A 141,354-nucleotide genomic window follows, 5' to 3' on the forward strand; every position below is an offset into this window, starting at 1 on the left:
CATTACATTCCCATGACTTATTTATTTTATACTTGGAAATATGGACCATTTATTACCTTTCACCTTTCCTTCTGTCTTTTTAATTTTTCAATTACAGTTGATGTTCAATATTGTTTTATAACAAATTTAGGTGTACAGTATAGTGGTTAGACATTTATATAATTTAAGTAAGAAGTGTCCTCTTGACTAGTCTAGTACCCACCTGGCATTATACATAGTTATTACCATATTATTGACTATATTCCCTATGCTTTACTTTACATCCCCATGACTATTTTGTAACTACCAATTTGTACTTCTTAATCCCTTCATCTTTGCTTCACCCACAACCCCAATCTCCCTCCCATCTGGCAACCATCAAAATGTTCTCTGTATCTATGAGTTTGTTTATGATTCGTTTGTTTGTTAATTTTGTTCACATCTGTCTTTCTCTGTCTGACACTCCACTCAGCATAATGCCCTCCAGGTCCATCCATGCCGCTGCTGATGGCAAGACCCATTCCCTTCCCTGGCCGAGCAATATTCCACTGTATCTATGTACCACCTCCTCTTTATCCATTCTTCCATTGATGGACACCCAGGCTGCCTCCACATCTTGGTCATTGTAAACAATGCTGCAATGAACATATAGATGGACATATGAAGCAGTGTTTTGGGTTTCTTTGGATAAACACCCAGAAGTGGGATTACTGGGTGCTTCTTAGCCTTTGTTTTAAAGTCCATTTTTCTGGTATAAGTACAGATACTCTAGCTTTTTTGTTTTTTGTTTTTTCGTTTCCATTATCATGCAGTATCTTTTTCCATCTCTTTCTGTTTGTTTCTATGTATTTGGTAGACCTGCTATGTCTCCCAGTCTTGGCCAGGTGGCCTTATGTAGTAGGCCTGTGGGGCCTTGGCACAGTCTCCTTGGTCACATGCTCCAGGTGATCCAGGACTGTCCCTTGTGTGGGTTGTATGTGCCATCTTGTTATAGTTGAGGCTTGGTTGCTATTGGCATGTTGGTGGGTGAAATTGACCCTCAGGCTGATTGGCCATGAAGTTTGGCCACATCCACAGCTTACAAGCTGCTGTGCAGGGGCTTACACCAGTGTGAGATTTGTGCCAGCAAGCTCTGGTGCCTGTTGAGACTGCCCTTTGAGTGTGCCGCTTGTGGGGCTAATTTGGTGGTGTTGTACTGTGGTCTGAAACCAACTTCCAGGTATGTTGGTTCTGGGGCCTCTTGGGAGGCGTTCTGGTGCAGACCTAGGTCACTCGCTGCCTTTGACCAGCCAGGGAGTCTGGTAGGAACTACAAAGTGATCTGCAGTTTGTCACTGCCTGTGCTAAACCTGGAGGCATGTCGGAGAGGCCATGCTGCAAACTGAGGCCTGGGGTAGCTCCATAAAAAGCCAGGACACTCCAGCTCTCTTAAAGTTCAGCACTGATAAAGCCTCATGTGGTATGCAAGTTGCGTGAAGCAAGGTGTCAGGGAGTCACCAGAGTGGGAAGAGTTGTGTTCACCAAGTTAATGTAGATTCTGGTTTGGTGCTAGTGCTGAGCCTGGAGCTACTCAGGAAAAGTCTCAGAGCACATGGAGGTCAGTCGTTGCCCGCCTGGGGCCCGTGGACTCCAATAGTTTTCCAAGAAAGAGTGCAATGCAGGCAGGATTGGCTGCTCCCCAAGAAAGTTCCTGCAGCCTTGGGGGAGTTGGGTGGGGCTGGGTCCCAGTGAGTCAGCAGAGAGGAGCTCCGGTGTTTACCAGACCAATCAGATTTGGCCGGAAGTGTAGGGGGTGGGCTCAACATTAAAGATGGCGGCTGCCTGCTCAGCTGCATGGGAGAAGGACCACAAGCAGGGAAAATGCCAACTGTCCTCCAGCCCTGGCCTCGAAGCCACACTCGAAGTCTGCTCCCTGTATGTCTCTGACACCTCCGGAGTCACCGCCCTTTGCTGGAGCCTAAGGTGAGTGCCTGCGAGCGAGTGAGTCTGTGCGCCAGCCATTTAAGAGGATGCCTGGGTTTCCGGCAGCCTTCAGTCCCACCTGGATAGTTGGAATCCCCACTGTTTTTCACAGCCAGATGTTGTGTGGCTTCCTCTTTCTGACACCAGTACTCCAGACTGGGGAGCTTGGAGTGGGGCTAGGGTCCTTTACTTCTCTGGGGGGAACCTCAGAGGCCGAGGTATCCCTCCCTATTTTCAAGTGCCATACGGAGATTTGGGATCAGCCCGGTTTGCGTCTCCGTCCCTCCTACCAGTTTTGACGTGGCTTTCTTTATATCCTTAGTTATGAAACTTCTGTTTAGTCAGACTTCAGATGGTTCTCCAGGTGGATTTTTCTATAATTTATTTGTAATTGTAATGTGTTACGGAAGGAAGCAGGCACAGTGTTTATCTACTTAGCCTTCCTGGATCTGTATTATTTTTATTTTTAAATTAGTACTTTGTTGGAGACACAAAGAGGATTTAGGTAATACCTAGCCTCCAGTTGGTCATGGTCTAGTTGAAGAAATAGACAGCACGTTAACACACAATATAAGTATAATAGCAATGAACATCCAGAAGGGCACCCAGTCCAGCACATATGGTGGGTTTTGGGGGTGATAAGGAGAAAGGCTTCCAGAAAGGTGATTTCTGATCTGAGAATCACCTGGAAGGGGAAGGGGAATAGTGGACATTCTAGGGAGAAGGTGCAGAAGAAAGAAACAGCATGGGGGTGGCAAATCTACACGAATTCTCTGTTGCTGAGGTTTAGTTAGAAGTGCAGGATAATTCGGTCAAGTATGCATGCACCCAATTAGGAAGAGTCCTTAGTATATCAGGCTGAAAACGAGTCTTATTCTGCAGTTGATTGGGCACTATCATGGGTGTTTATGCAAGGGAGAGGGTGAGACACATATTAGGGAGATGATCCCAGCCAGGAATGGAGTTTGAAAACCATGGCACTTGATGGGTTAAGGAATAGGCAGGGCTCAGCTGAGTAGTTCTCTACACACCTTCGCCTGAGGTCAATTACTTGGCTACATTTAGGCATTGGCTGTGCTGAAAGATCTCGTTTCTCTCAAATGTTTGGCACCTTTGCTCCTCTACATGGCCTCTCTCTCTCCCGGTGGCTAGCTTGGGCTTTCTCACGGCATGGTGGTCTTAGGATAGCTGGACTTTTTCATGGTGGCTGACTTCCAAAAGAGTGTATTATTCTAAGAGTCAAAGGCAGATGCTATATATCTTCCAAGTCTCAGCCTCCAAAACAGCACAATGTCATTTCTGCCACATTCTACTGGCTAAAAGAAGTCATTGAGCCATCTCCTATTTGAGGAAGGAGAAACACATTACACCTCTCAATGGAAGGAGTAGCAAAAACAAATTACAGCCATCTTTAATCCACCACAGCAGGAATAGCGAATGCTATGGTGTGTCACTGCATTAGTCTGGGTTCTCCAGAGAAACAGAACCAATAGGAAATTAGATGTAGACATAGACATAGACGTCCATCTCTCTTATATTTACTATCAGGAATTGGCTCACACAATCACGGAGGCCGAGAAGTCCAAGGTCTTCAGTAAGCAAGTATGAGACCCAGGAGAGCCAATGGTATAAGTTCCCATCCTAGTCTAAGTCCAAAGGCAGGAAAAGACCCATGTCCCTGCTCAAAGACAGGCAGAGAGAAAGAGTTCTTTATTACTCAGCCTTTTATTCCATTCATGCTTTCAACAGATTGGATGAGGCCCACCCACATTGGGAAGGGCAATCTGCTTTATTCAGCCTACAGATTCAAATGTTAATCTCATCCCAAAACACCCTCACAAACACACACAGAAATAATGTTTAACCAAATATCTGGGCACCCCAGGGCTGAATCAAGTTGACACATAAAGTGAAGCATCACAGCCACCAAGCTCCCCCTTTCAGACAGAGGTATTTGTTTCCCTGCTGAGAGTCTTGGCTGCTCACCACTGGAGCTCTCCAATTTTCATTGTGATAAATGAAAAATATTGCAGTACATATCTTGATACCTAACTTCTCTTGTCCACAGTTCCGATCATTTTTTTAGGACAGATTTTGACTTATAAAACTATGAATTAAAGAACATAAGCATTTTTGAGGCTACCAGAACTTTCCAAGGCCCCTAGTCACACTGCATTTCAACAGCATTCTCCTTCAGCCAAACTCCTAAATTTATAAGAGACATGATTTAGGGAAGGTCATTGATTCAGCTGGAGAGTTAATTATTCATTTGAATTGGTTTGTGCAGAAAGCTCCAGAGAGCCTGCAAGAATAAATTGAAAAGCTATTAGAACTAACAGGTGGATTTAATAAAGTGGCTATATGCAAAATTCAATAGCTTCCTCATTAACTAGCAATAACTAATTAGGAAATATAATGAGGGTGGGCCGGATGAGGGAGCAGAGATCATAGTCACAATAGCAACAATAGTAACAAAAATACCTAGAATTGCCTTTACCAACAACAGCAGGAAATGGGAAAATTATATCTTAAAAATTTGTAAACTTCTCTAAAACACATGAAATAATTAATTACATGGAAAGGCATGCCATGTTCCTAAATGGGAAGATTGAATATGCTGTAAAGCTAGCTTGTAGATTTAACACAGTCCAATTAAAAGTCCAAGGAGAATAGTTGCTTTGTTGTTGTTGTTAAACATGCCAGTTATTCTGACGTTTACTCAGAAGAAATACAAAGACAAGAATAGCTAAGAAAAAAAAAGTGAAGATGAATAAGGAGGAATTTTATGCTGCCAGATATTATATATACAATGAAACTAAAACAATGGAAATAGTTTGGCCCTGAGGTAAGAATTGGCAGACAGATCAGTGAGTCTTTTCTTATAAGCAAGAATTAGTGTGCAAGAATCTAGTGTCCAGAGAAGGACACAATCCTGTCAGAAGGGGCCGCACTATTTGATAAATGATGTAGAGACAAGTGGTTACCTATTCCAGAAAAAAAAAAAAAAATTATGCCTTCTTTCACATCACACATCCAAATAAGTAAATTCCAGGTGATGAAAGAGTTAAATGTTGTTTGGGGTTGAATTGTATCCTTTGAGGAAAAAGAAAGGTTGACCCTCCTTCCCTCACCCCCACCTCCACCCCTGCACCTCAGAATGTGACCTTATTTGGAAATAGGATTGCTACAGATATAATTAATTAAGGTAAGTTCATACTAGACTAGGGTAGGCCCCTAAACCAATATGACTGGTGTCCTTATAAGAAGACAGCACGTGAAGACAGAGGCAGAGGCTACACAAGCCAAGGATCATCTCAGGCTATCAAAAGCTGGACTGAGGCAAGGAAGGATTCTCCCCTGGAGATTTCGGAGGGAGCATGGGCCAGCTATCACCAGACTTCTGGCTTGCAGAACTGTAAGGCCGTAAATTTCTGTTGTTTGAAACCACCCAGTTTGTGGTATTTTGTTACAGCAGCCCAAGGAAATGAATACAGATGTATAAATTAGAACCATTTAAAACATTCAAAGAAAATATGGGTGGAAAATGAATGTGCTTTCAAAAACAGCAAGGACTTTATAAGCATAAAAGCAATGGAAAAAAACCCAAAGAGAAAATCAATACTTTTATTTTAAAAAAAACAACTTATGTTTACACAAAAAATAGCTTTACCAAAACTAAAAGGTAAACAGCACACTGGGATTTAAATTGCTACGAAATGACAAGGGGCCATTATTCTTAATATATAAGAACTCTAAAACCCCAGTAGAAAATTGGGAGAATATCAGGAACAGACAAATAACAGAATGCTCGTGACTGTGAAGATAAAAATGTTTAGCCTCATTGGTAATCAAATCCACGTAGTGAAAAGATAATTTTCACCTTTCAAATTAAATTATTTTATATGATAGTGCTTAATATCGATAAGGATGTAATAAAAATTGTATCCCCTCCATAATACCATTAAAAGTATAAATGTCTACATTTTTCAGAATGCAATCTGGACTTTCAATGCCAAGGACTTTAAAAAAAAACATATCCTTTGAACCCTCGTGCATTGTTGGTGGGATTGCAAATTGGTGCAACCACTATGGAAAACAGTGTGGAATTTCCTCCAAAAAATTAAAAATAGAACTACCATATGGTCCAGTAATCCCACTTCTGGGTATTTATTCGAAGAAATCCAAACACTAATTTGAAAAGTTATATGCATTCTCATGTTCATTGCAGCGTTATTTACAATAGCCAAGAAATGGAAGCAACCTAAGTGTCCTTCAATAAACAATTGGATAAAGAAGAAGTGGTACATATATACAATGGAATATTACTTGGCCTTAGAAAGGAATGAAATCTTACCCGTTGTGACAACATGGATGGACCCAGAGGGTATTATGCTAAGTGAAATAAGTCAAACAGAGAAAGACAAATACCATATGATTTCGCTTATGTGTGGGAATCTAAAGAACAAAATAAATGAACAAACAAAACAAACAGACTCATAGATACAGAGAACAAACTGATGGTTGCCAGATGAAAGGAGGTTGGGGAGCTGGTTGAAAAAGATGAAGAGATTAAGAAGCACAAATTGGCAGTTACAAAATAGCCACGGGGATGTAAAGTACAGCATAGGGAAATCAGTCAATAATATGGTAATAACTATGTATGGAGTCAGGTGTGTACTAGTCTTATTGGGGGGGTCGCTTCATAAGTTATTATAAATGTCTAACCACTGTGCTGTACACCTAAAACATATAATATTGAATGTCAACTGTAACTGAAAATTTTTAAACAATTTTTTAAATTAAAAACCCATACCCTTTGACAGAGTAATTCTCTTCCTAAAAATCTATTTTAAGGAAACAATGAAAACATAGACAAATATTTATCTACAAAAGTGTTCATCATTGCATTATTTATAATAATGACAAATTAGAAACAGCCTTAATGTCCAATAATAGGGGAATCATTGCACAACCACGTAATGTGAAATTATGCAACCACTAAAGGTGTTGATTTCAGTCTGTTTAAAGACATGGAAAATATTCACAATAAAAATGTAAAACTAAAAAGCTCACTGTTATATGTGTACTATAAACCAAGTTATTTAAAACACATGCCTGCAGGGAAAGAAAGGGGTTAAAAACAGTTAAAATATTTATCTTTTCTTCTGGACAGTGTAATTTATGGATGGTTTTAAAGTTTTTGTATTGTGGTGAAATGTATGTAACATAAATTTTCACCATTTTTAAGTGTATAATTCAGTGGCAAGGAGTACATTTGCAATGTTGTGTAACCATCACCATTATCTATTTCCAGGACTTTTTCATCATCCTGTACTGAAACCCTATACCCATTAACCAGTAAGTCCCCATTCCCCCTCCCTCCAACCCCTGGTCACCTCAATTGTGCTTTCTGTCTCTATGGATTTGCCTATTCTAGGTACCTTATATCAGTGGAATCATACATCTTCCTTTTGTGGCTTATTTCACTTAGTACAACGGACTAAATGTTCATATCCCCCCAAAAGTTGTATGTTGAAATCCTGCCTCCCATGGGGATGGTATTTGGAGGTGGAGCCTTTGGGAGGTGATTAGCTTCTGAGGATGGAGCCCTGGTGAATGGGATCAGTGCCCTTATAAAAGGGACCCCAGAGGATCCCTTGCCCCTTCAGTGATGTGAGGTTACAGTGAAATGCTGGCCAGCAATGAGGAAGTGGGTCCTCACCAGACCCAGAATCTGCCAGGGACGTGATCTTGGCCTTCCAGCCTGCAGAACTGTGAGAAATAAATTTCTAGTGTTTATAAGCCCCAGTCGATGCTATTCTGTTACAGCAGCTTGAACGGACTAAGACATTTAGCACAATGTTTTCAAGATCCATCCATGTCATAGCATGTGTCCTGGTGCTTCTTACCCTCTGGAACTTGGACTCTTGGGAGAAGCCGTGGCCTTTCTCTCACTTTTCCCCTTTGTCCCCCACCCACCTGGAGCAGTTCAGATGGCTCACTGCCTCCTTGGTACAGGACACCAGTCTCTTGTTAAGACCCTAAATTGCCTAACTTATCAATGGGCCCCACACCCAATGGCCCTGGGTAGGTCCCTGGTAGCCACATGGGCCCTGCCCTGGCCTAGGCACGTCGCCCTCCACCTCTGGGAACGTTTATACTTTCTGGAAAGCCTGGGCAGTACCCACCCCTCCCCACCCCACTCTCTGGGTGGGGGGGATAAGAGGGGTTGCCTGGAGATCACTCTTACTACATTCACGTAAGTGGCTGCTTTCTACCACATATGCCCTGGAGCCTGAACAGACAGAAAGAAAGATCACCCTCTGTCCCCCCCACCCTCCTGCAGCTTGAACCCCGGCAGGGAGGACAAAACCAAAAGTAGGGACTTTCAGTGGCCCCACGGAGGGTTCCATGGGCACTCTGGGTGCACAGAGGGGAGTCGCTCTGTTAATTACCCCAGTCCCTGATGGCTGTGTTCTGAGCTTCATGGAAACGCGTGGGGGGCTTGGGCAGAGGGTGACTTTCCTGTCCCAGGTCTGCCAGCAAAGGAAAAGGACGTCCTGCCTTCCTACACAGAGCCCCCTCTTCTGTCGCTCCATCTGGGCCTCTGGGAGTGGGGAGAGGGATAGCACAGCATTTTCCTTACCGAGGTCATCCTAGCACACACTCAATCCGTCAAGTGCTCAGCAGTCATGAGTGCCTTTAGGAACTAGTGTTTGAGTCCAGAGAGCCCATCCTCTTATGGAGGGTAAGAGTGGAGGCAAAGCGTTCTCAGCCTTGGCCCGCTCAGCCACACACAGCTGGCTGTGAGGCAGGAGCTCCCGGCTGGCAGCTGTCCCTGCGGGCAGGGGAGCAAGGGTACATGATTTCATGAGCAACCACTTCCATCTTAATGTCCCTTTAATAGCCCTCGTCACATTGCCATGGCTCTCCCCAGGGGCTCTCATGGCTACGGAAAAGAAACAGCCATTATCTGACCTCCAGGGACATGAGGGTGTCTGCAGAATTCCAGGAAAGGCAGTTATAAAACCCAGTAGAGCCAGGGCACCCTGGCGGTATTGGCAACCCCAACGCAAATACAAGGTAGGAGCCCTGGCTACTGCCAAGGAAATCATAAAACAAACGTATTCACAGCTGAAACTCTCTTTTCACCTATTGTTATGTATGTAGATACAACTGGCTTCTGGTAGCTCAGGAGAGAGAGAGAGAGAGAGAGAGAGAGAGAGAGAGAGAGAGAGAACACTACAAAAATATGTGATGACTGGTTTCTTTTGCTCTGGAAGTAGTGTGAAAGTTGCTGGTCAAGCAAAGTACTTAGTTTTTAAGTTAACAATTTGTCATAAAACCCTGGAATTATTGATAACATAAAGGCAGTTTTAAAAGGTTTCACTGCCAGCTCAGAGCCCTGCTCTGGTCCTAGCTCAGGTGGCAAGGGATCCTGGGAGGGTGTCATCCTGTTTCCATCCCCTGTGAGACAGCCCCTCTACAACCTAAGCCAGGACTATTGCAAAAATCAGCTGAGATAAGAGATAGGAAAGGGCTTTCCCAAAGCCCTGCTCTGTCAGTCTTTGCTTGAAATGAGCAAGCAGTGCTCACACCCAGCCCCCATCAAGGGGGCAGGGTGATCACAGCTCCACAAAAGTGCATTGGGGCCCTGTACTGCCAGACCACCTTTCCCTAGGTAAGCTGGGTACACTTTTCAGTCAGGCTGCCCCCAGTGTTATTTACAATAGCCAGGAAATGGAAGCAACCTACAGGTCCATCGATAAACAGGAAGGGTCAGGAAGGGAACGAGAAGGAAGGACAGGGTTTTCTTTGTGCTTCTCTCTCATCTGGAGAAAAGCTTAAGCCAGGACAGGGGTGGGGGGAGTGGAAGGGACCACCATCCCTCCCCTACGCACCCTCTGGGTCCCTCCCACAGGGCGGACCTCTTCAGGAAGGCGGGGGTCTCAAGCTGAAGTTGACTGGCAGCCCCCCAGCCCTGCCTTGCGCACACTCGGCTATTGATCTAGGTCAGGGGTGTCCAAACTTTTTTCAACGTTTTTCACCAAGGGCCACATGCGGTAAAATACACAAACAGCCGGGCCACTCACTCGAGGTGAAGTACGTATTGCCTCACCTGGTTTATTTAAGTAAACAAAATATATTTTTGGAATTTGCTGCGGGCCAATTAACGATGGATCACGGGCCGCAGTTGGCCCGCGGGCCGCAGTTTGGACACCCCTGCTCTAGAGCCTGTGGCTGTGGCCCTGCCCCCTCTCAAGAGGCATGGGCTCTTCTGGGCTAGTCATCCAGGAGCTGGTGACAGGAAGTGCAAGGGAAGCCCATGCTCCTTCAGGAAGCACTCTTTTGTGCAAATGGGGAAAATGAGGTCCCTGGGGGGAAATGCCAAAGGACACCAAAGATCAGATGAGGACAGACCATTTGGCCTGGGAGTTAGAAGACCTGGGCCCATCCAGTGCTGCCCTCCTGCCTGGGCCCCAATTTTCCTGTCTCTGAAATGGAGAGCATACTCCCCCATCTGCCTTACAGGAAGGTCTGGCATCTGATTTGAAGACGAGGCTGCTTTCGGACTTCAAGTCCACTGGCTTGGAAGGGGCAAAGCACTCTGCCTCTACGTTCTTCATTTTATGGTGCTGTTACCCACCTCTGAAGCAATACCACCCTGCTTTGCTCCCCAGAACGCTGTGGCAGAGCTGGTGGTGTTGAGGGCTGACCAACTTCTTGTGCTCTGATGGCCACTGTGCTACCGGATGGGGGATGTGAGTTGGGGGCTTTTAAAAGTATATTACCTATAATTCTGACACCAAGTACGGTTCTGTACCCAATTCCGATGTGTGGGTTTTCCCCACACTGAGCAATTCTCCCACACATTTGGGCATCCTACAGTTCAACTCAATTCTGACAATTTCCACCTGAAGATGGGATCAGCTCCCACAGGTCACAGGCTCAGTCCTACAAAACCCCTCTCCCACCTCAGATGCCCATCACAAAGTCAGGTTGTCAGTTGTGCTTCTGACCAATGGGCTATAGATTGGAGGTTCCAAAGACCCCATCCTTGGGTTTGTTAGAGTTCACAGAACTCAGAGAAAGATTTTACTTATTAGGTTACTTATTTATTACAAAAGGCTATAACTCAGGAACAGCAAGATGGAAGCAATGCAAAGGGCAAGGTATGGGGAAGGGCTTGGAGCTGGCATGCTCTCTCCAGTGCACCATTCTTCCCCAGCCTGCATGTGTGCACCAACCCAGAAGCTCTCTGAACCCTGTCCTTTGGGGTTTTATGGAGATTTCATTACATAGACCTGATTGGTTAACTCATTGGCCACAGGTGATTGGTTCAGCCTCCAGCCCTTCTCTTCTCCCCTGTGGTCAGAGGGTGGGACTGAAATTTCCAATCCTCTAATCACATGGTTAGCTCTCCTGGCAAAGACTAAATATGTATTTATTATTATAAATCGTAATACATTATCTTACTAGAAGGGTGCACCTGAATCCCATCCTCTCGTTGCAAATAGTATAGGAAAAATGTTGTGGACCCTGCCCTCCATCTGAGGTGCAGCCTTCCCCAACGTGGGCTAGAATACAGTAGCATCCAAAGGGAAAACTCACACATCATCAATAGCACGATGTTTGCGTATCTTTTGGTTGAAAAGTGCGAGCAGGCAGTGGAGTGTCAGGCCCAGGAGAGAGGAAAGGGAGGGGAAATGGAGAGGTTGGGAGTGAGAAGGGGACACTTGAGACTCAGTTTTCACAACTAGGTGTTTCTGCATGCAGCCTTTAACGCCCAGCCCTGTGCATAAGGCCTGAGAACCTCTCCCAGAATCCCTCAGGCAGCAGGGGGACAGGAACGGGATGGGCTCTGGCCACAAGGCAGATTAAACAACATCTGAGGGGAGTTGCTGGTGGAAGGAGGCCCAGACCGTGCAAGGAGGAAGATGAAGAGAAAAGGAGAATGTGAGGAACTGACATTTATTGAGCACCTACTCTGAGGAATGAGGCTGAGCAAGAAAAAGTGAAAACACATAAAGTGACAAGTTGGGGAGAGACCCCTACCTCAGACGACTATCTAGCGTCTCCCTCATCTTCATCATCCTCAGTAACCAATCACTAGGGACAGTCACCGGCCAAGCCTGGGGATAGGAGTACAGAAAGCGAGTCCTTGCCATCAGGGGCTCCCAGTCTACGTGGGGAGATGAGAAATCACAAGTTAGCCGCCGTCATCTGCTCTGTTGAGTGAGTGGATGTCAACCACTGTGGCAGGGACTGAGGGGGGAATCTCATGCGCTGGGATGGTTGAGGTCACTAAGGAGAAATCCGGCCTTGAGCCTGACCTTGAATGCTAGATGGCACTTGGGTAGACAGGAGGTACAAATTGGAATGGACAAGGCGTTGCAGAAAGAACACAGGTGGTGTGTTCAAGGGACCGCGACCAGCAGTTTATTCTCTTTGTATCACCTTCTATTGTGGGGCCCTTTCACATATATCACCTCCGGAAATGACTCTGTTGTCCTTGAGAAGCCCAGCAGAGCCCTGGGACAGATGGCCTTCTGTGAGTTCAACGGCATTGAATGAACTACTATGTGTAAATCATTATTAAGTGTTTCAGGGTATGTGGAAAAGTATAAAATATCATTCCTGCCCTCAAGGACACAGAGGATTTTCCTTCTGTCAAATGACCAGGGGAGGAGACTCTGCAGCCGGAAAGTCCTATGTCCAAGACAAGGCTCTGAGCAGTGTGGCCAAGTCCGAGGAAAACGGGATCTGCCATCCATCAGGATGCCCTTTCGGGGGAGGTCCAAAGGTGTGGGCCTTGGCGACTCTGCCGTTTTCTTCTCAGAATTTGGTTCCAAGCTCAGTCAGTCTCGTGTCCTTCAGAGGCTGGTGGGCCGCCAAACACCAGTTCAGAATAAGAAGCCAAAGTAATTGCAGATGTACCTATAACTCATCCATGGCTGCCACTGAATAACACTCTGTACTTAATTCTGGAAAAGAAGAGGCGCCAGGACAGGAGCGAGCGAAACAAGATAAGGCAGCACATGTGGGTAACTTCTCAACTGGTCGTCCTTGGGCCAAGGGAGGGCTGGAAATCTTTCCTTGGCCTGAGAGAACTAAAGCCACCTCATCCTGGCCCTTAAAGCTCCAGCGGCAGCTGAGTGGGAGAAAGCAGGAGCTGAGTATCCCCTGAGACAAACTGAAGGAATGAACTTATCCTGCGCATCCTCACCATCCGATGTGTCCACGGCCACAACGAAGCCATCTGTGGAGAAGTTCAGGAACTTTCCATGCTGCATGGGCAGAGTTGCTACTTACGTGAGAGAATAGCAGGTGTGTGTCAGTCACTTCACAAAAAGTGAGGTGCGGGGACCCTAAGCAGAGAACTGGCTATTTGGGTCAGCACGAGGGCCTGAGATTCTGGCTGGTCAGCACGTAGTGTGGCTTATTTGACCTCCTGCTTCCTCGGATGACCGAAGGCCGAATACATAGTAAGCAGGGGATCTCTGGAGCCTTGAGGTTCTGGGATCTGAATGCTTAGTTGGAAAACCTCTTTTCAGGGCAAAACGTACAGAAGGCCATTTGGACGTATTTCAAAGAATGAATTCACGTGCCCTCACTTTGTATCAGAGGAAGCTGCAGATCACATTTCGAGGCAGTTGAAGCATAATCCTTGCCACAGGCTGACTCTAGAGGAAGGGGCTGTACCTCCAGATCAGAGAGCACTTCTTCAAACCTACCAAGTAGCCAAAACAACAACCAAACCAACAAAAAAGCAAAGGAACAGCCAGCACACAGCCTTAAGATTTCTTTATTTAAAGGAAATATCTCTGAGCCAGGCTACCACGTAACTAAACAGGAAAATACCACTGAAACTGAATAGTTCTGACTGATGGCTGTCAGTCTTGGATGTTAATACAATTGTTTGTTATTGTCTTTTAACCAAGCAGTCTGTGCCTCCACCTTCATGTAATTCAGAAAACCCCATTTCTTGAAACATCGGGCTCTAAAATGAAGTGAGCACGACTCACATTACATAATCATTTGCAAGGCCAGGGGCCATGGAGCTGCCGGGTAAGCCAAGGTAAGTTGTGCCAAAGGAGTCCACCATACAAGGAATCCGCTTGTTGAGAAAGTGGATGATTTATTCGATCACTTTTTCAAAAGAACTGTGCAATAACTTTCCAAGCAGCTGAAGGATGTTTAAAGCATACCAGATTGCAAAAGCTGACAGAAGAAATACCTGGATCTAAGAACATCTGGCAAAGCTATCTAAAACTAAATGAATACCAGTTTTCATCTATGTTGATATATATATAAATGTTGATATATTTTTGAATGTTAATTTATAGGTTATTTGTATACTCGGGGGGAAAAAGTGGCTAGTGAGCAGAGTTGGCCAAGGGAAAACAGATCAACTGAGGGGTAGGTTGTGGGTACCCCATGTATACCCTCAATAAAGTATCTTACTCCCCCCACAGTGTACAGACCCTGCTGGGAAAGACGGATTGCCAAGCTATTGCAAAGACATTTCAAACACCCCAAGACACGCTGTCTCAAAGTAACTCGGGAGATAAAGCCCCTGTCCTTTAGTTCTCTTCAAAAGTTTTAAATATTTTCATGGCCTCTGCTTTATCCATCTTTAAACCAATTAAGGGCATTTTTTTTTTTTTGAGCATTCATTCGTTTCCCAAGACACTGCAATGAAATAGCTATATCCTTATTCAGCAGTACCTCGGAAGAAAGCGTCATTTATTATAGCACCAGACTGGACTAAGGAAATCGAGAACTTTGGGCTAAATTTAACTCTTTCTCTAGCTTACTGAGTACTTTCCTCTTTATTTTTTTTTCATTCACAAACTATTTACTTGATGCCTACTGTGTGCCAGGCTCAATTCTAGGTGCTGTGTCTCTAGGAATGAAAGAGAGAAGGTTCTTACATTCATTCAATACATTCTTACAATACATTCAAGGGAAACAATTCCAGACAGAGACGAGTGCTAGAAAAAAAATAAACAGGGTAATAGAATTCAGTGATTGGGAGCAGGATAGAAGGGAGCGGAGGGAAAGACCTATTTTAGTGAGGGAAGAGCTCCAGGAGGTGGTGACAGCTCAGTGGAGATCTGAGTGTTAAGCAAAAATCTGAGGGAAAAGCTGCCCAGGCCTAGGAAACAAATACAAAGGCTGTGAGTGGTAAAAACTCACAGCTAAAGGAAGGCCCGTGCGGCCAGAGGTGAATGAAAGGGAGAAAGTGGGTAAAGACGAGGTAGGAGAGGTGACAGGGGCTAGAGAACCTAGGGCTTTGCATGCTTTGGGAAGGAATGGAAATTTCAATTACAGTAAGATGAGATGAATGCATTAAAAAATGTGATATGTACCAGGGGTGCCAAAAAAATGTGTACAAGCGGACACTGGTCAGCGTGCTCAGGCAGTAGTTCTCCGGAATCAGAAGTGTCTGGACGCTGATGGGAACCACTCTGAGCACCTCTTGTGATGGCAGAAGTCAAATGTGACTTGTATTCATCTTTTGTTATCGGTATGTATTGAGTACTACAATTTTAATAGTTTGCGTTTCTTAAACTGTGAATACATTTTTTGGCACCCTCTGTATATAATGGATTAATATTCATATTCATCCGTAAAAAAGAATGAAATCTTGCTATTTGCAACAACATGGGTGGACCTTGAAGGCATGCTAAGTCAAACAAGTCAGAGCAAGACAAGTATAATATGACGTCACTTGTATGTGGAATCGAAGAAAACAAGCTCATAGATACAGAACACAGATTGGTGGTTGGGGTGGAGGTGGGGGACAAATGGGTACAGGAAGTCAAAAGGAGAACTTCCACTTATAGAAGAAAGGACATACAGCATGGTAACTATAGTTGGTACCGTATTGCAAGTCTGAAAGTTAATAATAGATCTTAAAAGTTCTCATCACAAGGAAAGAAAATCTGTTAACTATATATGGTAAGGGATGTTAGCTAGACTTATTGTGATCATTTTGTGATACAAATACTGAATCATGTTATACACGTGAAAACTGAAATGTTGTATATCAATTATACCTCAATCTTAAAAATGTGAGATGAGAGACCACTGGGGGGGGTTTTAAGCAGGAACTAAGCCAGCTTAACCATGGCACAGACTTACTGAGGACTAAGAATATGAAGGATGTTACACCGAGAATGATCAGATTTTCTCTCGAAAGGGGCTTCAAGGACTAGGGTCACCTTGGGGCCAAACAGTAATGAACTGGCTGATCCTTAGCACCTCCCCTGGCCCAATCCCCTGGTACTGGAATCCCCTGGACAGTGCCATGAACTTACTACACCTACAAATTGACTGTTCCAGACAGAGGTGGATATTCAAGTCTTCCTTATACTCAGCCAAGATAAGAGTCCTTGGGACATTTCCTCACTGCCTCCATATACCCTTCTGTGCTCTACCAAAAGCTGTTATACTCCAAGAATTCTCTTCTCAGGCAGGTCAGGACCAGTTTTCTTCAGTTACTCATCTGACTTTAAACTTTTTATTACGGAAAATCTCAAATGTCCATGAAAGTGGAGAACAGTGTTAACAAATCTGTATACTCATGCCCAGCTTCAATAACAACCAACTCATGATCCATTTTGTTTCCATCTGACATTTGGATTTCCTTGACCAACTGGTCATTACATTCGTCTTACGGGTGTGGGCTGGCCAGCTCAGAACACCCGCAGCTCACTCGAGACTGCCCATTTCTCATACAGCCTAATGGTCCTACTACATTTGTGGTAGCCATATTGTCTCCTCATAATGTGAATTCAATTGCCTCTAACTCTCCCATCAGAACTTGTGCAATGGAGTTTTTGAACCCAAGTGAGGGAATTTATGTTTGATCCCTGTGGCTTTCATCTTATCGGATTCAGGCTATCATGATCTTTTTGGATCTCAACTCTAATATTCACTATCCTTCCCAGCTTTTGAGACACCTGTAAATTTTGAAAAGAAATGAAAGCCATGTCTACCCTCTCTGAGGTTAAAAAGAATATGAACATAGATACGAATAAATTAGAAAAAGAGTTTAGAGCCAGGAAGGATCACACAAAACCTTTAAACAGGGTAACAGAATTCAGTGATAGGAGCAGGACAGAAGGGAAGGAAAGACCTATTTTAGTCACTCCAGGAGGTGGTGACAGCTCAGTGGAGAGCTAAGTGATAAGCAAAAGATCTGAAGGGAAAACTCTCCAGGCTTTATCCTACATATGAGGAACCTGAGGTCCAGGGAGTCTGTGTCTGGTTCAAGGCCATAGTTAGGTAAAGGCAGGTCAGGCTAGAGCCTAGGCCTCGTGCTCACTGCCTCCCCGCCACCCCGCCTCTCTGTCCTCAGGGGGAGGTGCTCGGTGAGAGAAATGCTGCTTCTCACCAGCCATGCTGGTGTCTGTGGGTCACTGCAAATTGATTTCTTGTCAACTACCAACAATAACCCACTCGCTTGGCAAATAATTATCAGATGTTGCTCTCTGCCAACCCCCACTAACCTCAATTACTTTCCAAGTTTCTCCCACATTCAGAGATTAGGTTGGAAATCATTTTTCTCCGCTCTGTTTTAATCAATTCCTGCAGTATATAGGGCTGTGACTGAATTAGAGTTCGTGATGTCAAAAATGTTCATGAACAATAAAGGATTCACAGATATTAGAAAGTTTTTTATTCAAAAAGTCACAAAATATCATACTTAGACAAGACACAACAAAACATACATCTTAAAAACTCAATACTCAAGAATGCATTTTATAATTGTTTCCATTTGAGAAACAAAGAATTAAAATGGGTAAAAATTAGACACATCTCCACACGATAATCTGGACAAAGTATAAGAAGCATCGCGATGTTTTTCTGATGTTTCTCGCTGTGGTGAACACACCGGGGAGGGATCAAAGCTCAGATGTGCACAGCCCAGGGATCAACAAAGTGGCCGTGCCCTCAGCGGCTTTCTTTCCCTCAGTAAATGACACTGGGGGTAGGAGTGCGGAAGAACCTGGGTGCTTTACCAAGAAGCGCACAATCCACCTTCCAATCCAGTCTGCGGGCATCATCAACTGTCAAACCACTTGCTCCTCTTTGCAAGAGGCACTCCTTTTGAAGGTCCCAATAATTTCTGCTTATATTGTTCGACTAGCTGGTTGAAGCGAATTTCTGTCCTATTTCCCTTAGTTTTTTTCTTAGGTACCTACAAATGAAAGGTAACGAAACATAAGATAATTTCAAGCATTCAGTACCACCTTACCTTACCGCCACCCAAGAGAGAAGATAAGTAGGTACAGAGAGCTTGTCCACCGTGAGAGGGGGACTTCCAGAGAGTGAGCTTTAGAGATAAAACCCCAAAAAGAATCATCCACTGGTAAGAAATCAGACTAGGAATGCATACGAGAAGGGCCCCCTAAAACACTGTTCATGTGTTTCCGAGGCCTCTCCCAAGTGCTCCCTTGAATCACCTCACAGATGAGTTAGCCAGAGTCTGGAGGTTCTCACATAACCTTTCCCTCACCAAGAGCACTGCCGATGGGATCTCGGAGACAGAGCTCTGTAGGACAGTGTGATATAGGTCGGACGCTTTCCAGACACACAGATTTCTTGAGTATGACACGAAACTAACACTTCTGATACCCTTAAAAGAAAGGGACTCGGGAAGGGGAAAAGAAAACTTGAGCTCAAATGTTCAAGACCTTGGGACTACCATTTTTTCCTAACACGAACTAGGGCTCCTTAGAAAAATGGCTAATGCCAGGACCAGGGGAGAGATATACAAACTAAGCTGGGACATCTGGTTGTACTAGAAAGCAAAGACACTAATAAAGACAGGGTCATGTCAGAAGGACTCGGGAGTCAGCCTGAAGGGGCTGCTGCTGACCTAAAATGGGACACAAATAATGACTGCATTTGATGGAAATACATCAAGTATATAAAAACTCAAAAATTCATGATACTAAAACTATCTCATTGTCACCACAGTAGGTTGATAGGGCACCCACTCACTATTCTGGAAATTGATAAAGAGAAAAAAAGTCAAGCATTAATTCTGCCTTTCCTATATAAATGGTATTCATAGTAACCAAACAGTTGAAAAGGGAAGATTCTTTTTTCTAGAATTCTATTAAAAATGCAAAAAAATTGATAAAATTAGGAAGTCACCGTTCTGCAACCCATATTGAAAAAATGGATCCAGATAACAATCATCAGTGGGTGCTAAAACCATTAGGTGAGAGGGTGATGGGGGACTTCACAAATAGTAGGATAAGGGCAGACAATCCCTCAACCTACTGATGAATCAGAACATCACCAAAACTGGAACCACCAGGCATTTCGTGCCTTATGATGCGATGCAACAGAAAGCACACGGCCTCACCTATGAAACACATCTGCCAAGCGAGCTGAACTTGAACCTCACCAAGTCTGTAAATCTGACCACCCAGATACAGGAACACGGGGTGGTACAGGAGCCAAGTAAAATGACACCACAGGGAAGCGAGCAGCTAAACTCGAAATGTAATACTTCCTAAAAAACGAATGACCTGGTTTCTCCAACAAATTAACAACATGGAAAAAAGGGGCTGGTGAGGAAGCCTGGATGCTGTAGGGAAAAAGGTTTAAGAGATAAAAACCAAATGTAACTCGTGGACTTGGTTTGCACCCTGATTCACGCTAACCACCTATAAAAAATATACATTTTTGAGGCAGTTTGGTACATTTTAATATGGGCTGTGTATTAAATGATACTAAGGGCTTCTTATTCATTGCATTAGATGTGACGATGGCAGAGTGTGTGTGTGTGTGTGTGTGTGTGTGTGTGTGTGTGTGTAAGGCCCGATCAGCTGAAGATGCATTCTGGGGTATTTTTCTGAGCAATCTACCAAATTTCCACATGAGGTATGTTTACATGTGAAGCCGAGTTTGCTTTCATATCCTGTATAGGGGATAGGTAAAACAAGATAATTATCGAAGCACGTAACCAGTATGGGAGGGTGTATTTTCCTATTCGCCCCACTTTGAGGACTGTGTACCTCAACATCCTCGGAAAAGCTGCAGTCCTGCTTGTAACTGCAATCTTGAAGCTCTCTCTCTCTGTCAACTCATCCAGGCACAAAAGGCACTGCCGGCCCCAGCGGAGCCTGACACACCAAAGCTCCCTGCCCCACAGACTCACCTGCTTGGAAGACAATTTCTGCTTCTCTTGCTTCCGCTGGTTTATCTGGGGCTTTGGTTTTTTGGGAGGGAGAGATTTCACTTTGCCTTTGTCCCGCAACCTGAAACAATATGGTCAAGTGTGACCGTGAGTTCTTCCTCTAATTGGCACCCCTGAGGTTCTCTCAGCTGGGAAGATAAAACGCCTTTTGTTACACTGGCTTTTTCTAAGCCCGTAATAAGTCATTCTAAAAAGGAATACTGCAACAGAATGTCCTAAGGCTCAACATTTGTGTATTTGTTTTTCATTTGGGCTGAAAACCTCAAGAGAATCCCAAAAACCTTCATTTATTTAACAATTTTTTTTAAGATCGACTTTTGTTTATAGCACTAATCGACGGCCCAAAACAGAAACTACAGGGGAACGTCAAGTAGCTGGGCCTCTGCTGCCAGAACGTCTCAGAAGAGAAGAACGGCATGAGCCAGCCAGGGAAGGCTCCTCCAGGCCCCTGCCAGTCCTGTCCCGGCCTCCTCGTAGTTCAGCAGTGACATCTCTGCTTGTGCTTTCACCCTTAAAATGTGGGACCGGCACAGCACTAAGCATCCCTTTTATCCAAACAAAAGGCACAAAGAGGAAAAGAGCTACACAGAATGCAACCCTCGAGAAGCTACCCACTGCTCTGTGCTGCCAGCCCATATCTCACCTAATTTTGGGGCCTCGGTGTGAGGGGAGAGCCAGAATCTTTCTTCTCTTCTTCCCATCAGGCAGCTCCACCTGCTCCACTTCAGCCTTGGTCTGGAATCCTGTCCATGTGATAGAGCCCGCCTTCCCTTTCTGCTCTAGGGGAGCCTTGTTTCTCTCCTGCGTGTGGGTTTGAGCTGCTTTCCGTTGCTGGTCTTTTCCAAGCTCTGGCTGCTCCTGCTGGGGCTCACCAGTTGCAGACTTGGATTTCATTTTTTGCTGCATAAAACAAGAGAGTACCATCTGGTTTCTGGATGAGGTTTCTGTGCTGGAAACACTCAGCAAAAGAGAAGCATTATGTAAGCTTGGTGAAGAAAAGGGGAATTCTTTCCCCAAAACGATAGTGACCACAGGAAAGTCAATACAAGTAGTGCACAGGCCCTGATGTAGTAACAGATACTTACGAAGTAGGCGGCACAGAATACCCAGTTCCCTTCCTACATGCAGAAACGGGGAACACACGCACGCCCAACATTTGAAAGCCAGTAGGGAAGAAAACAGGCGAGTAGCGTGGGACAATCAAAGGCCTAACAAACGTGTAATGGAAATACCAGAAAGAGAAGAAAGAAAGAAACAAGAAATATTTGAAGTGGGCCAACCGGCCTGGTGGCTCAGGTATCTGGAGCTCCGTGCTCCTAACTCCAAAGGCTGCCGGTTTGATTCCCACATGGGCCAGTGGGCTCTCAACCAGAAGGCTGCCGGTTCAACTCTTCAAGTCCCGCAAGGGATGGTGGGCAGCGCCCCCGCAACTAAGATTGAACACGGCACCTTGAGCTGAGCTCCGGGATGGCTCAGTTGGTTGGAGCGCATCCTCTCAACCACAAGGTTGCCGGTTTGACTCCCGCAAGGGAGGGTGGGCTGCACCCCCTGCAACTAGCAACGGCAACTGGACCTGAGTTGCACCCTCCACAACTAAGACTGAAAGGACAACAACTTGAAGCTGAACAGCACCCTCTACAACTAAGATTGAAGGGACAACAACTTGACTTGGAAGAAAGTCCTGGAAGTACACACTGTTCCCCAATAAAGTCCTGTTCCCCATCCCCAATAAAATCTTTGAGAAAAAAAAAAAAGAAGTATTTGAAGTAATAAAGGCTGAGAAATTTCCAAACTGAATGACAGGCAGTAAACCCCAGACCCAGGGAGCTCAACAAATAACAAACAAGATAAATACCTAAAAATCTATACCTAGGCATATATCAAACTGCAGAAATCAAAGAGAAAGAAAAATTCTTGAAAGAAGCCAGAGGGGAGGGGAATCCCTTACCTACAGAGGAACAAAGATGATTATATTGGATTCTCTACAGAGTGAAATATTTAAAGTTTTTTTGAGGGGTAAATCACCAACCTAGGATTCTGTATGCAGTGCAATTATCCTTCAAAAGTGAAGGAGAAATAAAGATTTTCTCAAACAAAAAATTTAAAGAAATCTGTCATCAGTAGACATGCCTTGCACAAAATACTAAATGTATTTTTTCAGAGAAGGAAATGACCTAGGTCAGAAATTCGAATCTACATAAAGAAAGGAAGAGCATTACAATAGGAATAAATGAAGTGAAGGCAAGATGCTGTGAGAAAGAAGGCATAAAGGATGGTACATATTTATGTTGAACTGAAGAGGAAAAAGAAAAAGAAGATACACGCAAAATTAATGTAGTAAGTGTTATTTTGTCCTTTTCATCTTAAAAATCTAGATAGGCACATTGATCTATCTATTACACGCCTGTTACGTGTCAGTCTCTGCTTCTAAGTGGTACGGGTACAGCTGGGAAGAACAGTGTCTGCCTTTCAGGATTCATAGCCCAGTGGAAATAAGAATCACATACAAGAATAAAAAACTAAAGAAGAGTTTAAGTAAGTTCATGAAAGTACAAGTAATGAGGTCTTATCTCTTTTAAGAGACAGGGGAAAATGCTACTTGAGGAAACACATTTGATCTGAATATGGAAACTGAGTCAGGTGAAAGGAGCACTTTGACAGAGAAAGCAGTGTGTACGTAAGTGCAGACAACACATAAAGCCATCTGACTTTCTCTGTAGCTTCAGAATCAACTCCCGAAGCAATAAATGGCTCGTGGCAGTAAATAATTCTACACCCAGAATAACAAAGTTGCCTTGAACAATCACCAGATCCCAGGTTTTCCAACCCAGGTCCACTGTATTAACCACTGAACTTGCTCTATTGGTCATGCTCGTGGTATCCACCACAGAGATTGCAAATGTGTGGTATACATGTACCAGCGAAAAGAGCTGTAAGAGTTACGGTTTCAAGAATAACCTGGTCCTGTATGCCCCGGGGGAAGATGACAAGAGAATGAATACTGACTGTGTGCTGATGTTTATGCGGAAAACTGACGTGTATTACCTCATTTAACCCTCATCAACCATGTGAGGCAGATGCTGTTAATCCCATTTTACCAACTCGAAACTGAAGCTGAGAGGTAGTAACTTGCCAAGAGACTCAGAAAGCGGCAGAGGCTCAGTTTGGACACCAGTATTCCTACCCCCAAAGTCCCCCTTCTTTCCTCTACACCACACTAGACAAACCAGTACTAAAAAGCATCGGGCATCACACTTCTGGAGCCATCAAAGAAGAAAAAAGGATGACGGAAGAGACAGCGCGAGTCTCCAGGGAGGGCAGAACTTGAATCCTGGCCGTTCCCCGCGATCCTGTGCCATCCGCAAGCCGTGTTCAGACGGTAACATCAGTCTGCTTCTCCTCTCTCCTTCCCTTCCCTTCTGAGGAGCTACAGCCAGACACGCAAGCAGAGAAGGAGGCCTGGACAGTTCTAGGGGACTAAGAGGAAAGGGTAACAAAGAACCTGCTGAGGGAGCAGAGCCGCAGACTGAACCACACAGAAGCTTAAACATGGCCTTTAAAACGTGTTTTAACTGAACTGTACACTTAAACATCGTAAGTGTATGTTATGTGTTATGCACCACAATTAAAAGAAAACAACAAAAACAAAAAACACTTCAGTTTTGTACCTGGCTGCGCTGGATCCTCAGTTCCTTTATCTTAAGTTTCCTTCGATCTTCCAAGGAGAACTCCACTATTGGTCTCTGTGTCAGAAGGAGGGAGAATGTAATTCATTAGATTTCTTAACCTGAGTGCAACGAGCTGAGCTGCCCCGCAGCCTCCAATGCCCTTGTTTTGCAATTCAGAGGTGGAAGCTCACTTGCTCTACTTAAAGGGAGGGGGCAGTTCTGCAAGCGGTCTATCCAGTTTAGAGTTCCTTCCATCTTATCACCTGAATCACCGCTCTCTGCCTCCACCGACTTGCTACTCTTTCCCATTGCTCAAATGTCGGAGGGCACTGGACATGAAGGAGAGGGAGGAACAGTTTCTGCAAACAGCCCTCAGGGGAGCAGCTCTCCCCACAGGATGAGGCTCACCTTCTGAGGCCCAAAGATTTCCGGATTGTTGTTGATGTGGCGTAGGGCAGCCAGGGCATGCTCGTGCTCCTGGAACTCGGCAAAGGCGTAGCCCAGGGACTGCCCCTTCATTTTCCCGTGAACGCCTCTCAGGTCTCGCATCACCCTACACTATGAGAGCAAGACTAAGAATCAGGAATTACAGGATGAGGAGGCTTCAAAGATTCAGTAAGAAATCATGGTATGGGGACAGACTCTTCATCTATAGCACGACCATCACAAATAACACTTATGAACGTCGCTCTTCGCGGAGTACAATTATTGAGAGCACAAAACAAATTAAATAGATATTTTCTTGCTTTCTAAGAGTTTATAGACATCAACACAGATCTACGAATAAGCATGTTATCAACTTAAGGAAAAATTATAATAGCGAACTGCTGACAATACGCACAAGTTGAGAGGTCGGTAGGACTTGAAGGTGGATACTAAGTTATCACTGAGGATGAAGTGCTGTCCATGGACCTCTCACTGAAGAAACCACTCAGAAAGGAAATTACTGACGAAGGCAGGAAGGCCTGATGGCTTTAGATGAGAAAAACACCGCAGGCATGGGGAAGAGCCCGCCCAACATTTCAGAAACACAGGAAGAAGCTTCAGCTGCCTTTGCTTGGAGCTCAGGTCCTCTCTGATGTGATTTTTCCCTAATTCCTTAAGGTGGATATAAGAGCATCCGGGGGCACCGAGGTACAGTAGGGAATTTGGGGATAACTAATCACTCACATGCTATTACTTTTAGATGCTGCACTTCTCATTTAATGGAGAGGTCTAGGTATTCAGGATCCTGGGATGCTGAATTTGGTATATGTCCACTATCTACTCTCTGCCTACAACTGCGCTGTGTACTGTAGGGATATCAAGAAAAGCATAAAATGAGGACTCAAGAAACTTACTATCTTGCTGAGACACTATACTTACACATGAAAGAATTAAGGAGGAAATTAAATATAATGCAATTATTGTAAAACCCATAAATTCCTCTAAATGGTGACAAGCTTTAAATGTGCAGACATTCATTAAGTATTGTGGACGCTGATGAGAAATTACAGAACTGACCCCTATGCTAGTAACACTGAACAGTTTTACCAAGAGCGGTGTCAGACATGTGCTGATCTGCTCACGTTCTCTCGTGTAATTCCCCCAATACCAATACCACACATTTGGGTGAGGCTCTCGGGGATGAGGAGATGTGTGGGGTGATGAAACAGAACAAAGCAGATTCTCAATAACAGTTATGTTCCTTTCTACTAAACACTGATCAAGAGAGTGCTCCATGCCAGGTACAATGCCAGGACTGGGAACAGACAACGCCTGCCCTCAAAGAGCTCAGTCTGCTCAGAGAAACGACAGACAGACAATCCCAGGACAGTGTACCAGTAAGTGCCATGATGGCGCAAAGGCGCCATGGGGACACAGGAGAGGCTTCTGTTCTCACACCGTCTGACCAAGTCTTGGTGTGACTCTAGTGTTTACCTACCTAAGTTGCTGCAGGCCCATGGGGCCCCCTGTACTCCCTGCAGGGCACTGAGGACTCTTCCCATAGGCGAAGAGCCCAAAGGGTAGTAAAATGCTCTTTGAAAGAGCAAAGTACACAGATTACTTCTCTGCAAGAAAATGAGCATTACAGCACCTGCTCTAATGCTGAGCACACAGCAGGCACCCAACAAATGCTCGCTGAAGTCATTCACGAGGGCACTGACTTCCTCACATTCTGCTGCAATTTGGTCAGATGTGAAAGGCAGTTCTTAGAAGAGGAAAAAACCATGAAAACTGCCAAATGCAGCCTTGTCTGTAGACCACGTGTCTGAAAGAAAATGTGTCAGTCTGCTGGGACCACAGCCTGAAAACGCATGCTCGGTCTGACCAGGACGAACAGCAGCGCTCTGAGCGGGCAGGGCTGACTCTCACCTCCTTGATGTGCACCCTCTGCTCCCCTCTTGTGGCATTCAGCAGCAGCTTTCGGAGCTGTTTGTCATCCACGGCCTTGGGGAGATTGTGCAGGCACAGCCGGGTCCGGGAGACAAAGATATTCTGGTCCTTCAGTTTCTGATGCTTCAGTAACTCAAACTGAAAAAAACAAATTATTAACAATACCATCCACCCTTTAAAAAGAGTTTTCCAAAAGGAGCAAACCATGACCCGATCCAATCACCACACATACAGAAAGTAGGGAAATCACCCAGCCTGCAGCCTTAGGATGCCCAGCACAGGGAAAAGGTGCAAGGATGCTAAGTGGTGGGTAGGTGCTATGGTCATGGGTGGAGTGAGACTGAATTAGAAATCCATCCCTAATTGCAGAAGTTACATGAAGCTTTTTAAGCCTCGTTTTCCACCTACAAATTGGAAATGTAGATCAGAATAGAATACCAATCTCTCAGCAGTACACAAGGCTGAAAGGAGGACACAGATGAAATCTTGAGCTCAAAACTCGACGCGGAGCAAATAGTAAAACTGTAGTCAACATCTATGCCCAGCCTTGATCTACCCACCCACCCAAACTAACTGTCCTTCCAAAAGAAAATGGAATTTCTTTAAAGACTACTTGAGAGAACGTCTCTACTCTGCCACCTTGAGGCAAAGGAATGCTATGAACACAGAAACGAGTGGTTTCTAGAGCATCGGCCTCTGCTATGCTGCACAAAACGCTGGTCCAGGGACAGCCTGTCTCTAAAGTGAAAAGATGATCTTCTTCTCCTGACTTGTTTTTATAATTAGGTTAGTAAAAAAGGTTTTCAATTAAAATTTGTCTTTCATCAAGTCTTCTCATTCCTGCTGCTCCTTGTTTGGCAAAGGCACAAAAAAAAAAAAAAATCACAAAACAAACAGATACTCTGGAAATGAATAGTAAAGGGATATTTGAAGAGGCTATTGTGCCGAAGTTCAACAGTCTGATTTTTCTCCCAGGAAAAGCTGTACTTGCTATGAATTATAATGCACATAATCTAGTAAGCTTTTTGCTAGAAAAATTCATTCAAACTGAAAAATTAAATATGTCACTACTGCACTGTGACCAGAAAAAGGCACACGGTGCCGCCCAAATACCAGGTGCTCACTACCAAAAAAAAGGGCTGGGGATGCTAGTGTAGACAGAAACCACACCGAGGAAAGGCACACGGCCTCTCGCTGTTGTTACATTCTCCTCTGCATCCATCATCTTCTGCGTTCAGCTTCCATAGCTAATTCTTTAATGGTTATGTATCTTTACCATCCTAGGCTGGCTTAGCTTTTTGAAAGTAAGCTATTTGGGCAAAAGTAAAAATTACTGGGAACTAACATTACCGAGCAGCAAAGGAATTTAATGGCGTCAGTTAGCAGTGGAAATTCCCACAATACCGAGTTTTCCTAAAATAATTTCACCATCTGGAGATATTACCCTCCTCCCCAAAATGGACATCTTAACTATTCGGTCCAAGACCCACACTTACCGTCTTCCCTACGAACTGCAGCCCACGTTGAACTTTCTTATGTTATTCTGCATTTATATGGACAGATAATTAACATAGTGCCCGCGTCCCAGTGTCTCTGCATGAACCCCAAGCATACTATCAGCAAACATTTACTGCTGAGCATTAGGAAAATAAATCAGATCCAGTTCTTATAACGGCATACATGCTGACACATTATGGATAATGTTGGGTTATTTGCTATTTCACTTGTGTGCTTCTTTTCTCTCTAATAATGGTGTAAATAGGGCCTGTCACCGATACTTGGGTCTTTGATGAGGACCTCTGGCCTTCACTAACTATAATTTATTGATTTATAATAAGTCGTGCAGGACCCAAAGGCTGGAGCCTAACCTCCTTACCCGTTCTCGTTTGGTCATGTCAGCAGCGCTCACACCCTCTGCTGCCTTCGTCCCAGCACGAATCACTGCAGAAAGAGGGAAAAAGGCCAAGACATCAGCAAGGGAATTTTCACTGAGCAACAAGAGGAATGTGATTTGAATGATGCAAGTTTTTGTACAGGGCCCAGAGGACTACGCTGGCCAGGACACAGAGGCTTTTGGGCAGGTCCAGAAATGGGCTACAGGGCTAAGTTGTCGGCTCAGAACCGCTCTCAAGGACTAACACGCTGAACATTTTGTTATTTTGTTCTTCTCCTTCCCGCCCCTCAAAGAAGCTTAATGCACATGTCCAAAGTCAGATGGACAGGCCTAGAGGAAGTTCTGAAAAGAAGGACATTTTAGGCATTCAGACTGCAAAATTGCTCCCCCTGTAACCTGCCCTTGGAATTTCGCTGCTCCGCACGTACTTGGGGGCCCTTACTAAGTGGTGAAAAGAGCCAGCCCAGAAAAGAGCCACATGGCCATGTAGACACCTAGTGGGCTAATGGCCCACGTGACTAGTCCAGGCTGTGCAGCCATCCAGCAGGTGGCCTGACAAATACTGTATGACCCAGAGAAAGGGATTCTTTTTTTTTTTTAATTAGAGCTAATTTCTGATGATCTTTCTGGCATTAAGGGAAAGGTACTCTGTGCACATTTGAAATCCATGAACGATCCAAGAGAGTAGTTTTAGTCATAATTTTCACTCCTTCAGAAAAACCCTTATTAGAAATGATTACAAGAAACAAAGGTAATTTGAGTTTCCCCTCTTTGCCCTGGCAATCCTCTGAAGACAAGGTCTAAAGGCAAGCAGGCAGAAAAGAGAACGGGGCTGGTTCATCTACAAACCGGGTGAAGGTTTCCTAATAGAATGCCACATCTGCTAAAATGGAATAATAATATAACATTGCTAAAGAAGACATTTGGGTTCTTAATGTGAAAGATGCCCCCAAACATAGCATTGCTGGGTCACGGTCACAGCCCAGGGCCAGCTACTCAGAGGCCTGGTTCACGTCTCCCGTCCACAACTCACAGCCTTCTCGGGCCAGATAGAGGTTCCGGGTCCCGGTTGGCTTCTTCACCGTCTTTGTCCGGAGCTTTGCAGCCTCATCACGGGTCACGGCCAAGTCAACCTTGAGCTGCCGGCCATCCAGTTTAAGCCCACCACCCTGCAACAGATTGCAACCTTCTCTTAAAATGCATAACAAGGAACAACTAAGTACCTGACACGGACACCAAGTAAAGGGAAACCGCGGACCCTGATTAAGCAATGGAACCAACCCCAAGATGTTTTAGCCCAGCGAACAGTATTTAACATAGCCGTGCAAAAGGCCGTGTGTGTACTTAGGGCAGTCGGCAAGAAGTCATCTATTTTATGGCAGTTGATTAGGCCCAAATTGAAGAAAATGATCTGTTAACAGGCAATTTTTTAATATTCTAAAGAAAGCTAATGAAATGGCAGTGTTAACGCTACTCAAGAAAATTTAACAGACAATGGTAATACAAGATAACTATCTCAAAACAATTTATACTATAGAATACACAGAAAAATTCTCCATCACCACACCCTTTCTCTCTCAAACATTTGCCCACCTCACAGCTGGCCTTCGTCCCTTCCTGTCCCAGTCTTTCATGCCATCAGCCTAGGATAGAGGCTGACACTCAGACAGCGATCAATAAATATTAGATGCATTATTACAGCTATTTTCTCATCTATAAAATAGGGAAAATGATTGTACGTACCTTACATACCCCTGTAGAACTATTGTAAAGACTAAATAAGGTAATGCATGTCAAGCTTACTGCCTATCACATACTAAGTGCTCAATAAATGTTAGCTTTATTATTCCATTATTGACAATAATAACAATAATAACGAACCTTTGCATAAACACCAGATGTTGCCCCTAAGGGCCACTATTGTCTTAAGTTACAGGGAAAAGGAAATGTCTTCCTTACCTCGGTTTCTGGGGAAGCAGCTTCAAGGCATTTCTGAGCTGCTTCTTGAGTCATGAACTGAGCAAATGCACAACCTGCATGAAGAGACAAAATTAAGTGAGATCCCAAACTCTCCTGGCCACCAGGAAGCCAAAAACAACACTGCACGTGGTGGCAGGCTGGCACAAAGTGGAAGGGGAAGCAGCATCCTTTGCTGAGGGCTCTGAGACAGGCACTATGCCAGCTACTGAAGGTTCAAAGACAGAGAAGATGGCACAGCTGCTCACACAATGACATTTTATTACTTCCTTCATCTTCTCCAATGTGTCTTAGAATTTCAGTCTTACAATCTCGCTCCTTAACAAGAAATACCCACAAGAAATGTTAGAGAAATTCCAGTCTCATATTTAATTCAGCATCTCTTACTGCATAGCCATTAAAGGATTTTTAAAAATGAGGCAGTAACCACTTAACCCTGAAATTAATTATAGATCTCACTGTCATCGCTGTTACTTGGGAGGCATTTGATAAGAACAGATGTGCCTCTTAGAGGAAAAAGCCCAGGCCTCGCTCCCGTGAATATAGTAGTAAACCGGAAAGCCACAGCTCAATTCGTAACTCATGCTCCAGAATTTCCACAGGCACATCTTTCACGGGTTAGATGCAGGGTCCATCAACCCACCCTAACTTCTGTTATTGATAAAAAGCAGGTTTTATAAGCAAAGGAAAAAGTTCACCTTATAGTAAAGCCCCAAAAAAGATGTTTCAGATTTTGTTAGTATTCCATTAAACTTTAAATATTCCCTCATATACAAAAACAATGCTATATTCCCTAGAGCTAGTGTGGCCCTGATCTTTTGTCCCCTCCAAGAATGAATGGCAGCAGAGTAACTGAAAGGACACACGGGGCAGGCCAACCCGAGGGTCACCATCTAGTGAGGTCTTTCCTGCCTCTTCCAGGCAGCACGGAGCGCCCCACCCTGCTGGTCCTCCACTCACGTCTCTATGATAGCACTGACCAGGTGGCATCGCCCCCAAAAGACTGAATGACTGAATGCCGCAGGAACAAGGGCCATATTTCTTGGCTGTTTCTATAGCCCTAGCACCTACCAGTGTTCTGCATTAATGGACACTCAATATGAGGAAACAAACAAGAAGAAACAAATAATATGTAGAATGTTTCTTATAGGCAGATTAGCCTATTTGTCCAATATGAAGAAAATGGGTACTGCTCTCTGAATGAGTAAGAAATTTACCATTGTAATTTCCAGGGTCAGTACTAGGTTCAGTCTTAACGCTTCCCTAAAAGTCTGCAGATAATATTTAGCTCTTCCAGGCAGTGAAATGGCATGTGACAGGGATAAACTGGAAGAGAAGATCATAGTTGTGTGATTGAATAGTCAGAAAAAGTGCCAGGAAAATTTACTATGAGCTAGGGAAAGACATGCATTAAGAAAAACTAATGGTCCTCGCTTCAACAGCACATATACTAAAATTGGAATGATGTAGAAAAGATCAGCACGACCCCCTGTGCAAGGATGATATGCAAATTCATGAAGCAGTCCACATTTTGGGCTCTGGCCTCCTCACCCCCTTTGCTGATTAGCTCAGAAGAAACAATGAGTCAAAGCATAATGTGTGGCACTCAATAGAAAAATTGTGACTTTTCACTATAAAAATATTTTTTTAAAAAAGAAAAAGTGATGAAACCTATGCTTATCAAGCTCATTATCTCTCAACTAACATTAACAGACCAAGAAAGAGACTGAAGCAAGTCAACTGCAGACTACGTTCTGAAAATATCAACCCAATACACCACGCACTCAAAAAGGGGCAAAAGATCTCATCAAAGTAAAGCAATATCCTACTGTACTTGGAATATTCTATGCAATTCTAGTTGCCTACTTTTAGAAAAACATACTGGAAATGGAGAAGGTCCAAGAAGTATAATTGAATATCAGAGCTTAAGGCACCTTAAGTGATTACTCTAGTTGAACTCACTCATTTTACAGATAAGAAACTGAAGCTCACAGTGGTTAAATGATTTGCGAAAAATCACCCAGCTGGTCTATGGCTTAGCTGGGATTAGATCCCTAATCTCCAGGAAACAGTTCAGTTTTCTTTCCATCATACTGCCTTATGTACATCTTTTTTAGCTGAGTAAAACCCAAAAATGATCAGGTCTCATCGGTTTGGAAAATAAGGAGGTTTAGAATGGAGGCTGTTAATCCATGGATAGGCTCCTGGGAGTCCACAAACCCTCAGAAGTGGCATTTTTCTGAGGATAGAGTTCATAACTTTTGGTAGATCTCAAAGGAATCGAGAATAAGACTGAATTAAGAATTCACTGCTTTCGGAGAACAACTGCAGTTGATGAAATCAGCAGACTATGAACAGGCTGAAAAGATGCTTCTCTAATAGCAGTACACTAGGAGGAGGAGGAGTCAACCCTTGAAACTCAAAAAAATAGCTTTAGGGGAAAAAAAATCTAAGGCAGCACTGCTGTTACATAGTTTTCTTTCTGATTGTTGCCACTGCAACAAAGTTTCTATCAGCTTTCCGTCTCTAACAACGTAACTGAAAAAGGTTTCAGTAATTTCAAGCAAGGTGTAATGATTAATCCCCAGGAGATGCTATCACATTTGAAATTCAGAGAACAAGTGGAATTCATTACCCTAAACTAAATAAGCAAGGGCTTAAAAGCTTAGACAAAATTATGGCTGGCAGCACCATGAAAGATGCTGAGTTTGACATCATAGAAGATAACCTCAGAACGCTTTTGGCACTTCTGTGGACCACAGAAACCTCAGCTGGATGGACTGTGGACCCCTCAGAATGGCACACGTTATGTTCTCACGTAACCTAGTCAGTGCCCATGGCACTGGACCCAATTCTTTCAGGGCCTGACCAGCTGACAGCAAATACCTTTAGAATGTTCTGTGTCTGGATGCAAGACAACGCGGACATATTTAAGATCTCCAAATTGCTGAAGGAGCTCCCCAAGGTCTTCTTCCTCTGAGTCAAAGGACAGGTTTCTGTGGAAGACAATCAGGTTACACGAAAGGTCAATGACAAAAGTGAGACCCTGTGTTCCGGTAGAAGGGGAGTGAGTCGGACACCAATGGGAGTGGTTCCCTTGCTCACGACCACTCTCGATGGGATTAAAAATGTCGGAAAGAGGTTTTGTTCTACTGAATTTCAACATGGTGTAAAGATTCCTTACATCCCCAGCTATGCACAGCCTTCCAGGTGTAAGAAAAATAGTCCCAAATAAATATCTACAGTTTTACTTCTCTTATACTCAGTTAACTTCCATGAATGATTCTATCTCATGGAGTAACTGAAATCAAAAAAAAAAAAAAAAAAAAAAGAAGTTCTGCAATAAGATACATCCTAGATACATTATTTCTGCTAATTTGCCTCATCATGTACATAGTTTTCTTTCTCCCATGCCTTTACCTTCCTAAGTTTTTTATTAATTAATTGAAAAGATGTATAAGAAATGGTACCCTTGGTACTGAGGTCACAGGCTTCTTCCCTCCTGTTAGAATCCTCTATGAATACAAAATTATTTATACAGCACTTCCATATAACACACAAAAAAAATTATGGAGACCCATGAGGTAAAGGAAGAAAATGGGTTACAGCACAGCATGTATAGGCTAAATTCATCTTGGTAAATATTTATGATGATGTGGGCACATGTATGGGGGTTCTCTGAGTAGCGATTAAGGATAATTTTTTGTGTGTCTTTTTGCACATTTATTTCCTAAATTTCCTACAGTAAACATAAATTACTTATGTAACAAAAACAATCTTAAAAGATTGTACAAGAGGATAAAATACACATCTCCAAAATAAGACTCAAATGGCCCTGCAAATTGGTACTTCAGAAAGGACGAGAAGGCATGTTTGAGGCGTGCTGATGATATCCCGACCTTCTGAAAATGTCAATCTATTGCAGTCAGTAGGACGAAAACAGCAATGGCAGCATAAAGGAAAACCTCTCTCTACCCGACTCCCTCTCTCTGTTTTCCTAGAAACAGATGGGGATGCCTTACTTTATTCTGGACACTACTTCAGCAAATAAGTTGGGCAAGAAGAGAGAAATTGTTGGGGACAAGTGGGGTCACTTGTCCCCAGCACTCCCATTAAAACAAATGCCAGAAAGCAACATGTTTCTAATAGTTGAAGAACTGATTCGTTCCAAACAACGCCACCCCAATTACAAAGAATGAAACCCAAATGACGGCAAGATATGAAGAACCGTGTTATTTATCTTTGTGGAGAGTTCTGATTCTCCTACATTTTTCACTGTTTGGTATGTTCCTAGGGCCAGATGTGCTAATGGTCTTAGAAGCATCTAACTTTCTGGCTTAGCTAACAGAATTAGTGTGAAAAAGAAGAAAGAGGAAGGGAGGAAGGAAAGAAGGGAGGGAAGGAAGAGAAAGCTATGAAGGCAACAGAAATAGAGTAGTCCTCGAGATAAAAAGGCATACCTAATAAAAACAGTTTTCCCTTCATTCACATCTGAGGGTAATTTCCTCTTCTTTTTCTTTGAGACTTGTACATCTAAAGTAAAAAGAAAAACAACTGAAACAAACTGAAAAATACTAGTGCAAGGTATGTAACATAGGGCTAACTTCTTAAATACCATACGAGCATAAAGATCTTGCATAAACCCATAACGAAAATCCAATTAAAAATGAACAAAGGATGTGGAAATAAATATATAAAAAGATGCTCAAACTCACTCATAATTAAAGAAAAACAGCATAAGAAATGAGATACTATTTTTCACCAACAGATTGGCAAAAAACAACAAAGACAGACAGATGAAATCCAACATAGTCATGGTGTAGGGAAAAAAAGATTTCCATGTACCGTTGACAGTGTAAACTTTTTGGAAACATAAAACATGTAGAATATTTGAGAAGAAAAAAAACCACATATATTTACACACAAATATACACTATATTATACATGTGTATTTTTACTTATAAAGGTATTAATTATCTTAGCTACACCAGAAACATATAACACTTGTCTCTGGGGAAGGGCCCTAAGTGGCTGAGGATCTAGATATAAGGAAGACTCACTATTTGCTTTTAAGACTAGACATATCTATTTATACACAGGAGCCTTCTGGAAGCATACAAAAGAAACAACAGTGGTTACTTTGAGGGAATGCTGGGGGATTGGTGAAAAACTTCTATTTTCTATATTATACTCTCCTGCACAGTATTTTACATTAATGTTCTCTTATTAACATGTATTAGTCCTGTAATTTTTTCAGGTGAAAGAAAGGTAAGAGACCGCTGAATCTGGCTGTAGAATGTAAGATTTTATAGTCCCTTCAGTATAAACGTTTCTTTGATTCTAAGGTGCCTATCATTCTCTTCTCAAGGAAGACGCTTATTTCCTCAGATTTCTTGTATGGTCAAACCAACATGCCAGACTAACAGAAAAGGAAGCAGAAGGGAAGGATTTGATGAGTAAATAGAAACTTCCATCTAGACAAACTAAAGGCTCAGGTACTGACCATTCCCCATTCTGTAATGACCTGCTCCCCTCAATAAAAGCACTGAGTTTGCCCCCAACATTCTTGATAAAGGGAGCAACAGGGTTTGGCTACCGTTTTACAATATCCCCCTAGAGGTCCTTTATCCCCACCTCAAAAGAGCTGTTTAAAATCCACCACGGTGTTAGATGTAATATCCTGTTTATCCAGTAATTCATTCAACGTGGATAATCAAGAGGCAGAGCCTGAGAATTAAGCTAGGTCTTAAGTCCCCGATGAATCTTAACCCTCAAACACACTCCAAAGTCTTTTTAAAAACAAAAGCAAAAAACCCTTAGAGGGAACATGAAGTTTTCATTTTCAGCATTTAAACATAAATGGGACAGGACACCTTAGGGTCCTGCGCTTAGGGTCGTTAAAGGGGCCTGCGCTGCACTGACGGCAGCTCTCGGTAACTAATCTAATGTGAAGGTCCCAGGCAAACCTTCCTCCTCGTGCTCGTCGGGGTCGCTGTCGCTTAGAGCCGGTTCCTCTCCAACACTCTCTCTTTCCTCCAGGTCGCTGTCCTCATCGGAACGATCCTCGTCACTGTCACTGCTTTCGGCGGATGCGGCCCTGACTGCGCTGCAATGGTAAGTTCAGAACTAAGGGCCTGGGCTGACAGAGGGGCCGCTCCAATTTCATGCCCCGTGTCAGCTCTACAGTGATGAGGGCAGGGAGTGATTCTCCCCCAGAGACAATCCTGAACCTTCCTCTGATGTCTCAGAACAAGCTGAACTGCTTACCTCTTCTGAATTTGCACAGGCTTGGTCCCCTTTGCTTCTTTCTTCTCATCCTCCTCTTCATCATCACCATCATCACCCTCCTCCTCCTCGTCCTCCTCCTCCTCATCCTCCTCTCCCACATCCTCTTCTTTCCTGACATTCTCTTTACCTAATTTCTGACGTTTAGGTTCAGGTTTCTTCTCCTCACCTACACAGGAAGGTAAAGAAAGTTAGGAATTAATTCAGTATCTAAAACAAGGTTACTTTAACAAGACTAACCACTACCCTCAAGTTCCTAGTTCATTTGTTTCCACAGAATCTCATATATTTTTCTTACTGTATATAAATAGGAAAAAGTATAAGGGGGAAAAACAAAACACAAACAATAACAAAAGCCCCTCATCACTGAGATCCCCTTGGAGTCCGCCCCATTCGTCAGAGGCCTGCAGGTTAATCTGGCTCAGAATGAGGAAGGAGCCACCGAGCCTCCACAAATTGCCTACCATCCGGTGAGCACAACGCTCACTCAGAAGCTTGGCCATGAACTTGAATGTCAGTGAGTTTTGTTCTCTGAGCATCTAGTAGCTTAAAAGCCAATGGTTTTCTAAATCAAACTCAAGTTTTAAGTTTCCCCATTCTTAATGTTCCATCACTTCTTACTATGAAAAGCTGGGAAAGGACAGCAGGTAGAGGGGACAGTGAACGCAGGCCCACTCCTCATGCACCTCCACACCCAGGAGTGGGCTGAGTCTCAGGAGATCCTATGTTTTGGGACCAGATCACCACATGGTACAATATGAATTGACAAGCAGCTCTGGGTTTCTGAGCCAGCAGGAATTCAGCGTTTTAGGTAATCTGACATTTTTGGTCCCTCCAGTCCGGTATCTCACTGACAAGCAGGTAGGTTCCCTTTATCACAGAGTTGTTTCCACACTCACCCCAGGACATACAACCCCTCCTACCCAACACCACCACGTCTTACCTGGGGCAGAGGCAGACTGTGTATTTTTATATTTATCCTTTGCCACAGCCCAATCCACAGCCACTGTCCGCCCTGTCAGACAGAAAAGTAACGTCAGAAAGGCCTTCCTCTTTTTAACATTCCTAGCTCTCGTAAATGACTTATTCACCAAACACAGCAAGCAACCAAAGGAGACAAAGAAACTGCCAATTCAGAGATGTTGGCCCTAAAATAAAATTCCTGGTAGCTGCCTATTCTTTTTAATCCTTACCCCTTTTTTTTTAATCAATGAACAGAAATTTTGCCTTTCTATACAGCCAACACACCTGGGATAAGACAGAGTTTAAAAAAATAGTACAGTGCTTCCCGTTAGACCAACAAGTTTCCAGTTAGACTAGGAGGAGGCAAAACAGGCATTCCGGGATAATTGGCAACGTACCCAGAAGTCAGGAAGTCTCTGAGCCAATCCCTCCTTTAGCACCTGGTGAATCAATACCCAGAGTAGTCTCGCGATCAGTTTACTAGCTCACGGATGCTGACTAATGTGCACAACCAAAAGGAAAACCCGCAAATCCCACATCCCCTAGACAGCAACCTGCTTCTATCTGTGATTATTTTAGGGACATTTTTTTCATTAGGGATTTAAAAGGACAATCATCACCAAAGAAAGAAAAGAGAATAATGACTTGGGTTCTTTCAAATTTAACCCTAAGATCAAGTATTAGGAATAGTTCACCAAACAGCTTCTGTTTAACAGTGAGTCTCTCAACAATTCCAACACCTTTTGAAAATGTAGCAAGTGGGTTACTGTGCCAATTCACCCAAACACCAGAAATATCTGGGTCACTGGTATGCGTAGAGAACACTTACCCTTTATTTCTTTCATGTTCATGCTTTTGAGGGCTTTTCCGGCTTCTAGGAGGTTTTTGAACTGAACAAAAGCAAAACCACGCATCTTTCCATCTGTGTGCAAATGTACAAAGACATTAGAAGCAGCAGGTGGGGAGCCAACAGACACTAGAAGGAAATTATAGCAACCCCGGGCTGTCAAGATGGCCAGATCCTGCCAAACAGCCAGCCCCCTGCCCAAAGCTTATGTCCTACTGCTGAATATACCAGACTTGGGCATGGGGAGAGCAGTGCATTTTCTCAAACCATAACTTATCTTCTAAAACGAGTTTTGATCTAACTAAAAATACCATCAGGGGAATAAACACGATTGCATGAGTTTGATCAAGCCCTGTGCCTGATACTTTACATGTATCACATCATCCGGGACTAACAAAGACTACGACATGAACCTTGCTTTCTAATAGTGCTCAGTGCGAGGGTGACACGTCAAAAGACCGTTACGTTAAATACTGTTAATCTGATCCACACCAAATGAAGGTTTGCTAGTACCTGGCTTCCTGGGGATGTTTACTTCCAGGACAGCCCCATATTGAGCAAATACTGTCTGCAAGTCATCTTCTGAACACTGAAGGCAAAAGTAAAGAAAGAAAAAGAGGTATTAATGTTATCACAGCAAATAAACATGAAATATCAATTGTTAAAGTAGTTCACTAGGAAAAGCTTGAATATTTTTACTACTTTTTTACTTTTGAGACTAGGACATCAAACATTTCTGAAAAGGAGACCTCTTGCTTTGTATCTAAGAAGTAAAAAGGACAGATATTATAGAGCTTTTCCTTCCCTCCCTTTCTCGGGAAGGCATCTTCCCTTATTCTCTTACTAAGTTCTTGCACACAAACCCATTTTCTGAATTCAGCAAGGCCAAGGTTCGTTCCCAGAGGCATTACGTCCAAGTTACCTTCCCGGTGAAGAGACCCACCCCTGCGCACCAACAGCCTTCAGAACAGGCAGTTAGTTTGCTCTGTCACGTACCTTAAAGCTCAGATTCCGAATAATTAATCTGGCTTTCTTATCTGCCACTTTGGTTTTTGGAGGCCTCTGCTCCTTCTTTGGGGACTCTGAATTTTCTAAAAAGTAAGAGGCAATGGAATAAATCTGTGCTCCCAAACCACGCAGCATATCACAGGGAAAAAGCTACTCGCAACAGATGGCATTTACCACAGGGTTCGGTATGACAACACCCAGGAGCATCAGATTTCCCGGACTTAAAAGTAAACAAAAGACTGACATGAATAAGAAAATACACTGGATGATTTGGGATGTTGAAAGGAAACCTAGGAAGCTTTCAGTTTAGAAGCCCCTCCATCCCCACCCCACCACTCCGCCTCCTCTTCATCCTGGGAGAAAATTCTCTTCGGTTCCTAGAAACTCACCACTTCCCCCCTTTTCCTTGGACTTGTTCCTCAGTTTTCTCTTGGCAACAGTCACGTTGATCTTGCAGCCTTCGAAGGTGGTAATCTCCTTGAGGGCCCGCTGAACATCTTGCAGCATAGAAAAAGTGACATAGCCAAAGCCTCGACAAGCCTTACTCCCTGCACAGTAAGGGGGCAGAGAGAGAACCGTGAGCCAAGAGCCCTAACCCAGTACATTCTCAAAGCCCTAAGCCAGCAGATGTACTGTCAGGCCGTCTATCATCAGCTTTCCAGAGTCCTCAGGAGGGATAGAAACAAGGTTAGCATTAGTGACCCTTCCACACTTTGCTCAGAAATTGTTAGAAGCTGATTTGGTGTCCTCACTGTTGATAACTTCAAGATTATGGAAAATCCATGGTATCCATTACGCCCTCTCAAATCAAAGAGAAGGAATCACCAGAGATGGTAGGAAAGAAAGTATGGTAGCTTCGAAAATTACATGTAATAATGCAGCTCCTCACAGCAGATCAGTAATGATGCCTGAGGCCCTGACCAAAGAACATCAAACAATATATAACGCTTCGGGAGCCTCTAGATACTATTACCATTATTTTTCTCCACCAATATAAAGGGCGCAGAGAATATTAGGACCAACCAGATGAAGAGTTGCAAAATAAAAACTAACCTGCCTTTGCCCTTTTTGGTATGCTTTTTTGATTTAACATTTTTGTTTAGTAAAATTTCAAGTAATTTACTGCATCAAAGAGGAAAAAGACCAGTGCTACCCAAAGGAGAAACACAGCTCACATGTTTTGCTTCTTTTTCAACTACACTTGAACCTGCGTCAGGGCACAAGCCCTCAAACACAGGACACTGATCCACCGAAACTGGTTAAAGCTGACACTTGGCACTAGGAGAGCATACTGTGATCTGGAGATCAGTTTTTTTTCTCATGGTGCTTTCTCACAAAGGCCTGCCCGCTCACCTTTCAGAAAATAAGACAAAGAAAAATCAGATCTTTTCTGATCAATACGACCAAAAACAAAGCAGCTGAAACATGAAGGAATTCTGCACTGAAAGAAAAGCATGTCCTCACAATAAATGCCGTGAACTGTTTAATGTCTGCACAAAGTACTCGCATATTTATTTGAATCCTCACGACAATCCTGTGAAATTATTCCCATCTTACAGAGTTAACCTCCAGTGGCATTCCCAAGTCACCAATACTGAATAAGACTTCATCCCTCACCCCCTCCCTCTCATCTCACCAGATGCAGCACTCTGCAGTACATCTAGGCTGTCTGCACAGAGAAGTATACGGTTTCTTAATAAGGGAATAAAAGCTTTCTTTAAAGCTTTAGACCACATACACCAGGTAGATGGTAAGGGTACATGCAGCCTATATTCTGAGGACTCAAAGAAGAATTCCTGTTCAGCGGTCTGTTCTTCCCTGAAACCCAACCATCTGGCACTGCAGCGTTTCTCAAATTGCTTTGACAACCCACAATAATGAACCTAACTCATTGTGGAACCCAGTCCATATACATATTCTTAATACAAAACCAAAAAGAAAAGTTTTATGAATACTTATGCTTTACCACATATCGATATACTCTTTCTAGTTCATTTAAAAATTCTAGTCGAGACCCACTGATGGATAATGATCTGCACTTTAAGAAACACTGCTCTATAGCCCTCTCATTCGCTCATTCAGCGATACCTCTACTTAAAATGACAAAGAACTAGGCAGGCACTGTGGCACATACAGCAGTCAAAGCCATGTCAACAATGTGTTACTAACAAAATAGAAGCTACGGATGGAGTGACTGCCAGCACACTGCTAGCCGGCCTACTCACGTACTAGGATACCATGGAGGGCTCAGGGCGGGGGCACAAGATGCCGGTTCCCACCAACTGTTCTGCTGACCGGCAAGCCGGCAGCCAGCCACCTAGAGAGACAGCCTGACGACTTAGGAGGGAACTAAACGTATGTGCTGGGTAACATCGGGTGCCTATCTCAAGTGTCCCTTGAAGTCCAGGTAAGAGGAAGGAATGCTTCTAAAACGAAAACCCTTACAATTCATCCTCGTTCTGATACAGGCCAACCCTCCCACAGTGAAGTGATGAGCAGCAAACAGCACGTGAAGCACACAGCCGTATTCTGCAAGCAGTAAACACCTCCCGGGGCTCACGCCAGACACCTTGGACTCAGCCTTGACTCCTCTTTTTCTCATATTCCTACATCTGATTCATCAGCAAGTCCTCTCAGCTTGGCTTCAACAATAATACCCATATTCCAATCACTTTTTACCGACTCCACGCCTCCCCTCCTGGTCTCACAGCTGGATTATTGCAAGAGCCCACTAACTGGTCTCCCTGCTTTGGTCCTATTCTCCAACAGCCTATTCTCAACACAGCAGCCCGAGGGAACGTGGCCAGCTCAGCCAGCTCAGCCTGACGGCCCCCTGCGCAAAACCAGCAATGTCCCACTGCAGAGTCAAAGCCCGGGTCCCTGCAGGGGCCTACAAGGGCCGACACCACCCGGCACCCTACGCGTCAGCTCCTACTTCTCTTCCCTTCACGCACTTCACTCACCTCCCCCGGGGCTCCCTGCCATCCCTCCAACACGCGGGGCACCGTCCTCTTGGGTGTCCTCGAGCTTTCCCCGAGAAACACGTGCACTCTCCGCCCACCAGGCCCTCCCGGCTCCTCTACCTGCGAGGACCCTGCTCTGCACCCCTCCCCCACACACAGACCCCTCCCCCCCCCCGTCCTCCCCGACCGGTCTCCTTGCCACGTACCACCGTGATCACCACACAGTTTGCTTATTTGTCTATCAGCTGTCTTCCTCAGCTTGAACACATACACCAGGGCAAGGCCTTGGGTTGCTTCTGAGGACACTGCTGGAGCCTCGGGACCTACAGGGACACAGCAGTGCCCGGCACACGGGGGGCATTCCATAAATACGCACGGAATAACTAACTGAGCGCGGCTGCCACTTCCTGGCTGCACAAACTTAAGCGGAAGGGACCGAATTCTCCGCAGCCCCCGATTCCTCGTCTGGAGAATGGCTGGCGCTGGCTCCTCACCCAACAAGACTGCGGAGACAATCACACGGGAGGACGCGTGTGGAGCTCGGCCCTGTACCCCGGCCCTGGCTCCCCCACCCCGCCCCCTACCTTTCTCAGTCACCACGAAGCACTGCTTCACCGGCCCCACCTGACTGAACAGCTCCTCGAGCTGCTCACCGCGGGCCGAGGGAGGAAGGCGGCTCACAAACACGGTCAGCCCCGCCATGAGGCCGGGAACCACCGGCGCGCCGGCGCGAGGGAACCAGGCCGGAGCACGAGAGCCCAGGAGCGGGCTTCAGGCGTCGGAGCACGCCAGGTTGCCGGGAGACTCCGGAAGTGCTTGTTACTCAAAAGAGTCCGAAGGGAAACGTGGTGGAACCGGCTAAAAACGTTCCGGAGTGAAACACGGTGACTCCCGGGGGCGGAGCTTCTTGAATGGAGCTCCACCCCCCGTCCAAGTACCGCCCCGCCCACTCACCCCCTTCCAGCCACTGGAGGAAACAGCTTTGCTGTTCCTACTCTCCTTAAAATCTCACCTCCAAATTTACCAGGGAACTAGGCAAAAGTCATTTTTTGCTCGTGCCCTAATTCAGGATCTGACGTATAATGGATGTTTAATAAATAGTTTCTGAAGTGCCACCGCGGACTCCCAGATTATGTGTATGAAACGCAGCCAGAATGCATATAGACACAAGTACATCACACATGTCATTCAAACAATTCTCATGTCTCAAAGAATATGAGACATCTGTCACACTGTAACAGATAACTATAACTGTACCTATAATGTTTTGGAGACAAATTATAGCTACTTAAGTACACAAAGAAACAGTTTGCACACACTCTTTCAATAAACATTTGCTGAGCTGCCTATTACTTGTATGTACCAGGCACTAGGGATACAATTGGCGAGCTAAACAGAGACGGGGGTCCCTGCCCTTGTGGAGAATACAATTAGTGGGGGGTAGACAGACATTAATCAAAAATTTTTTTACAAATGAAGCACAGCAGGCATATTGCAAGATCCCATGAGAACACACCCACAGCAAACATAACATCTAGTTTATACACACAAACTGAGAACCCAGGTACGCCCAGAAATAGGAGATCTTTCTTCAGGTCAGCTTACCACACAGACCCACCGCTGAGGGAGCTCACCGGTCAGGAGGAGACCTGGGTGCTCCTGGATTCCGAAACGCAGTCTTGCCACCACACTGGGTTCAGGAACTGACCCGTGTGCAAGATTGGAGCTCCCTGCAGACCATCCAGCTGAAAAAGTACTTTTGCAGCTCCCTGAAGACCATCCCCCTGAAAAAGTATCCAACGTACTTTTTAATAATTACTTTTAAGTAATATAACCTGAACACATGGTAGGTAAAAATTCAAAAAATACCAACAATGCAGTGAAAAGTAGGTTTCCCTTTCTCCTCAAACCCCATTTACTTTCAATACATTCTGTCTGGATGAATGGATGGATGGATGAATGACTGGTTGATAGTAATAGGGGAAAAGGGAGAACACTTAACATCAGATTTATGAAGCCCAAGTTCCAGATAAGTAATGTACATTTAAAAGAAAATGCCACAGTGATTTTGAAACACATAACTCAGGAGAGGAAGATTACAATGCAGAACAAATTTTCAAGTCTCCAGGGTTAATCCTATCCAGGATAAAGAGAGACAAATAGAAGGAAATATGATGGGTCATTTGAATAAAGTTGCCTTAAGATTTCACATTTCTTCCTTTTTTTCCCGTCCTCTCCTGCTCCCTCACCACTTTAGCCATCAAAATTCCATCCCCAAAGCCTAAATTGCAAGCTTGAGGGCCCCAGCTACGGGGAGGCCTCCCCAGGCCTGGCTGCAGTGTGCACAGGGAAAATAACTCTTAGAAAGTTGGATGTTCCAACTTTCCTTTGGGACGACCCCTGCAATGCTGTTTTAAATACTTAGGACCCAAACCTCCCTTAAAAGGCAAAATGAAACTGTGTCCTTGTGCCCACCAGGGGGCAGCAGCCACTCACAGTGTGGAAGAGTTCTGTGCCGTTGGGGAAAATGCAGCTGACCCTTTCTACTCTTTCCAAGTTTCAGATCTGCTTCCCCATCTCAATCCTCCAGCCTCAGCCTTAACCCCCACCCCCACCCCTCCTATCCATTCATATCATGGAGGCCACGTGATCAGGAATATTTATTTGCTCATCCATCTCTATCCAGGACATATGCAGGGTTCTTTATTAAACAGCAGGAATCGTGGTACCCTGCACCACACCAGCAATGGGGCTTCCAGGGGAAATAAACTACTGGCCTCTCTCTCATCCATCACTGTGCAGCAGCCAGGAAAAGAAGTAAGAGATGGCTGGGCTGTGCTCAGCCAGCTTCTCCTGTGCCCCATCCCTTTGGCTCCACTTCCCCTTTCAACCAAACCTTTTTAAAACACTGCACACTTCTTGTTCTTAGCACTTCTCACAACTGTTATTAGTTACTTGTTCTATTGTAATTATTTACATGATTAACTCTTTAATGTCTGCCTTCCCTCACAGACCTTCAACTTTATAAGTTCAGGGCTAGGGCCCACTTTGTTCACCTCTATCCCCAGCACCAAGCACATTGTAAGTATTCAACAAAATGTTTTAAAGAGATTGAATGAATGAGGGTGAGTTTGTCTCTCTGTCCCCTACTGTACTAAGAATTGGAACTGAAAGTTATGTGCATTAGGATTACCTCTGGAAAATCTGTTTTGGGTAAGGGCTGAGGCATGAGACAAAAAGGGAGGGTTGTTTAACCAAAGTCTCAGCCTCTTTATAGAGTCAAAGGTAATTCTTCCTGAGGAAAATCAAAGAAGTGTTGGAGCTGATGAACAAACAGCTGTATTCCCCTGCCCCTGCCCCCTTCCTACTAGCCCCATTCAGAGCTTCCAAATAGAAAAGCAGAGTGTGTGTGTGTGTGTGTGTGTGTGTGAGAGAGAGAGAGAGAGAGTGAGAGAGAGAGAGAGAGAGAGAGAGAGAGACTAACTGGGGTACGTGGGGCTTGGAGTGCTTTGTTGGGAGATGTGTGCATGATCCCAAGGGCCCTTGATGGAGCGAGTGAATGGAGCGAAAGCAGCTGGCAAGTATTAGGGTGAGGAAAAGATGGCAGAAAGGAGTTGAGTGTGAGCAGATGCAGATGGAAGGGTGCGTGGGGAAGAAAGAGAGTGATTTCTCCGAACAGCAAGCACTTCTTCCATGACACAAAGCAGCTTCGGTACTGGGCTGCTGCAGCCGCTACACCAGTGAGAAATGCCTGTAATTAGGAGGCTGGCAGTTCTCTGGGCCTGAGCCCAGAGTGACGATGCAGCAAGAATTTTTGAGCCAAACTGAGCCAGGTGATGGAGGAGACACAGTCAGAATCATTCCAGTCCCATGGCTCAGCTGTGCCTGCCCCACCTCCTTCTCATTTTCTCCCTCATATGACCCTCCCTCTCTCCCACACATCACTGACTCCCCTCGTCTGAGGACCCAGATCCTGGACACTCTTCTCAGCCAAGACAGATCTTCATGTGCAAAAACAGCAGTGCTTTAATTCTTCCACTAGAGCACTGGACCTGGTCAGGTGAGGGCCCACACCCCCCTACCCCTCCACCCTGGACTTCTCCCCCCAACCTTCCCCCTTTATCCCTCCTCCCTCCCCCCACCCTACCCCCCACCCCCGCCTGCCTCCCTCTTGGCTCCCCTGCTTCCCTTCTCAAATCCCCACCAGCTGATGGGCAGAACTGGACGATAAACCACTCCTATTCCTGTTTTTCCATTTCAGGCTTAGTGTGTGTGCCCCTGTAGGTCTCCCAATAATGTGCAGGACAACTGCCAAAACACTGCCAGATTTTTGTTTTCAAACTTAATCTATGACCCTGTTTTAGTGCCACTCTGAACTTAACTACACTCTACCCAAATGACAAATGCACACTACAGAGCTGAGCCAAATGCTCTGGAGAAGGGAGGGATTACAGAGTGTTGGTGATCAGAGGAATTCATGGATCCCTGCACTGGGAGTTCTGCTTTGATAGGTGGGATACAGCTAGGGTTTGGGGAAGACAGGCTTCCAGGGAGGATCTGCAACTTTGGGAGATGAGCCTTCCGCAGGGGAAGCGGGGTTGTGCTTCCAACATTGAATGGGCCATGTTGTTAGGTGGAGCTCTTGTGAATTCCTCTGGGAACAAGGCAGGGAGATTGCTGGGGTTCCCAGGTCAAGGTAATCAAGCCGTTGATATGTGTATCAACATTTCCGCAAAGAGGTTTACCACTAGCTAGTCCCTAGCCCCCTGCCCACCCGGAACTGAAGCCAAGCTCCTAGGAATGCAGACATTTCCACCAATGACTGTAGAGTTTCTTCCTCACCTCTCACGGCCATGTTCCATCTCTGAAAAGCCACTTCCCAGAGAGGCAGAAGGGTCTTCAAGGGGCCTCTCCCAAGACCCTCACTCATCCCAGCCACAGGACAAAACTTGCAGTCAGGAGTGAATGCCTCTGGGGTCTGAGATGGACCTACTCTGCCCAAAGGACGCCTCTCTCCCAGTTCTGACAGAACCGCTGCTGCTGTTGTTTCACTGAAGGTTTTCCCAGAAGGTCAGACTTTTCTCCTCTGAAAATATTTTATTGATAAATTAACTCTGATAGGGCTCAGCTCCCACCCAACTGCTGCAGAGTCTTTTAGATGGGCCCTGGGACCTTCTACAGGGAAGGGCCGTGGGGATGACTAGGATGGGACTCCTGGACATGGCAGAGGTGGGTATGGGGACGGAGGCTGGTCGGAGGTCTTCTGAGGACAGCCCCTCTCCCTCAGCACCAGAGTGGGGAGTGGTGGTCAGGAATGGAGCACCTTGGAGCTTTATTGCTGGTGAATGCCAAAGAAAGTGGGATCCTTGCTAGCCTAGAATTGCAGCTGAGGGCATCAGCACCCAGGGCTCCAGAGCAGGGGGGCACTAACTTCCAATCAACAGAGCCTGGCTGCTGACCCACCCACCCAGGGGCCCCTGGATGGGGAAGGTAGCAGGGAGAGGTATCTGAGCCAGGCAGGATTGGGGAAGGGTTACAGTGTGCAGGTCTCTGGAAAAGCAGGCGCCAGCAGGAGGATACAGCTGGGCACTGGGGGGGCCACCTCTTCACAGGTCAATAGTGTCGCTGCCCATGCTCAGCTCGTCTATCTGTCGGCAGGCATCCAGGAATTGCTCCTGCAGCAAGGCGTCTTCGGCCAGCAGCTCAGGAGAAGGCTCTGGGGAGTCGTGGGAGGGTGGGGACAGGGCCTGGTAGGAACCTGAGGCGGGGAGGCTAGGGCTGCTCCCCGAGGGCCGAGGAGGACTGAGGACGCAGACCAGCGGACAGCGCGGGGGTCTGTCTGGGCTGGAGCACAACAGCATGGACGAGCTGTCCCGGGAGAGTCCGCACAGCGAGCCAGATGAGGCGCTACTGCCCGCCGGCCAGGCCCCGGGGGAGGGGAGCTCAGGAAGCGCGGGGGAGCCAGGGGCCTCTTCAGACCTCCCACGGGGCCCGGCCCTGGTCTTTGCCCCCAGGGTGGCGGTGCTGTAAAGGCCGAGCCCAGGGAGGGCGCCCCCGAAGGCAGGGCCCTGGAAGAGGCCGGGCGCGAGCAGGGACTCGCTGCAAAGGGCCTCCTCGATGCTGCGCCGCAGGTTGATGGGGGACGGCGGGCGGAAATCCACGGTGTAGTCGCTGCAGGGGGAGGAGGCCGGGGAAGGGGCGGGGTTGGCCGCCGCCCCCTCACAGCCCCGGCAGGCGCCTCCCTGGAACAGGAGATCCGGGCCGGGCCCTGCCAGGGCGCACAGCTGCAGCAGCTCCGCGTCGCCACGCGCGATGGCGCTCCCCAGGGGTTCCTTGTCCCGTGGCCCCGTGACCCAGCGTCCGGGCAGCAGCGGAGCCGCGTGGCCAGGGGACAAGCGGAAGAGCTTGGCCCAGCAGCGCGGCGGCACGCGTGGACTGCAGAGCGCGGGGTAGAGGCCCAGCAGCGCCAACGGGAGCGCGACGCCCACCTCGCCGAGGCGCAAGCCTAGCTGGAAGGCCCACCAGGACCAGGGCCCCTCCAGACCAGGCTGGCCGCCGTAGCCCAGGGCGTGCAGCACCTCGTAGCCCTGCAGGGCCCCGCTCAGCAGCCCGAAGGTGCCCGCCACCGGAGCCGTGCGCGCCGCGCGCCGCCAGGACTCCCGCGGGGCGAAGGGGCTGCGCGCCTGCGGGAGGGGGGTTGCGCCCTTGAAGCCTGACCCGCCCAGGGGCGCCCCGGCCCGCCGCCGCCGACCCCCCCAGCAGGAGAGCGCCAGCAGGAGCCCGGACAGGAGGGCGGCGAGGAAGGCGTGCAGCCCGCGGGAGGCGAGTCGCAAGGGCCGCAGCGGGCGGTGGGCGGCGCTCCCCAGGGCGGCGGCCACCGCCAGCCCCAACCCCAGGAGCAGAAGCGCGGCCAGGCCGGCGGGACACCGAGGCGGGCGCGGCCGGGCCAACAGCAGGCAGGCCAGGCCCAGGCCAGCGGCCAGACAGGGCAGCGGAAGGTCCTGCAACAGCAGCCAGGCGAGGGCGGGCAGCCGGTCCCGGTGCCCATAGGCATCGTAGAAGAGCGGGAAGGCCCGCGTGGCACCGGCCGAGAGCAGAAGCAGGTCCAGCAGCGCCAGGCAGGGGGCGCCGGGCGGGCAGCGCCAGGGCAGGAGGGCCAGAGCCAGCAGCGCCAGCAGGGCCACCAGGCCGAAGAGCGCGCCGACCCCGTACACATGGGCCTCCCAGGCCAGCCCCCAGCGAGCCCTGGCCTCTGCCCAGTCGGCCTCCAGGGTCAGGAAGAAGAGGGGCAAAGGGGCTGCCGGCGGCTGTCGGTCTCGTCCAGGCAATTCTCCCAGGCTGCAAGACCCTGGCCCACATTCTGGCCGCGTGGAAGGGATCTCAAGGCTGGCAGGTGAGGGGTCATCTGGGCCAGAGGTGGGGATAGTGGGGTCTGTGGGTAAAGAACGTTTGCCTGAGGCATTCGTGCAGCCCTCCCCTGCCACTCCTGCCCCCACAGTCGGTAGCACATATGCCAGTCACAGTCCTCATAGCATCCAGGACGCACTTGTCTTAAATATGTGACTCCCCTTCCCAGACGTCTTGCCGCCTCACTTTCCCCTCCCCTTTCAAACTCCTCATGCAGTTAATTTCAGCTCTCATCCCTTCTCCCATCCCATCCCACCCCCAGCTCCCTGCTTTGTTCATGTCCCTTCATCACTTTGTGATTCTACTGCAAAGGGTTCTTCTTAAGTCCCAGGATTTTACAACTGGAAGGGGCCGTAGATGCCCCCCACTCGTTCAATCCTCCCACCAGAAAGGAAGCTTCATGAAAACAAGGATTTTTGTTTGCTTTGCTCACATCTGAATCTCCTTAGCTAAAATGGTGCCTGGCACAGGGTTGGCACTGAGCAGATATTCTTTGAGTAAATGAATCTCTTATCTGCCAGATGAAGGTAATGAGGGTCCACAGAGAGGCGAAGTGACCTGTCCAAGATCACGAATTGGCAGAGCTGCCACTAGAATCCAGATCTGAGCACCAGGCTGAGCGCCTGTAGAAGTCTAGAGCCTCTTCATAATACTCGTTTGCTTTTCTCTTGTTCTGCACCCCTGATTTCCAACTCACACCTCAATGCTAGGAGAAGCTTCCCTTGCTCTTTTTCAGTGGCTTCCTCCTTCTCCCTGGTCTCCCTTTCCTCTTCAGGAAAGGCCCTAGGCGTGTGCACACACACACACACAGGCACACATGTGCACATGTGCATACAGATATGCACCAAGGAGAGAGGTAAGACACTCCTGTCCCCAGCCCCCTGAGGAGAACATAACTTCCTATTCACTGGCCTTCCTGCCTGCTACACCCCTCCACCCATGGCTGTGATCCCCATCCTGACTCAGTCACAAAGCCATTGGTCTAAGGCTCTTAGTATGGATGCCCCTTTGGTTCTAGCCCCATTTTATAGAAGGCGACATTTAGATGGACATTTAGGTGTGTGTCAAGGCTGCCATTGAACTTCTAGGAGGGAAGAACTGGGGAGATCAGAGTGATATAAAATGCCATCTTACTGAGTGAGCCACTCAGGGGCTGTTCTGGGGTTCACTAGCTCAGGCCCCCAGCCCCATCCTGTGTTCCAACATCTTCTCTGCATCCTGGGGGAAATGGAAGTCAAGTAAGAGAGGGTGAGGAGTAAGAGCCCTAATTCCACTCTCCCAGAGCAAGAGAAGAATTAGAAAGACTTAGACCCAAGGATTCTCCCATGACCAGGCAGCGAGAAGGTGCTGGAGGCTGAACCTCTCCCTACTCCACCTAGCAGGCTCAGCAGAACTGCAGCTGCAGGCAGAGATGTAGGGAGAAAGATGGTGGTGAAGAACGGGGACCACCTGGTGGGGATGAGGAGGTGAACAGGAGGCAGATGTAGAATGAGGCAGCAGCGTCTCGTGACCACCAGACTCTTGCCCCAACTGCCTGGCCGCCATGCCCCAGCCATGCCTCAACTGGACAATACGGGAAGACCCCTTTGCTGGCAATACAAGAAGACCCCAGGAGCACCCCACCCCAGGCAGTGCCGGCTTACACTGAGGACGTGCAAAACAGAGCAGTCCTGAGAACAAGGAAGAGGCGTGAGGAGGGCAGAAAGCAGCTCTGGAGAGAGAGGAGAGTAAGATAGAATCAGACAACTGGGGAGGACAGAGAGGGAGCCGCCAAAAAATTAAACATCCACAGCTCACTGCCTACTGAAAATGGCAGCATGAGCCCTGGTTCCCATTTCACCGTATTCCTCAAATTTGAAACGGAGAAAAGTACCTACTCCATAAGCTGTCATGACAAAAACTAGACAATGTGTGCGAAGATGTTTGGAATGCCTGGTGCACAATAAGCATTCAATATATGATTGCCATCGGTGTCGTCATTACCGGCTAATGTTTATCACCGATCATCAGCTTGTGTTTTGTGTAAGTGTGACCATGTCTGGCCTCACACTAACCTTGATTTAACTAACAAAAGGCTGCTGTTTCTTAGCACATCCTAAATTGCTTTCCAAAATCAACAGTTAGTCAAACGTGTGAACATCAACACATCTCCCTATGTGAACCCTTCTTGAAGAACACCATTTGGATGGATTGACCATCCCTGAACACCTAATGAAGGCACAACCATGAGTTAAAGGAGGAACCATTCATCTGGGAACAGACAGCTTGCTGATCAGGGGCAGGCATCAGTCTGACATTAGCAACGACCAATACACACACTCCCTCCCTCCCGCTCCCCCCACTCCTTGGCCCCCTCAGAGGCCCTTGCCCCACCCACTTCTACTACAGAGTGGATGAGTTTGCTTGGCCTTTCCTTGGCCTTGGCCGTGGTGGGCTCTGCAGAGAGGCAGGGAGACTGTGCCCAGGAGCCCCCCAGCCTGTGCCCAGCCTGACACCCCACCCGCCTCCTCCTTACTCACTGCCTAGTCAGGTGCAGCTCTCAGGTCTGCTCCACTTATCACCACAGGCTGCAAGAAGCCACATCTCTCACCTCTGTCCCAAAGCACTACGGACACTAGAACACATCTCAACATTCCTAAGAAGCCAGAAAAGGAATAAAAACTAGAAAATTGGCAAAGTACAGACACAGCTGAGATGTCAGAGGAGGGAGTGCTGAACGAGGAGCACTGCTTCCAGGGGGCAGGTATACCCAGTGTGCCCAGCTTTGAGCCACGTGTGGGTGGACGCAGGCAAAGAAGACCCAGCTTCTGCCTTTGAAGAGTCCACTTGACCTCAACCCATCTCCCCATTCAAGGCTTCCCCAGAAGGAGCCCTCAGTTTCCCCCAGAAGACAGTGACTTCCTAGGATCCCTCTTGTGAGCAGGGAGGGTCCCTTACAAGATGGTCCCACTCTGGCCCTGTGGCCCCTCCTGACCTCGGGGGCAAGGAAGGAGATGGAGTGTCAATGTGAGTAACTAGTGAGGTTGGAGCTGGCTAGGGAGGAGTCAGGGAAAGGAGCCAGCTGGATTTATGGAAAAGTCAGGCCTGATTATCCACCAGCTGCCCAGATCAAAGGGCTGGGGGATCACGGTTCCACGCTGGATGCCGGAAGCTGCAGCCTGTTCAGTGGCCTGTCTCCATCCCTCTCCCCGCCCCCACCTCCAGGATTATGGAGGATTGATACTTTTTATAAGAGTGACAGTTGAAATATTTATCAACTGGAAATGGCACAGGTGCCAGCCAGGGTGGTCAGGGAGTGGAGGAGAATGCTCAGGGGCTAAGGGCAGTGGGTACTTAGCACTGGTATGAAAGTCTTTCAATGTGTTAACCACCTGTACCACTGTTTCCGTGTGTACTGGCTGAATGCAAGCTCTGTCCAAAATGAAGGGACCTAATGCAAGAGAAGAGAAGCCCTAGGGTCAAAGGTTAACCACATCTAGGTTAGAAAATTCCTAAAGGAGACACAGAGAGATTCCCTTTGTCCCTTAACTACTTGACACTACTCCCCACACACGACCCTGGGCCTTCTCTCCGGAGGCCTGTAGTTCTCCTGGGTTTATCCAAGAGGAATAGCCAGGAAGAGGCTGGGTTCCTGCAGCCATCCGTGAGGAGGGGGAAGGAGGGCGGTGCTGGCGAGCTGGGCTGCCTCTGATACTGTCCTTAGACCTGCCTGGCCGGCACTGTCACCAAGGCCAACACACTGCCAGCCATCATCCTTCCCCTGAGGCCACAGAGCCCACCCCCAACCCCACAGAAGATTCTGCCACTGCTGCACACTGGGCTGGATGAGAAGGGGATGGCAGCTTCCTTCCCCACATGCCCAGGAGTGCAGCGACCATGCAGGAGTGAGCGAGTCAGGTGCTATGCTGAGTCTGGAACGGGAAGACACCGGGGGATCAGTGGTTTTCACTGCTGAGCGGGATGGCTGAGAGGATTCACAGCTACAGTAAACCCTTTGCAGAGCCAAGCTGGGGCCTGGAATTCCTTCTCCATTGCCTCATCTACCAGAACCTCTCCCTGAGCAGAGGGCCTTCTGTCCTGTGGGTCATGTGCTGTCCCATCCCATCTTGGGACCAGAGTTGCACAGTCTGAGAGGAAGGGTCTGGAGGTGTATTTGGGATGCAATGGTGGAAGAAGGGTTAACAGCTACTATTTAATGAGCTTCTACTTTGTGCCTAGCCTCGTGCCAGGACCTTACATTATCTGGAAGCTTCATAATAACAAAATAGGTAATATTATTAAACCCTAGATATATGAGAAAATGTAGTCTCGGAGAGGCTAAATAACCTGCCCCAAGGTCACCCAGCCAGTTAGTAAGGGAACTAGAATTCAAAGCCACGTCCCAAGCTTCCAGAGCCCCTGGTCTTTCCTCTGTACCACCAGCTCGTCTGTGGGCATCTTCTGAAAGGCTCCCTCGAGCAAGGAAGGCATCCGTCAGCTTAAGGCTTCAATGTTTCCCACTGAGGGGCCCGGCTCTGCCTACATCTGACAGCATGTCATGTCAGATCACACAGCAAAGGCAAGAGCCCCAGGATTGGGGTGGGGGTTGGGAGCCCAGCCAGGCTGACGAGCGGAGGGTGGGGTTGGTGCCGCCGCTGTGGAAATCCTGAAGGAGAGCCTGTGTGTGTTTGCCTCTGATACATTTGTCTGTATCCTGCTCTGCCTGGGATTGCAAAACTCCCAAAGGATCATTCCTTAACTCTGTGCGGGCCGACCGCAGCAATACTTGTTCTCAGTTCATGAATATGTATCACCATGGTGATGGTGAAGCGAATGGTGACCATGGTCGCAATGAAGTAAAAGAATCCCAGAACGCCAGGGGGGGCTGGCACGTAGTAAGTGCTCAATAAATAATTGTCAAGTTCCAATGAATTGGACACTTACCTAGTGAGGCTGTCGCTATCGAGGTAGAGCTTAGGGAGACAGCTGGGTCTTGTGGGCCTGGGCTCAGGAGCTTTCTCTCCAGGGAGGACGGGGGTGGGGACAGAGTAGTGCCAAAGAACCCTGCAAAGGGAGCACATGGGGTTCGACTGCCATCTGGCCAGCCAGCCTTGGCCTCTGGGCCTTTGGCAAAAAGCTTGTCCTTCCCCAGAGCTTGACCTAAGGGAGCCACTGTGCCGGGAATTGTAACCACATGTCCACCAGGAGCTAAGTTCCAAGGACCAAACCAGACTCAGTATGGCAAAGAGGGAATTTCCCGCTGGGATCAGTGGCCCATATCCTAGATCTTGAAGGAAGCAATGATGGCCTCCCTTGAGTCAAGGAAAAAGGGGAGGTGCTGGTTAGGCCGTTAGCACAGGGCCTGTTCCGTCAATGTTTGTTGCAATGAAATAAACACTCACCTGGAGAATGCGAAGAAACTCCAGAGGCAGACGTTGGGGAGATAGGTAGGCCTGGGGGGCTCGGGCCCGAGAAGTTCCGGAGTGGGGACAGAGTCGTGCCAAAGAACCCTGCAAAAGGGGAGCCTCGGCTTCAGCTTCCTCCTACCTGCCAGGCTGCCCAGCAGGAGCTCTCCTCAGAATGGGGTGGGTACTCACCAAAGGGTCCCAGGCGCCCAGCAATCTCTGCCAGGCTGGCCCGCAGGCTGGGCAGCAGAGGCAGCATTCGATGCCCAAGCGTGGGCGCTGCACCTGCTCTCAACGCCATGTCAAACTTCAGTTCCAGCTCACTCTGGTGGGGCCTGGGAGCAGTGGATGGAGGTGCTGTAGCTGGCAGAGCAGTGTCCCAGGTCCCAGTTCCTATCCTGGGCTGATAGGGAGCCGTGGGCTGCTCGGTGGGCCCAGAGGAGGGAGGTGTGGATTCTAGAGGCTGGGGGGAGGCCCAGAGCATTGAGCTGCCTTCAGCAGAGCCCCACTCTGGGGGAGAATTCCCAAGGGAGCCCGCCAACAGTTCCCAAAAAGGGTCAGTCTTCAGTCCACTGGCCATTTCTCCCTCTAGCTCCTGGCTCGGCCCAATGGACAGTGGCTGGGTCTCTGTGACAGGGCTCCCCCAGGCAGCAGCAGGTCCCCGAAGGTGGAATTTGAAGTTAAGTCCCAGGTTGAGAGACAGCATGGAGGCCTCACTCTGAGGTGGTGGAGTCAAAGTGGTGAGAGGGGCACGTGGGATGGAGGAAGCAGGCTGGGGGCCCACGGGAACAGCAAGCAGGACCCAACAGAGCAGCCCCAGCCCCAGACAGCCATGCCCTGCCATGGCCCCACCTGGCCTGAGGTGGCCTCAGTGGGCAGTGGGCTCAGTTCTTCTGCACCTTTTGAGTACGAAGGTCCTGGAGAGAGGAGAAGTACTATGAGCCCTGGCTGCCTGGGATGGAATGCCCCAGAGAGAGACTTCTGATCACAGAGAAGCAGGTGGCAGGGGCAGGAGGCAAAGGGTTCTGGCCCAAGGAGAAGTGCCAGCTCCTTTCTCTATTCAGGCCCCAGCACAAGTCTCTCCCCTCCAGTTTCCCTTCTCTTGCAGCTAAGGCTCCCTCTCCTAAACCCCTGCCTCCCCCACCTGCTCAGTCTGGGGACTGGGGTCTGACTACAGCCAGTTGCTCTTATCCTTGACTGATAGCAGAGGGCGGGGACTTGATTCCCAGACTTAGATCCCTTCCCTTCCTCTCGTGTCTCGATCCTCCCTTCCATCCACAAATATTTATTGAGGCTACTATGTGCCCAGCACCCTTCTGGTAACACAACTGTGAACAAGCTAACCCTCACAGAGGCGTCTCAGCCTATTCCCACCCCCCACCTCCAGCCCCAACCTAAGCTGTTGGCCCTCTACTCACTCAGACCCAGGAGCCCCGGGCCTGGGGGGGGGGGCAGAGCACCGGGCAGAGTGATCTGACAGAGATGGAGAAGGCAGACTGGCTTCCTGGTCTGGCAGAAGCTGCGTCCCTTCAGCCTTTCCCCTGTTTCCTGGGGCTTGGCCGGCTCCCTGCCCCTCAACCCTAGGAGTATTGGGGGGAGGGGCAGCTTGGCCATGTCTGGCTTCCTGAGGAAGATGGACAGGCAGGCTTGCTGGGCAAGGAGCTGCTGCGGGAGACTCCTACCCTGCCCAGAGCCCCTGCACATACACATGTGGTGGGAAAGGGGAGGGTGAGCTCGGGACACGTGCACCTGGCTGGCACCCTTACATCACACACAGCCGCACCTAACACCCACGACACATTCACCCACTCCCCCTACATAGCCCTGAACACAAGTGCACACACACACATTGGGTCCTGCTGACCTCCCCTCCCTCTTACATGGATTCAGACCGGATCTCTGAGCTCCCAGCATCTCTCCCTCCTCCCTGTCCCCCTTCTGTCCTGTCTCACACACACACGGCATGTACAGTCACACAGGGAGGCACGCACACTCCTACGCACATTCACACACTCCTTACAGACACTCAGCACACACGTAACCCCCCCCCCCAGGACACACACAGACCCCTCCACACCCACCCACCCTGCTGGCGCGCCCCGTGCCTGGACAAGCCGACCTGCTCCTCCAGCTCCCCCCGGGCGGGAGGCGGGTCTTCTCTGCCAAGTCCCCCGAGAAGGGGCGGTCGCGGGGGCCCAGGCGCCCAGATGGGCGACGCTCTGCGGAGTCTCGCGGGTTCACTCGGTTGCGCCCGACGCGCCTCCTTTCGTCCCGGCGCCCGCGGCCCGCAGCGCTGCCCCCAGACCCGCGGCCCCGGCCCGCTGCGCGCTCCCTCCCCGCGCCGCCGCCTGGCTCTGAGCCTCGCTCCCCGGCAGGGCCGCCCGCTCCGGGGCTCCGCGGCCGCCGCGCTCGGACCGCCCTCCCACCCTCCTCCCTCGCTCTTGCCCCTCCCTCCCTCCCTCCCTCTCCCCTCTTCCTCCCACCCACCACGGTCCGCGGACCCCCGGGACCCCAGCCAGGAGGCGGGCGCCACGTCGGTGCCCGTCGCCCCCACGCGCGCTCATTCACCCAGCGCTGCCGTTCAGCCGCGGCGAGCGCGGGCACCTTGTTCTTAGCCTGGCGCAGGCAGCCACACACTCTCAGGGCGGCACATCACACCCATCCATCCACACGCACGCCTTCCCCGGGAAACACACCCGTGGGCCAGAGCACCGCGCACGCGCACACTAGTACACACACATACACACACACACACACACACACACACACACACACGGCAACCGGCCCCAGGAATGCACCCTAGGCAAGATGAGCCACTACTTTTATTATGCCGTGAGTAGACGTGTAATAGGCACCTCTACCTCTCTTATCTCATGAGAGTCCTCACCACAACCTTATGGGTGTCCCCATTTCACAGACAGGTACATTAAGGCTCAATAAAGTAACACACTTGCCCAAGATTACACAGCTTGGCAGAGACTTGAGCCGGCCCCATCCACCACCTGGGGCTTTCCATAGTTGTGCTGTTCCCCAGGGGTGCCTCCCACAAAGCACAGGTGCACTGCCGAGTGTCAATTCGTGTGTGTCACATTTCTTTTTGCTAAAACTCTCAAAAATACTTAAGAGTTTCCGAAATGTCTTCCAGAAAGAATGGTGAGCTAAGCTGCTTGTGAGAGGTGGCTTACAACTTGCTTCCAATAAGGAGGGGTAGGAGCAGAACAGTGTAGTGGAATAAAGAGCTTGCCCTCTCAGGAATATGACAGCCCAGGCAAAGCTGCCACTATGACTAAAGAGCAGGGTGAATACTGCACAGCCCCGGTTATACTGTCGCAGAGACTGACTTAAGTAGTATTGGCTCACTTCTGTTGTCTTGAGTCTCTAGATCCCTTCACATGTCATTCCAAATGCTAGTATTTAAAAGCAGCAGAGGAACGTAACACACAGGAGACTCCCTGTGCCACATAAAGCTGTCCCTCAAAATCCAGACATCCTACTGTGTGCCAAGCACCATGCTGGATGCTTTAGGAGTCTCCTCACTTATTCCTCATCACAAGCTACAGAGAAAGAAAAATTATTGTCACTGTTATCGTCTGGGATGTGACCCTGATCCCCCCCCCCGCCCCGCCCCACTTTCCAGCCACCCTTCCCTTGCTGCTCTACAACTCTGGGGAGGGGGTGTTACACGGTTACCTAGGGCAGGTTCTGTCTCAGTTATAGAGAGCTAACAGCACTTTGCCTGTGGTACATGCTCAGTGAAATATTACATAAATGAATAACAGCGAATGAATGATTCTGGAGCCAATATGGGCATTGGATTACCATTTAGAAAAGCATCTGGGACTCACTTTCTTATCACAGAATCCCCCCAATTGCCATAAGATGAAATCAGACCACCAACTGAGCCCCTCTGCAAGGAATGGCAATAATGAGGTCTGGGATTTATTCTGGGTCCCTAAACAAAACATTGTACAGGGCATCCCCCATGCACCCTCAGGGATTACCGAAGGGTCTGGTCCTTTAGGAGCTGCCTGGAGGCTGCATACGGGATCCAGCCTCTGGTTTTCTATCATATACTAAATAAAAGTCATCCCACGCTAGAGACATTTTCCTTGAATCCTCCTCATAGAAAGGCTCATTTCCTGCTAATTATGTTCACTTAAAACATCTAAATGGAAAGACAGAAATTAACAAACCCCCGTACATTAAAATAGCAATAGCAATCCTTCATGACCAAGTAGGGTTAGTCCCAGGAATTATATATAATATATATGTGTGTGTGTGTGCATATATATATATGTACACTCACACATATACACATATATGTGTATATATATATTTTTAACAGTGCAGAGGTCTTTTATTTTTTTCACACTTATCATGCCATGAATTCATAGGGAATGGGTTCCAGCAGCTCAGGCTCCTTTCCATTGGTTCTTACAAAGTGCGCTTCTCTAGGTGGGGCAGGCTGGCGTTTCAGTTGAACCCAGGTGTGGGGACAAAGCCCCAAAAAACAGTTTCCAGGCTCTCGGCCTCACATAGAAAGGTGCTGGCTCGGGTAGTAAATGGCCATCAACTGTGATTGCATGGCCATCAGCTGTGGCTAGTTGGCCATCAGCTGTAACCCGTAAGCCATTGGCCACTAATATAACTTCCGTGGCTACGCTAGAAGAAGATTGGGGGCTAGCAAGAGCGGATTGCAGAGAGGCAGATGCCACCAGCGAGAATATAGTGATATGACTCCCCTACTTATGGCTCCGTGGGTGTTCCTGTTTGGCCTTACCGTGTCCTGTGTTCTTATGTGGGGAGCTGGAGAAGAGACCCCACCTTACACCCCGCAGGCCGCCCCGCATGACACCAGGTATCTTTCTCTTTGGCTTCCTTTTTTTTTGACCATTTTCCTTCACCTGTTTCAGGAAGCTATCTTGGCTCTTAGAGAGCTTAATATGCTCAATACGTACATTAATTCTCTTGGCAAGAACCTTGCCCTTAACTTGTTTGTTTACAACAATGCCAACTGCATGCTGGGTAACATGGTAGACCCTTCAGTTTTGCCACTGGAACATTTGGGGGGCATTCCTTTTTCAACGGCGCCCATTCCCTTGATGTCTACAATATCACCTTTCTTGTATTAGGGTGGTGCAAAAGTAATTGCGGTTTTTGCATTTATTTTTAACCTTTTAAACCGCAATTACTTTTGCATCAACCTAATAGATTTGTATGTACGCCGCCAAAGGAACAACTCCATGTTTTCTAAAAGGCCCAAAGAACATATAGCGGGTGCCTCTTCTCTTTCCCTTTGTGTTGGTCATTTTGATGAATTACTGGAAGATGGCGGTCCCGGCCAAAAAGCCAGGAATTAATTATATTTTTAAAAATATGTTGAAAAGGGAAGTTAGGGTTCTGGGTTAAGATGGAGACTGAATGCCTATATTTAATTTCACTCCGTCCCAAAACCCCATTAAAATGTCAACAAAGAGATTTTTCAATCAAGCAATAAACCTACAAGGATGGAGAAAACAGGAAAAGAGACAACAGCCACAAAACTTTTCAAGCAGGATGGCAGATAGCCATGCAGTTACTGACTTATCAGCGTTGAGGAAAAAAACATCTCAACTGGCAGTGGGGGAAGTTGAGAGCCAACCTGATTTACATTGCAGTGTTCTCAAAAGGCACAGAAATTGGCAATCCAAGGTACCTCTGGAGCTGTGGGAGAGGTTGCTAATATAAGAACTAGGATAAGAAGGATTTAGATCTCTTTCCCAACTTCAAGCCATTGGGCAACAGTCCCTTCCCGATCCCAGCCAACATCTGGAGGATTTACCTCTTAAGAAAGTGAGAAAGAGGGTATCTGGGTTAGAGAAGCTTTGAGCACAGTTGTGAACGGAGATACCATACTGAAAATTCTGAGAGCAAGGAGATTAAGTGACCATGTCATGTGGAGTGCTGATGAGTGTAGAGAGCCTGAACTTTTTCCCACTATCAGGCTTCCAAAGTACTGGGAGTGGGACTTTTGCCATGTAGGCTAGAAACTGGAGGACTCTACGCTGGGGCATTTCACCAGCCCAAGAGGAATGACCTACAGATACTGACATAAGCGTTTCCCCAGCTAGATCACCGTAAAGTGGCAAACCCGACCTGTGAGCTCAGTCTCTGACTAGCTTCCCTCCCACCCCCTGCAGCCTTAATCATGGACAAGGATTACCAGATATCCAGGAAATGTTCTAATGTGGAAGAGAGAAAACAACCAGAAAGAGTATCTTAGAGGAAATAGGTTATACAGAGAAAAGAAAGTGTCCAAAAAAGACCATTGTTAATAGTCTTGGAGAGATAAGAGAAGATATAGCATTCGGAAAACGAGAACAAGATGCTATACAAAGGAACATCCAGAGAGTAGCCACAGAAGCCGTTATGTCTTGAAAGATAGAATCATGGCAGCAAAAAACAAAAACATCAATAGAAATATGGGAAGATAAAGTTGATTAAATCTCCCTAGAAAGTAGAGCAAACATACCAAGAGATAGAAAATATAGGAAAGAAAAGATAAGGACATTAGAAACATTAGAGGACAATTCCAGAAGGTCAACATCAAAATAATAAAAGTTCCAAAAAGAAAAACAACAGAGGAAAATGGAAGGGAGGCAATCATCAATGAACTAATTTGAGGAAACTTTCCAGAACAGAAGGACATGAGTTGCCAGATCATAAGGGTAGGTCCACTAAGACCCAGCACTGTGGACGAAAATAAACCCACACCAAGGCCAATTAAAGAGAAGAGTCTAGAAACTTCCAGAAAGAAAGAAAGAAATGTACAAAGGACTAGGTATCAGAAAGGCTTTGGATTTCTCAGCAACAACACTAGAGGTTAAAAGCAATGCTTTCAAAATGCTGAACAAGTTTACTTTCAACCTAGAATTTCTATTCACTCAAGCCATCAGTCAAGTAAAATCACAGAATATGTACATTGTCAGATGTATAAGATTTAAAAAAGATTACCTGCCAGAGTTTCTGGAAAAGCTACTAGAGAAAGTGCTCCACCAAGACCAGAAAGGAAACCAAGACAGCAGAAAGCGTGGGATGCAGAAACAGGAGAGCCACCACACGTGAGAGGCCAAGGGGGCTTCTTGGAAGAGGGGGAAGGAGTTTACCAGGATGTCCACTGTACATCACAAGAAGAGGGACACCAGTTCAGATCGGAGCAGAGTGACTTACTCAGGAGACACGTTAGTGGCTGTTGTCACCAAGCCCTGGCTGTGTGCCAGGGTACCATCCTTGGAACCTAAGGTCAGAATGTCTGGGTGAGCCTGCTCCATTCTTATTTATGCTTGCGTTGTCTTGTGGTGCAATGGGGTTACTGTTCTCCCCTCCGTGCCCCGCTGCCTGCTCAGGGAACATTCCACTTTAAACTGCTCCTGAGGGAAGGGATGGGAGTGAGCTCAGAAGCAGAGAGCACAGAGCAGCCACGGCGCTGACCATACTCCATCCTGACATCCACACTCGGTGCTGCTACAGCCTTTGCTTCAGTGAGCTCTGTGTTTCCCAGATTCCCTCATGACCATCCACTGCCATTCCCAGAAAAGTTTCTTGTCAACTCCAGGGAAGCCAAAGCCACATTAAGAGCTAGAGGCTCTGGTTAGCATCTCTTCTCCCGGAAGTCTTCACCTAGCTGAAGGTTGTCCTTTCCTTTCAGTTGGGATTATGCTTGCTTCTCAGCATTGTCTGGGAATATACATATTTGTGGCAAAACCATAAACAGAAGCAAGGGAAGGATTAGTCTAAAAGTTGAGAGACTAATTTTCTGGGGTCGAGAAGGCAAAGAGGGAGTTTTTATGACTGAGGAAGAGGAACTCGGGGGGCTTCTAAGATAACGATCGTGTTCTATTTCTTACACTGTGTGGTGGATACATGGGTGTTCATTTTATTATCTTTTAAAAAGAATATATACATACGATTTTCTTTTTTTACATATATTTTTATGTACTCTTCTGAATGCATGATACATTTTCAATATTAATTTAAATGCTTTAAATAATACATTACATCAATGAGCCAACTAAAAAACTCTGTGATCATTTTAACAGATATTTAAAAGGTATATTCAAAAATTAATAGTGGGAGAATATCTCCTTAGTTAATAAAAATTCGATTTCAAAAGAACAGCTAACCCCATACTTAGTGAAATACGAGAAGAATTCCCATTAAAATTAGAAATGAAAATTCTGCTATTAATGCTGACATTTAACTTTGATTTGCAAATTATTGCCAATGCAAAAAGATGAGAAGAAAAAGGAAGAGGAAGATGAAGAGAAATAGAAGAAGGGAGAGCAGTAGAGAGGGAGGAAAGGAAGAGGAAAAATAATAATAAGGGTAAAATATTGGGAAAGAGTAAAGGAGAAGCCAAAATATCATTATATTGAAATATTTGGAAAACATTAAAAAAATGTAATTAGATTAAAGCTAAGTAGCAACATCAATAGCTTTTCTATATAAGAAATGGGAGATAAGTCACATTGTCTATGTAGGCAAAATGCATTAAAAAAAGAAACTTATTACAAAATGAAAAGAACCTATGTGAAGAAAACTACAAAACTTAACTGAGAGATATAAAAGAGGCCTTGATAAATCCTTTCACAATGTACACATATGTCAAATCATCATGTTATACACTTTAAATATATTACAATTTTGTCAATTATACCTCAGTAAAGCTGAAAAAAACATGATAAATGGAGAAAGAAATCTTGTTTCTGGATCAACCCCTCAATATTTTATAAGGTCATTAATTCTCTCCAACTTGACTATATGTTCTATCCCAATTAGAATATCAATGAGATTTTCTTTTTAAATTTTGATATAACAATTCTAAAGCTCATCTGTAAGACTAGCAGGCAAAACTACTTAAGAACCTTTGGAAAAAGAAGAGTGGCCAATAAGATGTATGACAAAAAGTTATTCCTTTGCATAGTATTATTCAATTACATAAATATGAAACTATATTACAAAGCTCCAAGGATTAAAAAATCATTTACATAAATATTAAACTATGTTATATAGCTACAATAGTTTTTTTTGTTTTTGTTTTTGTTTTGTTTTTACAAAACTGTGATTCTGGCACAAGGATCAACAGGAAGGTCAAAGCAGTGGGAAGCAGAACTAACCAAATTGCCACCCCGTTTCTTTGCTCTTCACGACAGAAATTCTCCAGAGTTGTCTGCACTGTTGTCTCTATTTTCTTCCCTCCTACTCCAGGCCAGCTTCCATCCCACTCCTTGACCAAAACAGCTCTTGTCAAGTCATGAGACCTTTAGGTCGCCAAATCCAATGGACCTAAATCTTCTTCCTTGATCTTCCTGAAACAGTAGACACCATCGGTCACTGACTCCTCCTTGAGCACTCAGTCCTCTTGGCTCTGGATACAGGGCTCCTCCTGGCTCTCCTCCTTCACCCGTCTGCCTCCTCCACTTACAGTCTTGCCTGCAGGTAACCTCATCTGGCAACATGGCTTTAAATACCAACTCCGACCTCTAAGCTTAAGAATCATTGTCCAACCACCAACCTGATAGCTCTAGTTAGCTAAGAGATGCTTCAAACTTGTCATAAGCAAAACAGTATTCTTTTCCCAACCATTTCCCACAAAAAAGTCACCGAAATAACTTTTTCTGAAGCCTCCCCATTCTTTCCTAGTTTATTTACTAGTACTACCTTTCTCTACTCAGCCAACCAAAAATCTAGGTGTTGTGCCTGATTCTCTCTTACTTTCACTCTTACATCTAATTCATCAGCAAATTTAGGCACCTTTTCCCCAAAAGACTCCTCACATCAATGCCCTCACCCCTCTCCACCCCCATCACCACCTCACCTGGATTACTGCTTCCTCTTCCCAACCCCTGGCAACTACTGATCCTTCTACTGTCTCCATAGTCTGCCTTTTACAGGATGTCATTTGGTTGGAATCAACACAATATGTAGCCATTTCCAATTGGTTTCTTTCACGTAACAATCTGTGTCTAAGGTTCCTCCATATCTTTTCACAGCCTGATGGGTCATTTCTTTTCAGTGCTAAATAATAATCCATTGTCTGGCGGAACCACAGTTTGTTCACCTGTTGAAGGACATGACATCTTGGTTGCTTCCCAAGTTTGGGCAATTGTGAATAAAGCTGCTGTAAACATCTGTGCGCAGGTTTTTTGTGCACATAAGTTTTCAACTCATTTGGGTAAATACCAATTGCTGGGTCATAGAAAGTGTGTCTAGTTTTGTAAGACACTGCGAAACTGTCTTCCAAAGTGACTGCACTATTTGGCCTTCCTATCAGCAATGAATGAGAGTTCCTGTTGCCCCACATTCTTATCAGCATTTGGTATTGTCAGTGTTTTGGATTTTTGCTATTTGCATAGGTGTCTATTGGTGTTTTGTTGTTGTTTTAATTTGCAATTCCCTAATAACATGACGTTGAGCATCTTTTTATAGGCTTATTTACCATCTATTGATCTTTGACGAGCTGTCGCTCAGATCTTTTGTCCATTTTTAAACTGAGTTGTTCATTTTCTTATTGTTGAGGTTTAAAAGTTTTTTGTATATTTTGGATGACACATCCTTTATCAGATATGTCTTTTGAACATATTTTCTCCCAGTTTGTGCTTTGTCTATAGATTACTTTTTAGTCAGAAAAAAAAAGAATTCTTCAGAGTCAGTATAACACACATCACCCAGGGGGGTGTCTCAGCACCTTAAACTCCTCCATCACTCAAGAATCCTGTGAGCTTCCTGGATCCCATGCTAAGATGCCTCTCACCTCCTCAGTGGCCTGGCTACCATCTTCCCTGCAGCCACTTCTCTGTCTAGCCTTCCCGAGATTAGCTGTTCTCTTACTCCCTCTCCATCCAGGCTCTGAGGTGTTCTGCCCTTTCTCCCAGGACAGAGGGTGCGACATTACAGGGAAACTCGTAGGAGGGGACAGTGGACCAGGAACAGCATGGCACTCATGCACCAGCCACTTGAGAGTGGAGTTTGGTTTGGTCCTGAGAGGCGGAGGGAGGGGGATGACAGGATGAAGGGCCACAGCAGGAATCAGCAAGAAGAGACAGGTCTGGGAGGAGGCTCCTCAGCCCAGCTCTTTGGGGCCGCCCCCTCCCAGAAGGTCAGAACTCCTTCCCAGCACCCAGAATTCCAGTGCCTGCAGGTGACTGCCTGCTGTCTCCATTTGAAGAAAAATCGGGGTGAATTACAAGTAGATTGGCGAGGGGAAGGAGGCGTGCTGACTAGAGATGGGGACCCAGGAGCCCTACCCGACTCTGGTCCCCACCCTGGTTCCCTCCTGCCACTGGCTCCTAGGGTGGGAGAGCGGGGCAGGCTGAGAGGTTCCCTCCAGGGAGTCGCTGTTTCATCTCTGTGTGTCTTTAGTTCTTGGGGATTAGGGGTGCATAGGGCAAGGGTCAGGGCGGTCTGCTGCATACTTTACTTTGTAATTTAAAAAACAACAACTCTTTAATCTTTTGACAAGGACAGCTGTTCTCAAATGTCTATTTTGTTGGTCTCTATCTCCTTGTTTCTGCAGCCCTTAGACTTAACTGCACCGTTTTCCAGTGTATCAGATTCTTCATTTGCAAAGCGAGAATAATAATAGTCCTTCCTTCACAGAGTTACTGGGAACACTAAATGAATTAGTATATACGAAGTGCTTCGAGCACATAGAAATGGCACATTGAATTCTGTGAATGTGTTTGCTACTCTATTACTGTGGCGCTATGGTTCCAGGAGTGACAAAGCCGCTTGGAGAAATGGAGGAGGTGGAGAAGTTTGGGGGCAGTGAACAGAAGAGATGGGGGGGCAGGGGTACCAGGAGTAGGGTAGTACAAGGAAGAGATTAAAGTAGCTAGGACAGCAAATATATGGTGATGGAAGGAGAACTGACTCTGGGTGGTGAACACACAATGTGAGATATAGATAATGTATTACAGAATTGTACACCTGAAATCTATGTAACTTTACTAACATTTGTCACCCCAATAAACTTTAATTTAAAAAAGAAAGTAGCTAGGACAGGAGATTCCTACCAGGGATCTCCTACAGGAGATTCCTACCAGGTGTAGATTCCTACCTCTGGCCAGCAAGTAAAGGTAATGAGGTTGTGGCTGGTAAGAGCTGTGATGCCATCTGCACGGTTGATCTGTTTAAGTTTTATAGGGCAGAGTAGGCCCCAGGGAAAAGTGTCCTGGTTCTCACATCCCTGTGAAAAAGCACACTCTCTGCTTAGAACAGAGGTGCCCTACTCTGCCCTTCCCACCCCTGAACCACCCGGGTGGGGCACTAGGTCAGCGGCTGCAGTGGGACCCCTGCTCCGAGCCCCTCCTCCCACACAAACACTAGTAGGAGCAGCCCTCAGCTGGGCTTTGGCTTTTGAGAGCCTCAAGTGCCTGGGGAACTCAGCTGTTTCCACAGCAGGGGAGTGGAGGCTCACTGCCCTGGGCAGCTTCTGCCTGTGGTCCTCCACCCTCCCTAATAATGTCCCCATCCCTCAGGAGCTTGGAGGACAGAGCAGCAGCGGAGGGCTCTGTGGGGCTGAGGGAGGGTGACAGAGCTAGCGTGGCAGCATGCATGGGAGGCCTGGTCGGGGTGGCACACACCGGAAGAAAAGCCAGCAGCCCCAACACAGGTCAGGCTCCCCCGGCTCACTATGCAGACCTCCCTTCTCCCTGCAGCCAGAAGCTGGGAAGGAACCTCATAGGAATCTCTGGTCTTCATTTCAAGCCTCTTCCCTGTCGCCTGAGACTTGAGGCCTTTGTTCTGTAAACGGAGAATTTACTAAATGACAAAGTTGATGCTGGACCTCACTTACCACAGGGCCTGGGCTGGGCAGGGAATGACGAAGGAGGGGACACGTTCCATGCCTGGGGCTGCTGGGGGGAAGAGAGGAACCCTTCTGGATGCCCTCTGGTCCTTTCTTTCTCCCTCACCACCCCCTCCTGCCCTCTCTCCTGGGCAGTGAGTGGGAGGTTTGATATCCGGACCACAGGCTGTGGGTACAAGGAGCTGCTCCCACCACAGGTGGAGCCCCTGATTGGGTTGCCAGTAGAAGGCGGGCTGGAGGAACCCCATTGTAAAACCTTTCCAGGAAGAAGAGCGCAGGTGAAGGGGGCAAACTGGAAATACCACTGCCTCAGGCTATTGGAACAGATTGCCTAAAACATACTTCGTGTGTTACAAGGTGAAATAATTCTATCCCTAATTCTGAAATCCTAATAATCTATCCGAATCAGCCCTATTCGGGAACCTGAAGGCCTGGAATCCATCCTGTCTTGGGCAGAGCTGTGAAGAATGTCCCAACCTTTCTTCTCCCAGAGCTGGGCCACTACTGATAGGAGGGTGAAGTCATGTCTGCGAGAGCAAAGACAGGAAAAGATTGGAGGGTGGGGACCACCGGGAGATTCAGGGCAGGCAGGAGCTCAGGAGACGCTCAGGGAACCCAGAAGCAGACAATGGGAAGCTGAGGTGAGGACAGAGTGCTTCATCCGGCACCCCGGGCAAGGCTGTGCTCTTCCCTGAGGGACCAGACTCTGCCAAGCAAAGGCAAGTGTGTGTGTGGCTCCTGCCCAAGCCCTCCCAGCCAGTGTGTGTGTGTGTGGGGGGGAGTACATGGGACGGAGGGTAGAGAATCACATATTAGGAGAGCGCGAAAAATACTGACTTATTGAATGAATGCAGAGGAAGAGGGTGCGATGGTGGATTGTCTAGAGCCGTGCTACTCACAGTGTGCTCCATGGACCAGGCCCTCACCACAGCCTCTCCTCACAGCCTCCCCTGGCCTTACACCCAGTGCTGAGTGAACAGGCTGGCTCAGAGAAGGGAGCCCAGGAAAAGGGGTGAGGGCAGACCCTAGAGTAGGGTTTCTGGATCCTTGGAGGTGGAAGCCCTTCTGAGAGTCTGGTGGAACTTCTGCTCCCTCTGCCCATAAAAATGGACACACCATCTTGCACACACGGCAGAGGCTGATAGAACCTCTAGAGCCCATCCATGAACCCCAGACCACGAAGTTCTCTCTCTCCTTCTATCCTGACACTGCTCAAGTACCTACTCCTCCGTGCCCCACGCCAGGGCCCTGGGGGCTGAGGCACAACCCCTGCTTGAGGAGCTTGCAGGTCAGACCGAGAGGCAAACCCGAGGGATCCTGTGGAGTCCCCCGTGGGGAGGGCCTCACTTACAGTCTGGGCAGGCAGCCTTGGAATCATTGCAAGCCCACGGGCTCTGGAGTCGGCCAGGCTCTTCATCTGCACAGTGGGGGTCCACGCCCATCTCCTAGGGATGCTGAGAGACTATGGCCATGGTGTTTAGCACGGAGCCGAGTGAGGCTCAGGCCACAAATACGCCCTCTAGCGGCGGCGGAGGTGGCATCCTCGCCCGCTGTGGAAAGGGGAATAACGGACCTCCAGAAAAGCCCAGGGCCTAATCTCCAGAACCTGGGAATATGTTACCTCCTCACACGGCAAAAGGGACTTTGCAGATGTGACTAGTGAAGGGTTTTGAGGTGGGGAGATTATTGTGGATTATCTGGGTGGGCGCCATGGAATCACAAGAGTCCTTTGGAGGCAAGAGGGTCAGACTCTGAGCCGATGTGAAAATGGAAGCAGAGGTCAGAAAGACAGAGATTGGAAGATGTGGCCCTGCTGGCTTGGAAGACAGAGGAAGGGGCCGAGGGCCAAAGAATTTGGGTGGCTTCTAGAAGCTGGAAAAGGAGAAATAAAGGATTCTCCTCTAGAGCCTCCAGAAGTAAGAACACAGCCTGGAGGACCTATTTTAGCCTTCCCACCTCCACAACTGTAAGATGATAGATTTGTGTTCTTTTAAGTTTCTACATTTATGGTAACATGTTATAGCAGCAACAGGAAACCGATACACTTGCCAGTGGAGGCCAGAGCCTGCTGGGGCGAAGCTGTGGAACAGGAGGAGGCAGGAGGGAAACTTTCGCAGCCAGGCAGGGCAAGGGGTGAGCCTGTGATGAGGGAGGAGAGGCCGCCGAGTGCTCAGCCCATGACCTCACCCTTGGCCAGGCACAGCTGCCCTGGCATCCAGACGCCTGTCAGCCCTGGGTTACATGCCTCACTGGGCCAGAAAGGAATCAGGTCTAGCCAGCGGGTGTGGCAAATAAGATCAGTGCCAGGGGAGGGAGCCCAGTCAGTCCCAGGGCTACAGAGGCCACACAAGTGGAGGGAGGAAGGCAGCTGGGGCTGGTCAGGTGCCAAGTGACCCAGGGCCCTGCCAAATCAGTTCTGTTCTACATCCCTCCTGCTGGGCAGGAAGCACTCCCTTCCTCTCCTCTCTTTCCCTCTCTACCCCTGGGCTCTCCCCTGGGGGAGTGAGGGGAGCAGGTACTTTGGAGCTAGAAAGTGAGTCATGGTGTCACAATCTTGGCTCAGTGGCTGAGTAGCTAGGCCATCTTGGGCAAATCATTTTGCACCTCTGAGACTGTTTTCTCCTCTGGAAATGAGAATGATAATAGTCTCCACTTCATATATATATATACATACATATACACACACACATATACATATACACATTTATAATATATCTCCTATTGGTTCTGCTTCTCTGGAGAACCAAAGCTAATACAGGGAGTCAGAAGTTCAATATTGGTGGAGGTCAACATGGATCCGATTCAGTATCCCGGTGGAGATGTGGAGTAAGCAGGGCGATGAGATCGCAAGGCAGCAGAGTAGATTCGATCTTTGAACCGAACTTGATCCCTCCGAATCTCGGTCCCTTGACCCAGTTGAAGCCGGCTTTCTCCTCTCACCGCTGCCGAAATGGAATCCTTTCCTGCTGCTTCTCCCCAGAATAGGGCTCCAGCTTCGTGTCCTTCTTGGAGAGCTCTCCTGTCCTTGGTTTCTCTATAGGGTTCCCATAACCTCCAGAATTCCTAAACCCCCTCCCCTCCAACTCTGTGGGCCTCTGACAGAGGGGAAGTCAGGATGCCCCAAGCAAAGGCGTACCTCTCCAGGAGGGGTAAGGAGATCTGGGCTGGAAGGGGAGAATTTAGCTTTGTCTCTCTTGACCCCCAGCAGCTGCTCTGGTCTCCCAACAGCGCCCCCCTCCCCAAACTCCCCTCATGCTAGCTTCCCTTAGGGGCTTGGACACTTCATACCCACCAGGAGGGAGAGTGAACTAGACACAGGACATCCAGGCAGGCCCAGCTCCCTAACCCGGGCCAACTCTTACCAGCTGGTGACTTGGGACATCACTTTGTCTCTCTGAGCCTCATTTTCCCATCCATAAGAAAGGAATACAGGCTACCGTCTCCTAGGGTTGCTGAAGCTAAATCACACCTACCCCAGGGATTGGTGCTTAGTAATACATGACAGCGGAAAGCAAGTCTTTTAGGCTCCACTCCCCACCTCCAGCCAGCCTCTCTCCTTTCTGAGAGATTAGATTATTTTACCCCCATCCTCCTGCTGTCCTTCAGAAGCCATATTTTACTATGGACTTAGGCAACGAGGGAATGGTTGTCAAGGGCAGGGCTTTCAGAAAGGCTGTCTGTTGCTTAGGAAACTGCCCGGTTCCGGTTCCCTGGGGTCCTACAGGTCGGTGGGTCCTGGCGCCACCTGCTGGATTCAGTACCACACTGCTCCCGAAGCACCCAGACCTGGGAGTCCCGCAGAGCCCAGCAGGGGAACACCTGCCCCAACCCCTCTTCTCTTCCCAACATCTCCACCATAAAAGATCCTTCCTCTTTTTTGTCCCTAGATTTTCCCAGAGACCAGAGCCATGGAAAGGACCCTGCCCATCCCCCCTTCTGAACTGAGCTGGAAGGAATGTAAAGGAGGAGGGGACTCCTGCATCCTGCAGGTGAGGCGCCCTGTGGAGAACAGTAGGCGTGGGGACCAGGCTTGTGGGACCCAAGCCTAGAAGAGGTCGCAGGGGACAGCATGCTTTGAGCGTGGCACTACCCTCCCACCAGGTGTGCTGCCTCCAAACTCTCCTCCTCTGAAGGCAGAAGGGAGCTGGGAGTGGGGTGGGCTAAGGGGAATAGAACATCCCCCCAATCCCGTAGTAAGGGGGTGGTCTATGTGCAAAGCAGGAATGGACCCAGAGAAGCTGGGGTTGGGGTCTGGCCCTTATGAGGCAGGAGGGCTCCTGAAGGGACAAAAAGCTCAGGGTAAGGGTACAGGGAGAACCTGCCGATACCCTCCTCCCCTCCCTCACTGGCTCCCCCTTCCTCTCCAGACCCTACTGTTGCATGTGAGGAGAGGGGGTGGAGGAAGGGACTGAGGGCAGCTAGGTGCACACAGCTGGCTCGCTGCCCACTTCCTGATAGAACCACAGAAGCTGCAAGGGCCCTCAGAGGGCTAGTCTGACCCCCACCCCCACCCCCAGCTACTCCTTGGTCGTGCCATCTGAGAGCCCCATCTTGGCCTGTGGATATGGGGGGTAAAGGTGAGGCCAGAGTCAAGGGCCACCCACCTCTCCTCCTCCTTCTGCCCTCCAGGAGGCACCCGCCATGCATGACTCTCGCTCCAGCCAGCTGTACTACAAGCCCAGGCAACCCTGGCCAGCAGCTGCGCCTGCTCCTGCACGCCAACACTCTACCTGGCTTGTGACTTTGCTGTGCTAGCCTAGAGAGCTAGTGAGAACAAGCTGAGCCACTTCCTGCACCCGCTCTGTGCCTGGGGTAGGCTGCATGGGTGGTGGCACTGCTGCTGCCTGGGGCACTGGCGAGCCGCCCACTGTGCTGCACACACTCTCCCTGGGTGGCTACGCCTTTGCACAGACACTGCTGCTCAGGAGCCAGGACCTAGGATACCACAGCAGGCTGGCCCAGTGCCTGCGGGGCAGTCTGGATGGCATGGTGCTGCATGAGTGTGCCAGGGGGAGGGGAGGAAGCAACTGGGCAACTCCAGGTAGCCACATTCTGCTGACCACACGGTCTGTGATCTGCATGTGTCCTAAATGTGTCTCTGGACTGCTGGATGTGGCCTTCCTCAGCATCTGTCCTTTTGACCTGCCTGGGCCTCCCCCAGTGGCTGAATTTCTAAGAGTGAGCGTGTTGTCTGAGTCCAACCTGACATGCACTTATCTCCAGCTTTTATTCCTCTGGAGACGGGGAGACTGAATAGGACACGATAAGACTGACTGACTGAACACCTATAGCCTTCCTTATGTTCTCTCACAAAATCCCCTCAGTGCGCCTTGAGATAGGTACTATGTCATCTAAAATTCTTTTCTGAGGGCACATGCTTTGGAAAGAGTCTCAGAAATCATGTAATTGTATACACACATTTCCTCTAAGAGTTCCTTCTCAAACTCTGGTGTGTCGCAGAATCACCTGGAGAGGAGTGACAATTCAGAGGCCCAGACCCCATCCTATTTCATTGAGCCTGGGCCTCTGGGTTCAGTTTAGCTCTCTAGGTGAATCTGATATACACCAAAATTTGAGGATCACTGTTTCAACTTCCTCTAGAAGGGCCAAACTAATGCTAGCATACCACAAGTTACTATCCTGTTCCCCCGAAAACAAGACCTAGCTGGACAATCAGCTCTAATGTGTCTTTTGGAGCAAAAATTAATATAAGACCCGGTATTATATTATATTATATCATATCATATCATATCATATCATATCATATCATATTATATTATAATTATATTATGACCCAGTCTTATAGTAAAATAAGACTGGGTCTTATGTTAGTTTTTGCTCCAAAAGATGCATTAGAGCTGATTGTCTGGCTAGGTCTTATTTCGGGGAAACACGGTAGGAGGTCATTGTTACAAGGTATTGGTCAGCTCTAATTGATCAATTAGGTCTAGTTCAAAAGGAAAAGTCTCCCTTTGAACCCCTCGCACCCTTGATGCAGAGTAATGGCATTTCTCTAAAAACTCTTAGAGCTTTTCCATCTTAATTGCTGGTCAAGCTGCTTCCTGTATGGTGTTGGTAAACTAATGTGCAAGACAAACTATGAAACATGGCTTCATTTTGACCCATCCCTCTCATCTCTTACCATCCCCTGGTATCTGGGTATCCTTCTACCACCCAGCTAGGTGATCTCAGACTCTTAGGTGTTCACCGAGGCCAGAGTCCCTGGCACAAGGCTTCCAGGGACTCAATGACCTCGTCACTTTGCAACAACTCCTGGAGCAGTGGTTGAACCAGCTCTGAACCCACCCAACAGTTCTGCCATCCAGCTCTTTCCTTCTCATCCCTGAAGATGTCACAAAGCTGGAAAATGAAACAGCAAACGACTGGTGCCTTGGCTTGGAAGGGCCTGAGGGAGCACAGGTAATGGCATGGCATGCCAAGCGTGGCTGAGGTAGTCCCTCCTGGCACTCATGGGAATGTTCCCAGCTCCTCCTTACCCACAAACAATGGCCTCCTGCACCCTCTCTGCTCATTCCCTCCACCAGAGCATTCCAGACCCTCTTCCTTGCTTCCAATCCTGAGCGGTGTCTGTACTTCAATGGGACAGCTGTGTGACCACTACTCAACTACAGCAGCAGAGGCAGAAGGTAGTGTGCATGGCCCAGGACCCTGAACTTGGGATATGCGGCAGCCCATGTATCAGTGCTGTCCCACCAGGAGGGGCTGGAGGCTGGGAGGTGGGCCTTGAGCTGATTATGAACAGTGGGCACTAATCCCCTCTACCTGATACCCACGGGAGAGACTGCTGATGAGACCAAGGCCCTGGGCCTTGTGGTCAGGGCCACAGCCAGACTCTAACTCCACCTGTGCAGGGCTGCACCGCTCAGCATTACAAGGCTGAGATGGGCGCTTTCTGGCAGCTGCCGAGGAGGCCCCTAATGCCAGTCTTCTACAGACGCCGACGCTCTCTCTGCGATACTACCTGCCGGCATAGCCTACTGGCCGGTTGGCAGCAGGGGGGCACGCCGGTGTGGGCACAGGCCTGGGAGACCTCCTACCATGTGGCCACCTGCACCAGCACTACCTGGAGTCCCACAACATTTTCATCACATTCCTGGGGAGGCTGGGCCCAGTGCCCCCACCCACCCATGGCCTGGCTCTGATAGGCTCTGGATTCCAGCTCACCACCAGGACTGGGGCGAGCTGCCCAGTGGGTAAGGGATAGAGACAGGATGGCAGAGGCATTGTGACCTCCTGGTTTATTCAGATTATTTAATATACAATGACGTAACTGTGACCCAAAGTGTGCAAAGTTAAAGCCTTCAACTGCAGCTGAGAGGAGAGGGCAGGTATGGTACACCTGGGGATGGTAGTAAGTCAGGAATGATGGGCTGCCTCCCCCTGCAGGGCAGGGGACTGGGGGAGTGGCCTGAGGAGCAGGTAACCTAGGGCCAGGGGAAGGGGGCAGAGACCTCCCTCTGGCTTAGGTCAGGAGCCCAGAAGTGCCCCGTGGCTGAGGGGGCAGCAGTCCAAGAAGGGGCCAGAGGCAGGGCCAGGAGAGCACCATTTCCATGGGGGGGTGGGGAGGGAGGTGCCCTACAGGAGAAGCCAGGAGGAGCCACGTGCCCCAGGGATGGGAGCCGGGCTGGAGCAGGCTGCAGCAAGAAAGACCTGAGGCAGGCACAGGGCCTGGGAGCCCAGGCTGGTGGGCTCAAGGGGACTGAAGAAGGGGGAACCTAGGGGGCTCCCAGGGCAGCCAGGCCCCAGGAGCAGTCCTGACTCTGCGGGGGGGGGGGGGGGGGGACAGCGAGGGGCCGCAGACTCCCAGGCCCTCCCCTGCTCTCTCCCTGGAAAGGAGCTGGGGAACCCGTAGTGCAAATCTATGGACCACTCAGTTATGGAGGGAGGCTGTGCCCAAAGGGGACCCCTGGGGTGTACCCCCTCCGCCGCCTGGGCCTCCACCACCGTCCTCAGTACAGCCGCTTCTCGTAACTGTGGGGACAAGGCAAGAGGGCAGCCGAGAGTGGACATGTGGACCCTGCTCCCTTCCCAGATCCCCTTGCTCAGGCCCTGGGGTGCCAGGCGGCCCCCAGCTGCAAGAGTGGCAGAGAACTGCCCAAGCCCCTGCCTCTCAGCCGTGGGGGGGGGGGCGGGGCAGAGGGAAAAGAGCAGGCTCTGTGCCTCAGTCTGCCTCAGGCCAAGGCTCCTGGAAGAATCAGGCCAGGTCCAGAGACAGCCATGCTCATTTTGGCCACAGCCACTGCTAAGTGGCCTGTCCTCAGTGCCAGGGTGGAGAGCGAGCTCGGGACGGTACGGCCCCTCCTCGCAGAGCAAGCTCAGACCACGCTGGACCTCTGCCACCCATGTCTCCACCCATCCCTGCACACACGGTGGCCTAGGCCCCTTGTGGTCACTGGATCCAGTCTAAGACAGGGCAGCCTTAGGCCTGTGGTCAGGGACATCTCTCTGTATCCCAAAAAGGGATGTTCCTGCTGGAGGAGCAGCCACTGATAGCTGCCCCCACCACAGTGCTAGTCCTAGGGTCCAGGTCCCATGATTACGCCCCCAGCGCCACCCCCAAGGCAGTGCTCCCCACCCCCAGCTGGGGTCCCACCCAGACTGCCCCTGCTCTACTCTACACTTGGCCCGGGCAGCGCGGTTACTTACACGGCAGAAAGGTATAGCTACGGGAGGATGGGGCAGAAAGAGACACAGGTTAGATGCCGGCCTATGCCTGGGGGGACAGGCCCTCTACCGGGCAGGGCCGCATGCCGGCTATGACTGCTGCCAACTAGCACTGCCCCCACCCCTGGTCCCCCCAGCGCTGGCCCTGGAGTCCATCTCTCTGCCCTCTCCCCACCAGAGGGCTCATGCCCCCAGCCTCCACCTGCCTGCCTGGGGCCACCACCAGCAAGAGCTCAGCACTGCTAGCCCCTGCCACAAGCCACCAAGCTTCTATGCAAGCAAGGGCCAGGGAGCCTAGGAGGGGCTAGCGGCCACAGCTCCCTTGCCCTGCTCGGGGGGATGGGAGGGGCCTGCCTGCACAGGAGCTAAAGGACAGGGTTCAAGGGTGAGCTGGGCCCTACAGGAGAGGGTGATAGGGTCACCTGCCGCAGCACCCATCCTTGGTGCAGATGGCCCACGGGGTCCCTGAAACCTCAGCTCCGCCCCTGAACCACAGTCCCCCCTGCCCAACCCAGTGCCAGCCAGCGAGGGCAAGGAGGCCACCACACTTACGAGTGCAGGCCGTGGACACCACCCTCAATCTGAGCCGACATAGTCCGCTTCTCAAACTTGAGCTCTCCTGAGTACATCATGGACCTGCAGGCAGGTTGATGGAGCAGGTCAGGGTACCAAGGGCAGAGTAGGGGAAGAGTGGGCATGGGGGAGCCAGGGGCCCTCCAGAGGCCCCTCGCCAGCTGCTCCCTCCTCACGGCACTCACCGCAGGACAGACAGGCTCCGGGCACCGATATCCTGGCAGCCATGCTGGATCCCTGCGATGAGGTAGGGCACGAACTTCTGAATGGAGCCTTTGTCCTGGATGGAGCCCGAGACGCCCTGTGCGATCTTCACCTTATCACCCTCACTGCATGGAGGACAGGGAGACTGAGCCAGGCAGCCCCCAGCTCAGGGGACCCTACCTCACCTCTCAAGGGCACCAGCAGCGGGGATACCACGCAGCAGGGCCCCCAAAGCAGCCACTCCCTGGTCTACAGCACAAAAAAGAATGGATTCAGAGTCAGGTGGCCACGTGCTATCCCTGGTCTGCTACCGGTGCCATCTTGGGAAGTCAAAGGTATGTATGGACCCTTGAAGGGTAGTAGGCTGACATGCCTGGGGCCGGGGCTCACCTGAAATATCGTTTCTGGCTGCTGCTGCTCTTCTCCATGGCATCCAAGGAGCCCATGCCCCGGTACTTCTTGAGCCTCACCCCATCCGAGAAGAAGTACTCGCCGGGGGCCTCCGTGGTGGCGGCCAGCAGGGAGCCCATCATCACTGCAATGGTGGGGGTGGGAATCAGTGCCTCTAGCTCATAGCCCTCCCACGGCCGCAGCCAGCGCCCAGGCCCTCACTGACCTGCACCCTCCCCCGCAGATCCTCTCACCTGTGGAAGCTCCAAGGGCCAGGGCCTTGACCACATGCCCCACGGTCTGGATGCCGCCATCAGCTATGACCGGCACCCCAAAGCGCCGGGCGTACTCAGCCACCTTGTACACCGCAGTGCCCTGGGGCCGACCACAGGCCATCACTGCGGGAGGGGACACAAGACAGAGGTGTCAACAGCAACACAGGGGCCAGGGACAGACTCCTTTCTCCTTGGGCCCTAGCTCCACTCAGATAGGTGGCAGCAATAACACTAGGGTGAATGTCATTCCAGGGACCCAGCCCAGCCCCCATGACAGCACTATGGGGGATTCTGATGGGGGAAGGGTGTCAGTACTGGCCTGCAGAGTACTGCACCTCCACCCAGATCGGTGCTCTCAGGCCTGGTAGTCCCCACTCACCTCTCTCCATATATAAGTTCCCCTTCGAGGCTTTCATTTGCAAGGCCTGTTACTAGGGTTGGGTACTGGTGGCCTCCTTGGGGATATTGGTTTGCATTTCTTTAAGTTTAACTGTCCAAGGTCCATAAGTATTAGGTTTTAAGTGGGAATTCTAAGGAACCAGCACTTTTCTAGGGATGGATGCAAGGCTGGATAAAGTAGGAAAGAAGCCTTCTCTGGAAGTATCTTTTCTTTGTTTGGTCCCTATTGCATCCCAAAGTTTAGAATAGTGCCTGATACACAGCAGGTGCCCAATTAATGTTTGTACAGTGACTAACAGAAGGCCCACATTTCGCCACAGTAGTCAGCTAAGGTGATGAGGAGACACTTAAAAGCAGAGGCTGTGAAAACCAAAGGGGAGATGTTTAGGGGCAGAGAAGACACAAATGGGTCACTCAAGTGTTCTGAAGAAATGACGCTCAGTAGAGGGGCCAGATCCACCCCTTCAGACAAAGCCACGACCCACCAATCAGACACCAGCCTCAGGAAGCACATGTCATGGGGACACATGTCATGGTCTCACTCTCCCCCGCTTCATGTTTAGGAACCCCTCCTGCAGAAGGGCTTTGTGACTCGGTGGAACCCTTCCCTGACTATCAGCACATAGTAATAAGGTGTATATCCTTAGATAGTCAAGGACATATTGTCTCCATCTTAAGTATCTGCCTTGTCACGAAGCTAATCCAAATCCCGACTGGCTTCCCACAAGCACCTCAGAGAAGCAGTCCTACCAGCCGTGGGCCTCCAGCTGGGGCCTCCTTACCCAGAATCTGAGAGGCAGGCTGGCGCACCCCCAGAACTCTTGGTAACCTCATCTTACACCTACCTCCCCCCAAATCAACGGGGCCAGATCAGCCCTGAGCCCACCATCCCAGGAAGTGGCTGGCAGAATGAGCACTCAGCATGCATCTGTGGAACAAGAGTGAGGCCCAAGGGGCCTGTGGAGGGCCGGCAGGGTGTCCTAAGTGGACGTCACTTTTCTTACTGACACCCACCTTCTTGGGTGATGCAGATGGAGCCACAGCCCATGCCCACACGCAGCCCGTCCACACCAGCGTCGATCAGATTCTTGGCCTGCGCTGCTGTCACTACTGGGAGGAGGGGTGGGAAAGAGGCACAGTGTGAGGACGGGATGTGCCTACCCTGGGGCGCCCTGGGACTCCAGTCTAGCCACCCTTCCACCTTACAGTGACCTTCAGGCCCCTGCCCCTCATGCAGGCGCAAAGCCATCACCTCAGGATGCTGAAGGATAGGAAGTGAGGGGGCAAGGGGGCAAGCGGGCAACTCCACACTCACCATTCCCCCCAATCACCTGGAGGTGGGGGTACTTCTGCTTGATATAGTGCACCATGGCGATCTGATATACCGAGTTCCCTTGGGATGAATCCTGTGAGGAGGGGGATGGGAAAGCTGAGGTTATGATGGCGGGAGGTCCTCCCTGGGGGAGGGAGCTCTGAGGTGGACAAACTCCTGAAATAATATGAAAAATGTTATGAGAATGCTTTTTTCTTTTTTTTCTTTTCCTGAGAAGACCATTGACAGCTCTCAGCTGGTTCTCAGAGGCCTGCTTTCCCGAAAGGTTACGCACCATTAATGTATGCTTTCAGAGCAGACAAAGCCCTTTCATATGCACCGATGGACTGGTCCTCACTGCAAGGTTGCCTGGGGCCTAGCCTGTTCCCACCAACTCACTCACCAAAGGAAAGTACTTAACCCCCTCAGCCTTGGTTTCTGCATCCAACCAGGGCCATGGTAATTGTACCTCAGGGGGCTGTTGGGAGGATTAAATTAGTTCATCTACATAAAGGTCTTAGTGTCGGGCCTGGCAAGTGAAATGTCCTCCATGAATGTGAGCTATAACCATTAGGGTCAACTTATGAGCATGCCCAGAAGGCCCTCCGAGGGGTCCACAGTTGGTCTGAGCGGTCAGAGTACCACTGACCCCCCTAATTCTGACTCGAGGCTTAATTAGAGGCGAACTTGGGTCTTCCTAAGCCTCTACAAAACCACGTAGGCCCCAGGGCAGTGCCGTACCAGCACTATGACATCAGCGCCTGCCTGGGTGAGCAGGTCCAGGCGATATTTGTCGTCCTCGCGGGTGCCCACGGCTGCCCCACACAGCAGTTGCTTGTGGGAATCCTTGGAGGCCAGAGGGTAGTCGCGGTTCTTCTTCAGATCAGTGCGGGCAATGATGGCCACTAGCTCATCGTGATTATTGACAATGGGCAGCTTCCCTGTTGAGGAATACAGAGGTATGATGAAAGAGCAGCCTCTGGGGACTGGGGGTGGGAAGTGGGGGAGGTAAGGATGAAAATAAACCACACCTGAGGTCACTAGAGTACCCAAACTAGCCACTAGGTGGCAGCACCCACCCAGGAAGCGCTCCTAGGGACCTGGATCTCTTCCCAGGGAACAGGAAGCAAAGAAACCTTGCAGCCAAGAGGGTTCCTGGAGCTCTTCCTGCCCTGTGGCCTGGCCAGGCTGGGGTGGGCAGTTCCTGAGTAGTGGCAGCCTTTCACCTGCTGGGCCACGGGCCACAGTGGTCTAAAACTCCTAGCCAGGGCACAAACGTGAGGCTGTCCTGCAGGGAGGAACATGTGCCCTGCCCAATACCCCCAGAGAACAACCCAGTATGGACCAGGGAAGCATGTTCCGGTGTCTCCCACGGGGTCCTAATGAATGTTATGTCAACAGCCCCGATGTCAAACAAATTTAATTGCAGGACTTCTGAGTCTTTAATAAGCTAACGTACAGTTCTTTGTGCAAGATGAGGGATACAAAAAAAGAGCGTTTTTCAGACTTGTAAGACCATAGAGCCCTTTTTCTATGACGAACATTTCACAGGACTAGTTTTTTTGGGGAAACATACTGTGCAGATGATGAATAAGGGACAGGTTTTCCTAAGCCAGGAAAAGAACCTCAGGAATCATGCTCCAGCCTGGGGTTATGCCAACCTTCCCAAGACTCAGGCTGGTTGCTGGGACAACCTGCAAGACTTGAAGGAACAGGGGAGCTGGGGTACAGGGAGCCAGGCTGGGGCGGTCTTGGGTTTTCTGCCCACTCTTCGGTACCTTTCTTGCTGCGCTGCAGGATCTCATTTGCCTCTTTCAACGTCACACCCGCTGGAGCCACCACCAGCTCATTCCGCGGTGTCATCACCTGTGGGGCCAGGAACATTTGCCTGCAGGTTGGCAGGTGAGAGAGAAGGGAGCCAGACCTCCCACTGGTCCCTGGTCACAGGCACCATCCTGAGGTCCCAGGGTGTAGGGTACTCTCTCCCTGCCACGCTTTCCCTGTGCTTGCAGGTACCTCACGGAGGAGGGTGGTGTGGTCCTTCTCGGCCAGAAAGTCGATGTCTCGGGAGGTGACGATGCCCACCAGCTTGCTGCCCATGGCGCCCGTCTCAGTGATGGGGATGCCAGAGAAGCCATGCCGAATCTTGGCCTCCAGCACATCACCTACAGTGTGTGAGGGGCTCAGCACCACGGGGTCTGTGATGAAGCCCTGTTCAAATTTCTGTGGGCAGAGAAAGGAAGGAAACGGCTGAAAGAAAGCCAGACATGGGGTGCAGCCCGGCCCCAGGGAGCAGAGGATGTCCTGGCTATGCCACAGAGAAGCCAGGGCCCTCATGGGGTGAGGAGCCAGTGAGAATGAGGGCTGGGCCCTGTGCCCCCATTGGGGAGAAGGGCAATTAACAAGACCCTATAGCAATCAGCCAGGGAATGAGACAGCCTGCAGGGCTGGCAAAGGATGCTAGAAGGGTCTGTGAAGTGGGGGCTGCCAGGTGGCATCTTCTTTCTGGGGATGGGCCTGGTACTTGCCTTGACCTTCCGCACCTCGTTGGCCTGGAACTCTGGGGTGCAGTTGTGGTGAATGAAACCAATACCGCCCATCAGCTGGGGTGGAAGGGAAGCGTGGTCAGAGCCAGGAGGCCTCCCCTCCTCACTCTGCACACCCCTCCTCTGATACCCATTCCTCCTGACGCCAGGCAGGCCCCTTCCCAGGTGCCCGACTCACAGCCATAGCGATGGCCATGTCAGCCTCTGTCACAGTGTCCATGGGGGAGGAGATCAGCGGTGTCTTCAGCGTAATCTTCCGAGTCAGAGCTGAAGTCAGGTCCTAAGGAGGAAGGCACAGTCTACGTGAAGAGATTTATTATTCACGCAAACATTTGCTGAGCTCCTACATGTACCCAGCACCAGGATATATAGCAGTGAACAACAGATGAGGCCCCTGCTATCTCTCCTGGAGCTTCAATTCTACCTGGGAAGAGAGAGGGCAATCGCGGAACACATGTACGAAATTATTTCAGTCAAGATGAAGGCGCCAAAGAAAAGCAATAAGACCAAGTGACCCCTGGAAGAGGATGTACTGGTCAGGAAAGCCTTTCTTGGGAGGTGACAAGTGGAAACCAATCAAGCCAAAGTCTGAGGGTCCATTGCGCTCTAGGCAGAGGGAGCTGTGTGTAAAACCTGCCTCTGATTCCATGTCTTCCTGAGATGTATTTTAAAAAGATAAAGGCTAGTGGAGTAAAGGGAAGAGAGAGAGGCAGGGGTTGAGGTGGGAGGGGCAGGCGGGGGTGGGGCAAGGAAGTGTAGCCTTGAAAACCAGGGGGAGGAGCTTAGATTGGACTCTGAGATGAGAAGACATTGGAGGGTCTCAGGCAGAGGAGAGACATGATCTAGTTTATGTTTTAAAGATGTCACTCAGGCTCCGTCTGAAGTGGAGAACGAATTCTAGGTGAAAAGGCCTGAGGCAGGGGTACCGCCAACGAGGCTGCTGACGGGTCCAGGTGGGAGATGCTGGTAACTGGAAGGGCGGAGGCATGGGAAGGAGTCATTAGACAGACAAGAAAGTAGGTGACTAAGAGTCTGCAGCTCCAGGGAGAGGCCAGGACTGCAAGTATACATTTGGGAGGCATCTGCCTACGAATGGTAAATAGGGCCAGATCACAGACCCCTCCAAAATTTAGGCCAACACCTGTGGATCCTAGCCCCCCAAACAGACTTTGTTACATAATTTTTGAAGAGTCACAGGCCTCTGAAGTCCATCTACAGACCCTGGTTCAGAACCCTACCCCACAGTCTAGAAAACTCCCCCTTCTCCTCTCTCGTCGTACCACAGGAGAAGAAACACAGCCTTCCTGACAGAGGCCAGGAAGACCCTTGACGGCCAGGAGGGGTCTTTTCTAACCCTCTCTTCTTAGCATACTGCCCAGGGACTGGCACAAAACCAGGGTGCTTGGTAAACTTGGTTAAACTGAATAGCTGAACCAAGAAGGTTTCCTGGTTGCTGCCGTAAGGGAAATATCCTGAATAACCCAAATTTCCCCCTAAAAAATCTGTCTGGGTCAGCACTGGGTATACATTAGGGAAACTGGACATAAGCTTCCCTAATGTATACACTCAGGCCCCTGACTTTTCGTGACAATCAGACCTGAAGAAATATCAATGATAACAGCACCAGAAGAGAAACTATTTTTGTAATGTGTATGAATTCATCATAGCATAATCTAACTTTTCCATGAAATGACTTACACCCATCAGTACTACCCCTTGGCTTCTGCGAAGTTTGTCATATGTTCATGAGTAAAGGACATTGTTCATTCACTTGACTCATTGCTGAGCCCCTCCGGTAAGTAAGGCATTGTGATTCTTTGGATTTGTCCAAAAATCTAACTTCTCCAAACCAGTTCTTGTATATTGAGCTCCGTGAACAAACCCGTCCACTTCATCGTCTCCATAATTTGACTGGCTTCTATCATGTCCTTACTCAGCATTTCAGATAAAACCTAATCCTTCTGGTCTACTGTAATGAAGGCAGGCACATATACACGTCCCCTCTCAGGGCCTTCTGAACTCTACTGCAGGCTCCATCAGTGCCAGAGAGCCCTTTGGCGCTGGGCCCGGCCCATCACTCAGGATACCCCTGAATCCCCACAGCTGCCTCTGCCCCATTAGGCATAACCCATTGCACTGTGCCAGCTTCTATGACAGCAATAAAGGCTACATCCACCACATTCCCAAGAAAAGCCTCTCCTCCAACCCGCTCTTGAACAGGAAGTCAGCCTCTTGTACAACATACACAGCCCCTCTCCCCCTGGTTAGCAAAAGAGGTACTCACCACCTCATCAGCTATGAAGTCTATGAATCCTGGGAGAATCAGGAAGTCGCTGTGAAGAGAGAAGAGGGAGTGTTTCTAGGTGGGGAGGGGTACCTGAAAGGGGTAGGGCCTGCCCTGCCAGCGGAGGCAGCCTGGGGGTAGGGATGGGCAGAGACTGGAGCCCTCTGATACCTGCTGCCCCTTCAGGGCTGGCCCACCCTTGAGCTCCCCACTAGCATCTTGCTGACCCCAGTCCAGGGCTAGACACAAAGGCCATGAAAGGTCTATAGACCTGGGGCGCCACCAAGGCAGTTAGCCCAAAATGTCTATTGCCTTCAGGACTCCGAGTTCGTCAAGGAACATAGAAAGTCCCATAAAGCCACACACGGCAGATGCAGTGCCTGCTCTTGACAATCTGAATCTTGATAGAGGGAGGCAACGAGTGGACATGGGATAGACCTGAGAACAGGTTAGAAGTGCAGCGTGACATGAACACCACAGCACAGGACAGGCTGCACACAGCCAAGTGTCGGGGCTGCTCAGTCACACAGGGCTCAGAGCAGCTCAGAGGGACCCCAGGGGGCTGAGTGTGGGCTGGGCACGTTCTGACAGAGCAGGCGTCGCTAAGTGTCTGCCCAGTTGGACTGCAGTAACCAGTAGACATGGCCTGGGATGGGAAAGGGGAGAAAAGGACCTTACGGTTAGGCTAGGACCCTGGGGCCCCAGCCACAGCATGGCAGCTGCCAACACCAAGGTGGGCAAACCCCAGAAGGGGAATGCAGGCCTGCACGGGTATGGCAAGGCAGTGCCAACGCCCAGCACCCACCCCCCACTGACCCCCACCACCAGCCCCTGACAGACTTAATCGGCCTGAAATCACCAGGCCTTGATAGGCACCCCCAAAAGTAAATGCCCCACACTTCAGGAACACTCCCAACCAGGCGAAGCAAAACTGCAGGCACCCAGCACAGGAAGGAAGAGGTACAGGGTGGATGGGAGGGGTGGGGTCTTTAACCTGCCTCAAGGCCAAGAGCGAGTCCTAGAAGTTTCTCTAGGGAGTTTCCTTGGCAGACTCCAGTGAAAAAGACATCAAAGAGATACTCTCTTACCTCCCCTCATCAAATACCAAAGAAATAACCTAACTGCCCCTGCCCCGTGGCAGCTTTTCTTGTGTACAGGGAAGAGGACTCTGCGGCTCGCTTAGAAGCCAGAGAAGAAATAGTGGCATCTGGGCCCCTTGGCATTTACTAGGTATTACATACACGGCTCACCTGGCCCACACCTGAGCTACGGGCAGGCAGGAGACACTCCTCAGGAGTGACTATATCCTGGTGTCTAGGGAAACTGCCTGCCCAGCAGGGGTGCTTACAGGCAAGGGCGGGCAGGGACTGGCAGGAGACGGGGCACCGGTACTCCTGGCTCACCAGCATCCCACTCCACTCCAGTCCCAGGTTCTGATGCTCCTTCCTGGCATGGGCATGGTCCTGCAGCCCGAAGGAGAGCTAGTGCCAGGCCTGCAGCCGGCAGGACAACTGGCCCAGGGCCCGTAGAAAAGCAAATTAAGCCAGAGGCAAATAGATAGGTCTTGAACTTCAAAATCCCATGCGGGGTGGGCTTGGGGGTGGCAGTCACAGAATACTCATGCCCAGCGGGGTTACTAGGGCTAACCTGTGGGCGGGCAGGGGCACAAACAGAAAGAGGGCTGGACCTTGGAAAAAGGAGCCATCCCAACTGCCCAGCTGGGCCTCTCCTGGGGGCAACACCCAAGCAGCTGTGTCAGCGGGGCTGCAGGGCCCCTCTGTCCTCCCAGCGACACTGAGAGAGGGGATCGTGGACCAAGGTCTAGGAAAAGTCTCCATAACTCCCACATCTCGCGTTTCCACACACCCCAAGGCCCCTTCATGCGGCCAAGATGCCCACGAGGGGGGAAGGCGGGAGGCCGTACCCGGATCTAGCCAGAAACGGGGCACGGCACCGAGGGCCGCGATGTCGCTGTGCCACGTCCGTCTGCTCTCGGCACGGGCCGCCTTCCTTCCCTTACCCAGCGCTCCCCACCCCCCGCCTCCCCGCCCAGGTCGTTCGAATCCGGTCTGGGAGCGCGGGGTGTCACCGACCGGGGAGCGCTGCACGTGCAGGGCCGGAGTCCGGGGGTCGCGGCGCGTGGGTGAGCGCACCCAGGTGGGGCCGAGGCCCCCCGCGCTTACTTGTAGGTGAGGCCGTCGGCGTTGGCGAAGAGCTGCGGCGCGGTGAGCCCATCGTCGGGCACGTAGCCGGTGCCGCCGCTGATCAGGTAGTCCGCCATGCTGCTGGGGGACACCGCGACCCGACATAAACACCCGCGCGGGCCGCCCCGCCGCTGCTGCTGCTGCCGCCTTATTGCTGCTGCTGACGCCGCGGCCACGCTGCTGTCGCGGGCCCGGCGGGCCGGGGGCGGGGGCTGCGGCAGCAGCGGGGCGGGCCCAGGGCACCGCCCTCTTCTCCCGCCCCTCCCCCGGGAGTCCGCCGCCTCCGCCCCGCGCCTCACAAAGGGCCCGGCAGAGTCCGGCCCAGCCACCTCCGCCGCGCGCACGCCCTGGGCGGTCTGCAGTGGCACAGTGGCCCCGCTGGCCCGGGCGGGGGAGGGGATGCGGGACTAGTGGGGGAGGGGCTGGACCAGGCCTGGACACGCCCCCTCTGCTGCTCTTCGTCCCGCCCTCCAGGCCCCCCCACAGTACCCTCCCCACCGCCCCGCGTCCCGGGTCTCTGCTCCTGCTTGGACCATCCCAGACCAGCCGGCCCCCACCGGCCTGAGTCTCCCCTGGCCCTGCTCCCCGCCCCCAGGGGTACCTCTAACATGGTTTGTCATTCCCCCAGACTCAGGCCCAGACTCTGATCAGGCCCAGAACCCGAAGGAGCTGTCTGGGCTCACAACTCCCCAACACACGGGAGGTCGAGGTTGCGCCCTCCCTGCACTATAGCCGGCTTTCCTAACTCCGACATCATTCCTAGGAGGAGGGCATTCTTAACCACATTCCCTGACCTTTGGGTGGCCTTGAAGCCCTCTGCAGTTTACAAGGCATTTTTTCATAAGTGATCACATTTACTCTACAATCTATTAATTAGGTATCCCCACTTTACAGATGCAAAACCTCCAGTCAGAAAGCAAGGGGGTGGGAGGACTGTCTCTGACTCCTGTCCAGGGCTTCAGTTTGATGTCCCTGTCCCCAGCTCAGAAAGCCGTGTGTATACCAGGGCTTTTAACGCCAGACAGGAAAGTTGATTTTCCTTTGGGAAGGTAGTGTGGTGGGAAGATGAGGGAGGATCACAGGCCTGGTTTAGGCAGGTAAGTATGCATACAAACTAGGACAGAGGCTAGAGAAGTTTTGAGAATTACCCAAAGCAGAAGTGTGAGGTCCTATGGGCCCAGCAAGACCCAGATACCTACATGGGGACAGTAAGATTAGGTAGCAAACTAATTCACATGGGGGGAGGTGGGGTGGCAGGAGCACCCCTCTTGTGTGACCAGAAATGATAATACTACTCCCTGACCAAAGCTAGAATAGATCCCCCACCCACACATCAGGGTTCCTTCCCTCCTCCTCCCCACAGCTCACTTCTTGGTGAGGTGAGAGGCAGGGCAGGGACACAGTCCTCTCACTGGCAAGGTGGCTCTGTGGCGCTCCCTTCCTCCCTCCCCAACCCTGAGAGACTGGGTTTGTTTACCTCTCAGCAGTGTGGTGGCAGCCAGGCCCAAGGGAGTCTCCCTAGGATGCCCAGCCTCCCCAATGACACCCCCGGGACCCTGACAGGAAAGTACAGACTGTTCCATCTGTGCACAGAGGGTAGGGGAGGCTTCCCACTGAGCTACGGCAACGAGGCCCGTGAAGCTGGGAGTGTTGGAGGAGACTCACAGATGTCCGCAGTGTCCTCTTTCCTCTTACTGTGGGGGGACGGGAACAGCGGACTCCCAAGCTTCTCTCCCCATCAGGGCTCCTGCTGAGGACCTCTGAAGGCACTCTGGCATGGCAAGGAGGGAGGGGGCCTGCTGGGCTTCTCTGCTGAGTGGGGGCTGAGGCCAGCTTGCCAGGGACACCTGGGGGACACTTCTGATTCCTCAGCTCTTGTAGACCCATCCAGAGGGCAAATGCCATATGGGGGAGGGGTATCCTGAGAGCACCAACACTAGGACCTCTTATTGGCCACCTGGAGGCATAGCAGTGAGACAATCCAGAGAAAGCACCCTGGCCATTCAGAGTTACCCTGGGACACCTTTCTAGCCATAGAAGGACAGGCTTGTAATTGCATTGCACGCAGAGCACAGGCTGTCCCTGTGGTCTCTCTCTGTCTCTAAGGGACCTGCTCTGAGTCACTGTCCTCTACAGCATGGGGTCAGAATGGCTAGGGTACTACTCAGGGTTCCACCAGGGCTGGAGCCCAGGACAGCAGCTGGGTTCTGCCATCTCTAGTGACATCTGCCCCAGCCTGGGGCTCAGACCCAGGGGAGGAGGCCGCCAGCTGTGTTGTGGGGACAACAGACCTCACAGCCCTACTCTCCTTCTCTTGCTGCCCCACACCCCCTCCCGGTGTGACCTGTGTCAGGGCTTCTCATTACTCTAAGCTGCTGGGCTCAGTCCTGGGTTAGGCTGTCTTTTTCCAGAGACTGTTAATCCACCCCCCATCCCACCCCACCTCCACACACACTACTCCTGCTTTCCTACCCCCTCTTCCTGATCTTCCCTAGCTGCTTCCTCCGTGGGGAGGAGACACCGAGGCAACGAGCAGAGCTCCTCAGCCCAGGGAAGGGCCATTGGTCCTCTGAGACTCCCCACCTAGCATCTGTGAGGGCAGCAGGGCAGAAGGGTAGGCCAAAGTCCCTACCAGCCCATTCCTCTGGGCAGTGGGTGTCCTAGCTGGGCACCAAGGTCCATGCAGCAAGCCAGGAGCTCTGTGTCTGGTCTGGGGCTGTTTGAATGCGTAAAATTTCAAAACACTTTTGAGGGGAGGACTGGGGGAGTTTGTGTGTGTGTGGGAGGAATAACAACATTAGCATTGTTGAGCCTGGACAGGGGACGTAACTTGTGGAAGCAAAGGTACGCCTCCATCAAGTCAATGCTCCAGCCCACACCCTCACCTCCTGTGGCCTTTCCCTATCGCCCTGGACCCTGAGCCCTAATAGCTGGATGTCTAGGATGGGAGAAAGGATGGAGTAGCCTGAACCTGAGTCAATTCTAGAGAGGTAGCTTGCGGGGACAGGAGGGGCCAGGCTTCACCTAGCAGCCCCTTAAGCCGTTAAAAGTTCTTGCATAAGCGGCCATCCCCTGGGCAGAGCTGCAGGGCTAATTCCCGCAGACCCCTCCCCCAACCCGGCTTCCAGGTCACCTCCCCAAGCTGCTGGGCACCAACAGATGGAGATGAGAAAGAAGTCCAAATCCTCTGGACTAGAAGGACAGTGGGATTGCATTTCAAGCTGAGATACAATCCAGAGATTAGCCACTGTCTTCTTTTCAGCCAGTCCCGGGGGGGTCCAGTTCAACACCCTCCCACACTCTTCCTTCAGGGACCCTTACCGACCCCAGCAGACTAAGGATAGGAGGGGTTCCTGAATCTTAGGAGAGACCGCGAGGTGAGTTACACTGGCAGCATCATCAGGCCTTAGTGAATAAGGAGGGACCATGTCCTCACCTGGCTCTGAGGACGCACTCTATCTGGACACCTACACCTGCCAGTCAGACTGAAGATAGGAGGAAACAGCTAAGGAGGACTAAGCAAAGTTAGACAGGGACTCCAACAAGCACTGTTTGAAACGCTGCAATTGGAGCCACTTGGGCCAGGCGTCCTCCGGGGTGTAGTCGAGGTCTGATCCAGGGCTAAGATTTTAGGGAGCGTTTCTCCGACCTGCTCCCCGGTGCTACGCAGCACCGAACCCTTTGCACAGTGCCCGCCTACAAGCCCCAACCGAAGCTTGGCTGCGCAGCGTCCGTCTGAGCCCGGTTTCAGGAAGTTAGAGGTTGAGGTGGTAAGAGAGCAAGTGTGTGGGGCCTGGCCCTGCCCCGCCCCGCCGCGCCCGCCCCGGAGGCGCCCCGCGCGCTTTGCCCTGGGCGTCACCTGTCCGGCTCGTAGCCGGCCTGCAGCCGGCGGGCGCTGCACCGCTGCGCCGCTGTCTCGTGTCCCGGGTGTTGCCGGGCTCCGGGCTCCGGAACAGCGGCGGCTCCGCCTCCCTGCAGCGGCGGCGGGAGCGGCCCGCATCCGGCTGGCTGAGCGAGCGGCCCCTCCATAAGGAGGCCGCAGCTCTGGGCAGCCGGAGCCTCTCCGCCAGGAGGCTCCCCTGGCCCCCTGTGGGGCGTCAGCACAGCCCAGTCGGGGCCCGGGAGGGGGCGGGGCCTTCGGGGCGGGGCCTGATGCCCGGGGCGGGGCCGCTCGGAGGAGGGAGGACCCCGAGTCCCGGGCTCCGCTCTGGCACAGCGCGCCTCCGCGCCCCTATACGCGGCTGCTCAGACCCAGCTGGTCTCTCCCGTGCCGGGATCAGCGAGTGGACCCCTGCCCCTTCCCCGCCTTCCGGATCTTCCAGGTTCTCCTGCCCCTTCGGAGAAAAACCAGAAGAGGAAAGGAGCGCAAAGTGTCTCCAGAGGCCGGGGTGTTCTTGAGTCTTGTGTTTGTCCCAATGCCTCTTACGAAGATTACCAGGGTCTTTTGGAGCCTCCTCCCAGCCAGCCGCCAGTGCAAGATAGGCGGGGACTACTCAACTCCCTTTGCCTACTACCCACTTTGCCTGTTCAGCAGACTGCCTTAGACAGACGGAAAATAGATTTTCCTCAGCTCTTACCTGCCACTACCCGAGGAAGAGATAAGGAAGCAGGCTCCTTAAGAAAAGGGGCCTTGGCTTCCCTCGTTTGGGGTGGGGCTGAGCAGACGGGTGCGCAAACTGTTCATCTCCCAACTAGAAAGCACACCTGTTCCTATTGCATCATTTTTATCACTGTCCACTAGTGATTGAGCACCTAGCAAAGGTGGCAAGGAAAAGTAACAGTCCTAACCCTCAGGCAATTTCTTTGAGTAGACAGAGTAGATAAAGTTGAGAATTTTTATATCATATATTTAAAAGCTGACAATCTGAAGGAGCAAATGGTCAACACAGAATGACTAGGGGAGCAGTGCATTTCAAGGAGGCAAGAGTTATGGGTTAGACTTTTCAGCAACTATTTCACAAAGGAAATTGAATGTACGTAATGGTAAGATCTTAGATTTTATCTGCCTGGTACCTTGTTCTATACATGTACACACCTACTCCCCAGAGTCAGGATTAAAACAGTTTCTCTGACTCAGGGCCACATGCAAAATCTTCTCACTGTTAATGCCATTCTAGACAAGATTTTTGCTAGAGAGGAAATGTTTGCGTTCCTTTACAATTCATATGTTAAAACCTAATCCCAGTGTGAGGGTAGTTAGAAGTGGGAGGTACTTAGGTCATGAGAGTGGGGCCTGCGTGAATGGGATTAGTGCCCTTATAGAAGGGCCCTCAGAGATCTTTGCCGTCTGCCATGCAAGAACACAGCATCTAGGAACTAAGACGTGAGCTCGAATCAGGCATTGACTCTCCCAGTGCCTTGATCTTGGACTTCCCAGCCTTTAGAAATGTAAGAAGTAAATGTTTGTTGTTTAAACCACCCCCGGTCTATGGTATCTTTGTTTTCACTGCCCCAATGGACTTAGACAATTTTGAATAACAAGATTATTTCTATGTCCCTGCAGATCTTTCAAAGTGGCAAAGGTGTACAGATCTAAGTGGTGGCCAATGATAAAGCCATTCTTCCGGTCCCTGTTCATGAACCAATCATTCTATACACGAAAAAGCCAACGCACAGGTTTATGACTAAACAGGAGAGGTCTAGAACCTATCAAAGAAGACTAGGACTGGCAAATCAGTGGGCCGAAGTCCAAATTGGGGATTCCTACCGTATAATCACCTAAGTCACAAACTCATTCTGAGCCTCAGTTTCATTTTTCAAATGGGGTTCATAATATCTATCTCATACGGTTGCTTTGCCATTAGCAAGATAACACGCAACGTCCCTGGCTCACAGTTGTCTCTTACTAAACACAAGCAATAATTGTTATAAACAAAATACGCTGTATCGAAATTCTGCACTTTTGACCCACAGCTAATGTAACATATACTACAATTTCTAGTACATATTCATTCAACAAATGTTTATTGGGCACTTCCCATGTGTCAACTAGATGCTGGGAGTAAAATGGTGAACAAGATGGTCGTCTCTGTGGTGATGGTCCTTCGAGTCCACTGGGGCAGAGAGACAAACAGGCACTCGGAATACAATGTGAGGAGGGTTTTGACAAGGGAGGACACCCCACCATACAGCCCAGACTCCTAGGCAACACAGAACGGGGCCAATTGTTCTGAGATTCTTTCTCAGGGTCCACTACAAAGGCCTCCGGAAGTAGGCAGAATTCAATAAACAAATGACACATAATGAGTGGGCCTGAGTCCTGATTGAGACCTGGGGCTTACTATGGAGTGGTTCTGTCTTTTCTCCAGAGCTTGTTAACTACAAATGAGATTTGCTAGCAAACTATGCATTAAAACAATCCCATTTCAATGGGATAACCTAAAGGGCTCATATGAAGAGATCTCATATGAAGAGATTTTACCTGTAGTAATGTCTAGACCAGTGATTCTCACCGGGACATCTGGCAATGTCTGGGCACATTTTCAGTTGTCATGACAAAGGGGAAGGAGGGGGCGTATTACTGGTATCTAGTGGGTACATGCCAGAAATGCCACTACATATCTTTCACAACAAAGAGTTATCCAGTCCCAAATGTCAATAGTGTCGAGATTGAGAAACGCTGATCTGGAGGAATGATTTGAAGAAACCGTAACTAAAGCAAAACTACGTTATCTTCCTAAAGCCTGACAGTGGACTGTCTCAAGGCTTTTTGTGCACTGAAGAGCTATGTATCCACACTGGGCCTGTTTCCTCATCTGAGAGAGGAGAGGATTGGGGTAGATCTTGTAGAAAGTTTTTTTTCCAGCTTGAAACAAAGTATAGGACGCAAATACACCTACAGGGTTAGGATGCAATTCACACAGGGCTGTGAGATTGAGGGCTGGAGGTCAGTCCAGATGCTAGTCTGTCTGCACTCCCTCGCCTTCCAGACTTCCTGAAGTTAGGTGCGTAGACAATTCATCAAAAATGTATGGAGAACCTACTATCGGCAAGACACTGTGCTCAGGTGTTAGAGGGGTGCAAAGAGTAATTAGATACAGTTCTTGGTCTTGAGTTACCTACGATGTAGGAGGGCGGGAAAGGCAAGGATAACCAGAATATAAGGCCAAAACTAATGGTGGGGAAAAGACCAACTTGAATTGAGTACCTTTGTGTCAGACACTGGGATAGGAGCCTACCATACTTTTCGCATGAATCCTCACTTTTTCCCATTATTTATGCCTATTTCTCAGGTAAGGAAACTGAGGCTCAGCAAGGTTAAGCAGCTTGTCCAGTCAGAGAGTGATGATTGGTGGAGCCTGGGCCTGTTTACTCCAACCTGTGAGCCTTTAAATATCTTCCTTGTAGCTCTCGTCTTTTCTTCTCTCATGTAGAAGCTGATCCCATCAGCAAAGAATGTAATACCATGTACAGCCCATTGCAGTGGACTTCAAAAGATGGTTCAGATTATTTCCTGATTCAGATTATGATCTGAACAAGTATCACTTGAAATACAGGGGAGTTTAGCTTGGAAATGTTTTTGTTTGTGTGTTTTGTTATTGTAACAAAATTTCTGCAGTAGCTATTGCGAAGTTCCTTGCTAACAACTGTTCCTAAGATCTCATTGTGGGAAGAGAGTGGACTGACCTTTTAGGAGCAAATCTGAATATCTCCACCCATTGAAAGTGTAACATGGGCCTCAAGGTAGCTATAATAATAACTTCTATTTGTACTTGAACGTTTGAAAAGCATGAATTGATTTGTCCAACTGAAAATGAAGCACGTTAAGGTATGCCAAAGAATCTAGCCAGGAAAAGGAAATGTTAAAAGCTAAATAATAATACAAGGTAATGGTCCTCAACTGGGGACTTTTGCCCCTCAGGGTTCACTTGGCGATGTCTGGAGCATTTTTGGTTGTCACAACTGGAGGGCGTCTAGTGGGTAGAAGCCAGAAATGCTGCTGGGGCATCCTAAAATGCACAGGTTAACCCCTCACAACAAAGAATTATCCAGCTCAAAATGTCAGTAGTGCTACGGTTGAGAACCCCCGATATAAAGCAATTATGTGCGATTGGGGAATGCCAACTCGGAGAGTTGTAGAAGTGGAAGGAAGAAACCAAATGTTATCAGCCCGAGTAATGAGAGAAGGTTTCACAGAGGAGAAAGGATAGACTGGGTCTTTGAAGGAGTTAGGATTTAGGAAGGAGGGAAGGTGGGCCTGAAGGGAACATTCTGAGGATGAGCAGAAGTGCCGAGGCCGAGTGAGCGAGGAGGTTCCGGGGACAGTGAGCTGGCCATCCTGGGTGCAGCACTGTCTCCACTCCACAGTCTGCAGGTTGGGTCGGGCAGGCGGTGGCACCTCCATGTGACAGATGAGGAAACCAAAGCACAGAAAGCTTGAGAGAGGAGCTTGTTATGGTCCCTGAGCTGGGGCTAGGAGCCAGTCCTGATGCCTGGGCCTGGGCTTTCCCCGCTGTAGTCCACCGCACCTAGGCTAGGGCCCTACCTTGTCCTAACATCTGCCACCAGGAGCCAAATGGAACCTCAGGGGTATCACCCAAACAACAGCTTTCTTCTGCCTTGAATCAAGCTGGCCCACTCTGGAACATCATCGTCTCTTTGTTTGAAAATATACCCTATAGAAACCTAACACACACACACACACACACACACAAACACACACTTCTCAAGCAAGAAATGGAGAGGGAGGCTGCTAGAAAAAGTAACTATGTTCTAAAGAGCACAAACATACAGCTGATAGAGAGCATTAGTTAACAGACTAGCTGGGGAAGAGAAGCCGCTGGTCAATAGAAATAGCTTCTGGGACTGCAGCACCATCATCATAAGCAAAGAAGCCACAGGAACTGGAAAGTCGGGAGGAAGAGGCTGGGACAGGTGGGTTTTCAGTGTTTCCAGAACAGGTGAAATGGGAAGAAAATCGCACCTGGCAGAGGGAAAGGGAGAACCAGGAATTTCCCCCTCAGATGCACTGAGAAACCAGGCAAAAGTGCCAGGATGGCAAAGGTGCCAGGAGGGCAAAGGTGCCAGGAGGACAAAGGTGCCAGGAGGGCAAAGGTGCCAGGAGGGCAAAGAATGGTGCGCATCTGAGGAGGGAGGGGCCAAGGTCCCAGGGATTATCGAACAACCCCACTTCCTGAGTCTGTTTGCACTGATTGTGTCTCTCCTCTCTAGTCTACATTTAGAGAAAAAGGAACTTGTAGTAAAGCATCCAGGAGCAGAGTCAGAAAAAGTGTGGAAAGGAGAATGAACGGCAGGAGAAAGAAAGAGTGAGGATGGTTTTTCAGCCACAGGAGATGATATGGGGCTTGGGATATGGAGAAAGCACCAGGTAGATTGCGGGAAGCTGCGCCCAGATACCTCAGAGGGAAGGACTCATCCACCTGTGCCCCAGACATTGGGGAGGGCGGTGAGATCAGGTGAGAAAGAGGAACATGTAGATTAGAGATTAGTAGTCCTGCAGGAAGAGAAACCCTAAGCCTGGGCTTTGCTCCCACCCCTGCCCGCCACCAATGTCCAAGTGATGGAGGTCAGAGGGAGGAAGGAGGACGCAGGTGGCAGCCCCAAGACTCTTCTCCCTTACCCTTCCTTGTTCCAGCCCTGGCCTCCAGGGCTTACGTGGTCTGACAGCTTTGCAGTAAGTCACCCAGCTCTTGCATGCTTTTGCAGGTCCAGTGAGGATGAGGCTGGGGCCATGCAGAGTGGTACAGGGGTGTGGATGGAATGGAGCCATAGGTGGGGGTTGCCCATGTAGGAAAGATTTATGCCAAGACCACGGCACCGCCTTGCACCCATGACCACCGCATGCTCTGCCCTGAGATGGCCTTCCCCTCACCCCCAGGGACAGAGGTGGCACAAGAGTCTGTCTTTGAGGACAGTCAGTCCACTCTCCCTTGCTTTTATGTCCAACCATTTCCCAGCCTGGCATTATAAAAAAAAAGAAAAATGTAAGCAATGTGCAAACCTCTGTTTTCTCTTGCCTGGGAGGCCGTGACGTTATCACAGCCACAATAAACCCTGGCCTTCACCCCAGCCCACTCTTGTCTCTTGCCCAGGACTTGAAAGCAGACAGACGCGGGGTGCTGGTTCTGCCAGTGTGGGCCCAGGGCACCAGAACAGGCCCCCATCTTGGTCACTGCCTTGCCTGACCTGGGGAGTGGGCTGCTGTGGTGCTTTTCGGTCCCCAGGGTCTCTGAGGGTTCCCAAAGTTTGGAAGAGCCCCATCCTCCCTCCCTGCCTGCCTAAGCCCTGCCTTGTCATGCCTAAGGTCAGAGTGGGCAAGCAGGACGGAGGGGGGAGGAGGGCAGGGTTGGAGGGGGAAGGTGAGAAGGCATGGATGTTGGCCGCAGGAGGGCAGTCACAGGAGCGGTAGTGGCAGGCCCACCTCATTCCCCCAAGCCTTCCCCTGCCCCAGGCATTGCCTTCCACTTGCCTAATCCATCCAAGGGCACTTCTGGGAACCTCCCCTCCCCGCCCTGCTCCCAGGCCTTGACATCCTGTTGGTTCCACAGACTGTATCTTCCTCCTGCCTGACCTGCTCACTCCCCTGTTAAATGCCTGAGGGGACACATGGAGAGGAATTCCCAGTTCTGTTCCCACCTCCTCCGGCCAACTACTCCAGCTCAGACCCCAGGGTGGGTGTGAGGGCTTCCCAGGATTCCTGTTGGAGATTTGGGCCTCTTGGCTGGTCCCCAGGGCCCTACGCAGGCCTCCAGCCCCGCCTGGTTACCTGCAGGCTGGAGGTGTATTCACAGCACCACCTTTCCCTCAAGTGCCTCTGCAGCTCAGCCCAGAGCCACTGGGGAGGGCTAAGGCAGAAAAGGCAACCTAGGAGTGAGATGGAGGAGCCAACATCTCTGCCTCCTCCCTGAAGGTGCAGCGGTGGGCCTGATGACCCCAAATCAGGTGAGATCTCATGGGAAAACTGGCTGAGAAAAGATATTTTTAATTTACTTTTAAAAATTGAGATATAATTCACTATCATAAAATTCACCATTTTAAAGTATATACTTCAGTGCTTTTAGTATAGTCACAAGGTTATACAACCATCACTACTGTCTAATTCCAGAATAGTTTCATCACCCCACAAAGAAATCCCATACCCATTACCAGTCACCCCCCATTCTTCCTTCCCTTCAGCTCCTGGCAACCGCTAATCTACTTTCTGTCTATAGATTTGCTTATTCTGGACTTTTCATATAAATGGAATCAAACAATATTGTGGTCTTTTATGTCTGGCTTTTAATTCACTTTAAATTTTTTATTTACATACAGTAAAATTCACTCTGATATACAGTTATGAGTTTTGACAATGTAGAGAATCATGTAACAACCACCACAATAAAGATATCAAACAGTTCCCATTACTTCATGCTGCCCCCCTTGTAGTCAACTGTGCCCCGACCCCTATCCACCACCCCTAGTAGCTGGCAACCCCTAATGTTTTATTTTCCTATAATTTTACCTTTTATAGACCGTTCTATAAGTGGAATCATATAATACATAGCCTTTCAAGTCTGACTTCTTTCACTTAGCATTATGCATTGGAGAATCATCTATGTGATTGGTCTGTTTGTCTTTTTGCCATTCTATTTAAGAGTTTTAAAATTTGTTTAAAATCACACATACCGCGAGTGGCAGAGCTCATATTTAATTGCAGTCTGTCTCCAAAATCCATTCTTTCTTTTTTTCTACACCTATTGCTCCTTAAACAATTTAACTCCATCGTGACCTCAGGGCACAAAGATGGGTAGCTGGTAAAGGACAGCCTACCAGTTAGAATAGTCTAGGTTATGTCGCAGTAAGAAAAACAACAACAAACTCCAACTCACAATGACTTCAAATAACAAAGGTTTCTTCCTTATTTATCCTGCACAGCTATGAGGGTCAGACGGGGCCCCTGCTCCCTGTACTCCTCACTCCAAACTCAAACTGATGGAATAGCCACCAGCTAGGGCAAGACCACTAGCTATGGCAGTGGGGAAGAGGGCTCGGGAGGGCTCACAAAGGCAATTAAGTTCTCCAGCCTGGAAGTGATACTGTCTCTTCAGCTTACATCTCACCGGCCATAACTAGTCTATGGCCATGCAGTTCTAAATGGGCCAGAAGGCAGAGAGGAGGAAAAAATTTGGTGAACAGCTTTAATACCTATCATATATATTATAGATAATTGTTGATTATTTAGAAGGTACAGGCAACGCTAAATGAAAAGGGGTTCATATAAAGCATTGCATTATTCTAAAGATGAGCCCCATCCAGGATTTTCACCACCCTCTGCACAGTAGCCACAGAAAGCCTTGGCTAAGGTGCACAGGCCCTGCAACTACACAGACAGACCCTCCAGCTGGCCTTTTTCCTGGATTCAGAAAGAGCCCACATTGCTTATAAAACAGTTTTCATTAAGGTCCTGCACCAGATGGAAAATTCAATCCTCTGCTCCTTCCTACATTCCTTGGATTCATATTGTTATTCCATGCATGCCCTATTACCTTTGGTCTGTGACACTGGGCAAGGCCAAGTACCCATGGAGCCTCAGGGTCAAAAAGCTGCAGGGCAGCTCCTGCAGAATAGTGCAGGGAGCTGTGGGAAAGGGCACCTCCTCTCCACAGTCCTGCCTGAGGCCTTGGACTAGACCTCAGAGAGTCTCCAAGCCAAAGCTGCTGGGACTAGAACAGCTGAGTCGTGTAGTGAATTACCATGAGCTTGGCAGAAAGAAGACTGTAGGCAGAAATTCTGAGTTGTTTCTTCTTCTGAAAAACGAGGATAATTATGACCTTTGTTAATGTGCTAGAAGTAGCAGTTTGTAAATGAAGCATCTGGCACATAGTAGTCGCTTAATAAATGGTAGCTATTATCACGATTCTTGGAGTTAAATAGAAGCCTTGTGCATTTTCATACAAACTCTGCAGAGAGTTAGTTCTGGCGGCCTGGGACGTGATTTCCCTGGGCCTGGAGCTATGTTTAGAGTGAAAGGATGAAGTGTCATTGTTAGTTGTTTAAAACTAGTGCACTGCTATTGTTTTCATTACACGTGCACACCCAATTTGCATGGTTGAACTGTAAGCCCAGTATGAATGTGGATTTAATCACCAAGAGTCCAAATGATGATTAAAAAGAAATCTTGAAAAACTTTTTGCTAAGATCTACTCCCAAAGAGCCTCAAGCAAGTAAAAATTAGTTTTCGTTTAGTTTACAGTTTTCACATGGTTGTTCTGGTTTTAATTCTTAAGTTCGTAATTACTTTAGGTATTTTGGTACAGTGGTTAATAAAAATAAATAAAGTCTATAAACATTCACTGAAACTTTTTCAAAACAAACTGACTTGGATGGTTGGTTTTACCCAAACCAGGCTGGAGCTGATGAAAGACTGCTCCCTTCTGGGACTTTTCAGTACTGCAGTGACTCTGTAAACAGGCCGTCTGTCCGTCTCCCAACAGCTGAGAGGGAGCCCTTGATGAACCCCCGCCATCTCTTTCCATCTTCCCAGCTGTGGGTCTGCAGGTCTTTCCACAGGGCAGTGACGCTCAAGAGTTCTGGGTTTTCCTTACTCTGAGGGAAGAGATCACATCTTCTACTTCCCAGCAATTGCCTTACATTGTTGTGGGGACAGAGCCAGGAGTGCAGTTTCCGGACTCTCGCCCTCACGTGGAAAGGTGCTCACTCGGGTAGTAAATGGCCATCAACTGTAATCAGATGGCCATCGGCTGTGGCTAGTTGGCCATCAGCTGTAACCAGTGAGCCATTGGCCACTAATATAACTGCCGTTGCTACGCTAGCAGCAAATGGGGGCTAGCAAGAAGATGGTGGCTGAGCTAGCAAGAGCGGATTGCAGTTAGCAAGTGAGGTTGGTTGGCAGAGAGAAGGGGGCGGCAGGTTGCGGAGAGTGTGGCTCCTGCCTCCTGTGTCTCCAACCCAGCCTCCAGTGAGACCATAGTGGTATGACTCCCCTATCTATGGCTCCGTGCGTGTTCCTTTTTGGCCTTACCATGTCCTGCGTTCTTATGTGGGGAGTGGGAGCTGAGACCCCGCATGACACCCTGCATGACAATTGTTATCCAGTGTAAAGAGCAGTTTCACACATTATTTCACACGTCGTGGTAACCCTGTGAATTAAGTCTGGACACAAGTTATTATCTTCATTTTACATGGAAGAATACAAGTTAAGAGACAGCAAGTGATTTGACCAAAATCACACAGCTAGTACATAGCAAAAAGTTCTAGAACCCAGGCCTTTGGATACCCAGGTCTGTGTTCTTTCTGACTAACTATAATAAAAATATTGCTTTTAATTTTAAAATTGCCTATTTACTATGTGCTAGGTCAGCACTAGATGCACATTAAAATCTCCTGGGGAACTTAGAAAAGTAACTCCTGTGCCTGGGCCCAACTAATTACGAGGTGTGATCAAACAATATGGTGAATGTTTAAACAAAAAAATACTTATTGCAGTAAAAGACACATTGCTATTAATTCCCCTCAAAATACGCCCCCTCACTTCAAACACTCTTATGCCATCATTCTTGCCACTTTCTGAAGCAGTTCTGGAAGTCCTCTTTCATGAGTGCCTTTAGTTGTGCTGTCATGGCTCCCTCAATGTCCTAAATCGATTCAAACAGTTTACCTTTCGTAGTCATTTTGACTTTGGGGAAGAGCCAGAAGTCGCACGGTGCCTGATCTGGTGAATAAGGTGGATGAGGACACACCGTAATGTTTTTATTTGACAGAAGCGATGTGTGACATGGAGCGTTGTCATGATGGAGGATGATTTATGGCACATTGTAAAACAGACCTTCTCTCAACCGTAGCTCACAACTGACTGACTGCACCAAACAAGTTGAAACTTGTCACATACTGTTGCTAAGGTTTGACATATCGCTTCCGGTACTGAAGATCCCTGCTTTTCCATTGGATGGCACTCAGCAGCGGCATTCGCCTATTTTGTGATCACAACGGAAAGGCCCTATGTCGCACATCACTTCTGACACGGCAATTTCTGTCAAATAAAAATATTATGGTGTGTCCTCATCCACCTTTTTCACCAGATCTGGCACCGTGCGACAGTGGGGTTCTGCTGGACCTTTGAAATTTTTCAGGGAAACAGCAATACTCGACAGCTGTGAACTACTAGCTCAAGGCAGTTCACCGTTTCTACAGTAGATGGCGCTACAGTCGTATCAATGACGTCAGATCTTTGCAAAACTGGATTTTTCAACGTGAGATCAACATGGAACAGGAAATGAGTTCAATCTGATTCCAGAGTTAAAAAAGGTAATGCGATGCCCAACAGTCACAGATATCCCATTAGTAATTGTGGTAACTTTAATTTAATTACAACATTTTTTTTCTTTCAATTTATATGTATTGTTTTTCAAATGTCTATGTTGTTAGGACATAAATATTTGTTAGGTTGTTTGGACCTGGTTACTTATAATAAATGGAAGTTTATGGCATTTTTGAAAAAAGGCACTGACGTACCAAGGGCACCACCCTAATGCCAAGGTCACACAGTAAAAGGGGCAGAGGTAGGATTTGAATTTGGTCAGTCTGACCCCAGAGCCTGAACACTTAACCATATCTCTTAACGGGGCTCAATCAGTGTTTTTCTTCTGTGTTATGTTGTGGGGACAGAATCCCAGAGAGCAGTTTCCAGGCTCTCGGCCTCACTTGGAAAGGTGCTGGCTCGGGTAGTAGATGGCCATCAGCTGTAACCAGTTAGCCATTAGCCACTGATATAACTGCCATGGCTACATTGGTTTGTTGGAAGAGAAGCTGCCGGTAGGCTGCGGATCATGTGTCTCCTGCTTCCTGTGTCTCCAACCCTGCCGCCAGCGAGTCTATAGTGGTATGACACCCCTTATCCATGGCTCCGTTGGTGTTCCTTTTTGGCCTCGCCATGTCCTGCATTCTTGTGTGGGGGGCGGGACCAGAGACCCTGCATGACACCTGTGCTAGATGCCAAACCCTGAACATTGCGTTAGGGGTCAACCTGGAATTGATAGAACAGACATACATTGAACATTACTATCAGGACCACAAATTATTACAATGTCCTTTGGGAAGTTATATAATGTCCCTAAGTTTCAGTTTCTTCATCTGTAAAGTGGGATAGCAAACTATACTACAGAGTTGTGAGGATTATACAAGATAAAAAATTGTAAAGTATTTTGTATAGAACAGGTCCTCAATAAGTGTTTATTCTTTCCTCCTCACTTCCATGACAGATGTGAAGGCACGGGGACGCACCAGTGTCCTTGGAGGTGAGAAACACACACGCATGCACACAACCTAGCCATCTCTCTATGCCCAATCCTCAACCTCAAGCACATTATTTATATAAACAAACACACCTGTAATCATAGCGTCTTGGCTGATTAAATCAACACAAAATGAGATGACAGAACAAGGAGGCAAATAAAATAAGTTCTTGAACTCACTCTCCTTTCTCTCCATATCCTCCAAGGATGAACAACTGCTATGGAGCGATCCTCTGTCCGCCCCATAATATTGTGCAGACTCAGTGGTCCCACAGTCCATTCCCTTTCCAGTTGCTCATTATGTCGCCTTACGTAATACCACTGGACCACAGGGATGCGCAGGACCTAAACATGTCTTCCATTTCAACTCCACACACGTGTACACTCCCGTCATTGCTTCGTAGCAGCACCAGGCCCAGAATGGACGACCGCCTACTCCAGGTGTTATTTGCAGGAGGAAGGCCCTACACCAGCCTAGTTTCCTGAGCTTTTACCTTTAAATATGATTTCTTTGAGCTTGAAGGCTTTTGTGAAACAGAACTCTCTCTGCAAGAGGTAAATCAATGTCTCACCTGGCAGATGGTTGAACTCAAGGTTAGCTTCTGGGGAGGAAGGGGAAGAAGAAACAGTGTCCTTAACACATTCATCTCATAAATATTTAGTGAGCATCTACTATGCACTAGGCACAAAAGCATGGACATGAACAAAATGCGATCACTGCCTTCAAGGGTTATGGTCTAATGAAGGATACAAATTAGGAAATAGGCAATACATATCTCACGTGATATATGCTAATACAGGAAGGAAGCAGAGGCATTATGGGATCACATAGGACACAGAATCCAGTCCTAGAGGGTCAGCAAAGACTTCCTGGAAGAAATGACATCTAGACTGAAGCTTAAAGGATGAAAATGAGTTCACCAAGTGAAGGAGGTGGGGAGCATTCCAGTTCGAGAAAACAGGACAGCACAGGTAAAGGTCCAGGGATGGAAAAGCATAAAGTATGAGAATTAGGTATACCTCACAATCGTGCAAAGGGTTGGGGCATGCTTACGACTGCTTTTGACTGTTTTCGAGAGCAAAACCTAGCCAAATATTTTTATTTAACAACTGTTTACTGAGCTTCTAGCATGTGTAAAGACTCTTTACTGGTAGGTGTGTGTGTGTGTGTGTGTGTGTGTGTGTACACCTGCACACCATGACAGTGCGAGCCCCACATGAATCTTTCCTATCCTGACACACTCGGCACTACCTTCTAAAGACTCTTGCGATCCCAGGCTAGCGTCCTCCCTAGATGGCAGGCTTGGCTTGACTCTTGGTTGTCATTTGTGGACATGCTTTGCATTCCAGCAGTCCTGATGAGAAAGATCCAGTCTTAGGTGGGGCTTGTATTAACCCCTCGGCCACCGGGGATAGTGGGTCAGAAGTGAGGTGACATAATAAGGTGGCACTGTACCCATTATGAGTGTGGACAAGAAAGGGGTTCTACGGAAAGTAACCTCACAGAGTGATCGGATCATAAATTCCTAACTGGTCAAGTCATGGTGGGTAGTCACACCCGAGGCATGTAACTTCCTTAGTAAAAGGTTTATCTTTGCTTTAAGCAAGCCCTGTCCACTGTTTCTATGCATCTAAGTTAACACACCTTTGAAATAACCATTCTCAAGGAGCACATAATATTGTTAAAGACCCTGTAATCCAGACCCCATCTTGCTTTCTCCCACCTCCGTGTAATCTTCCTTTCTTCCCTCTTTAATTCCAAATACATAAAAGAAGCTGCAAGCTGTCATTTCCTGGAAGCATTTTTCTCAGTCTGTTGAGATCTTGCTCCCAGGCATATCCTCTGTTTGGATCAAATACATTTTAATAAAAATTATTTTTATTAAATACATAAAAGAAGCTGCAAGCTGTCATTTCCTGGAAGCATTTTTCTCAGTCTGTTGAGATCTTGCTCCCAGGCATATCCTCTGTTTGGATCAAATACATTTTAATAAAAATTCCCTACAGGTTTGGACATTCTTAGGTTGACATGAATTTGAGAAACCTGGAGACGTCTCATTTCTCCCATCAGAAATTTAAGCATAGATAAAGGTGGGAAATGATATTTACTTTATAGCTGAGGGTTGGACACCAGAATTCTGATCACAGTTGAAGAGATGATTTGGCTTATTCTATTTAAACCTTTGGAGCTCCCAGGTTGTGCAAGACAGGAGGTTGGGGTGGGTGGTTGTAGAACAGCCTGTAATGTCCACGTGGTGGCTTCTGGGCATTAAGACCCAGGCCAGTTCCAATGCTCACCCCCACCCCCATCTCCACCCCCAATCTGAGTTAGTTAAAACAGCAACCTCACCATCTTTTTAAAAAAATTATTATAAGCAAAATTAGTTAGGATAGAAATTGTCCCCAAGGAAACACTGCTTCTGAGAAGCCACTGAAGGCTTCAAGTTGGCTGCTCAGCCCTTGACCTGTTTGTGACCGAGGTATGACCCAGCTTTTGGGAAAGAGTCACTCTGGCCCTCCCTGCCTAGCCCAGGTTTGCTGACCTCATGGGTGCAGGTGGAGGCTGAGCTGCACAGAGACCTTTCACCTCCTTCCTGCCCATTCATTTTTCTGCTGTAGTCACAGGTTACCAGATTGCAGGCAGACACCTATTACACACCGCCTGACTCCTCTGGTGGCTGGGGCAGCAGTTGGACTGGATTCTGACACCCTAAGGGGGTTTACGATTCTGGCCCAGGCTTTGGGGGCTCCCTAGGGTACCTCCTCAGGTTGCTATGTGGTCACCCTTAGGAAGGGGGAGCAGCTGCCTCACTGAGTTCTGGGACCATGGTTTTCTGGAGGTCCCTCCAAGCAGAGGACAGTCTAAGACAGGACCCAAAGGCACTCACAGACCCCTCTCCTAAGACCTGAGAAGAGGGTGGCTTCCAAGTGACTGAAAGTTCTTGTCTAAGGGATCTGGCAGACCCGGTACCACCAAATCATCTCCAAACCGGCCCTCCCTGACCCGGCCAGGGGAGCAGGGATTCTGGTTCCTGCGGGTGGGTGTGCTGGACCTCTCCCTACATGGACGTCTCAGTTCAAGGGTAAAGGTGAGAACAGGTCCCCTCCTGGTACAAGCTGCCCAGGGCCATTTCCAGCTGAGTCAGCCTGACGGGAATAGCGCCATCTCTCCCCGCAGGGACTTGCCAGCTCTCTTCCTCCTGTGCGGGGCAGCCCCGGCGGCCTTGAGCGCCCAAATGAGTGCCCAACCGATGGCCCATTGGACCGCCTGCCACCGGGAAGCATCGAGCACCCGCGGCGGGGGGGAGGGGGGGACGTGCAGATGGCTGAGAGACCGCGGGGGTGTCCTGGGTCCTTCAGACCGTAGGACGCCAGTGTTGTGCATCTGGAGAGGCTCTCCCTGACCCCAGGAAGTCCGGGAGCTGGCTTAGATTTCCCTTCCCCCCTGGGACAAACTTAGTATCATCCAGAAACTTGCTTTAAAGAGTGATACCTCCCTGCTCAGAACTTCCCTAGTCAAGTTAATTCCTGCGGCTAAGAGGAAGGAATTGTCTTCCTGAGGGCCCCTTCCACTTTCAAGTACGTGGAAGGGGTATATACACTTGGGGTGAGGTCTGAGAGAGAATTTGGAATTGTTAAGAGCATGGATTCCTAACTCGGATTTGAGTCCGAATTTTGACGTTTATTTTGTTTATTTGTTTGGTTGTTTTTTGTTGTTTGTTTTTGAGCTGTGTTCCCCTAGGTGAGTTCCCGTTGTTTTTCAGGGGCCAATTGCCTCAACTGTAAAATGTATAATTATTATTGCCCCTGTTTCTTAGGATTAAAGTGAAGATTAAAATAGACAAAACATGGATCGCACTTAGCACAGGGCCTGCCTGGCTCACAGTGTGCACTCAGTATATGGTTGTAAAAGGTGCCTGTCATCAGACAGCATTTTATCCCAAAGGCTGGAGATTTCAGACAAAAAGGACATTTAGTCAGGCGGGTTTTGTAATTGCCACCTATATCATACTGAGTAGACTATAGCACCCTTCCCTCCAATCACTTCTGTTCCCCTTCTAGATAAAACAAGTCCTAATCCAAGGCAAGTGAGGAGCTAGGATGCAAAGAGTGTTTCCTGAAACTCCTAAAACATGATGTAATCAGCCCTCCCACATACACCCTCCTACAGCCCCCGGCACAGAAGGTTTCATTTCAGTCCCCCAGAGCCGCTGGAAGGACACATGTCTGTCTGTCTCCTTGTTTGCTTCCTATTATCAAGGTCTATTGATTTTTTAAAAACATCATAGCTTCTTCCCCCCTCTTTGTCCTTGTTGCCATTGTCCAAACTACATGACTAATGCTTCTGGAGGCCAAAAGTCTCAGCTGAGTCTGAGAAGGTAAAAAAGAGTTCAGCAGATAAAGAAAGACCAGATTGTCTCAGTATTGAGAGGAGCACAGGTACAGCTCAGAGGCTTCCCAGCACGTGCTCTGTGGAAACTACGTCCCCGCAGAGGAACCATGGCCTAATAACGTAGCACATGCACTCCGGGGCTACACTGCCTGCGTTTGAATTCCAGCTCCATTGCTTATTAAAAAGTTATTTAATTTCTCTGTGCCTCAGTTCCTCATCTATAAAGTAGGATCATAATAGTACCCACCTCCTAAGGCTGCTGGGAGGATTGAATACATTGATATATGGAGAGAATTTAGAACAGTAACGATACATAGTCAGTGTTCCATAAATGTTAGCTCTGTCTGTTTATGGTTCATATGTAACCTTTGGGACAGCCACTTTTTTTCTTTCACCATTCAACCCCAAATACGCTCTCTACAAGAAGATTTCTTGGATTAATCTGAAATGACTGTTGTGTGCCACCCCAGTGTACTTCATTTCTCTGTATCAATATTTTAACAAACATATTCTCCAACACTGGCCTGGGGGTTGGTCATGTAAACAGAGAGGGAAGTTTGCTGCAGAAAATAAAGGAGATGTCTTGTGACATAATTGAATTATGTCATAATGACTTAGTTATCTAGTCATCATTTGGTCAGCAAATATTTCCTGAGCCTCTTTGTCTCTAATATCTGTCTTCCTGACCACTTGAAAGATTTAGCACTGATTTCACGTGTTAAACCCCTGTTAAGGGTGATGCATTCTGATTGGGTCAAAGTTCTAGGTCACCCAGGGAGGTCATACCTCTGATATCTAACAGCAGTAGGAATTCCATTATCTATCTGATCAACTCATCTTCTGGAGCACACAGATCCAGAAAGGGTTTCAGTGGGTCTGTGGACACTGGAAATCATGAGTGTGTTTACCTGTGCATTTTTTCCCCTGGGAGTTCTATTTTAGGTATAAGGACTAGATAATGTACAATCTTCCCACATCAAGTACCTGAAACATAACAAAAACATTCTTTTAAATGTATAGCAGAGCTTGAAGGGAAAAAAAAGAAAGGGAAATCTACAAACAAACCAATACATAAAGCAAAAGACAAAGAGAACACTGAAAACTAAAGCTCTTGTACATGGACCCTGAAGCCGTCCTGTGGGTACACAGAGCTGGGGTCCTCAAGGCTGTGCTCTCGAAAAGGGTGAGTCTGAAGAAATCTGCCCATCATCGAAGGGAGGGATCAGAGATATGTGTCCGTCTCTATCTGCATTAGAGATGTAAAAAAGTTTCCAATGAGAATTTGCAATCCTGTGCTTCCAGTGAATTTGAGAATAAAATGTATACTATCCATGTGCCGGGAAAACACAAGACGAAACTTTAGCGAAAAATTAAGAATGGATTGGTGGTTCTTTGAAGAAGCTTTGCACAAAGCTTCTCTGGAGGAGTACCCCTCCAGGGGTAGGAGCTACCTACCCCTGGCTTCATTGGGATCCTACACAAAAAGTTTGGACAGGTAAAGCTCAAGTACAAAACAACAACAACAACAAACAAAGAAAAGAGCTTCCATGAGCAAATACCAACATACCCAATAAACAGCTGCATAGGACCCTTTCCATTTTTGGATACTAGAATTATCAGGTACAGAGTAAAAAAGAATTTTTAAAAATGTTTAAAGAAAAATGAGAAGAAACTGAAAACATGAGAAAAGGACCGTATGCTATCAAAAAAGATGGAAATTTGAAAAACAAATCAAATTGAACATCTAAAAATGAAAGCCATAATAATGAAAATTAAAAACTAAATGGACAAGTTAAACAGCAGATTCGATAGAATGGAAGACAAAATTAATGAACTAAAAAAAAAGAGAGAAAAAATCTTAAAAAAAAATTACACCTACTGCAGCAGAGAGGGACAGAAAAATGGAAAATATGAAGGAAAAATTAAGAGACATGATCGTCAGCATGAGTAGGATTAACAGTCATCAAATTGGTGTTCTGTAAGGAGAAACTAGAGAGAATAAAGAAAGGCAATAGTCTAAGAGATAGTGGCTGAGAATTGTCCAGAAGCAATGAATGACATGAATCCTCACTAGCTATCATTAATGCAAGCTAGATGTCAAAGGAATAATATCTTTAAATGTCTAAGAGCAAATAACTTGCAAACTAGAACTTATACCTAGCCAAACTAGCATTTAAAAGTAAGAACACTCATGGAATGGGAGAAAATATTTACAACCCATGTATCTGGTAAAGGATATGTATCCGGAATACATAAAGAACTCTTACAACTCAACAATAAAAAGACAATTAACCCAATTTAAAAGTGGACAAAAAGTTGAATAGACACTTCTCCAAAGAAGATATACAAATAGCCAGTATACATATGAAAAGAGGCTCAATATCATTAGTCATTAGGAAATGAAACTCAAAACCATAATGAGATACCACTTCACAACCACTAGAATAGCTAAAATAAAAAAGAAAGACAATAAAAAGTCTTGACAAGAATGTGGAAAAATTAGAACTCCTACACTTTGCTAATGGGGTTGTAAAATGATTCAGCCACTTTGGAAAACAGTTTGGCCTTTCCTTAAAATATTAAACATAGAGCTATCATGGGACCCAGCAATTCCACTCAGTTATATACCTAAGAGAATTGAAAACATATGTTTGTATAAAAACCTGTGCACAAATATTCATATCAGCACTATTCATAATAGCCAAAGAGAGGAAACAACCCAAATGTCCATCAACTGAAGAACAGATGAATAAAATGTGGTATATCTATGCAATGGAATATTATTTGGACATGAAAAGAAATGAAATACTTACATATACTACAACATGGATGAATCCTGAAAACATGCTAAGTGAAAGAGGCCAGACATAGAAGACCATATATTGCATGGTCCTTTATCTAAAATGTCCAGAATAATATTCCTTTGTATGAAATTTTTAAATTGCAAAAAGAATATCTATCTATCATCTATCTATCTATCTATCTATCTATCTATCTATCTATCATCTATCTATCATCTATCTATCTATCTATCTATCTATCTATCTATCTATCTATCTATCTATCTATCTATCTATCTACCCATCCATCCACCCATCCATCTATATCTATAGATAGGTAGCTTTCCTTTGGAAGGATGCACCAGGGACTATTAAAAGTGGTAGCCTTTGGGGTGGCTAGATGGCTCAGTTGGTTAGAGTGTGAGCTCTGAACAACAGGGTTGCTGGTTCGATTCCCACGTCGGCCAGTGAGCTGCACCCCTTGCAACTAAGACTAAAGACAACGAGCTGCTGCTGAGCTTCCGGAGGGGTGACCAGATGGCTCAGTTGGTTACAGTGTGAGCTCTCAACAACAAGGTTGTCTGTTCAATTCCCACATGGGATGGTGGGCTGCGCCCTCTGCAACTAAAGATTGAAAACGGCAACTGGACTTAGAGCTGAGCTGCGCCCTCCACAGCTAGATTGAAGGACAACGACTTGGAGCTGATGGGACGTGGAGAAAAACACCGTTCCCCAATAAATTTTTTTTTTTAAAGTGGTAGCCTTTGGACATAGGCAAAGGTGTGGATACAGCACAGAGATGGGTTGGAGACTATTTAAATTGTTATTATTGAAGTACAATTCACATACAATAAATTTCACACTTTTAAAGTGCACAATTGCTGGGCTATATAGTAACTGCATTTAACTTCTTGAGAAATGAGCAAATATTTTTCCCCTGAAACAAGAGCATCATTTCCATTCCCACCAAAAGTTTATGAAGGTTCCAATTTCTCCACGTCGTTGTCAACCCTTGTTATCCTCTTTTTTGCTTTATTTTGTTTTGTCACTGCCTCTGGGTCTGACGGTCTATGGGAAGTGGCACTAAATCTTGCTTTTATTTTATCTGAATTGTAGAGTCTGTGATCTTTGTGTAGGACTCACAGGATTGGAAAACAAAAGACTTTGCTCTCTGCTCACCCTTCAGAATTAGGAAATCAGCCTTATCCACACTAAAAAGGTCCCCAGGGCTATTTTTAATATTTCAAAAAGCCTGATGTAACCCACACACTCCTTCTCAGTAGGGTTGCTAGGCTAACTGAAATGTCAAAGGGTGATTTAAAAAAGTGATTTAATTTTTGACTAAAATTATTTCAATTAAATTTAGGCTGCTTCAGAATAGAGAATGCAATTCCTTCAGGTTTTATCACCACCTAGTAGCACAAATGTGGCAGACAGTAAATGTTGAAGTGAATGAATAACTAATTATTAGTTCTCAATTGTTAATCAGAATCTCTGATAGGCAAATTTATTTGGGGGACAAAATCAAAACAGATTCATGGATGAAAGCTAATTAAAGGAGTCCGTGGTATGAGAAGAGTGAGAACCTCTGCCTTTGGGGAACCCAGAGTATAGCCTGTCCCCAGAGTCACTTCTTGGGTAATACTGATGGGAAAGCTTCTCTTCTTTTTTTAATTTTTTTTTTAATTGGGGAACAGTGTGTTTTTCCAGGACTCATCAGTTCCATGTCATTTTTTTCAACCTAGTTGTGGAGGGGTGCAGCTCAGCTCCAAGTAAAGTCGTTGTTTTCAATCTAGTTGTGGAGGGCACAGCTCACTGGCCAATGTGGGAATAGAACCAGCGACCTTGGTGTTATGAGCACTGCGCTCTAACCACTGATTCAACCAGCCGCCTCAGCTTCTCTTCTAAGGCTTGTGCCTTCCAGGGATCTCTGCTCTCAGCTTATCCCTGGTCAGGCCCCAGATATCCTCAACCCCTAGACGGCCATGTCTGGGGACACATAGAAACTATTCTGCTCTTCTGTGTACTTTTGTGTATGATCTGAATTCTTTATAATAAAAAGCTAAACAAAGGAGATGTCTAATCAAATTCTGGTTTTATAGACTCTTCTAAGTATCACAACTTCTAAGTTTATTTTATTGACACTTCTGTGTCATGCAATTTTTTTAAAAAATGCCATCTGTTTCCCTAACTTACCAGGTTGTTGTCCAGGATGAAATAAGCATGAAAGTGCTTTGACAACTGACAGCCCTCCACGTATATACGGGATTATTATAACTCACTAATTTCCTAAACATGTATTGTTGTGCTATTTGGTGGAACAAGAAATTAAGTTAAATTTTTGCCCTCAAAGGACTTACAGTCTTAAGATTTTTTTTGATTTAACGTGACTTTTCTCAAGGAGGCAGTGCAAAAAGGGATAAAACAAGGCCACGTGTGTAATTGAGGCTGAGTTTGGTGTTGGAACTCCTGCTCATTTGATCAACTGTGGGTGTGGGGAGTTGAATCAGGGTGTTAGATCACTAGCGAGGGACTAGCGCAGGGACCTTGTCTGTCCCGTTCATTACAGCATCCTCAGTACCCAGGACAGCTTCTGGCACATAACATAAGGATAATAATATTAGTGTAATAATAATCATAAACTAACATTAGCATCTGTTGAGCATGTCAAGGCCAAACACTGTGCCAAATGCTTTGCCTACATAACTCCATTCAATCTTCAAAACAATCTTATGGGGTTAGGCATCAACTTTCCATTGAGAGAAAACTGAGCCCCAGGCAGATTAAGTAACTTGTCCAAGGTCATTCCAGCCAGTAAGTAGTGGAGCTGAGTTTCAACTCACGTCCGATTGACCTGGAAGCTGCTGCTCTTATCCCTGAAATACCAGAGCAAGAAATCCAGTCCCATCACTGTATCTCTTCTTGGAGGGACAGTGGGGACAACAAGTTGGGGGAGTGTGGTGACGCTCCCCTCCAAGATTCTCCGGCTGCTCCCCAAGCTCTGATTCTACCATCTCCAGCTACTTTCTGTTGTGTGCTTGGGTCCCCAAGTGAACTTTTGTTTATTTATTTTTTTTTAATTGGTCTTTTTTTTTTTTAGATTTTTTTTTCTTTTATTGGGGAAGGGGAACAGGACTTTATTGGGAAACAGTGTGCACTTCCAGGACTTTTTCCAAGTCAAGTTGTTATTCTTTTCAATCTTAGTTGTGGAGGGTGCCATTCAGTTTCAAGTTGTCCTTTCAGTCTTAGTTGTGGAGGGCGCAGCTCAGCTCCAGGTCCAGTTGCCATTGCTAGTTGCAGGGAGCGCAGCCCACCATCCCTTGCGGGAGTCAAACCCGCAACCTTGTGGTTGAGAGGATGCGCTCCAACCAACTGAGCCATCCGGGAGCTCAGCGGCAGCTCAGCTCAAAGTGCTGTGTTCAATCTTAGTTGCAGGGGGCGATGCCCACCATCCCTTGTGGGACTCAAGGAATTGAACTGCCAACCTTGTGGTTGAGAGCCCACTGGCCCATGTGGGAATCAAACCGGCAGCCTTTGGAGTTAGGAGCATGGAGCTCTAACTGCCTGAGCCACCGGGCCAGCCCTGTTTATTTATTTATTTATTTTTTTAATTTTTAAGTGTTTTTTTCCAGGACCCATCAGCTCCAAGTCAAGTAGTTGTTTCAATCTAGTTGTGGAGGGCGCAGCTCACAGTGGCCCATGTGGGGATCGAACTGGCAAACTTATTGTTAAGAGCACTGAGCTCCAACCAACTGAGCTAACCGGCTGCCCCCCCAAGTGGACTTTTATACAGAGGAAAGAAAGCAGTCACTGACCATTCAACACGAGGCCTCGCAGTTTTATTTCTGACTGTGATTTAATCAATGGATGTTAATAAGTGTTTATATGTCAATTTTGTGTGAGTTTTACCAATGTTAAGTGAGTTATTATAACTGTATGTCACATACGTATATGTTTTTTAAGTTTTATAAGTGAGCTATATACAAATTTAAGTGATAAAACCCAGAGTCTTATCAACTAAAAGTACGACTATACTATCAAGTGCTACATCTTGTAAGTTGGATAATTGGAGGGTAGGAGGGGGGAAAGTTCCTAAAGGCAAGTAGTTCAGTTTCCAAAATGCCTTACCCAGTGGTTATACAGGGTGACATTTAATACATAGTCGTGGAATAAATGAGTGTAAGAAAGATGAAAATAATCATCAACAAAATTTAAAGCAAGTAGATAGGGAAATATTTTCATAACTACGATTGGAAAGGAGTCAACTCCTTAATATATCAAGAACTTGGAAAATTGATAAGAAAAACATAAACTCTTTAATAGAAAAACGTCAGTGCCAAATAAATGCAGAATGAATGAATGAATGGTTGGGTGGGGGAGGCTGGAGAGAAGCCTCTCCTGGAACTCAGCATATTAGTTTCACAAGAGAGCACTGGCAACCACCTGAGGACAAATGACTTCAGGTATGTGAGAAGGGGGACTTGATCAGGACACGCAAAGAGCTTAGCAGCAGACAAGCAAGAGCAGGTAGGAGAGGGATTGCCGCGTGACCTATCAGGATGATCAGATGTCCCAAGGTGAGGAAAACAGCCAAAGAAATCAGTATACACTGGTGAGCTTCCTACTCTGGAAGCAAAAATGTGGCTTTCCTGGGATGGGGATAGATAGAAGGTGAGCCCACCCTCTGAGAAGAAAATCCAACTCTGGCAGGTGGACAGCAGCCCTGGGGAGAGGGCTCTGGAAGGAGGAGGGCAACACTGTCCACACAGCTCTGTCAGGAAGCCCCGCTTCGGGAGCAAGGCAAGTTGAATTCTGGGCTCTGATGATAGCAGCTACTTTCTCAGTCCTGTCCGGGATGTGCAAATGCCCTGTCCTTGGTCAACCAGGGGATGTCACCTGGGGGCTTAGCAACTGCAGGGTTAGTTCTAGGCCCTTGTCTCATCTCCATATTGTGGAATGACTGACTGGATGGCCTTTCCACGAGAGGCCTCATCCTCGGTAGATAGGGGGACACTTTTGTTTTTGTTTTTGAGATAGAGTGACTTTTACAGGGCACCCTTTTTGTGGGAAGGAAATGTTCAGGTGTGCTGGCTTCTGGGAACTAGGGGGCAGACAACAACTTCCCTCCTTTCATGGCTTGGCAGAAGTAAGGGAGTTGCAGGCAGCCCATATCTACTGTTTACTAAGTGATTCACTCCTAGAACTTGAACTTCCTGCCGTGATGAACCCCGCACAGTTTCAGGTACACAAGAACACCAAGAGTCACATGCCCCCGACTAAGTGAACTGCAGCAGGAGTCTGTGAAAGCCACGTGCCCAGGCACTCCGGGGCACCAGCAGTCACACTGAATATGAGGACACTAACAGATTCACCTGCCCTGATGTACACACCTGCACTGATAAACATACACACTCAGAGCCCTCCGGGGCTCTACACTTAGCATAACGCACCAAGCTCATTCTTTTGGGTAGCCGCCATTTTGAGTGAGTCCCAAAGCCGCTGTTTTCTTTGCTATGAAAGAAGGTCCTCCATATCCCTCTCTTCTTCTCCTTGACTTCCTCCTATTCTGCAGAGAGAGAAGAGGCAAGGGACAGCTACATTAATTTATTACAGCAGCCTGAGGACAGGATGTTGCCAGGACACCATAAAAGCACTAAGTTATAGAATCTACTCCATGGAAGGAATGTTCGAGCATTATGCAGCTTAGTCAGTTTGTTTTCATGGTAAGGACCCTCAGGAGGCAGAGGGGAAGAGATTTGCCCATTGGGCAGTGGTTGAACCTGAGTTTAATAATGTGAGTGGGATGGGCAGAAAGGCTTCAGGCTCAGTCTAGCTAAAGGGTTCAGTGAGCTCACGGGCCTTACTGATCTTTAGTGCGTGTGACTGACGAGATTGATCAACAGATAACTACTGAGCAACTGGTTTATACAAGGCACAGACTAAGGATATAATATATTTTAAAATCTTAAAATAACCCTTCTCTCAAAATGTTTACAATCTAACAGTGGAAATAAATGAATAAGTAAAATGCTTATAATAATTTTTAAGACTAGTACAGGAGGTTCTCCGGCCGAAACTTGCTTATCAATTGAGAGGCATAAATGTTGAATGCTATGACATCAGGAAGTGATACTTTAACATGAAAAAGAACCAGAGGTAGAGACTGGGGAAGTTTCCAGGGCCAGATGAGAAAGCCAGGAGATTGAGATACCCAGAGGTTTTAGCTGTCTTTCAGGATCTGGCAGGGGAGGGGGTTGGTGGGGCAGGGCTCAGAAGGGGAGGGGATACTTCTGATTGAACAGTCTTTCCCTGCAGCCACTTCTGCCCTGCTTGGCTGGGATCAGAGGCAGGAGGGCAGCCCCCTGCCCTCCATTAGCCAACTTGGAACACAGCCATGAAGTTAGTCAGCTGGCAGCTGAAATGTCTGGGCATCTGTGTCTGGGGAAAAGGTGCCAGCAGGCCAGGAAGAAGGAGAATGAGCATGTGTCCACGTGTATGTAATTATAGGGCATGGGTATGGAGCCTCACCCAGAAGAGGGGGAAGTAAGAGTTGTAATTAAGAATGAAAACAGCACAGAAATCAGGAGAACCCCATTGCCTCCTAAGCCCTCTACACCAATTTCCACCTCACTGAGAGCAAGACACCTGTCTCCTCCTGCAGCTCCGCAGCCACTTGCCAAGCAGCACAAAGCTCACGCCAGACCTGGCTTGGTCACAGCTGGCCTGGGCTCCCTCACTCTCAGAGATCCCACTGTGATCGCCAGGGCAGAAGACAGCAGGAAAGGAAGGCTTTCTCTAGGTCTTAGCACTGAATATTTTATGATTCCATGATGGAAGGAGAGCAAAGTGTCAACACACGGGTTTATTCTAAATTGTTGGATGGACATAACTTGGTGAACAGCATGGAAAGAGAAAACTCTCTTAAATACACATTTTGAGTGAGTTTCCTTTTTGATTCTTATTACCTACAGAAAACAGAGGACTAAAGAGTCTACAAGCTTTTACTGAGACAAAGAAATGGACTTCTTCAGCCCAAATCTTTCCTAAACTTTTTCATTAACATGCTTTTTAAAAACATTCATTGAATTTTTTTTCTTTTTCATACAACACATACTCATAGCAGAAAAAGGGAAACTATAAAACGAATCCCTACTCCACAACACATCCACTTCTAGAACTTCCACAGGCCCTAGATATGCCTACTATGGAATGCCCCCATCACATTAAATTATTCCCACATGAAAAGTTATCAAGTTGAGTTGAAATTGTCTAGTTGATATAATGTCACATTTGGTAAACCTTTGAATAAATGTTTAGTAATTTTTGCCTTTAAACGTTTTTTGAAGCCAAGGGATTTTGTTTTCTATATCTCAAATATTTTTGAAAGTTGTTGAAAACGCTATAGGCCCCAAACACTGCGCCTATTGTGACTAATGAACAAAAGTGTCCTGCCTAGTGAAAAATAATGTTGACATCAATGTTGACATTTAAGAGTATATCCTGCCCGTCACTCTCTATCTATTTATCATGGTTAACTTACATGGCCCATTAGTTTTTGAATACTGCCTTTTCTATTCTGCAGTGTTCATTCAGCATTTCCCAAATGGAACTTGGGGACAGAGGTCTATTGTTCCTTCGGGACTCACACACACACACACTCACCCTGCTTGCCCATGCTACAGCTGCTTAGTACAGGTTCTAGAACCACACACCTCTGAGGTGGAAGGGCTTAGAATGAGCTCATTTCCCTCAGCCCTGCATTTCACAGATGAAGAAACTGAGACCTGAGGAAGCGACTTGCCCCAGGTCGGTGGTTAGTTAGCATCAGAACCAGACGCAGAATTAAGGCCCGTGGCCCAGGTAGGGGGCAAAGAAGCTACTGTTTGCCTTAGGGGCCTCTGCCCATCCTTCAGGGCTGGCTCTCCCTTTCACCAGCACCTTCCTTGGATGCTTCATGCTGTCATAGCCTTCCCACTCCACTCTCACTTCTCACAGTTGCCACTGCTCTTGACCCAATTTCCCCATCCAAACTCACGTGGCTGTTACCCCTTCATTGCATCTGTTGTCACAATGTTGCACAAGAAAATTAGTTTACAAAACATTAGTAAATTTTCATTTTTTTCTCTGATTATAACAGATGCACATGGGATAAAATTTGGGGGGGAAATGAAAAACAAAGCTCATCATAGTATACTCAGGCATGATCATTGTTAAAATGGGTTGCACAACAAATACAATAGAATCAATCACTAAGCAGCTGTTCTTTTTTTTTCAAATATGAAATATCTCAGATATGCAAAACTTTTCATTCATTCATTTGTTTATTCATTCAATAAGTTTCCGTTGAGTACCTACTATATGTCAGGCACTGTTCTGGGTTTAGGTATATAACATTGACAAAATAATCCAAGTCTTTGTCCTCAAGGAGCTACCTTCTAGGAAGGAAGTTAGATGATTAATGAATAAATACAAAATAGGTTTCGTGGTGTTAAATACTATGAAGTAAAAATGAAGCAGAGTAAGGGAGATGGAATGTGGCGTGTTGCTTTATGTAGGATACTTCGGAAGGCCTCCCTGAGGAATGACATTTGATCAGGGTCCATAAGGAAGTGAGACAGTGAGCCATTCATTCAACAAATATTTCTTGAATGTGTTCCAGACACTGAGGATACAGCAGAGAATAAAAGTGACATTCCACTAACGGTCAACTATAATTGATAAAAAAAATTTTAATGAATAAATAAATATATAAAAAGATAATGATTACAATGGGAAAAAAAGAATTAGTGGGGTGATCACATTGTAAGGTATAAAAACGTCCAATCACTTTATTGTACACCCGAAACTAACATAATATTGTATAGCAACTATACTTAAACAAAAAATTAATTCACTAACCTCAATAAAATTAAAAAATGAACATATTTTATATTAAATCATTTTCGTCTACCCCACCTGCCCAAAAAGAGAGACATTTCACTCTAGGCTACTGGTCCACCTTTTCACTGCAGACACCTGCTCTCAAGATAACGGCTTGATGACTGAATTTCTCAGGATGGAAAGGAAGAGGAAGAGCTCCCCTTAACATTTTAATAGAGACTTAAAATATCTAAAATGAATCAATATCTACCTTCCTCCCAAATAAGACTTGTTCGGCTTTCTCTACTCACCCCTCCCATCTTAAATGTTTACCGGTTTTTTCAGTTCGTTTTCTTACTTTTACTTCCCCAAAGTAATCACTATGATTAAAAATAGTTTTGAGGAGACGCTGCTTTCCCTCTCCCTCAATACCTCGCGCTCTTTCTTTTCAACTTGGGCCCGGCAGGATGGCTCCCGCAAAGAAGGGTGGCGAGAAAAAGAAGGGCGTTCTGCCATCAACGAGGTGGTGACCAGAGAGTATACCATCAACATGGAGCGGGTTTCAAGAAGCGTACCCCACGGGCACTCAAAGAAATCCGGAAATTTGCCATGAAGGAGATGGGAACACCAGATGTGCGCATTGACACCAGACTCAACAAAGCTGTCTGGGCCAAAGGAATAAGGAATGTCCCATACCGCATCCGGGTGCGGTTGTCCAGGTAGGGTAACGAGGATGAAGATTCACCAAATAAGCTCTATACATTGGTTACCTACGTACCTGTCACCACTTTCAAAAATCTACAGACAGTTAATGTGGATGAGAACTAACTGCTGATCGTCAAATAAAGTTACAAAACTGAAAAAAAAAACTTTTGAGTAGTCATAATTTGTTTAGATTAATCCATATGTTTTGTAAATGTTCGTCACCTTTTTTCCTTGGATCTTCTAGATTCAGTTTCTTCTTAGGTACATGCTTCAAAAGGTTCCTTAGTAAGGGTCTTTAGTGGTTAACTCTCTATTTTTGTCATCTGAAGATGTCCTTAGTTTGCTTTCCTTCTTAAAGACTAATGGTTTTATTCAAATATAATTGACATACCAAAATTCACCCTTTTACAGTGTACAATTCAGTGATTTAGAGTCTAATTACAGAGTTGTGCAACTATCCCATTGTCTAATTTTAGAACATTTGCATCATCTCAAAAAGAAACCTTGCACCCATTGGCTGTCACTTCCCAATCATTCACCACTCCCTCCAGCCCCTGGCAACCACTAACTTACTGTCTATCCCTTTGATTTGCCTGTTCTGGACATTTCGTATAAAGGGAATCATACAATATGTGATCTTTTCTGTCTGGCTTCTTTCACTTAACATGATGTTTTCAAGGTTTATCCATATTGTAGCATGTATTTCATTTCTTATAGCCAAACAATGTTTCATTGTACCACATTGTGTTTATCAATATACATTTATCCATATATTCTCCAGTGGTTGATATACATTTGGGCTGTTTCCACTTTTTTGGCTATTTTAAATAAAACTGCAATGAACATTTGTGTACAAGTTTTTGTGTGAACACATTTTCAATTCACTTAGGTATATACTTAGGAGTGGACTTTCTGGGTCATATAGTAACTCTATGTTTCACTTTTTGAGGAACTGTCAAACTCTATTTCCCAGTAGCTGCACCATTTTACATTTCCAACAGCAATGTGTAAGGGTTCTATTTTCTCCATATACACACCAATGGATATTTTCTTAAAAAAATAAATAGCAATCTTAGAGTGTAGAAAGTGGTATCTCATTTTGTATGTCTTATCTGATGAATTTGTTTTAACACAAACTGTAGCATATTATACAGTTTGCTTCTTATTGTGGAGAGCATGTTTGTATGTACGAAATGTCTGATTCTCTGACTGGCTTTATCGTAACCCATTGTAAGAATGTGCAGTCCTAGTACCGGTAATTTCCTTAACCAGTCCCCTACTGGTAAGCTGTTCTGTTTTTCCCCAGTCTTTTGCTATTACAAACAGTGCTGCAGTGATTGCCTCTACATACTCCATTCCCGCATGTAATAGTTTGTCTGCAATGATCATTCCTGGAAGTGGAATTCTAGGTTAAAGGGCATGTGCATTCTTTTATTTTTATAGATATGCCAGATTGATTTCCACACAGATTGCACCAATTTTTACTCACCAGCTATGTAAGGACACGTTCTTTAAAATGGACCCTGGATCATAACATCAAACTGTGAAGCTGCTGTATTATTTTTCTTTTTTTAAAGATTTTATTGGGGAAGGGGAACAGGACTTTATTGGGGAACAGTGTGTACTTCCAGGACTTTTTTTTCAAGTCAAGTTGTCCTTTCAATCTTAATTTGTGGAAGGTGCTGTTCAGCTTCAAGTTGTTGTCCTTTCAGTCTTAGTTGTGGAGGGCGCAGCTCAGCTCCAGGTCCAGTTGCCGTTTTCTAGTTGCAGGGGACGCAGCCCAGCACCCCTTGCGGGAGTCAAACCGGCAACCTTGTGGTTGAGAGGATGCGCCCAACCAACTGAGCCATCTGAGAGCTCACCGGCAGCTCAGCTCAAGGTGCCCTGTTCAATCTTAGTTGCAGGGGGCAGAGCCCACCATCCTTTGTGGGACTCAAGGAATTGAACTGCCAACCTTGTGGTTGAGAGCCCACTGGCCCCTGTGGGAATCGAACCGGCAGCCTTCGGAGTTAGGAGCATGGAGCTCTAACCACCTGAGCCACCGGACCCGCCCCTAGCTGCTGTATTCTTAGTACGGTACTTCTGTATGGGCCAACTATGGAAGCACTTCTTTTGAGGGGCTTGGGGACTAGGGTATGGCTCATAAAGAGCTTTCCCTGTATAGCAGATCTCACGGAGGAGGTAGAACATATAGAGGGTGTCTTGGGGCCACACCCACCCTTTCTTGGAGGAACAGTGGGTACTCATAGAAGATGACGAGTAAGATAATCACTTTTTCATTTATTCCTTCAATCAACAAGTATTTATTGAAAGCCTACTATGTGGTGCTAGGTCCTGGGACCACTTGAAAAAAGAAACCACACCAGATACTCCTCACATTGATGTTTTCAGGCTTTTGAGGAGAAGCAGACATTAATACAACTATAGATAAGGTAACACATAGGGAGGGAAATTTATATCGTGTTACTGGAGTGTATAGCAAGCGTCTGAGAGTCACCAAAGTGTTCCCAGAGGAAGTTTGTTTGAATTGAGAGATGAAGGATGAATACAAGACTAGCCGAAGGGGAGTCTCTTTTTCCTTTGATGGAAAAGTATGTTTAACAAAGAAAGGAGGTAATAATGTCTACCTCCCAGGGTTGTTATGAGAATTAAGTTCAATAATAGATGTGATGGATTTAGCAAAATGCTTGGCACATGTCACTTACCTGGTGAATGCTCATTTGCTTTCCACTTTTCCCTTCACTCATGGCGAATGGTAAAATTTCAGATCCCCAAGCAAAGCTCTGCCACCGTACGGTATGTTCTTATTTTATATTTCTCTACCACCAGTTCCCTCCTCCATTTCTGGGCTCCTAAGCATTGTAATACATTTATCATAGTCTACTTTAGGAGCTAATTAGATTAATAACCATTTATTTTGCCCTTAATCTATACTAGGTGCCTTACATCCATTATTTAATTTAATCTTCATAATAATCTTAGTAGGCAAGAACTATTATTACTCCCATTTTATAAATGAAGAAACCAAGGTAAGTAGAGGTTAAAGATAATAGCAAATTGCAGAGCAGAATTCAAGCTGCAGTCTGATGAATTTCCAGCCACTACCCTAGCACACCTTGAGTTGGTAGTTATCTTTTTCAGGTCTTGTTTATCCAGCCAGGTGACAAGCTTCCTAGGACAAGAACTTGACTTTATACTCTTTAGTAAAACAATAGCTACTATTTATTGAGCATCTACTATTATTAATACATACTTTGCATGCGTTATATCTAATCCCCACAACTTTGTTTTATACGTTATTTCCCCCACTTTACAGAATAGTAAATTTACGCTGAAAGGGATTAATTAATTTGGCAAGGTGGAGACAGGGCAAGAATCCTGATACAGGCCCAGTACCTACCCAGAGATTCTGGTCAGTAATGTTTGTAGTGATAGATGGGAAAGCACAGAGCTATATTCACCCAAACCCTGGTTGTCCGCATGTGGCCTGACCTCGAGACACCACTCACTCCCATCCTCAGGTTTGGAATGAAGAGTGGGGTAGCTTTTGAAATCTTGTTATCTCTAGACAGTGAAACTTCTGGAAAGTCACCTCTTCGGTGCCTGGAATGGAGGAAACTGGGGATACAGGACGGGATGGGAGTCTGATGCCTTCCACCCACCAGTGCTTTGTTGAAATCTCTGGTGAAGAACCCATCCTCCGCTGCCCGGATTTCATCCCGTCCAAGATGAGGGCTCCTGGATTGGGGCTCCTCAGGTATGTTTTTTACCCATTTGGGAGGGGGGGGGAATGAGCTTTCCGATTCCTTCCAAAGTTTCCTGCATCAGGCAAATGTAGTCGAAGGCAACACACGCCTTGTCCCACTGCTGACCTCGCTGACTCAGAGACGCCTGTGTCTTTTGAAACAGCCCTGACCACTCGCACAGGGGACCACCCGAGCCCCCAGACCGCCCTCGCCGGGGGCGGGGCCGCGAACGGGCCGCAGAGCGCATGCGTGGGCCCGGATGCGCGTGCGCGTGCTCAGCGGAGCTGCGGCCAAACGTGGGCGGTGCCGGCGTCCTTTCTGTGCGCCTGTCCGCGGCCTGAGCTTTTGTCTCCCGAGGGCTGTCTGGGTTGGGGTTTCGCGCTCTCCTTGGCCGACCTTCGTCCCGACTCCTGCACGACCCGCTGTGACAGCGAGCGGCCGCTCCCGGCTGCTCCCGGAGGTGAGCGGCCCTCTGGGCTTCCCCAGCTCCCGGCCGCGTTTCCCGGGCTCCGTGCTGGGTCGGCCTTGCCTTCCCCGGCTGTGGCTGCGCCTCCTGGAGCTTCCCTCCTCGCACCGCCCCCTCCCGGGTCCCCACGCAGCCGCCCCAGCCGTGCTTTCTCCAGGAGTGGCCCTGGTCAGGATCCACGTGGCCCACGCCATCCTCGCCAGTTCTGGGTTAGGCGTCCAAAGCATCTCCTTCCTATCACTGCACTTGACTTGTGTGTGTAGTAACAGCCTGTTTTGTTGCCTGTCACCCCTAGACTCTTGTCTCCAGTGCCCCCTGTGGCATGATTACCCTCCAGGGTGCCTCACACATTGTTAATACGCAGGGTATATTTGTTATGTAAGTGAACTTGATGATTTTGACCCTAAGAATTATTTTGACATTCATAAAGTCAGGATTAACTCCAACCTGAGATGTGAGTGAAACTTGCAGGCAAGTTGCTTACTGAAGGTCGTGTTCTTCTATTCTCACAACCGCCCAGCCCCCCAAAATGTCTTGATCTTCATGTTAGGAATGTTACTCGTCCCTGGACTGTGACACAGGGATTGCTTTATATCTAGTCGGAGAAGTAAGTTTTTACATTAAAAGAAGTAAAGGTTTTAAAGCATGCTCTTGAATTAGTATAAGAAGCAAGACCGGCTCTGCACCTGGGAGTTTACAGTGTAAATATACTTGAGCTTCTGCTGTGGAAGAACATCCATGGGTCCCTGTCCCCCTGGCTGGGCCTCTCCCTTAGCTCCATGGGAAGACAGAGCGCTCAGGGCCAGATGCATGTATATCCCAAAAGCATGTAGACTAACCTTGCTTCTCTTTCCTCAGCCCACAGACCTTCAAGAAGCAGAAGGCAGCTCTACTGCTGTGTAAGAGTGGGATCCTTTCAGCCATGAGGCAATGTGTTGTATGACGTCTCTCAAAAGATGACATTAATCAAATGAATGTTAGTGTCACCATGAGACAGGCAGGACAGTCAAAGAAAATGGCGGAAGCACGGTTGTCATTCGAGGAGCGCAAGACCATTCTGAAGTGGTATTTGAAATTCGAGAAGGTTGCAGAAGTACAACGACAATGGAGGCGTGAGTACGCAACAGAGCCTCCAACACGCCTAACAATTGCACGCATTCGTGATAAGTTTGAGATGCATGGTACTGTGTGTGATGTGCACCTGGGAAGATCCGGGAGACCTCGCACAGCAACAAGTCCTGCTTCTTCTGCGATGGTGTTGGAACAGTTTACACGCTCGCCACAGAAGTCTACCAAACAGTGTGCACGTGAGACAGGAGTTAGCAGAACAAGCATACGACGCATTCTTAAAACAGCAAAAGGGAAAGTTTTCATCCCAAGATTATTACATGCACTGAATGAAGACGACCCTGATCGAAGGGTGCAGTATTGTGAGTGGTTCCAAAACATGGTACGAGAGGATGAGGAGTTCATGGGGAAAATGGTTTGGTCTGGTGAAGCACAGTTTAAATTGAATGGAACAGTGAACCGACATAATTGTGTGTTGTGGGCTCCAGAAAATGCACACATTCATGTGGAAGAAGAAGTCAATGTACCGGGCCTCAGCGTGTGGTGTGGACTGTCATTAAGGGGACTAATTGGGCCATTTTTTTTTGAAGGTACCGTTACTGGTCAAGTGTACCTAGACATGCTGCGCACATCCATTATACCTGCAATTCGTACACTTTTTGGGAATGATCGATTTTACTTCCAACAAGATGGCTCCCCTCCGCACTTCCACCGAGATGTGAGAGCTTACCTTGATGAGAATTTGGCAGGACAATGGATAGGACGAAGAGGTGTGGTTGAGTTTCCCCCACGTTCTCCTGACTTAACACCCATTGACTTCCACCTTTGGGGGGCCTTAAAGGATGTGGTGTACCGTAGAAAACCGGCTACACTGGCGGAACTTCAGGAAGAAATTGAAACAGCATGTGCAGCGATACAAATGGACACTCTCGTCAACGTTGCTCATGCAGTTGTCCACCGTAATCAGAAGTGTCTGGACGCTGATGGTAACCACTTTGAGCACCTCTTGTAATTGTAGAAGTCAAACGTGACTTGTGTTCGTCTTTTGTTACCAGTATATTTTGAGTGTTACAAATTTTTTTTTTTTTAGTATTACAATTTTAATACAGTGTTTTCCTTTCCTAAAATGTGTAACATTTTTTTGGAACCCTCTGTATAAAAATTGGTGGTTTTAAATAAAATGTTTTGGCTCTGACATGCTTGGTTTAATTCTTATAAGAAAGCTCAGCATGTTACGTAAGTAAAAGTGTAAAGCTCAGCTGGAGCCTTCCCGTCATGCTGGCCTCCTATCCGTGCCCTCTTATCAAAACGCTGAAGGTTTTCTATAGAGCACAGTGGGAAAAATCATTGGCCTCAGTTATTCTTGATGTTCTTTCTCACTGTCATATGTATAAACTTAATCTCCTTGACCAAGTGTGTGGCCCAGACTTGCTCATCTGCTTTTCTCTAATCTAGGTGCTTATGGAAACTGGGTGCTCTGGGGGCACAGTGCCGATGGGCTGCCTGCAACATCTATTCCACTCTCAATGAAATGGCTGCTGCTCTAGCAAAAGCTTATTTCCTTTCCTTCACTTTTTCCTTCACTCGTGGTGAATAGTAAAATTCCAGATCCCCAAGCAAAGCACTCATTGCTTGGGGATCTGGAATTTTAGGTATGTTCTTACTTTATATTTCTGTACTACCCGTACTCTTGTCTTCCTCCATTTCTGGGCTCCCAAGCACTGTAGTACATTTATCATAGTCTACTTTAGGAGCTAATTATATTAATAATCGGCATTTATTTTGCCCTTAATCTATACTAGGTACTTTACATCCATTATTTAATTCAGTCTTCATAATAGTAGGTAAGAACTATTATTACTCTCATTTTATAAATGAAGAAACCAAGGCAAGCAGAGCTCAAGGATAATAGCTAGCAAATTGCTGAGCAGGGTTCCAGCTCCAGTCTGATGAATTTCCAACCATTACCCTACCACACCTTGGGTTGCTAGTTAGTTATCTTTTTTAGGTATTTACCCAACCAGGTGACAAGCTTCCTAGGGCAAGAACCTGCCTTTATGCTTTTTAGTAAAACAATAGTTACTACTTATTGAGCATTTATGTAACACATACTTTGCACGCGTTATTTCTAATCCTCACAACTCTGTTTTATATATTATTTTCCTCATTTTACAGATGAGGAAATTTTGGCTAAAAGGGATGAATTAACTTGGCCAAGGTGGAGACAGGACTCCTGATATAGGTGGGCCCAGTACCTACCCCGAGATGATGGAAAGTAATATTTGTAGTTGATAGATGGGAAAGCACAGAGCTATATGCACCCAAACCCTGGTCGTTTCCATGTGGCTTGACCTTTAGACAACCGCAGTGAATACGTTGGAGAGGGGCCCATCTCTTCCTTTGAGCTGTGTGAAAATAAAAATTAGAGCTTACAATAAGCAGAGCCCAACAGGTTCTTGTGGAACCCCTGCTCTCACTCACTGAACATTGGGGGCAATGAGCAAAGTCCCTCATTGGGAGTTTTGTAGTCGATGGCACAGATAACACTTAAGGCATGTTTTCTCTGTGTCCGGCAATTCTCAGGCTTTATGTGGATTAACTCATTTAATTTCCAGGTAAGGACTTTTATCATCGCGTATAACAGTTGAGGAAACCAAAGTACATTTGGGACGTCTGACACTGATTTCAGAACTTGAGCCTGGGCTAATCATGTGAGAAAAGAATCAGAGTGAAGCACAAAAACAGACAAAACTGTAGTGTAATGAAGGACCAAAAATTCCTGCAGGCTGAGTAGAAAAATTAATTTCAAAGTGCTTGCCTGCCTGCCAACACGTCTCCATCCCCAGCTTTCTCCTTTCCCGCCTCCCCATCTAATCCTCCCTGACAGATGACAGAGCCAGGAAAGTAGGTGAAAGGTCGTAGTTGGGATTTGGCCCCTCCCTTCCCGTTCAGCCCCTTTTCCGCAGAACAGCAGAGGGATATTCCCAGTTCTTACCCATCCAGCGCGGGCACGTTAGCCTGGCATGGAACCTGCAGTCCTAGAGCGCAGTGGACCTGCCTAGAGTCACCTGTCTCCGAACTTTGGCTCTCTCCCCTCGTGCTCCCCAGGAGGCAGGCACTGAAGCCACCACAGCCTTCCCTTCCACAGCGTGGATGTTCTTTCCCAGGGGCTCCCCACTGCCAGTGTGTCCCCAGGATTCGGCTTACTGAGGTGCTCCATCGGGTGCTCTCACAACAGAACATCTGCATTTATTTGGGTTGGGAGGGAGATGATTACTTAGTAAGGTTTCCCAGCGTCCAAATCTGGGCACATGGCTGGGCTGGGAGCCTGCTACCGGTAGCTCTTTGGTTCAATCTGAAGGCATCCTTAAAAATCTCCTAGAGGCCACATTTCATATGACGAAACCGGGGCCAATAAGTGTAAAGTGACATCCACGTGCAGTGAAGCACAGACACCAGGGCCAGATGAGTATTTCACATTTCCTTAAACAATGTTGACAAGCTCATAGAATTCAGAATGTGTTTAATTGAATTAAACCTCAGGACTTGGATTGAGGGCGGGGGTGGTGTGTGCTATCTTGTTATCTCTGGAAAGTGAAACTTCTGGAAAGTCATCTCTTCAGTGCCTGGAATGGAGAAAACTGGGGATAGAGGGTGGGGTGGGGTCTGATGCCCTTGGCCAATCGGTGCTTTGTTGAAATCTCTGGTGAAGAACCCATCCTCCGCTGCCCGGATTTCATCCCGTCCAAGATGAGGGCTCCTGGATTGGGGCTCCTCACGTATGTTTTTTACCCATTTGGGAGGGGGGGGGAATGAGCTTTCCGATTCCTTCCAAATTTCCTGCATCAGGCAAATGTAGTCGAAGGCAACACACGCCTTGTCCCACTGCTGACCTCGCTGACTCAGAGACGCCTGTGTCTTTTGAAACAGCCCTGACCACTCGCACAAGGGACCACCCGAGCCCCCAGACCTCCCCCGCCGGGGGCGGGGCCGCGAACGGGCCGCAGAGCGCATGCGTGGCCCGGATGCGCGTGCGCGTGCTCAGCTGCGCCACGGCTATAAGGGGGCGGCGCACACGGCCGCGCTCCGTGCTCTTCTGCGGACCGGCTGGTGCCTTCGGAGTGCTGTTCGGTTTGCGGCTTGGCGCTCTCCTTGGCCGGCTTTCCTCCCGTTCCTGCAGGACCCGCTGGGACAGCGAGCGGCCGCTCCCGGCTGCTCCCGGAGGTGAGCGGTCCTCTGGGCTTCCCCACCCCTGGCTCCATTTCCTGAGTTTCGTGCTGGGTCGGCCTTGCCTTCCCCGGCTGTGGCTGCGCCTCCTGGAGCTTCCCTCCTCGGTCCGCCTCCTCTCGGTCCCCACGCAGCCGCCCCAGCCGTGCTTTCTCCAGGATCCACGTGGCCCACGCCATCCTCGCCAGTTCTGGGTTGTGCTCCGTGCCATGCTCTCCCAAATCATTCTTAGTGTCTCCTTCCTATCATTGCGCTTGACTTGTGTGTCTAATAACTGCCTGTTTTCTTGCCTGTGTCCCCTGGACTCTAAGCCCCAAGAGGACAGGGTTCTTGTCCACAGGGCCCCGTGTGGCCCGATTACCCTCCAGGGCGCTTTAGACATTGTCGGTAATCGGGGTATATTTGTCATGTAAATGAACTTGATAAATTTGACCCTTAGAATTATTTTGACATTTATAAAGTTTATGATTAACTTGAACCTGAGATTTAAGGGAGACTTCCAAACAAGTTGCTTACTCACGGGCATGTTCTTATATTCCCACTACCGGCCCAGCCCCCCAAAAAGACTTCACTTCAGGAATGTTTCTGGTCCCTGGACTGCGGCACAGGGAGTGCTTTGTACCTAGCAGGAGAAGTAAGTTTGTACTTTAAAAAGAATTATAAATTTTAAGGCATGCTCTTGAATTAGTCCTAGAAGCAAGACTGGCTCTGCACCCGGGAGTTTACAGTGTAAATATGCTTGAGCTTCTGTTGTGGAAGAACATCCATGGGTCCCTGTCCCCCTGGCTGGGCCTCTCCCTTAGCTCCATGGGAAGACAGAACGCTCAGGGCCAGATGCATGTATATGCCAAAAGCATGTAGTCTAACCTTGTTTCTCTTTCCTCAGGAGCCACAAATCTTCCAGACGCAGAAGGCAGTTCCACTGCTGTACAAAGGAGTGGGATCCTTTCAGCCATGAAGCACATGTTGAACCTCTATCTCTTAGGTGTGGTGCTGGCCCTGCTTTCCATCTTCACTAGACTGCTGGAGTCCCTGGGGGGCTTACTGGAGACCCCACCACCTGGAGGCTCCTGGACCACCAGAGATCAGCTAGCCAGCACCGTGCCCCCAAGGGCCTTCCAGAACATCCATCCAGAAGGGTGTGAGAAGACCTCCCTCCACCAGCTGTAACCTTGGAGCACAGGCCTTACCCTTCCAGCCAGGTGTCCCAGTTCCCAGGCAGGCAAACTCAGCCTCAGTGTTATCACAGAACTAACTGACGAGGCCCTTGAAAGGGCCCCTCCTCCATCTGGGTGCTTCTTGCTCTGGAAACAAGAGCCTGTTTTAATACACAGGTGTGAGTGGGTTGCCTATAGTTTTGGGATGAAGTGATCTCACGCTTTTCCCCAGAGTCTGCTGTATGTTTTGCTGACCTTGGCAACGTGGCTCTGACCTCTCTTAGAGGAGGGCTCGTGCTGCAACTTCAGCTGTTGGGAGATGATGTTTTCAGCCCTCCTTCCTAAACATCTGCCAAGAATCGGTTTGGACTTGGGTGTCTTATGGTCAGTTTCTTTGGTGTTGAGCTTCTCATTCATGTGATCTCTGTGTGTGGGTAACAGTTGAAGAGGTGTGTTAGTTGGCTGTCGGGAGGGGGAAGATGGAGTGTTCAGTGTTCAGTTCTCATTGTTTTCCATTTTTCAGTCCTGCCTCCAACAGAGTGTGTATGTGTGTAGATGGATCTGAAGGGGGCAGTAGGGTGACAAAGCCTGCTCAGGAGATGGGCATTATCGCCACCATGTGGCTTCAGTGAATTTTTCTAATGAAATAAAGTTTCATATATATTTCCACCATGTGTCATGTTGACTTCTGCTCTTGAAATTAGTGGTTCGGGGAGGGTCTTCATTCATAGATCTGAAGTTTAACTTCTTAAAACTGTGGAGCAGAAAATGCTGAAAACACATTGTTTATAAAACAAATTAAATGAATCTCTGAATTTGGAGGCAGGGGCAGTTGGGTCTGCCTGGCATTACCAATTGTCTGAGCCTTGATCAAGACCGTTACAGTCCCCTCTTGACTGTCAGCCTCTAAAGAAAAAGGAAAATGATTATTTCTTCCAGCCCCTTTGCCTTCAGTCTCAGGGAAAGAGGGCTATCAGTCCAGTAGGCCTTGGCTTTTTTCTTCCGTACTTTTATCTACCAGAATGACTACTCAGTTCAGATTGTTCTCTAGACCAGCTGGTAAAATGTCCCTATCTCATAAATGATTGTTTCTGTTTGTTCCCAGATCTTAGCAGCTTGGCCTTTCTACAGAAATGGAGGGTTTTTCTTTTTTCTGACATCCACCACCCCTCCATCCAACGCTGCATGTTGAAGCGTATTCCCTCCTCTGCCTGTGGTGATACAGGCACACCTCAGAGCGGGTTGGGTTCCAGACCATTGCAATAAAGTGAATATCACAACGAAGCAAGTCATGAATTTTTTGGTTTCCCAGTATACCTAAAAGTTCTATGTACACTATACTGTAATCTACTAAATGTTCAATAACATTATGTCTAAAAATGTATATACCTTAATGAAAAAATACTTTATTGCTAAAAGATACTAACAGTCTGAGCTTTCAGCAAGATCGTAATCTTTTTGCTAGTAGAGGGTCTTGCCTCGATGCTGATGAAAACTCGATATCTGCAAAGTACAATAAAATGAGGTATGTCTGTCTATTCACACTCTCATCTTGGTGTGCACATCATTTTATATGTGGTGAGTTTACTTTTGTCAAAGGGTAAGAATGGAACATGGTATCCTCTGCTAAACCAGTCGTGCCTCCTGAGTGTTCTTAAGCGCCACTACCCGAGAAGCCAGTGATTTGGGCAACATTTATTGTCCTGTGGTCGTCATTAGTGCTGTTTATCAAGTATTTCCAACTTCCAACCTTCTGGTCCCTGGTCCTTTGTGGTCAGCTGGGTTTATGTGACTCATCTTTTGGTATCATAATACTCAAAAATATAGTTGGTTTTTTATCTCTGATTTCAGGCAGTTTCATGTACCTGTAGCTGTCCTTTTCTAGATGTATTTCTTAAATTTGATACATTTTCTCATTCAGATGCCTCTCCGACTAATTTGAGGGTGTGTTGAATTTTCAACTAGAGAGCTGAACCTTAAGTCCCTTTCCCAAGCAGTTTAATTGAAATGGTTTACTGGGGGCTACAACCTTAAGGAGGTCTTTGTTCCAAGACAATTTAACCTGCTGGGAGGTTTCAACAACAGATGTGATGGCCATACCATAGTTTTGATCTTTCCTATGAGTAAGATGACCAAGTGTCTGTTTGCCTGGCAGGAGATTTCCTGGGATGCAGAACTTGGGGTGCTAAAACGGGGACAGTTCTGGGAAAACCAGGACAGTCACCCTACCTAAACAGCTGAATTTGAATTGGTGTTTGTCATTCCAAACATTTCTCAATTTGATCTATTACCGGTTAAGAATGCGAAGCAGCTGCTCATGTGAACCCTGCAAATTCACTGGTTCTGTAGTTTTTCTCGATCCCTTATGCCTGCTTGTGAGCTGGCCAGTTTCCCTCTTAGCTCATCTTGCGATGCTTTGTCAATGGCAACTATTCAGTTCGTGCTGCTAAAATTCTGTTCACTCTCTCCCAACTTACTAGATAAATTAGATTAAAGTATGTCTTCTAAGTTACTGCAGGCAACAGTTTTACCAAATACTCTGCTACTAGATGAATAACAGGTTACCATCCAGCCTCCCAGAAGAGCTCTTTGCTGCCTTCCAAATAAGTTAATGTCTCATATACTAGGGTTTTGTTCTATTTTGTTTAATATGCAACACTGCCACCTAGAGGCCAATCTCAGTATCAGTCAAGGACACATTAGGTTGGGTTATATTGCAGCAACAACCCTAAAATCTCAGTTGCTTAAAAACAATTGCCTAAGGATGGTCTCCTAGGAAGCAGAACGGGGCCTAATCAAGGGAATTGCGTTTGCTTTCATCACACCTGCTAAGTGGAACAACACCATCATTAGTCTGCTGTGTCTCCCAGTCTTGTCCCTTGTTGCATTTATTCTGTCTCTGTTTCACCATTATATGTTAGACGTGTGGGGGCACATGGCTTGTCTTTTTAGTTTACAGATCTCCATGTCAAGCCAATTCTGAAACTGTTATAGAAACTATTGTGCATCACTCAGATTCTTGAATTTGAACTTGATACTGTGTCTAAAGGGAATTCTTGGGTTGCCTCCTTTGGGGGAGACATGGTGAAGTATTCCACCTGAAGGAAAGAGAGTAAGATGAATGATTATTGACTAGGTCATTAGTGGTCATCAGTAATGTTCTCCAAATATTTCTACCCTTGCTTTCCAGGCACGTGATAGAATTGCACTTCCTGACACTTGTGGTTGGATGGGGCCACGAATTAGTTCTGGCCAGTGAGTTATGAGTAGAAGTGACTTGTATCAATTCTTGGTTGGAGCGTATGTGCGTAAGCACTGGTTGAAAAACCTCTAAAACTCTAATTTTCCTTCCACCTGTGAGCAAGCAGCAATGCTCCAAATGGAACTGTTCCATTAGTGTAGTTCCTGGAGTGGGCATGCCGTGGAGCAGAGCCCTCCGCTGACCCCTGATGAACATGCAGAGAAATAAACCTCTGCTGTGTTAAGCTCCTTTGGTTTGGGGTCTTTTGTTACTGCAGCATAACTTGGCCTATCCTGACTGATACATTGCTTATAGCTCCTACTGGTACCAGGCATTGACTAAGATCTCATAATTACCCACCTCAGATAACATACATAAGATAGTAGGGGGAGAAGCATGTAAACAGATAATGTTTCATGGTTCTATGATAGAAATATATGTACAGGACAGTGGGTACATGAAGTTATTTGCAGGCAGGAAGTGGCTGTTAGGAAAAGTTTCTTAGAGGATCTGAATTTTTAAAAACGAAAAGGTGGTCAAGTTAGGAGTTTCCCAGCAGACTGAACAATGAGCAAGGGCATGGAGATGAGCCTACGCACAGCATATTTAGAAAACTCCAAGTACAAGTTTTAAGTCCCTATGGATTATTAGCTTGAGGCCTTAACTCTGGTGCCATCTTTTCATTTTACTACAGAGGAAACAAGGAAACTCAGTGACTTTAACAATATCATTGAACTAATTGGTGGTTGATTCCCAGGATGCAGCCCTTTTTTCAACATCATGATTTTTTTTTCTGTTTCAAGGACTCTTCAAAATGCAGCACAATGTATCAATAATGAGCTGTTTCACCCCTGAGGTAATTCATATGTGGGTACAAGTCACACTTACAGAGAAAGTTTGTGGGAAGCCTCACTGTGGGGGGAGGAGCGAAGGCTGTGGATTTCCTGAGGGCCTTCCTTGCTGTTCTGGCTAGCTCATTGCCGTCTTGGCATAATCTTGGAAGGAGTCATTATCCACATGTCTGTGGGGGGGGATTGAGTAGAAAATGGAATATGCTCCATTACTGCGAGTTTGTAGCGGGTGGCAAAGGGAGAGAAAAACCCTGTTCCTCCCTACTCCTCTCTTTCCTCTTCTTTTTTCCTTTCCTGTTGTTGCCATCACATTCCTGATGTCATTCCTGCCATTGTGAGCCGGCAGGCCCTCCTGGACTAGAGGACAGCCCGTAAGTCATGAGGGGAGGTGGAGCTGTGGAGGTGGGGGGGCAGTGGTCACACCAACACCTTGGAGTGGGGCTGGGTCTGCGTGGAGCCCCAGGGATGGTCCCCAGCCCATTCTTCCCAAGAACCAATGAGTAAAATTAGGGGCCTCCCACCTGAGGTCAGGGAACCAGGCCCTGGAGTGGAACTTGGGGTGGAAGATGGCCTTCTTTGTAAACTGATTCACTCTCCAGAATTCAACTTGTTCTCTGACTCGGTGGTGTTTGAAAGCAACTTTATCCAGGTACCCTTGTATAGCTCAGAGCCAGCTCTCTGTCCCTTTCGAAAATGTGTTCCCAGGGGTTGATCCAAAAATGCTGTGGCCTTTTACAGCCCTGGGGAGGAGAAAGCCACGCCAGTTAGAAAAATAAGAGGGTCTGGGTCACAGGTTCACCTGTTTGTACTTATAAGGGGTTCCCTGCAGGTCATATATGCTTTAAGGAAAAGACGTATATATACCCTGCAAAAGGAGACAGCAGAGCTCACTATTCAGGAAGGGTCCATAGATACCCTCCTGGAGCCCCTAGTCCAAACTGGCTGGTTAGAGGAGGTGAAAGTGACTGTCAGAATGCCGGCTCTGAAATCCAACCTTCTCTCTCTCAGACCATTTAGAAACAGGTGTTTTGGAGAGCAAGGCTGGATAAATTGTCCTTGCCTAGATTCTACGATCCCCAAAAGGGTGGTGATATGACCGATGGGAGTGAGCATTTGTGGCCTGGGGAAGCATGGAGCCGCTGGGAGTGTGGGTCCGTCATTTCAATACATAGGACATCTTCCCAAGGTTGCCGCCCTCCTCCCACTAGTGGTCTGGCTGGAATCTGTGCACCTGTGCTCCTTTGCAGGTATGGCACAACCAGTTAGGCAGCAAGCTGTGTGCGGGGGCAGGAGAAGCAAAAAGGGATCAGAGAGTGTCCCTGGCCAAGAAGCTCAGGAATCTGTAGGTTCTGAAAAGATGCTATAAAATAGTAACTGTCTAGGAATGATTTGGACCAGCTGATACCTAAAGCATGAGTAGAGAGGGCGGGGCTAAGGAGCTCACAGCACTTTCTGGACTTTGGCAGTTGAAGAAGTCTTTCTAGAAGGCGGGGTCTCAGCCATTCTTTTAGGTATTGCTGAGATGTTGGTAAGTGTAAGAGCAGGGGAGGGCATTCCAGGCAGAGGGACTTCAAGTACCTGGGTGAAGGCAGGAGGCTGGAATACACAGAACGGGACTGCAGTCAAGAATCCATTCGATGGAGTCCAAAATCGTTAGGAGTTACAGGAGAAAGAGTGGGAACATTTGAGGTGGGTACTGGGCTTAATTGGGAGATCTCTTCACAGAGCAGTGAACTACTCTCTGCTGAAGCCCCCAGATTTCAGAGAGTTTGTTCATGGCTCTGGGTCCTCCATGGTCCCCAGGGAGCTGCATGGTGGGGTGATCTGCAGGCAACCTGTGAGTGTATCATTCCTGACACACTCGGCGGAGAAGGAGCAGTAACATGGAAAATTCAGACTCGGAATCCCAAATTCTGGGCATTTCTATTTGGGTGTGATGTTTTGGCAACAGATTTATTCTCCTAGTGTGTTCTCTTCAGCCTAATGGTGAAACTGTTTCAATTCTCTGGATGGACAGTAAAGAAACTCAGGCTGTGCCAGGGATGGGGAAACCTGCCTGCTGCAGTTGACCCACAGCAGAGTTCAAGTTCACTCAAAATGATCCAGCCCACGTAGTTCCTCTGATCCCTCTCTCCTCTCCTCTCCCCTCCCCTCACCATCACTGCCATCAGCTCCAAGCAGCACCACCCACAAGCATTTATTTAGCACTTGCTCTCAGTGTGTGCAACCCTCTGCTGTGTCATGGATCGGAGTTTCATTCCACAGCAAGGGCTCTGAAAAATGTCTACTTTTAGAAAATCAAAATTCACTTTTCTTGGAGCACCGTCCAGACAGGTTTGTGGGAACTTAAATTTCCATCATTCCTGGTGCTTTCCCCTTGCCCCCAGTTCCCTCACAGGCTGCGAAATGGTCCTGATGGTCTTACAAAGTCCAGAACATTTGGAGAAAGCCCTCTGGTCTTGGGGACCTAGGGGCCACGTCTCGGATGTTCCTTACCCTGGTCCCTGTGGTTCCTCACAGATGCTTCTCTGACTACCCTGGAGTGTGAGATGGGGGTGTCTTAGCTGGGATACTGCTCCCAGCTGTGCCAGGCATCTAGTCTCCCTGTCCTGCCACGACCCCAAGGCGCTGCAAGAGAACAGGTCCTTGTTACACTCAAGACCCAGCAACAAGCCAGGCTCTCCCTCATCTTGGAGGAAGCAAACATTCCTCAAGTTGGGCTGTCTGGGTCTTCCCCATTCCACAACTCTTTCCTCACTCTCCTTCCCTTCTGGAACTTTCTTCGCACAATCTCCCTTCCAGACAATTAGTAACGTGTGCTGGCTTCTTCTACCCTAGGATGGAGGAATCGAATTTCAGTGCCACTTAGCTTTTTCTTATTATGTTGCTGCAAACGTTACTTCGGTTTTTGTAATTATTTTTAACCTTTGGAACCGCAATTACTTTTGCACCAACCTAATACTAGTGCATCCTTTTCAAGTTCGATAATGCAGAGGACATGAAGAAGGGCAACATGGCGTTCCTATTGCCAATGAGCTTGTCTATTTAGGGGGACCCACAAAGAGGATGGAAGCAGGTCCTGGCCAATTTCCCACACACGTGTCAGAAGCACCGATGCTCCCAGTTCGTCATCAAGTTGAAGTGCCCCTTTTTAGCCCGTGTCCTTCCACCCTTGTCGTCTGCGTCTCTGACCCATATACCTCGGTCTGACTTCTAGGTCACTAAGCTCGGGAACTGGATGGACGTCCGTGAAGCGTTGACCACTGTGATCCTTGGGGTGACCTCCTCGGTGCCATCCTTGCCACTCCCCAACGTGCTCCTCATGGCCAATGTCACCTGGCCCCAGGGTCCATTTTCCACCTGGAGAAGACCTGGCTGTGCACCAGTCGTCACTCTCAGGAGGTAAAGAAAGGCCTCAGGGAGGTACCAGAAGGGGTGGGGTGACTGACTACATTGTTTTGCAGGCGGACTTCAGATGAAAAGAAAGGACAGTGTTCCTTGGTGTGTAAACTATGTAGGACCTCATTCATTCATTCATGTGACAAATATTTATTTAGTATCTACATGTCCCAAGCACTGTGCTTGGTGTTATGGGTGAAGCACCAGTCCCTGCCTCAGCCTAGTTTTTGAGGATCTTGGATTCTTTTTTCATTTTGTCAATTTAGACTTAGGGGGTTTCCAAAAAAAAAAAAGAAGGTGATGGGTACAAATGTCAAATGGGATTATGAAGTGTTGAGATTGAAAAAACAAATAGTGGATGTATAGGAGACATCCATCCTTCTCCTTACTCCTTCAGCCTCTTTCAATACAGTTAATCAGCATACAGAGGGCAGAAGGGGACCTGGAAAGGGAGTCAGAAAAACTTAGTTCCAGTTCCTACTTAAGGAGAGCCAAACTTGGGCACTTAGCGTCTCTGAACCTCAGTTTCAAAATCTGTAAAATGGAATTCATAATACTTATCTTTCCTCCATCAAAGGATTGTGGTGAGAATAACATGAGGTATTATACATCAAAAGTCAGCCATTGTTATTCAAGTGGACAGATTCTTTAACAACTAAGGCCCTGAACATCAGAGAACAGTCGGTCTTAGTAATCATTCCCACTCTCAGACCACACACTCTCTCCTTTGGGCATCCCCTGAGCAGAGGTAGGAACCAGGTGAAATTGAGCCAAGCTCTAGGTAGGCATCAGCGAGGTTGATTCAAATCCTGAGCTCCTCCATTATGCAAATTTCCTGATTGTGTCCAGGATTCTTCCCCTAAAGTATGTGGAGCTAAAAATCTATGACCGGCTCCAACGCATCCTGAGAGTTAGAACAGTGACTGAAAAGACCTACTACCTGAAGCTCCACGAAAAACACCCAGAGGCTGTGTTTCAATTCTGGATCCGCTTGGTGAAAATTCTGCAGAAAGGTCTGTCCATCACCACCAAAGACCCGAGAATCCAGTTCAGTCACTGCCTGGTACCCAAGATATCCATCAACTCCACTGAAACGACAGTAAGTGGGGCCGTCCTACCAAGATCTGTAGAGAGTGGGGGCGGGGGTATCAGAGGCATAGCCCTTCCTTAGGACTGATGGCTATTGTGCCATGGGGGGATGAGCAGACTTCATTTTCAAAGCTCAGTGACGCATACTCCAAATCGAGCTCTACAAACACACAATGCAAGTTAATTTAGTTTTCCTAAAAAAGAACGATCAACTATTCAACTCATTAAAAAATTCCTTTGCGCTTTTTTTTCCAGTTTTGTAAGAGAATAATGCTCACTGAACAAAATCAGAAAAATCACTCCCATTTCTCTTCAGCTCCAAGCATTCACTTTGGCTTCTTCTACCCTAGAATGGAGGAATACAATTTCAGTGCCACTCAGCTTTTTCTTACTAGTGCATCCTTTTCAAGTTAGAGAATGCAGAGGACATGAAGAATGGCAACATGGCGTTCCTATTGCCAATGAGCTTGTCTATTTGGGGGAACCCACAAAAAGAATGGATTCAGGTATTGGCCAGTGTCCCACACTGTCAGAAGCACAGGTGCTCCAAGCTTCTCTTTCATTTTAAATTAATTTTTAAAATTATAATTGTTTCTTCTACTCTTTTAATTTTTAATTTATATTTTTCAGGACATTTTATCTATCTATCTATCTATATCTATATATATATAAAAATCATAAGTGTCTGGATGCTGATGGTAACCATTTTTAGTACCTCTTGTAATTGCAGAACTCAAACGTGATTTGTATTCATTTTTTGTTATCGGTGTATATTATTACAATTTTAATCATTTTTTTCCTTAAAAATGTGTGTGTGAAACATTCAAAACATTTCTGAATGTTGCTCTCTTTTCATTTACATTATATCGTAAGCATTTTTCCATTTCTTTTAGAAGGTCTTTGCACACATCGTTTTGATAATTTCATGCCATTCAGTTGTATGAATGAATGAAAATTTACTTCACCATTCCTCAAATATAACACATTTAGAGTTGTTTCTAAATTCTCATTATTGTAAATGATGCTAAAACCATCATTTATATGCATTGCCTACAGTTTTGATTGTTTTCTCAGAGTAGATTTTTAGAAGTGGAATTCAAAGGGTATGAACATTTTTAAAGCTCTTGATACATATTGCAAGGTTATTTCCAGAAAGTTCACATCAAATTATACTCTCTCTAATAATATAAGCATATGTCTGTGTCATTGTATCCCTATCATAATTGAAAAATATAATTTTAATAAATTTTCTAATAATGATAGGTTAAAAAGTGGTATCTCTGATTTCCAATGAGTTTAAACATTGTTACATTTTTTTTTTTCTTTGTGCACTGTCTATTGTGTTCTTTGGCCATTTTTCTGTCAGCAGCCTTGTGTTTTTCTAAATTGATTTATAAAATAAAGCTTTTTATGCATCAATAATTTTAACCCTTTTTTAAAAAGATTTTCTCGGGGGAAGGGGAACAGGACTTTAATGGGGAACACTGTGTACTTCCAGGACTTTTTCCAAGTCAAGTTGTTGTCCTTTCGATCTTAGTTGAAAGGCGCAGCTCAGCTCCAGGTCCAGGTCCAGTTGCTGTTGTTAGTTGCAGGGAGCACAGCCCACCATCCCTTGTGGGAGTCGAGGAATTCAACTGGCAACCTTGTGGTTGAGAGCCCACTGGCCCATGTGGGAATCCAACTGGCAGCCTTCGGAGTTAGGAGCTCGGAGCTCCAACCACCTGAGCCACCTAGGCGGCCTGAATTTTAACCCTTTAACCACAAGTTTTTGAAAGTATTTCCCCCAAGGATTTGCTTTTCCCTTTCAGTTTATTTAAGGCTTTTTTTTTTTTTTAAATCTTTATTCTGACACACAGAAGGCCTTCCCAGGACCTGCTTAGGGTAGAAGCACAGGAAGGAAAAGCTTGATAAATCAGATTTCCTAAAATCTTGAGATTTCAGACTCTAAACACTTTCCTTCTCTCATTTAAGTTTTGTACTTTAGGTATGCCATCACTGACTTCAAAAGTCAGCTTTTATAATGCTACTGCTCTGGTTTGTAAAGTTCAGATGTGGAGCTCTGGGTAGAGTAGCCCCAGCAGCCCATCAGAGAGAGGAAGCAATCCTGCCGGGAGCCCCATTTTTGGTCTGATGATTCTGGGGCTTCATGTTTAAGGAACAGGTTCCCAGAGCTAAGCTGGAAGACTCACATGAGTTCCTTCAAGTTCTGGCCTGAAGAGGTCAAGAACTATCAGGGAGCCAACCTGGTCATCTGACTGTAAATTTCTCCATCCAGCCTGAAAGCAGCCTCCCGTCGTCCTCCCAGCCCAGCGAAAACCGCATGCTGTTAGCAGCTGAGCAGACCAGTGGCAGTCTCTTCGATTTCTCAGGAAAGTCTCAGCTCACAGCAGACAGGTAGGTCCTCTGTGCACTGCAGGCAGCTCTCATGCCCCTTCCTGCAGCATAGAACTGTGGGTAAGATCAGTGGGT

At 47.7% G+C, this 141,354-nt stretch overlaps 5 protein-coding genes, 2 long non-coding RNA genes and 2 pseudogenes across 16 annotated transcripts in view; 5 read left to right on the top strand and 4 right to left on the bottom strand.

Moving 5' to 3' along the window:
- Positions 1-17,607: 17,607 nt before the first annotated feature.
- RBM28 (RNA binding motif protein 28) lies at positions 17,608-42,979 on the bottom strand. Of its 3 annotated transcripts, none has more exons than XM_081038145.1 (19): positions 42,798-42,979; positions 39,571-39,729; positions 39,170-39,264; positions 38,687-38,762; positions 38,156-38,248; positions 37,307-37,378; positions 36,346-36,532; positions 36,045-36,184; positions 34,539-34,611; positions 32,965-33,074; positions 30,061-30,134; positions 29,135-29,270; positions 28,084-28,148; positions 26,187-26,345; positions 24,240-24,389; positions 23,832-23,906; positions 20,807-21,063; positions 20,125-20,224; positions 17,608-18,150 (listed from the first exon to the last, which is right to left on the bottom strand). In XM_081038145.1, exons 1-19 carry the CDS (start codon positions 42,844-42,846, stop codon positions 18,016-18,018), a joined length of 2,205 nt encoding a protein of 734 aa, XP_080894271.1. In that variant the 5' UTR covers positions 42,847-42,979; the 3' UTR covers positions 17,608-18,015. The 3 variants fall into 3 exon arrangements, with proteins under 3 accessions (XP_080894271.1, XP_080894270.1, XP_080894269.1); XM_081038144.1 differs by having other exon boundaries at positions 42,729-42,945; XM_081038143.1 differs by having other exon boundaries at positions 20,807-21,087; positions 42,729-42,944.
- A 4,254-nt stretch (positions 42,980-47,233) lies between these two features.
- PRRT4 (proline rich transmembrane protein 4) lies at positions 47,234-57,280 on the bottom strand. The gene is made up of 5 exons (XM_081038142.1): positions 57,055-57,280; positions 55,128-55,852; positions 54,933-55,040; positions 54,475-54,594; positions 47,234-49,576 (listed from the first exon to the last, which is right to left on the bottom strand). The coding sequence occupies exons 2-5, from the start codon at positions 55,777-55,779 to the stop codon at positions 47,751-47,753; spliced, it is 2,706 nt and encodes a 901-aa protein (XP_080894268.1). The 5' UTR covers positions 55,780-55,852; positions 57,055-57,280; the 3' UTR covers positions 47,234-47,750.
- Positions 49,446-73,109, top strand: LOC308492769. Its single transcript, XR_013992569.1, has 3 exons — positions 49,446-49,537; positions 71,670-71,771; positions 72,412-73,109. It is a non-coding gene; the product is annotated as an uncharacterized lncRNA (long non-coding RNA).
- Positions 59,311-60,244, bottom strand: LOC308492879 (large ribosomal subunit protein eL21-like; annotated as a pseudogene). The gene is made up of 3 exons: positions 60,140-60,244; positions 59,765-60,057; positions 59,311-59,424 (listed from the first exon to the last, which is right to left on the bottom strand). The product of its transcript is annotated as a large ribosomal subunit protein eL21-like (transcript).
- A 1,915-nt stretch (positions 73,110-75,024) lies between the features above and the next one.
- IMPDH1 (inosine monophosphate dehydrogenase 1) lies at positions 75,025-90,767 on the bottom strand. Of its 6 annotated transcripts, none has more exons than XM_081038147.1 (16): positions 90,514-90,767; positions 86,634-86,732; positions 84,451-84,499; positions 82,345-82,446; positions 82,149-82,223; positions 81,637-81,843; positions 81,399-81,486; positions 80,362-80,561; positions 79,624-79,714; positions 79,323-79,418; positions 77,889-78,032; positions 77,635-77,779; positions 77,226-77,369; positions 77,020-77,103; positions 76,450-76,466; positions 75,025-75,774 (listed from the first exon to the last, which is right to left on the bottom strand). In XM_081038147.1, the coding sequence occupies exons 1-16, from the start codon at positions 90,681-90,683 to the stop codon at positions 75,674-75,676; spliced, it is 1,812 nt and encodes a 603-aa protein (XP_080894273.1). In that variant the 5' UTR covers positions 90,684-90,767; the 3' UTR covers positions 75,025-75,673. The 6 variants fall into 6 exon arrangements, with proteins under 6 accessions (XP_080894273.1, XP_080894274.1, XP_080894272.1 ...); XM_081038148.1 differs by having other exon boundaries at positions 79,323-79,415; positions 86,634-86,735; positions 90,514-90,727; XM_081038146.1 differs by having other exon boundaries at positions 86,634-86,735; positions 90,514-90,727.
- A 28,606-nt stretch (positions 90,768-119,373) lies between these two features.
- Positions 119,374-119,764, top strand: LOC308492985 (large ribosomal subunit protein eL31-like; annotated as a pseudogene). The gene has a single exon. The product of its transcript is annotated as a large ribosomal subunit protein eL31-like (transcript).
- Positions 119,765-123,664: 3,900 nt separating this feature from the next.
- On the top strand, positions 123,665-126,116 carry LOC308493032. The gene is made up of 2 exons (XR_013992601.1): positions 123,665-123,847; positions 124,712-126,116. It is a non-coding gene; the product is annotated as an uncharacterized lncRNA (long non-coding RNA).
- Positions 126,117-129,014: 2,898 nt separating this feature from the next.
- On the top strand, positions 129,015-130,435 carry HILPDA (hypoxia inducible lipid droplet associated). Its single transcript, XM_081038456.1, is given in 3 exon segments — positions 129,015-129,145; positions 130,035-130,256; positions 130,259-130,435. Coding segments are annotated over 2 exon segments (189 nt in total). The 5' UTR covers positions 129,015-129,145; positions 130,035-130,102; the 3' UTR covers positions 130,294-130,435.
- Positions 130,436-133,959: 3,524 nt separating this feature from the next.
- Positions 133,960-141,354, top strand: part of GARIN1A (golgi associated RAB2 interactor 1A) — an 8,137-nt gene continuing 742 nt past the window's right edge. The window contains exons 1-5 of the mRNA XM_081038254.1: positions 133,960-134,402; positions 134,744-134,768; positions 137,615-137,799; positions 138,646-138,895; positions 141,161-141,279. Of these exons, the coding sequence (XP_080894380.1) occupies positions 137,636-137,799; positions 138,646-138,895; positions 141,161-141,279 (533 nt within the window). The 5' untranslated portion in view covers positions 133,960-134,402; positions 134,744-134,768; positions 137,615-137,635. The remainder of the gene's footprint in view (positions 134,403-134,743; positions 134,769-137,614; positions 137,800-138,645; positions 138,896-141,160; positions 141,280-141,354) is intronic.

Source organism: Rhinolophus hipposideros, assembly GCF_964194185.1.
Source record: "Rhinolophus hipposideros genome assembly, chromosome: 25".
Classification (NCBI taxonomy): domain Eukaryota; kingdom Metazoa; phylum Chordata; class Mammalia; order Chiroptera; family Rhinolophidae; genus Rhinolophus; species Rhinolophus hipposideros.

Bases quoted from the DNA above. Each gene is read 5' to 3' on its own strand.
- RBM28 (XM_081038143.1), bottom strand. From the start codon at position 42,846: ATGGCGGGGCTGACCGTGTTTGTGAGCCGCCTTCCTCCCTCGGCCCGC. The intron at 38,249-38,686 runs GTACTAGCAAAC...ATTTGCACACAG, and splicing joins AAACATCCCCAGGAAGCCAG to ATGGAAAGATGCGTGGTTTT. The intron at 28,149-29,134 runs GTGAGTTGTGGA...CTCTTTCTGCAG, and splicing joins CTATCTGGCCCGAGAAGGCT to TGATTCGTGCTGGGACGAAG.
- PRRT4 (XM_081038142.1), bottom strand. From the start codon at position 55,779: ATGGCAGGGCATGGCTGTCTGGGGCTGGGGCTGCTCTGTTGGGTCCTG. The intron at 54,595-54,932 runs GTGAGTGTTTAT...CTCCCTTTGCAG, and splicing joins AGTTTCTTCGCATTCTCCAG to GGTTCTTTGGCACTACTCTG. The intron at 49,577-54,474 runs GTAAGTGTCCAA...CTTTACCCACAG, and splicing joins GATAGCGACAGCCTCACTAG to ACCCCACTATCCCCACCTCT.
- IMPDH1 (XM_081038146.1), bottom strand. From the start codon at position 90,683: ATGGAGGGGCCGCTCGCTCAGCCAGCCGGATGCGGGCCGCTCCCGCCG. The intron at 82,447-84,450 runs GTGAGTACCTCT...CTTCCTCCTTAG, and splicing joins ACTTCATAGCTGATGAGGTG to GACCTGACTTCAGCTCTGAC. The intron at 77,104-77,225 runs GTGAGTGCCGTG...ACCTGCCTGCAG, and splicing joins CGGAGCCTGTCTGTCCTGCG to GTCCATGATGTACTCAGGAG.